Source organism: Rhyacophila brunnea, unplaced genomic scaffold (genome assembly GCF_057557595.1).
Source record: "Rhyacophila brunnea isolate RB1 unplaced genomic scaffold, BYU_Rbru_1.0 scaffold_238, whole genome shotgun sequence".
NCBI classification, from domain to species: domain Eukaryota; kingdom Metazoa; phylum Arthropoda; class Insecta; order Trichoptera; family Rhyacophilidae; genus Rhyacophila; species Rhyacophila brunnea.
Window position 1 is genome coordinate 1 of NW_028232902.1, and position 106,465 is coordinate 106,465.

The 106,465-nt window shown below is 35.8% G+C and overlaps 2 protein-coding genes and 2 long non-coding RNA genes across 4 annotated transcripts; all 4 read left to right on the forward strand.

Moving 5' to 3' along the window:
- Positions 1–2,626: 2,626 nt before the first annotated feature.
- On the forward strand, positions 2,627–77,436 carry LOC147069302 (uncharacterized). Its single transcript, XM_085950902.1, has 6 exons — positions 2,627–2,841; positions 3,235–3,354; positions 69,901–70,035; positions 71,279–71,434; positions 72,757–72,898; positions 76,783–77,436. The coding sequence occupies exons 1-5, from the start codon at positions 2,713–2,715 to the stop codon at positions 72,796–72,798; spliced, it is 582 nt and encodes a 193-aa protein (XP_085807028.1). The 5' UTR covers positions 2,627–2,712; the 3' UTR covers positions 72,799–72,898; positions 76,783–77,436.
- Positions 14,577–20,533, forward strand: LOC147069303 (uncharacterized). The gene is made up of 3 exons (XR_015071216.1): positions 14,577–14,804; positions 16,254–16,400; positions 18,421–20,533. It is a non-coding gene; the product is annotated as an uncharacterized LOC147069303 (long non-coding RNA).
- LOC147069304 (uncharacterized) lies at positions 27,583–33,663 on the forward strand. Its single transcript, XR_015071215.1, has 3 exons — positions 27,583–27,807; positions 31,367–31,513; positions 32,374–33,663. It is a non-coding gene; the product is annotated as an uncharacterized LOC147069304 (long non-coding RNA).
- LOC147069305 (uncharacterized) lies at positions 34,479–38,768 on the forward strand. The gene is made up of 3 exons (XM_085950903.1): positions 34,479–34,701; positions 36,042–36,197; positions 37,564–38,768. The coding sequence occupies exons 1-3, from the start codon at positions 34,567–34,569 to the stop codon at positions 37,729–37,731; spliced, it is 459 nt and encodes a 152-aa protein (XP_085807029.1). The 5' UTR covers positions 34,479–34,566; the 3' UTR covers positions 37,732–38,768.
- Positions 77,437–106,465: the final 29,029 nt, after the last annotated feature.

Sequence of the window (106,465 nt, forward strand, 5' to 3'; positions counted from 1 at the left end):
ATAATTAACTAAGATGTCCGTAGCTTTATTGAAAAAGATACTGGCTTGAATCCAGCAGATACAGATTCAAGTCCCGCGGGTGTCGTATTTTTTTGTTTGATAAATTATGAAATACATATACATAATAATGTACGAGTATGAACTAAATGCACATATTTACATGTATTTGTATTATCAATATGATTTTATAATATTATGTATTTACTGATATACCTAACACAATTATTATACGATAATAAATAATTAATGTGATAGATTAGCTTATTTCAATGAACATAAAAGTTTTACTTTTACCTTGATATTTGAAAGAACTAGTTGTTGGTCAAGCCTAGGGCTTGCAATTAACCGGAGGAAAAATACAACCCGGTTAGCGGTAACTTTGCAAATATATGTGTTAAAAGACAGGCGCGCCACTTTCTCTCTTGTCTTTCCTCTTAGGTCTCGGATGTGTGCTTGAAAAATCTCTTAGCTTTGTTTTATCACCACATTCGAAGAACCAACCTTGTATATCTTTATGTGTTCCAGATGTCTGTGTAGATTTATTTTTGTTGCTGCAGAGCAAAACAACATTTTTGCAATCAGTGTAGGAAATATCATTTATTCAATTCTAGTTAGCTCTGCGGATTCATTTAGTAGGTACCTACCTACCTAATTTGGTTCATGGATAATCTCTTCATCAATATAGTGACGTCTGCAAAACGGTAGGTATCCGTATTAATAGTGGTATCCTGCGCTAGGTTGAATTGAGAAGTCGTTTCAGATATTGCAGTTAGCTCGGCAGGTGAAATTGCTTCAGAAACCATTTTAATTCATCTTCAGTTCGACTGTTCATAATTTATTAATTATTCAACATGAATTGAATCTCGGCATGATCACGAATTTTTCTTTTTTTCCCTATTCACAAAACCAATCTTCCAATTCCTGCTCTTATTTCTTTGTGAGATATAGATTGGGTCCAATAGCTGACTTGCTGTTCGTATTTTTCACCTTATTATGTAAGGAACTTTTTGGAATTCATATTTTTTTGAAGTAGCCCTTAAGCTCAACCCTGCGCTGCTATCCTCGATGGCCTTGTCTAAAAGTTATTTGTTAGGTACCTATATTGAGGTGTTATGGGCATGTTGTGGAATCTGAAATACAATAAATAAAATTGTTTTAGTAATTGGATAGTACATTATTATAGTTATTGGACACCTGGTCGATAACTGAACGCACACCTAGAGCTAATCAGGTGAAAATTTGTAAATAAGCTCTTATACCATTATTTAAGTTAACCAACTTTCAATACTATTTAATAAATTTAAGCAAACACAGTAATTGGACAGGGTGTCCAATTACTAAAAAAACAAAAATCTGTTCTAGTAATTGGACACACTTACCTTTAGGGATAATTTTCGTGCTGATAAGTAAATCTCAATGAATATATTATATATTTTGTAGTCTCTTGCACTTCCCTGAGAAGTTTCTTCCTGAAATACACAAAACTTGCATTAAAAAAATACCACCAAAAGATCACAGTTCCTTAAAGGAAGTGATAATACAAACACGTGTTTTCGCGATTTTGTGGTGACTTCAACTAAGAATGACATTTTGTAAGTTGTCCCAACTAGCGATGGAAAAAATAAAACTGCAGTCATATAAAGAGGAAATGACCGTATCGATCTGTTTGATTTATACTTACAGACATGTTTAGGTAATCTGATTATGGGATTAAAGTTCAGGTGTCCCATAAATAAACCTGCCCCATTACTATAAATAGCAGTCACCCTACGTTGTATGTAAGTAGGTACTATAAAAAATATGAAGACCTGAGAATGCAAACTGAACAAAGACCAAATTAATAGTGAATTTTACAGGAGAGCCTATAAGTTGATTTAAAAAATATGTGTGATCCTATCGTTCAAAAAGTGAATGAAACCTGATAGTTAAAGTGGTTTTGAACATCTTATAATAAAAATAATTAAATATTTGCAGAAAATTTTTTATCAATTAAAAATGGGTTTGGTCTTTATCCTGTTTTCAATATCAATTTTATTTTTACTGGAGAGCCTATAAACTGATTTAAAAAATATTTGTGATCATATCTTTCAAAAAGTTAATGTAACATGAAAGTTAAAATAGTTTTGAATATTATAATAATAAAAATAATTAAAGATTTGCAGATACATATTTTTTATCAATTAAATTGTGTTTGGTCTTTATCCTGCTTAAAATGATCTTGACACGCGTTTAAGTTTATCCTATATTCTTCCACACTCGAGATCGTTTGCTTGTGACTCTACACCCGTTAGATAGGTACCTATTTCACTTCCAATTATTAATTCTGTCTTACATTATATTACTAGGTACATACCTACAATATTTTTGTAATAACTAAATTTCGTAGGTAGGTAGGCACCTTCATTTATTTTTAGGCGTACCTATGGCTTATTTATTTGTTGTGAAACAATTAATTCGTAATTATCAATCTTTGTTCTCGTAAAATAATATGTCTTAATATTTTGAAATGCCAGAATATAGACATTTTTTTTTACGTTGGGAAAAAGTGCCATTTAGCTTGTGCCTACAAACATAACTGCCGTATTTTTGTGAATGCCAGTGGGCAACACTGCCCCTAACCATAGATACTACACGTAAAATATCGACACGCTTTTGTTCTGTTACGATAATATTTCTTAGTATAAGTAATTTTACGCTTTCAATTAGAAAAAAATGGACGTGAAAACCGAACCGGATAAATTCGAATATGATTCAGAAAGGCAGATGCCCGTATACCATCGATATAACCTGAAAAAGTATATAGAGCAAAAGAATTCCGACGGTCCCAGTTGCTCTTTTGAGGTTAGTTTGTTTTTTTAACTAAAGTCTTTTAATTGTTGCTGGCATTTTTTTGCGTATTGTCAAACCAAATTCTTGTAATTTACCTAATGACATGATACATAATAATGCATGCCGGACGAATACACAGATACAAAGTTAGGTGCCTACGGAACTGTTTTTAATCATCTGAGTGCAGTCGAGGCGAACCGATATTTGACAGGTTCCAACCATTTTGTCAGTAATTGCAGCTGGGAAGGAATGCTTTCGCGATGAAAGGTCTACATGTGAGGCAATCAATGGCCCACGCGAAATGACGTTTAACGTCAAAAAAGTTCGACTTTCTTGATGTTATTTATATTTATATATTTATTTTTCTGTTATAAATACGATCTGTCTTATGTTTGTTTTCTTTAGGGTAACGCCGCTAGCACCGTTATGGCTAAATTGAACTTATGTACGTCAGGAGCAGAGGAAATTTACTCCGACATACACTTCGATGAAATTGACATTAAAAAGGAACTCGAAGAACACAACGTAAGGTTTACAAATAAATATTTTTATTGAACAATTTTAGTACTGTAAGTAGGTACTGATATGATAATATGCATCTTCCTATAATCTATAGCAGCGATGGCGAAACTCTTTATGCATACCTACGCTCTAAGATATTTGTAATAATACACTAGTGAAAATCTATTTAAATACGATTGTCATGCATATACAATTAAAGCCTATGACGACCCAAACACATTGACTGGTGACAAACCATTTAAACCAAATGTTTGTTTATATCCTTACAATGACGACCTTCCTGCCGACTCAAGTTTATTATTGCAAGTGTGATGAAGAGTGGGTAGCCAATGTCCTCTTGTAGTAAATAAAAAAATATTTAAAAAAAATGATTTCATCTTAAATTCTTTTGCGTGCCAGATAATTATTACTCCTCACCATCTGTCATTTGACGGATATCGTTTCTTTGAACCAGCTCTTTTGGTAATGGTGGTTTAGATAAGTGTGATGCGGAAGGTAAGATAAAAATTTAAAAAGTTACTCTCATTGAGTTTCAATGTCTCGTTTGAAGTTTGATGGAAAGATTTGTGATATTTTAGGAACGCGCCCTAGAAGAAAACGTACTGCTTACAATTCCGTTGTCTTTTTGAGCTATGTAGGTAAATATATTACTTTACTGATGTACGTATGTGTCGGTTACCTAAGTTATTAGTGTATTTTCACGTGTATATGCATTTATTAAAGTCAAATTTCTGCTTCTTGCTTTATCTACCAACCTACTTCAGTAAAACGGAAAATAATTTTCAACAGTAGGTGCGACGAAATTTCTTACTAGTCGCCAATCGGAAACCGACGGTCGAAGTATCCACACGTCGATTTATTTTGACATGGCGTCGGATGAAAATATTCTTAAATCGTTTAAAGAAGACTAAAAACTTCACGTATGTACTTAAAAAAGTAAACATTTAAATGAATATACTTTTAATGGTAGTAATATAACATTAAACATAACATTAAATGGACGCATGTTGGATTTTTATGACAAATTCTATTTCGTTCGGGACGCGTCATTTGCACAATCCGCGCATCGCCTAGCCACGATTTTTTTAGGCCATGCAACAGCTAAAGTATAGCCTTAAGGGTAAGCTCTACAGAATTGCCCTTGAGAATTGAAAATATGATTTTTTTATATGTGGTCCGGAATTTTTGGTCTACTAGCAATATACAAAGGTAGCCTACAATGCTTGTGTCAAATGTAAACGGTTTCTAAATTAAATTTAAATCATAAACACGGTCGACGTGAAGACAGTATGGGGTGACCAAAAAATAATATCTTCTAATATAGGTAGGTGCGTAAATGTTACTAAATTCAATTTGTTAATCAGCTGTTTGGGAGGAAGTATTGCAACCAATATGATGGTGACATTTTCAATTATGTAGTTGCCACAATATAAACTTAATAACATTATATTAATAACTTTTTAACCTGAAATTGTCCGAGAATTAAACATACGGAGGATATTGAAATACATATCTACCTACATTTTTATTTCATGTGCTATGTGCACCTCGATAAATTTTACGATAATTATCATAATGGCTTAACAAATTTTACTATAAATATCATACTTATCGTAAAATTTAACGAAATTGCCGGCGACATGTTGCCAATGTGGACCCGGCATAATATCCACTGTGGTTCACGTAGTGGAATGGACCTGTTGTTTCTGGGGTCAACTAATTCAAAAAGTAAACACCCATAATAGAATTTTTCCAGTTTTGGTTGCATTATATTCCAACTCATTTCCGATTTTATTAATGGAAATTTCACGGTGTACATAGTAAAAACACCTACGAATAAAAAAGAGGAAGGAACACAGTGATTCATCGCATTAAAAACTGGCAACCAAATTCGCCATTTTGGAAAGCCACGAATTTGCTTAAACAAATATCACGTGGTCTGCACGTGTGCGGTAAACTTCGTATGTGTTTGTAATTTTGTGTATTTTATGTTTGTGTATCATACATTGTCGGCCATATTTGCCGGCCTTTCTGATTGCCGTGATTTGTGCACATGTTTTTTTATTCGTGGAAACAAACGGTATTTTCTATTAGTTATATAAAGTTGATTTTATATAACTAATAGAAAGAGCTTTGAGCCGTGCTCACTCATGAATGTAATTCTTAATTTAGGTAAGTATATATAAATTTTGATGTTGTCTTGCAAAGAAAACAGTTATTTGACCTTTTCACTATATTATATACGTACAAATGTAATGTTTTAAAATAATTGATATGGATTATATAATATATACCATCGTATTATTTTCTCGAAATCATAAAGATACTATAATAGTAGTTGAGTATCAACCTATGTTCAATTTGAATTCGGTTATAATAATAATATAGCCGTAGATATATCAATAGTATGTTTGCTACGATATCCACCCAAGTTATCAGTATGTACTTTTTGCACAGGTTTGATTAAAAACTATGATGAAATTAACATTTTACAAATATTATATTATTTTGACAGCCCTGTTTTCTGTTCAGCGGACACGTGCAGGTGTTTTTCAAATAATAATGTAAGATTGACAACAATAATATTGTAAGATGGTCGACAATAATAATAATAATGTTCTTTTAAATAAAATCTCCGATGATTAGTGATTTTTGCCAAAAGATCGATTTAAATTAACGTACTTACGATGCCGAGGTCCTTTTTATACTAAATTATAATTGAATATGAGCTCTTCAGCCCCCCCTTAAGTCATTTTTCGTTCATCACGTCCATTTTTCAACGCGCGGTACCTAATAAACAAAACAGAAAATAACCGAGAAAAGAACAGTACCAATGTGTCTTATAAATCAATAGTAGAGAAATGCCAGTAGCAAAGGTACCTACTTTCCCGTTGTGCAATCTTCATATACTGTACCAAAATGTAGTACCTACCTACTTTTACTCTAGTTCCTTAGGGGGTGGGACGTTAGTTGAGTTAAAACAATAGTGACTTATTCACGCTAAAGTAAACTACGGCCAACTCAAATCTATAATCTGAAATATATAAAAAATGAATAGGAACAGTTAAGTAGGTAAGTAGGTAGGTACCTAAACTTGTATCTGTGTATTCATCCAACATGCATATTTTAATACCGAGTAATATTAATTATGGTATTACATAATTTATAGTATCTTCATATAATCTATAGCAGCGATGGCAACCCTTTTTATGCTAACGTGCAAATCTGGATTAGAGCGAAAAACTAACAGGATAACGACACGTACGTTCACTATTATGAAAACGACATGTTTCTTAAAACAAAGTTTTTTAAATTACTTTCGCATTGTTTAGCTCAACAAGGAAATCTGCGTAACTTCAGTAGCTGCACACATGTAATTCGAATGCAAGTTTAAGAGATGGTTACGCTGTCTAGATCGTGTGGTGGTAATAATTATATTATAATTTTTTTTAGGATAACGCAGCAAATCTCAAATCGTCGGAAGAAGAGAAAATTGATGACATCATACAAATCGACGAACAAGATGTTAAAAAAGAACTCGAGGAATATAACAAAGGCTTTAAAAAAACACGTGGCACTATTAAACATAGTGTTACTAAATCAATCCCCGAATTAGTGGCTGTTATAGAGTTGGAAAAAAAATATTTTCATGTTAATAATTTTGTGTGCGGTGTATGTGATAATTTTTTTGCATCGTTAGACTTGCTCGAGTCTCACAAAGTAATACATAAAAATATAATCAATAAAATCACTCATATGGATATAAAACAATTTAAACGTAGTAAAAGCAATTTCTCTTATCAAACGCCATTTAAAAGCGATAAATCTAATTATTCTAGTGACACGAAAAAATTTAAACTGACACATACCGGAGAAAAGCTATTTAAATGTTACCAATGTGATTATTCTTGTAAAAGGCCTGGTTTTCTGAAATTACATATAATGACACATACTGGTGAAAAGCCATTTCAATGTGATCAGTGTGATTACTCATGTATAACATCTGGTAACATGAAACGACACAAAATGACACATTCTGGTGAAAAGCCATTTCAATGTGATCAGTGTGATTACTCATGTATAACATCCGGTAACATGAAGTCACACAAGTTGATACATTCCGATGAAAAGCCAATTAAATGTGATCAATGTGATTTCTCTTGTATAACACCTGGTAATATGAAAGCACACAAATTGACTCATTCTCCAGAAAAACCTTTTAAATGTCAGCTTTGTGATTATTCTTGTAAAACATCTAGTCATATAAAATTACATATAATGACACATACTGGTATAAAGCCATTTAAATGTAATCAGTGTGATTACTCTTGTATAACATCTGGAAGCATGAAATCACACAAAATGACACATTCTGGTGAAAAGCCATTTAAATGTGGCCAATGTCAGTATTCTTCTAAAACATCTGGTAACATGAAATTACATATAATGATACATACTGGTATGAAGCCATTTAAATGTCATCAGTGTAATTACTCTTGTATATTATCCCATGATCTGAAAGTACACAAAATGACACATTCTGTTGAAAAGCCATTTAAATGTGGTCAATGTAATTACTCTTGTAGAACATCTGGTAACATGAAAGTACATATAATGACACACACTGGTCTAAAGCCATTCAAATGTGATACATGTGATTATTTGTGTAAAACATCTAGTCATTTAAAATTACATATAATGACACATACTGGTATAAAGCCATTTAAATGTCATCAATGTGGTTACTCGTGTAGAACATCTAGTCGGATGAAGTCACACAAAACGACTCATTCTAGTGAAAAATAGTTACGTGTTATGTTAAATGCAATGATATCCTCTTGTATAACATCCCTTCACTGAAACACCGAAAATGAAACTACAAAATTACTCATCCCGGTGAAAAACTTCTTAAATTTATGAATGTTATTTTTCATTCAATCACACCTACTCCTATGAAATCACACTAAATGATTTATTCTTGTGAACGACCATTTGTTTTCGGTGCATGCCGTTGGGATTATTATTACTGCATTTCTTTGCTTGATAGGTACATATTTTGAAATATCTGACCTACAAAATGAACACAGACATTTATTATTCTAATAAATAAAATCTTTATATACATAGTTTTAAACTAAATACATTAGACTTTGAATGGCTTGGTATTTAATTATTATTATGCATGACTTTAATATATCGTCGCTGTAGGATTGGTTTCCCGAATAGACCAAATGTTCAGGAGACGAAAAACAAACTTCATAATCCTATATTTAAATACATGGAGATATTTAAATTGTTATTTTTACAGCATATGAATGGTGTATTCGGGCATTTTCGCCAAAGTTTGTACATGTTTGAAATTTGGGTAATATTATTTTTTCACTTAAATTAACCATTTTTATATAGCTAGCAGATTTCTTGTTCTATTGCTGAATTGGTGATAGCAATTTTTCAGCAAAATATTGATGAATACAATATTTTTATCTTTTTTATTATGAAATTGGGCATAATAAGTTTCCGTTCCGTGACTACGAAACTAAGCTTATAAAACATGAATGAGACACTTTTTATCACATAAAAGAGCTCTATTAGATTAAAAAAACCATACACTTAAAAATAAAACTACAAATAGTCAAAAAATATTATTGACTTCTAATTCTTGGGCACATTTAGTTACACTCCGTTACCCTAGTATGTCTATAATGGCAGAGCATTTTTCCATTAGTATTTGAAAAAACCAATCAATGTTCGTTCTGCTAATTTTTTAAAGACAGTAATCACTTTTACTAAATTTTATTGGAAAAATACATAAGTTTCGTTGTTTAATACCTAATCAAATGAAAAATAGTTAACGTTCAACTTTTTTAGGGACATTTTCGGAATGGATCGAAATGGTAACGGAGTGTAATTTGTAAAGCTAAAGTTACATGTTACCATAAAAACAAATTTTTGTTTTATGAAATTTATTTGAATTTTTTGATAGTCAGATATATATACAACGCGCGTCACAATAACAAAACAAATCAAACTTAATCACTAAAATAGAGATATTTTATAATAAATTTCCCAATACTAGTAAATTAAGATAGGTAATAATTTTGACACACTATACATTACCATAACTTTTATTTGGCATTTATATTATTTGTAACTCAGATAAAAAATATTTTATAGCAAATTAACAATATTTATGAAAAAAATTAAATCAGCAAGGGATTCGGACGCGAGTTCATAGCGCGGCACGGAGTATATAACTTTTACGAAAATAATTACAGTCGAACTCGGTTATTACGATCTCGGACATAGCGAGATCTCGGATGTAATAAGGAAACATTTGTTGTCATTTGGTTTATGATTTTCGCCATACATTTAATTTATTCACTGTTATTACGAGCAACTTATCGGATGTACCGAGCTAAAATACTGTTAATGTGTCGATCGTTTTAAAACATTTCGACCCTAAGCAATAAAATCCGATTGAACAGGATGCCGCCGGGGTCGGATTACGTTTATGACACTAGTAAAGTGTCTAAGTACCTACCTTATCTGTGTTACGCCGACAATAATAAAAAAAAGTATCCACGCATATGGTTGAAAAATCTAAGGTTTGTGAAGTCCGTAGGTACCTACCAGCGTTCATTACAATAAACAACTTCTTTTGTAGTTTATGGATGCCATGCTCGTTTCGGGGATTTTTACGATAGTTTCCAAATTTTTTATTTTCGACTTTTTGTGTAATGTGACATGCTCGTTTAAAAATACGTATTCTCTGATATAACGAGTAACGCTTATAACAAGCAAATTCAGTCGGTCCCATCTTCCTCGTAATAACCAAGTTCGACTGTATGTTGTCGTGAAATTTACTTGTATTCATCAACATAAAATGTAGCTATACAGGTTGATTGTAATCAGACGTACTTTTCTGACATTTCGCAAATACCTACAGTTTCAGGTATTAAAACTAATAGGGTACACATTTCTGTTAAACGTGACAAAAAAATACTTTTTCATACATTTTTATAAATTTCTATGCCTAAAATCTATGGAGAAGTTTTAAAATTTTGGTGGCGTATAACAGAAAGTGTATGACAGATCCAGAGCCTGTCTCGCAATTATTTTATTCTGGTCTTTTTTCTTTTCTTTCTGTTGTTTTTTTTATCTCTCCATACTTTTATCTTCGCTAGTTTTGCGTATTCAGATATATCACATACTTTTTTAATCTTTTTTAATCTTTATTATATAGTCAGGTTATTTTCTATATTTTTTAATGAAAATATTTTTGTTTTTCATACGAACAGTCAAAATAAAACTTTTTATAATCTATGAAGAACTAAACACACAATGTAAACCCAACTTTATGCATTCCATTTGGTTACTTTTACATTCCACATATACGTTACCACCAATATAGTTTCAGAACGGAAATAACGGATTCTGTTTCAGAAGTGGTTGAAGCCAAAATTTAGCTTAGTTTTATTGTTAAACCTGCAATATGCTTTATTATATCTGTAGTATGAAAGATAAGCTCCATATGTATAGTAGGTGAAATGGGAAATATGTGATTTCTTACCTTACAAATCGTGGTAACAGTTGTGGAACTTCTTAAATGACCAACCCAGAAAGCAACCTGTTCCGATAGCGATACCGACACACACCAACAATTTAAATTGTAAATGGCGATCAGTATTATACAAAAGTGTTGTTACATTAAAAAAATACATATTTATAGTGGAAAATTTTCGCTTTCATGCTAAAATCGTGGTATCGGAATGTGGAATTCCACTTTTTCAAATATCCTGGGACACACTTTAAACGTCATTTTTTTCAATATTGGTCCAAATTTAAAAAAAAAAAAGTATATTTTTCAAAAATATATAATGTAAGCTGTTGAAGACACTTCGAATTTAATTTTACACACTCAAAATTAATGACGAAATCAGACTTTGTTTATTTGAATTTAGGGGTGGGACATGGTAAAAACACACTACCTTTCGATCTAAATAATTAATTAAAAATATATACAGGTCAGACAGTTGTATTTTACTGATCTAATAAAGTAAATTAATAAATTTGCGTGTTAAAAATACATAACTTTCCAATATTATATCATATAATAACTATGAAAAAAACAATCAAAGTCATGGGACAATATGCCAAAAACGCAATGTACAAACTTTGGTGAAAATGCCCATAAGTATTTTGCCGGACATCCAAACTATCTGGCGACGACTCAACATTCATATCCATAGTATAAAGAGTCACTATTCTTTCAGAAGACTCATATAATAATCCCACATCCGAAATGATAATTATTGATTTTATTCAGTTATCCAGTATTAATTCTAAACAACTTGACCGTTTCACTTATAATATTTAAAATACTAATTTAATACCAAGTCAATGTTACATCCATACTACTTGGATGTTTTTTGCAAAATTTAAAAAAAGCTTCTGTAAGGAAGATATTAAACTTGCAAAAAAGATCCAAGCTATTTGGATCTATATACTTAGAAAAATTAATTAAGGCTGAAAAGTCATATACACTAAGATGCGAAAAAGATCCAAGCTATTTGGATCTATATTGCAAAATTAATTAAAGTCATACATACCTATACACTAATACGCGAATAAGATCAAGGTAACTTGGATTCACATTATAATGTAGCGACAAAGATCCAAGAGCTTTGTATCTTCCCTGAGTAATATTAATTTATTTTATGCAAACCAGATTTTATCACGATATCGTTTTACAGAAATGTCGTATACCTACCTTGGATCTTTTTTGCAGAATATGGAGTACAATTATCTCTACGCGTTGGTATATGTAACTCAATTTTGGTCATTCTGTGGGTTGGATCTTGTTTGCAGACATACGTCCAAGTATTAGACAATAGTTACGATGTCAGGATTATCATGCTTTGATTATTTTTGAAGTTATACCTACTTCTTTTGGGGCAGGAATGGAATTGAGAGCTGCTTGCACACATCGTTACGACAGTATGAATATAGCTGCGAGTCAGTTAGCTGTATACAAACGCAAGTTTGATAGTAGAATTGTTCCGTTGCCTAGGCAACGAATTTATTATTGTCGGCCATTTGCAATTCCTGACGTAAACAAACGATTTAACGTCAGATGGAAAGTTATTAATTAAGAGCAAGTCGAAGAATCTAGGTAATCTCCTGTTATCTTTAAAACCGCTATTAATGTCAAAAGTTGTAGGTATTACTTATTTATCACTCCTTTATTCTACGCACCAAATGCCGCCCCTATGCAATTCTTCATCTATCTAGCCCCAAAAGGATGTCACCGGGGACAGTTGCCTGATATTATACAATAATTGTATACACATTCAATTTCTCTGTTGCGTAATGCTTATAATAATATATATCTGTACCTCAGAGGCAGACGGATGCAAGTGCCAAATATCCAATTGTTCAGAAGAGCCAAAAAAACAATTTTTATTTTAAACGAATATTCATAACTTCTAAGAAAATATGCATATAATAATCATTATTTTTTAAATTCTAATTCAATTAAAGTACTTCTGGAATATGTAAGAAAAGAATAAATATAACACAATTTTATATCTAAAAAAAATAAAATAAAAAACGTAGTGTGGATTTGCATCCATCTGCCTCTAAAGATATTTTGTTAAATGTGGATTTGTATCTTATTTACCTAGCCAAAATAAAACAAATTATAAGTTAAAAAAATTTATAGGTATAAATATAACAAAGCAAAACTTTTTTAAATTTTATTATGTATTCATCATCATCACCAGACTGAATCTATTCACTGCTGGATGAAGGCCTCTCTAATCTCCAAGTTGATTCCACTTCTCTCGTCCCTGTGCGTTGCGTTGCCAAGTTTTTCCGCAGAACTTTATCATTACATCGATCCAGCGGCCTCTAGATCTACCTTGCGGATGTTTTGTACCTCTTGGATACCACTGGATGAATAAATTTGTCCAACGATTGTTCTTTCTTTGACCTATGTGTCCAGCCCATTTCCATTTGAGGTTTTTAGCAAACTCTATCACATCATTAATCCTTGTCTGTTCCCTTCTTCTCGTCTCGTTCCCCTCATTCTTCTTTTTGTCCGTTTGCGTTATGCCCAGCATGCACCTTTCCATTACACGGTGTGCTACTCTAAGTTTCTGGATCTCTCTTTTACTTAGTTTCACACGCATTTCCATGTTCCACACGCATGTGATTACGGGAAGTACACACTGGTTGAACACTTTGCACTTTAGGCACAGTGGGAGGTCATTTTTGAAGAAATTATTTAGGCGGCCAAACGCACTCTGCGAACAATTTCATCAAATATACATCCATCTATAGACACTTGTTGTGCCAGATAGGTGTAGTTTTTCACCTGATCGAGCTGAATGCCATTGATGAGGATCTCTTTTTGGCCCGCAAAGCAGTTGAACATGACTTTATTCTTTGACACATTTATTATCAAGCCTACTTTGTTGCTTACTCCAGCGAGTTCCTGCATTCTGCTTTGGAGGTCTTCTGAGTCTTGCAAACTACTATTTATTGTCATCGGGAAAGCACAGATGACTCACGTATCCTCCATTTATGGGGGCCCGCGTCATTCCAGTCAAGTTCTCGAAATAAGTCTTCAAGTGTAGCTGTAAATAGTTTAGGTGAGATTGTATCACCTTGTCGGACACCTTTGCTGATAGGAAATGCGCGATGTTGTTGCGCTACTGTATATACTATTGAAAATATTTATATAGCGCCCGGGGATTCCTTGATTTCTGAGTGCATCGAGTATTGAAAATTTCTTTATGGAATCGAACCCTTTCTCATAGTCTATAAAACCCATGGATAGCTGCAGTTTGTATTCCTGTTACCGTTCTGATTTCTCTGATGACTTGGATATGGTCCATAGTGCTGTATCCTCCTCTAAAGCTCGTTATCCTGGCTGGTTCTCGTCTAGTACATATTGCAGTCGGTTTGAGAGAATTTTATCTTAGTGGATTATTGGATTTGCATCCTTCTACCTCTAAGGTAGGTATGGCACTTGCATCTTTATTCTATAAATATCTTGGACTAGGACATCCATCTCTCTGCCTCTAATAAATAAAGCCTTTAGCATGACGATTCTTAAAAAAAATCATTTTCCCCAAAAATGGAGTTGCATCCGTCTGCCTCTGAGGTAAAGATATTGTGGCAATACTATCATCATATTTTGTCTATGGTAAAGCCCGTGAAGTGCCACATTTTCAGAGCTGTCAGAAGAAAATCATCTGACACCTGCACGTTTTTGATCTGCTACGATAATCCAACGTACCCTTTCCATTCGAAAGATGGACGTGAAACGCGAGCCGGATGAATTCGATCTTGGTGCAGAATGGCAGGTGCCCTTAAACCATCAAATTAACCATGTGACCAATAATTATATAAAGCAAGAGATTGCCGACGGTTCCAGCATTACTTTTGAGGTTAGTTTTATGAAGCTTATGTCCTTTATAGAGCATGTACACGTCCATGTATTTACTTGCAGCAATAGTGGGTATTTTAAGTGTTGACTGTTTGACTCTCCAATTTCATTCTTCAAGAGGAAGCGAGACGCGATGTTGTCATTTTATGGTACTATTTGACTGACAGTCATAAAATTGGTTGTCAATAAAATGAGTCGCTGCGCGGTGTAGTTCATTTTTTTGCCGCCATGTTCGTAACTATCTTTCTACTGCGCAGACGCAGATATCGAACAAATCCAACTGTCGCGTGAAAATTCAGAAGCTTTTGAACTTTTTGATTCATGCACACAAACTTGCAGCTGCAGGATAGTAAATGTTTACACGTACATTTTCTTGTGATGGCCATGATAATACGTACTAACTGTCAGCAGTAAATCCATACACGTGTAAACGGGGTAGGTGGGTATTCAATGGTGTTTGGTTATGTTTTCGGACATTGTCATTAATTTCGTAGACGTATTTATTTCTTTGTAAGCGTTGCAAAATTCGCGTACCTAGGTTAACTATATAAAACGTATCCAAATCCTTAAATAAATCCACTATGTACGTCATGGAATTACTAATAATGTGCTTGTGAATTCTTTTTTTTTCTATACAAGAAGCTCAAATAGTTTAATACTATTTTGACATTTATTAATTGAAATATTTTTTATCATAATATTTCAGTTCTTAATATTGGAATTTTGATAATAGCCGATATAAGTACTGGATTATTTACTGGTTAGGTATATGAAAATGATAATATGTATCTATCGATTGCGCGAAGACAGACATACTGCACTGATCCAATTCATCTGAATGCAGAAACCGATATTATTTGACAGTTTCCAATCATTTGGTCAAGGCGTATCTTGTGGTACAGTGTGTATGGCGCTGGTCTTCTATCCGAGAGCTCTGGGTTCAATACCGGCGAGGACACAATATGTTTGTGTGATTTTCTCAAAGCCTGGATGTTTGTGATTGTTTGAAATTACTAACAACTACCTTGTGCGAAAATGCAGGAACAAAGTTATTAATAATTACAAAAAAAAAAACAATTGGTTAGCATTATTTGGAGTTTTAAGATAACAAGGTCCTAAATAACTTAATTTTGAGATAAACGCAAATAAAGATTTTACTACCATGTAACTAATTAAATAAAGCACATTTTTCTCGATTATTTCTTGTAAACGTATATATGTACAGCATCGAGCTTTATTTATAATTACGGCATTATCGAAACCGGGTCTAAAATATCAAAATATGCATTTTTGTAGTTAGGCGCATGTGATCCTAAGAAACCGTATTGCAGCTGGAAATAATGCTTCCCCCGATGAATTTACTAATTATTATTATAAATCTTATAAGAGTGAGTGATATTCCATAAAGTAAGCGTGATTTAATGAAATAATAATATATTGTTTTTTTCAGAACCTTCAAACAAGAGACATGGTAAATATAAAATCGGAACCCGAATTTCAGCGAGTGGACATCAAGAAAGAGTTTATTGACGAAACAATTAATTATAAAGATCCTCAACCAAGTTGTTCGTATTCGGAATATAGCCCAGGAAAACAGGTAATCCATTTATTTGAACCATGTACGTACTTTACAATGTAGGTAGAAACATGAAGATATTGTGTTTCTTTCTCGTATCTAGTCTATAAAATGAATGATGATAATAAAACAAATAAATAGTGGATGATATTATCTAGTGACATAATGTGACATGATAATATCATGCATGCAGGGGCAGCTCTACCTTAAGGGTTCATAGGGACCATCCCCACATCGTTATCATGTGGAGAATGCGTAAAAAACTTCTGATATGTTTATCATTGTCATAATATACCTATTTGATTAAATGAATTATTTAATTTATTTCATATATCTTAACCCGTCGCAATTTTATAGATATATTTATTATTATTATACTAATAAATAAAGGAATAATTGTTAATTTGGAATAACACAATAATAATTCGGTATTAAAACGCGGTATTAAAATATGCGTGTTAAATGAATACACAGATACAAGTTTAGGTTCCTACCTACTGACCTACTTAACTGTACCTATTCATCGTAGTGCAGTCGAGGTTAACCGATATTATTTGACAGAGTTTCAAACCATTTTGTCAGTATTTGCAGCTGGGAAGGAATGCTTCCGCGGTGAAAAGTATATATGTGTGGCAAGCATAATATGAGGCTTTAAGGGCAAATGGCATTTTATCCTCGCCATCTATAGTATCCGTGTGTATATACCTATTAAAGAAGAGCTTGTAGACTTTCGTCAAGGTTCTGAGGGAAGAAAGAAAGAAAAATAACTGAACAAATGGGGTTATACAGTGATTTCTCCTACGAATTGACGGAATCAGCACCACAAAATATTTTATTTTTATATCTATGCAAACGGAGAGATAACTAAGTGGCCTATCGTTCATCTCTTCCTCAATTTTTTTGTTAGCTCACCGTGTTCCTCTCTCCGATGAGCACATTGTGGTGACTTCAGTCATAGGTATCGGATCCTGAGACCTTCCCAGGCTTAAAAATAAGGCCCCTTGATACGCTCGATTATGACAGTGTGTGGTGCTAGGCGGTTTAGTTTCGAACACAGTGTTTGTGTTGACATAATATTGTATTTTAACATAATATAGTCTATTTTGTACATGTAATGCATTTAAATATCTTTAAAAGTAGTACATATTCAATTTATTATTTTAAGGCTTTTCTATATAATATAAATATCCAATCCATTATACCAGGGCTTATTGATATACAATATATTATGTGGCTTTTCCATTTGCTCCCAAAATATAAAGATTTTTACTACTCCCCACTCTTGATACCGCTGCATACAATTGTCCGTGAGTAAAGCATTCTGATCTAATATGGCAGCACTGCGTTGCCCGCGCCGCGACGGCTCGGTTGGCTCCCTGCCGATTAGTGATTCTAATAACACTGTTCTTTGCATCTAACTTTGCCATTTGACCTTAGATCGAGCTGAAATAAACGCCAGTCTTTTTAAATGTACACATTCTAGCGAAATTTTCAATAAAAAATGGGATGCAGCATTAAATTCCGCGTTTCAAGGCCCTGTACGCGGCGACATTTTCCGCAATAACCTTAAAACTGTCCCCAGGGTGCAATGGAATAAATCTCAAATTCAAAACCCCCACCACGCACTCTGGCTCGTCTGCCTCCGTCTACCCTCCAAAGTTTGTCGAAATCCAACTGCGCGTTTGGATTTGTATAAAGAAAATCCGAGACGACGTTACAAACAAATATATTTTCGAAATTATAGTATATATGCTTCTTCATATAATCCATAGCAGCGATGGCAACCCTTTTTATGCTTACTTGCAAATCTGGATTAGGGCGAAAAGGATAACGACACCCACGTTTTCTATTATGAAACAACATGTATCTTAAAACAAAGTTTTTAAAATTATTTTCGCATCGTTTAGCTCAACTAGGGAATCTGCGTAACTTCAGTAGATAATAAAAGCCATACATGTAATGCGGATGCAAGTTTAAAAGATGGTTACGCTGTCTAGATCCTGTGGTGCTAATAAATATTATATTATAAATGTTTTTTTAGGATAACGCAGCAAATCTCAAATCGTCGGAAGAAGAGAAAATTGATGACATCATACAAATCGATGAACAAGATATTAAAAAAGAAAACGAGGAATACAACAAAGGCTTTAAAAAAACACGTGGCACTATTAAACGAAATGTTTCTAAATCATTCTCCGAATTAGTGGCTGTTATAGAGTTGGAAAAAATATACTTTCATGTTAATAATTTTGTGTGCGGTATATGTGATAAATTTTTTGCATCGTTAGACTTGCTCGAGTTTCACAAATTGTTGCATACAAAAATAATCAATAAAATCACTAACAAGGATGTGAAACAATGTAAATGTAGTAAATGCAATGACTCTTGTCAAACACCATTTAAAAGCGATGAATCTAATTATTCTAGTGACACGAAAAAACTTAAACTGACGCATACCGGAGAAAAGCTATTTAAATGTTACCAATGTGATTATTCATGTAAAAGATCTAGTCTACTGAAATTACATATAATGACTCATTCTGGTATAAAGCCATTTAAATGTGATCAGTGTGATTACTCATGTATAATCTCTGGTAACATTAAACGACACAAAATGACACATACTGGTGAAAAGCCATTTCAATGTGATCAATGTAATTACTCTTGTAAAACACCTAGTAACATGAAATCACACAAAAAGACACATTCTGATGAAAAGCCATTTAAATGTGATCAATGTGATTACTCTTGTACAACATCTGGTAACATGAAACGACACAAAATGACACATACTGGTATGAAGCCATTTAAATGTCAGCAGTGTGGTTACTCTTGTATAACATCTGGAAGCATGAAATCACACAAAATGACACATTCTGGAGAAAAGCCATTTAAATGTGGCCAATGTCAATATTCTTCTAAAACATCTGGTAACATGAAAGTACATATAATGACACATACTGGTTTAAAGCCATTCAAATGTGATAAATGTGAATATTTTTGTAAAACATCTAGTCATTTAAAATTACATATAATGACACATACTGGTGTAAAGCCATTTAAATGTCATCAATGTGGTTACTCGTGTAGAACATCTAGTCGGATGAAGTCACACAAAACTTATCATTCTAGTGAATAATATTTACGTGTTTTGTTAAATGCAATTAAATCCTCTTGTTTAACATCCTTTTACTGAATTTACTGAAAATGAATCGACAAAATAACTCATCCCGGTGAAAAACATCTTAAATTTATGAATGTTATTTTTCATTCAATCACACCTAGTCCCATAAAATCACACTAATTGATTTATTCTTGTGAAAGACCATTTATTTACGGTGCATGCCATTCATTACTCATGTTTAAAATCTAGTTATACAAATTTACATAACATGACATTGTCACCTCCGCAAGGCGAGGGAGAGGGGGCGTAGGAGTGCGCTACACAATAATAATTCAAAATTCTATCAATGAAAAATACATATTCTTATAAATAAAATCCTAATATACTTACATATTTTTAACTAAATACATTAGACATTGAATGGCTTGGAATGAATGATTTTATAGGTATTTAATTATTATTGTGCATGACTTTAATATAAGTAGGTAAGTGCTTTTACGGATGTTCTTTTTTAATAAAGCTAGGTCAATGATTTTTTATGCTAGGGACGAATTTAATGGCAAGGCTTCTGATAAAATTATTAATGCTGAGAAAGTAATTATTCTTAATACCTACGTATTTATGAAATATTACTTATTTAGTTTAGACTGTTTTTGCTAAGTTTCTAAAGGGTGACTATAAAATTTTCTTACATCTAAGCTTACGGGCTAGAAAATTCTGTGTCGTAGTCGATCTGCTCATGTTTGCATGAATCCGCCCAATGATGATTCAGGCCTCATGGCCTTGGATCCTCTGAGGATGCCATTGTTTAGGCGGTATCAACATGCTGGTGAAAACCCATTTAAATCTGACAATTTAATATCTTTAACTATTTTTTTATACTACGAATGGATTTGTGTCCAAAGATTTGAGAATTTAACTTTCTATATATTGAAATAAACATAATTTGAAAATACGAGTACCTCATGCAAATTATTATCAAACGAAAATCCTAGAGCGAGAAAAGTTCCATGTTCCAAATCAACAATCTAACAAAAAAATAAAATACGAAACACCCCCCAACTAAATGTTGGAGAGTGGGAGACGCTTGGCCTATATCGTTACTGCCGCCAGACCCCTTCCTCTTCCTTCCGGTCCGTTCGCTACCAGTTGTACCAACCTTCCGTATATTTGTGCACCGGTAGATGAAATTTAATGTTGCCGCCGTAAGAATTAAACGATAGGAATAATTCTCTTGTTCACGCACATCGTGACAAACTTTTGAAGAAATCATCCATGTAGTTTTCGCTCTCGAAGCTCCTTGCATAAGAAGTACCTAATGTTATTTTATGGAGTCCTCGTCAACAAAATGTATACCTAATAATAATTATTAGTTGTGCTCGGCTTTTAAAATCTGTTGATTTATCGATTTGAAGTGCAATTTTTTCAGCCATTTTCAATTGTGTAATCAATGATCTCAGAATATCACTGGCCATAAATCGTCTATTAGTACGTTCAGCCCCGGCAGGTTTTTATAAAATTACCCCTATTCCCAGACAAATTTGAGTGAAATTGTTTTTTTCTAGTAAATGATATAATCTTAGTTTATTGGGTTATTTGTGGGAATATTTAAATAAAACTTTCAGGAACAATCAAAAACAGTTTAATAATTACGAATTGTGTGATATTTCTGGCAGCAGATGCTTTTGTGAAGAGGAACATCACACTCTTTACACATGTACCGAGTCTCGCCCTTTTTTTTGTTTTTGCACATACCTCTCATAGCCTTGTTGGATATGCCTTTTTCTACGTCGCTAGAATCGCCTGTAAGGTATGTCTGGACATGTCTCCAGATAATCTTACAGGCGAATCCAATGTCACACGACGCCTCAAGAGCCAGAGAAGACGAGTCATCGGTACCAAAGACATTAAAGAAATTGAATACTCTACTAAAAAATCTTTAATTGCTAACGTACGACTAGTGTTACATTTAAAAAAAATCAATGAACAGACTGAACGTCAACATTCACTTTTACACCTCGGTCAGCAGTAAACGGTCCAGGTGCTGGAGTGTAGTCTTCTGTTGACCACAGTACAGTAACGCTGGCACTAAACCTCGCATGTCCTCTGCTGCCTCTGGGACGACTGCCCCTACTTCCTCTTCCACGCTGCCAACCCGCTCGACCTCTCGTTTCTGTCCGAGATGGGCCAGGGAATAGGTCCTCGGGCGTGTCGACTCCTGACACCATACTGGTTTTATCGAGCACCTCTGCAATGCGTTTAATGAAACCGTTGAAGTCGTCCTCAAAGTTGCTCGAGTGGCCGGCGATGAAATCAGTGATGTCTGCGACATCGGTGGTGGCATCCAGTGGGACATCTGAATCAGAGTGTTATAATAACTCGAATGCATAATCCTGCTCTGAGTGGTCTGTTCCAAAAGGCCTCCATTTCAGCGTGAAAATAGGCTGGAATCAAAACAAATTCCACATTAGTAAACAGAATTTAATTCTTGGGAAACATGTGGCTTTATCAAAATGTTCGATTATCTTATATAAATTATATTTTGTGTATAAATTATTACCTTGTTATGTACCTATCTGATCAGTCAATTATTTGGATATCAGAGGCAAATCTGTTGGTTTGGATTAGTTGTAAACAACAAAAAAATCGCCATTAGTAAACTAATTTTGAATGGTGGGAAAACACGTGGAATTAACTAAATACTCGTTCAAACACATATAATTATATAGAATATTTATAATAATTCAATATTCTAAGCTTATAAAGTAATATATCGGCACAATATCAAGTATTTGGCAAATAATGCGAACATTCAAACATTGCATTAGTCTATGAACTGTGCTGCGGTGAAATTATTTACGTACCTACAATTTACATGTAACCTGAAACGAGGACATATTATTACGCATTTTTCGATAAAAAAAAAATTAAACCGGACGCGAACATTGACCCAAAAAAAAGACGTATTGTCCGGGTAAGATAACCCTGAGAATCCTAGTCTGTGGGATCTGATAAACTGCCATTACAATATGTATTACAATGGGAACATTGTGTATTAAAATAGGTACCTACAATAGTTACGATATCAGGATGTTCATGCTTTGATTATTATTTAAAATTAAATGTCAATTCTTGAAGCGACTGCGTCGTCTGTTAACCTGAAAACCGAGAATGCTGCCAAAAGTTGTAATGTTAATTATATTCACTCCTTCATTCTACACACTTTATATTAATATGCCGACCCAATGCAACTCATGGTATACCTAGCCCTACGTGTCGTCGTTGGCACAGTTTCCTGATATAAGCCTCCCCCAAACCAAAGCGAATATTCGCAGCGAATTCGCAACGCCCTCGCTATCGCTGTCGCTACCGCTTGGATTTGATGCGAATTTCGCGTTTGGCCCCACACCAAAGCGTCAGCGACGCAGCCATAGACTAAATAATTTTATTTACGCGCCAGATTTAAAATTGTAAATATTATTAATATTTTACGCCAATTATTCTATAATTTTTATGAATTAAATATAAAAAATACACGTACACTAAAGCGCTTTCAGAATTGCTACAACTTTTACCCACTTTGCGTAAAGTGTATTTTAATTATCTGAAACAAGGTGGCAGCATTGGATGCAGCCATAGACTAAATACATATACGAATGTCAAAGTGACAGTTGTGTGTTGACAAAATGTACACGTCTTCTGAATGCTTATTACACGCTGAAGATATAATGAGATGGCGTGCGACAAATTACATCGATATTTAATATAACCTTACTTTATAACAGGGCAAGATTGCCATGGCTAAGATAGATTTACTCAGTTTCATAACTGCACATATTATAAATAAGCATTTACCATGAAGGGTTAACAGGATTTGAAGGTAATATGCTATTGAAATAACATGTCTCCGTTATTTGAATTGTAGGTTTTGACTATTTTGCGTTTCTACGCAGAGGGAGCGTACCAAAAACGGGTAGGCCAAGTCTTCTGCGCAATGAGCCAGGCATCAGTAAGCAGATGCATAGGAAACGTGTCCGATGCTATAATAGCAGTGCTTAGTAATACTTACATACAGTCGCCATACAGCGCTGACAGTCTTTAGTGTTGTGTTGATACCCTCTGATCAATTTATACAATATTACAATGTACATGTCATGTAACTAGAGTAACTGCGCATAGACACAACAAGTAAATTACCTACTCAATAAGAATTTAACGGGAATATTATTTTGTGTCGGTAAAAATATTTTTTAATTTCAGACTTCAAGAAAGGGCAGGTTTCCCGAAAATCATTGGGTGCATTAACTGCACCCATGTGCGAATATACCCGTCATACTTGGAGACTTTCAAAAATGAGCGCAGAAAATTTTCTGTAAATGTGAAATTCGTAATAAAATCTATGTTGTTTCTGATACATTCATATTCATTACGTATAATATCATAACATGACATTTATTTTTATGCAGGTATCTGACATGTCTGACATGGACATTCTGGCAGTGAGTGCCAGATTTCCTTTGAGTGTTTATGACCAATTCATATTTAGTGGATCGTTGGTAAAAACTGAAATGAAACATCTACAGAACGACAAGATTTGGGAATTTTGTTTTATTAGGGAAGTATGTTAAACTTTACTTTACTATGGCAGTACCAGTAACAAATATTTTTATTTGGTTTATATTCATCCGTATTTTGTATAGGTACTTCAAAGGAATCAAAATTTTGCATAGGTATGAATATGATATTTAATGAAACAGTTTTTTAATTATTTAAATCCTGATTTCTAATATTTTTACAACTTTCAGTCGAAAACATATTCAAATTAACAGACTGTGTATATTGAAATCATTCTAGTGCCACCATAGGCCAGCCAGACTCACTACACGGCTGCCCGCTGTTTGACCAGGGATGTGATTGAGTGTTTTTGGATAATGGACCACACCAGATCGCATAGCTACAGCAACAAGTGCAAGACCAACCGTGGCTATACATACAGTATACATGTATATATTAAATATAATTTATGTATATTTATTTATGGCTTATACACCGAAACAAAATATGTCACTTAACTGTACTTGAATATTTTTGCAGGATCATTCAATAAAAAATACTTGGTTTAGGTTAAGAAAGTTTTAATAATCATTTTTGCACAGAATACAAGAAAAATATTTATATAATTATTAGAATTACAATGAGCTTTAAAAGTAACACGATATTGTAATAAAATGGACAAATATGAAAAAAAATAACAATAAATTGTATATAGATAGGTAGACAGGGTTCAGATGATTCTGGCAGTGCAGGCGACTCATTTAGGTGTCAGTATTGTTACTTTCAAATGACAATAACACCGTTCCAATGTGATTCGGTCGTGCCAGAAGACTCTGTCCTTCCTCTATTTAGTAACCGGGCGTTTTACAACTTTAAATGAAAATTAAGTGGGTATATAGATAGTATATTTTTTCTAGTATAATATTATTTAATTAGGTGACTTTTTATTTCTTTATTACTTGAAATGGTGTTTATATGGTAGATGGATTATAATGGTTTTGAAATATAGTTATTTTTGTTAATTCTACTTTAACTGAGTCATTTACCTTGACAGCTGTTTCGGCACATAAACTCATTTTCGGAACATTCAACAATAATTTGTGATTATAAAAGAGCTACAGGTCACGTAGCAAATTAAATACGCTTAGTTAAATAATAAATACGTACCAAATATTTTACAAAATACACCACATACATCCATCGAATATGGTATATAAAATACAGATTCAAGTATCAAATAATTCTTGGATAAATAGATGTTTATGTAAGTATGTTTTTTTAAATACTTACATGATACTGTGTTGTATAACATTTAAATTTATATTTTTGATTTTGATTTACATACTTAAATGTACCTACATAAATTTTTAATGTACAGTAGGTACTTAATTACATTTTTAACATTAGGAAATTACCATTATTCGATTCTATCCACCCGCCATGTCTATAATCACCCCAACGCTGGATAGAAAGAGACATCACACAAAATTGGCTGTTTGATAATAAATGGTAGTTGAAAAATATTTTAGAGTATGATTATGTCCATAGAAACAGGTTTTAAGTCATTCATATTTGTCCGAATAATGTGTAGCAGAAAAATAGAAATTTTAAAAAGGGTCTATTCAGTATTCACCCCATTCTACGGCAAACATTTTTCTTAATAAAAATAGGTACATCAATAGAGGAATCATAAAATGGACCTTGGCCCTCGCCCACGCCTTATTCATCCTTGTATATTATATTATCACACTTAATGTTTTGGAAAATTCATTAACATTGTGCACAAATGCCACTTTTGTTGATTGACACTTCACTTAGTTGATCTCTTTGTTCACGTGAAGTACAATAAAAGTATGTAGCAGCGAAGAACTAGAGACCGAAAATAGTAGAAGGAGCTAGAAGAGGCTTTCATCTAGCAGTGGAATGACCCCGACTGATGTTTATGATGAAATATTATTTTATTCCTGTTAATGCCGGGGGTTTCATTTTTAATTTCTTCTGGTGCTTTGTACCTACGTTGAAAGGTTGAAGATCTTTGCTAAAATTAAATTCATCACAAAGCATTAGTATATCTCCAACATCATTCAGGTAGGTATCCATGATGATAATATAATATTATGTACTTAGAGGAGGTACCTGACCTTTATATTTACATGCACATAAAATTATTAATCTTATTGCCTAATGCAGACCAAGATATACCTACCTACATAATATTACATGAACAGAAGTTTAAGAACATCTCAATTAAGTTTAAAATGTTTGTAGGTAGGTATACAAATTAATGTGAAACAGAAAACATTGGTTATGTTAGGTAGGTACATGGAACATGTAGATATTATCTTGGTTTGCGGTCGGCACTGGGCAAAACCAGTTTATTAGCTCAATATACCTATACATAATGAAGGAAATATATACCTAGTAGGTATATAGGTACATAATATCGTTTTTGTGATTGAGGTCTCTTGAGATCAAAAAACAAACACAACCTAGGTATGTCCTACTGTAAATAACCCGATAGTAAGTAGTATGTAAGGTTTTTGGTCTAAAACCTTACAAAATACCACAATGACGACATGGAGTACCTACTTATCTACCTATATGTATATTATATCTTTAGCTACAATAGAAATGCTATGCTGCATAATGTTAGATGCAAAAAAATAATCTTAAAGACTACCTATCTAACCTAAAAAAATATTATCAACGAATATAAAATGGGTATTTACGTGACCGATACCGAATATGATTGAAGTAGGTATTGTAAATGATACCTAATTATAACATTATTGATATTATGACTGCTCGAAAGTCGAAACCAAAACGTCAAACGATCGCAATAAGTTAGAACTGTCAGTGCACTAACAATCAAAGTTATAAAGTTTCTGTTATTAAAGGCTGTGCATGACGCAAATTAATAATATGTATTTTTTAAATATCGGGACCTTAGATTAAAGTTATTTATTTATAATAGCGTATTCATCCTGTCAAAAAACTTTACATACTTTGGTTAGACAAAGATAAAATATATTATTATGACGACCTTCATACCATTTTCAACAATTTCCCTGCCAATTTCATCCCATATCTTATCTTTCTTTCTTATGTTTTGTAGTCACTGTCAGAGAAATTATAAAGGATTGGATATTTCCGGACCAACTCGATCAGCTGTTCAATGTCTTCGCCATTTTGATTTTACTAATTCCCTTGGCGAAATTGTCCGCCGCGAATAAATTCGCTGTCGACAGAGTTCCCGAAAATCGCAGCGAATATTCGCTGCAAATTCGCACTCAAGACGCAAGGCGGTCGCGCAAGCGTGCTCTGTCCCGTAAGCCAATACGAGCTTGATTGGCGAATAATTCGCTGCGAATATTCGCCGCGAATATTCGCTTTGGTTTGGGGAGGCTATATTATAATAATAATAATATTTGTATACAAAGTGAATTTCGTTGCTGCGTTAAGATTATAATATATATGGCAATACTATCGGCATGTTTTGTCTATGATAAAGCGCGTCAAAGTGTCACATTGTAAGAACTGTCAAAAGAGTATCATCTGCCACCTGCACGTTTTTGGTCTGCTGCGATAATCCAACGTACGATTTCGATTCCAAAGATGGACGTGAAACGCGAGCCGGATGAATTCGAACTTGATACAGAATGGCAGGTGCCCTTAAACCATCAAATTAACCCTGTGACCAATAATTATATAAAGCAAGAGATTGCCGACGGTGCCAGCATTGCTTTTGAGGTTAGTTTTATAAAGCCTATCGTCTTTTATAGTGACTGTACACGTCCATGGATTAACTTGCAGCAATAGTGGGTATTTTAAGTTTCGACTGTTTGACTCTCCAATCTCATTCTTCAACAGTAATCGAGACGCGATGTTGTCAATTTATGGTATTATTAGTCATAAAAATCGGTTGTCATTAAAATGAGTCGCTGCGTGGTGTACATCGTTTTTTTGCTGGTAAGTTTGCAACTATCGTTCTACTGCGAACAAATCCAACTGTCGCGTGAAAATTCAGAAGCTTCCGAATATTTTTATTTCATGTATGCAATATTGCACCTGAAGGATAGTACAACATGTTTACACGTACATTTTATTGTTATGGCCGTGATAATTCGTACTGTCAGCAGTAAATACATACACGTGTAAACGGGGTAGGTAGGTATGCAATGGTGTTTGGTTATGTTTGCGGACATTGTCATTAATTTCGTACACGTATGTATTTCTTTGTAAGCGTTACAAAATTACGCGTACCTAGGTTAACTATATTAAACGTATCCAAATCCTTAAATAAATCCACTATGAACCTCATGGAATTACAAATAATTGGCTTGTGAATTCTTTTTTTCTGTACAAGAAGCTCAAAAAGTTAATAATAATATTTTGACGTTAATTGAAATATTTTTTATGTTCTTATTAATGGAATTTTGATAAAAGCCGATATATATACTGGATTATTTACTGGTTACTGGTTAGGTACTTATATGTAAATGATAATGTGTATCTATCGATTGCGCGAAGACAGACATACTGCACTGATCCATTTCATCTGAATGCAGTAACCGATTTTATTTGACATATTCCAACCATTAATTTGGTCAAGGCGGCTCTTGTGGTGCAGTGCGTAATGCACTGGTCTTCTATCCGGGAGCTCTGGATTCGATACCTACCCGATGAGGATACAATTTGTGATGTTAATGACCTTGTACGAAAAAGCAAAGGCATGGTTATTATTAATAATTACAGAAACCTATATATATTTGGTTAGCATTATTTGCAGATGTGTCATAGGTATAGCTATAATTTAATCTTATTTATTGTTTTCTATGGATTTTATCCCACAATTTTCGAGATATTTTAGATTTTATTGGCTTTTATTTTATTGGATGTGATAAGGTCAAGAGAAACCAGCGGTTAAAATGGTATTCAGTTTAATATTTAAAATAATGACATATTTTTATTACGAAAAAGTGAAATAACAAAAGCAAAAAGATAAATATATTAATCATGAAACTCCACATAGAAATCCAACACTTCCTTGTATCCATCTACCTACGTCCTCTCGGTCAGTAGTACTGCTTCGTAAACTAGTGTAAAATGATTTTGCATCCGAGAAGGTATGAGATGAAGCAGTGACTTCAAATCTTTGATTTTAGCCGGTGCAATTGGCTTAACCAAGAGCTACAAAAGTACCAACATATCTTTAAAATTAGGTGTTGTTGTTGCCGATCTTCCTCTTGTCCTAGGACGTAAGTCAACTTTCGTGACATCACCATCAAAATCAGTCTTCAAATTAATAAAATACAGTTCATCAACCAAAAGCATTATTTCCTGATATTAAACCTGTTAACCTTTTGTCTGTCAACACTTAGTTTTCTGTTGACTATGTGATTTTCTAATTTAGAAGTACCGAAAAAGAAATCTTTTTTCATTTGTTTTCCCAACAACGGTTTTTTCTTTCTGCAATTTTTTATTTCACAAATATAATCATCGGGTGTGTAAAACCGCTGTTGGTGTTTTAGTGCACTTTCGATATCATTAAAATCTCTATCGTTGGCAAAAAGCTATTCCCGGAATATAGAAATTTCAATGTTACCTAATTTAATGTTGGATACGACTAAATTATTGACTATAATCAAAGAGTTAGTTTGATATTCCTGTTCTGGCCGCCGCAGGAGTCTGAAAGACTAAGTGACAAACATCAGATGATACTTTTTCATTGGAGTGTTTCAACAAACAAGAACCGATCTCTTGAGAACCATTACCAGCTTTCCCCTCAGGCCATACGTAGCAATAACCTTGGTCTTTCTTAGCACTGTGTACTCCAATGCTATACAACCACAATTGCCTTTTATAAAACACAATATTTGTGGGTATTCTTGGTAATGGCAGAGGTTTTTCCATATCAAAAGTGATAAATTTAATTTCTTTATTTTCTTTAGCCAAAATTATATCACGTTTAAGATAACGTTGACCCTTTTCTGCTAATGCAATGCGCGTATCGTGCTTTGCTTTAAGATCTGTCATTTTATCTTGGTCCATTTCATTCACAACTTGTATTTTGAGTGTTTCTCATAGATTACAAATATCTTTTTTTAGCATTTTTGTCCTCAGATTAAACGAAGTGTAAAAAATTCTTTTAAATTAAGCAACACTTACTGCGTTTTCTTTTTCCTCGTCTTTGTATAGTTCAAATAACTTTACCAAAGTAATTTCTGGAGGTAGAAACTTTGCCTCGGAGGTTTCTCTACAGTAATGCGATTGGTAGGTACAGGACATTTTATAACGGACCGCGTTACTGTAAGTGGCAATTTATTAAATCCTCCCTGGTTGATTCCTCGCTGATCTTTGAGCGGACCACGTGAAGAACATTTTAAAAGGCACGTGTGAACTCTGCCAGCAGAAATTTTTAATGTCTGACAAAACATCGGACGACAGACTACAGATGAACCTAGTGTGTATGTTCGTGAAAATATTCTAATAGGTAATGCTAATAGTCAGAACGTACCCACTGGTTTTACTACTGGTGTTACTTTGACTGGTTTCTCACTTACTTTTACAGAAATGTAAGCTGTCTGAGAATCATACGATGCTATTTCCCAATTTTTTTTAAATTCAGACAACCTATCACTTACATTCATATTTTCATTGCACTTTTTTGTGCATTTGCATTTATAATCAATAAACTAAATCTATAATTTTGGCGGGAGCGCAACTGTCAAATTACATAGACAATACGTGTATAATGTGACCAGTGTAGAGAATCACGGTTCTGCAGTATGTGTTTATGCCGCCTAGGCTTCAGCAGATTACGTTTTATGTTGTATTTGAAACTGATTGAAATGCAGTAAGCGATCAACTATCTTTGGTTGTTTTCTGTGTAACATGTGTTTCAATATATTCTATCAACAATAGTAATGCTGAAAATAGACAATAGGCTTGGTCATTTTATGCAGATTTTATAAAATGAATATTTGCTTATACTATTAAATGTAGAATATGATCAACTGACTTTGACTGTTTTATGCAGAATACAAAATCATCCATATTTTATCGTAATAGTAACTAGAGTGGTGTGATTTTTTTCTGCTGATCACCGGCACAGTGTCCGGCTTGTATAATCAGCAGAATATTTCTATAGTATTTTATTTCAAGAATATTTTTTTTGCGTCTTGGCTCATTTCAGCAGAATGTAGAGAAAACCTTCTCGCATCTGATCTATATCATATCTCATTTTTTATTTTTTGTGGACTGGCTACTTTCTGCATAACTATGTCCAATTATATATTGTGTTTTTCAGAACCTTCAAACAAGAGACACGGTAAATATAAAATCGGAACCCGAATTTCAGCGAGTGGACATCAAGAAAGAGTTTATTGAAGATACAATTAATTATAAAGATCCTCAACCAAGTTGTTCGTATTCGGAATATAGCCCACTTAAACATGTAAGTAATCTATTTATTTGAACCATGTACGTACTTTACAATATACGTAGAAACATGAAGATATTGTGTTTCTTTCACGTATCTAGTCTATAAAATGAAAGATGACAATAAAACAAATAAATAGTGGATAATATTATCTAGTGACATGATAATTAATTATGCATGCAGGGGCTAAGGGTTCATAGGGACCATCCCCACACCATTATCATGTGAAGAATGCGTAAAAAAACTTCCGATTATTTTATCATTGTCATAATATACCTACTTAATTAAATAAATTAATGAATTATTTCATTTATTTCATCTACCCGTTGCAATTTTAGAGAGTTATTTATTATTGTTATAGATACTAATAAATAAAGCAATAATTGTAAATTATTATGATTGCGCGGTATTAAAATATGCATACTGTACCAAAATGTGGTACCTTCTTTTACTCTACTCACTCTACCCGGTTGAGTTAATGTAATATTTAATTCCCTAAAGTACACTACGGCCAACTCAAATCGATATTCTGAAGGATGCCAAACACACTTGCAGGGTGAAATAAAAGGCTACTCACTTTGATCATTCAGATCAGAATCTATTTTGTACAATGAAAAGTGAACAATACGTAAATTGTCAGGGCCGATCGATATCAAATTGAAATCTGGATTAGAGCGAACAACTAACAGGACAACGACATGTATCTTAAATCAATGTTTATAAAATTATGTTTGCATCGTTTAGCTCAACTAGGAAATCTGCGTAACTTCAGTGGATAATTAAAGGCATACATTTAATGCGGATGAAAGTTTAAAAAATGGTTACTTTGTCTAGATCGTGTGGTGCTAATAATTATATTTTAAATGTTTTTATAGGATAACGCAGCAAATCTCATATCGTCGGAAGAAGAGAAAATTGATGACATCATACAAATCGACAAACAAGATATTAAAAAAGAACTCGAGGATTTCAACAAGAGTTTTAAAAAAACACGTGGCACTGTTAAACGGAATGTTTCTAAATCATTCCCCGAATTAGTGGCTGTTATAGAGTTGGAAAAAAAATATTTTCATGTTAATAATTTTGTGTGCGGTATATGTGATAATTTTTTTGCATCGTTAGACTTGCTCGAGTTTCACAAAGTGTTGCATAAAAATATAATCAATAAAATCACTAATAAGGATGTAGACCAATGTAAACATAGTAAAAGCATTTTTTTTGTCAAACGCCATTTAAAAGTCATGACTCTAATCATTCTAGTGACAAAAAAATACTTAAATTGACACATACTGCAGAAAAGTTATTTAAATGTGTCAATTGAATTCGCAATCTAACTGCATAATCTGCATCGTTAGACTTGCTCGAGTTTCACAAAGTGTTGCATAAAAATATAATCAATAAAATCACTAATAAGGATGTAGACCAATGTAAACATAGGTAGTAAAAGCAATTTTTTTTGTCAAACGCCATTTAAAAGTCATGACTCTAATCATTCTAGTGACAAAAAATACTTAAATTGACACATACCGCAGAAAAGTTATTTAAATGTGTCATTTGAATTCGCAATCTAACTGCATAATCAGTTCATTTTTGGTCAAAACTAGACAAGATGATTTTTGAAAATGGGCGACTCACTATATACTAATATGTACATAAATTGCATTTTCTTGTTTTATCTGAGTCACAACACTTTCTGACATTCTGCTGGTTCAACTCATTACCATAAACGGATGTGAAATGACGATGGATTTCAACAGGGTGGACTCCCTCCTGGTTGAGAAAGCGAATGATTGAACGCAACTCGCAGGCGGCGGGATTCAACAGATAGTAAAGCGTCCATCTAAAAGAGTACCTTTCAAAACAACAAACATCTACAATTCGATACCTGCACAAGGATAATAACATTTTCAAAATAGATGAATAATGTATTATAGTCTATTCCGCTCTGTCGAATTAAGCTGTGCAACCTTTATCTACAATAATATAATAGACGGAACAGGATATTGGGTCTTTTCAGCATTTTATTTTGGTTAGACAACGTTACGATGGCTCTGCCAACATGTCTGATCATATTATTATAGGTGGGGCTGGTGGGATGTTCTTCTGTTGCGTCATCCATGTCATTGTTTGCAAAACGTATCAAATAAATTGGTTATTTTACTCTTAAAATGCTGTTTTATGTGTGGAACTTGCTTCAATAAATAATATTGCTATAAAATACAATAATTATCAAAAAAAGATTTTGAACCAAAGGTGATGCACTTGCACCACATTGCACCACGCTGCCGATGCCCATGTAGTTGATATAGGTAGGTACTGGATTATTTGTTAGGTCAGGTAAGGTTTTCATTCTTGAATTATTATTAATGAATTTTGCCAAAATCAGCTAGGTACCTATATAAAATGAATTAATGTTCATATTGTACAGTATACGGTCATTTCTAATAGAAAGCTCACAGTGAACTGTACTACGGTGAAATGTTTACGTACAATTTACATGTAACCGGAAACGAGGACATAATATTATTACTCATTTTTCGATTAAAATAAAAAAAAAATACCGGACACGGACATTGACCTCAAAAAAGACGACTTGTCCGGGACCTACGAAACCCTAGTCTGTGGTGATGTGATAAACCGCCATTATAATTTGTATTACAATGGGTATATTGTGTATTACAATACCTACCTACAATAGCGATATGAAGCGACTGCATCGTCTGTTAACCTGAAAACCGCGAATGCTGCCTAAAGTTGTAATATTAATTATATTCACTCCTTCATTCTACACTCTTACATAATATGCCAACCCTATGCAACTCATGGTATACCTAGCCCCACGTGGCGTCACCGGCACAGTTGCCTGATATAATAATAATTATATAATCACAAATTGAATTTCTCTGCTGCGTAATGATTATAATATATGGCAATACTATCAGCATTTTTTATCTATGGATAAAGCCCGTCAAAGTGTGCCATTGTCAGAACTGTCAAAAGAGTATCATCTGCCACCTGCACGTTTTTAGTCTGCTACGATAATCCAACGTACGCTTTCCATTTGAAAGATGGACGTGAAACACGAGCCGGATGAATTCGAACTTGATGCAGATTGGCAGGTGCCTTTAAACCATCGAATTAACCCTGTGACCAATAATTATATAAAGCAAGAGATTGCCGACGGTTCCAGCATTGCTTTTGAGGTTCGTTTTATAAAGCTTATGTCTTTTATAGCGCCTATACACGTCCATGGATTCACTTGCAGCAATAGTGGGTATTTTAAGTACTGACTTAAAGTATCTCCAAAATAATTCTTCAAGAGTAAGCGAGACGCGATGTTGTAATTTTTTGGTACCTCAAACCTCATAAAAATCTGTTGTCATTAAAATGAGTCGATACGTGGTGAATTTAGTTTTTTTGCCGGCAGGTTCGCAACTATCTTTGTACTGCGCTAGAGCAGATATCGAACAAATCCTACTGTCGCGTGAACATTCAGAAGCTTCCGAATATTTATAATTCATGTATGCAATATTGCAACTGCAGGATAGTACAACACGTTTACACGTACATTTTCTTATTATGGCTATGATAATACGTACTGCCAACAGAAAATCCTTACACGTGTAAACAGGGTAGATAGGTGTTTATTGGTTTTTGCTTATGTTTGCGGACATTGTCATTAATTTCGTACACGTATTTATTTATTTGCAAGCGTTGCAAAATTACGCGTACCTAGGTTAACTATATTAAACGTATCCAAATACATAATAAATCCACCATGTACCTCATGGAATTACAAATAATGTGAATTCCTTTTTTTCTATACGAAAAAAGTTAAGTCAAAAAGTTAATAATATTATTTTGACATTAATTGAAATATTTTATATGCTAATATTTCAGTTCTTATTATTGCAATTTTGATGATAGCTGATATATATACTGGATTATTTTTTACTTGTTACTGGTTTACCGATTGCGCGAAACAGTCATATTGCAGATCCAATTCATCTGAATTCAGTAACCGATATCATTTGACAGATTCCAACCATTTGGTCAAGGCGTGGTGCAATGTGTAAGGCACGGGTTTTCTATCCGGGAGCTCTGGGTTCGATACCTACCCGGTGAGGACACCATTTGTGTTGTTTGTGATTACTCAAAATTACTAACAACTACCTTGTACGAAAAAGCAAAAACATACCTACAGTTATTAATAATGATTACAGAAACATAATATATATATTTGGATAGCAATATTTGGGGTTTTAAGATAACAGTGTCCTATCTACAATAACATAGTTTTGAGATAAACGCAAATGAAAATTTTACTACCATGTAATTTACTAAATAGAGAACACTTTTCTCAACTATAACTTGTAAACAGCTGATATATGTACAGCATTGAGCTTAAGAAACCATGTTGCAGCTGGGAAATATTGGTTCTCCGATGAATATACTGATTATTATATATCATATAAAAGTGAATGATATTCCATAAAGTAAGCTAGATTTAATAAAATAATAATAGGAATTTTGTTTTTTTCAGAACCTTCATACAATAGACATGGTAAATATAAAATCGGCACCCGAATTTCAGCGAGTGGACACCAAGAAAGAGTTTATTGAAGATACAATGCCCCCATTTAATTATGAAGATCCTCAACCAAGTTGTTCCTATTCGGAATATAGCCCAGGAAAACAGGTAATACTATTATTTGAACTATATACCTATACATACAAGTTTAGGTACCTACCTACTAAACTGTTCCTATTCATCTTAGTGCAGTCGAGGTTAACCGATATTATTTGACAGTTTAAACCATTTTGTCAGTAACTGCAGCTGGGAAGGAATGCTTCCGCCGTAAAAAGCATGTGTGTTTGGCAAGCAATGGCCCATGCGCCCGTAATAGGAGGCACCAAGAGCAAATATCATTTTATCCTCGCCATCTGTAGTATTCGTGTATATGTACCTATTAAAGAAGAGCCTGCAGACTTTCGCCAAGGTTCTGAGGGAAGAAAGAAAGAAAAATAACTGAAAAGATTGGGGTTTACAGTAATTTCTCCTACGAATTGACGGAATCAGTACCACAAAATATTTTATTTTATATAACTATGCAGACTGAGAGATAACTAAATGGCCTATCTTTCATCTCTTACTCATTTTTTTTATAAGCTCAGCGTGCTCCACTCTCCCATGAGCACATTGTGGTGACCTCAGTCTTAGGTATCGGCTCCTGAGACATTCCCAGGCTAAAAAATACTGATGCTTCACATTCAGACGTAGAGCCCCTTGATACGCTCGATTATGACAGTGTGTGGTGAGGGGCGACTTAGTTTCGAAGTGTCTATGGTTCTGTTGACGCTGAAGACATAATTTGACTTTATTTCGTTTATTTGTCCGCTGTTGGCGTTCCAGTTAGCAATCTGCAGAGTTGTTGGCGGTGTGGTGTTAATAACCACAGTGGGTTGTGAGGTGTAAGGTGAATATTGTTCACTCTAAGTAATTTTGATTTGATTGCTCAAAAATATGCTGTTACGAGGGGAGAATTCAATGTTTTGGGCTGGGGTAGCTCTGTGTTTCTCAATGAGTGATTCACGGGTTTAAAACTTTTGGAGCAATTGGGAGAGGTTGCCGTATTGGTGAAGTGAATTGGCTGATTGGGTAAATATGGCCGCTGTACTAGTGGTCTGCGATTAGTGGTTACCTGCCTATTGCAATACCTACGTTGGCCATGACTCTTTATAAAGGTTTATATCAGGGTAAGGCGTTTTCGGACAACCTTTGTAATTCGCAGGATGTGCACCCTCACAGTTGGTACAACGGTTTATCCCACATCAGGAACTTTTTGCAAACTAAGGTAATTAGGAATATATCTAAGTACGTATAAAAAAACTCGCTCGTCATAAGCATTTTCTAAAAATTACCGTGCGCTTCGGTTCATAGACTTTTCTACACCGACCACTGCCTTCGTGATATTCTCACATGCGTTTTAGCCGGAAACTTATCAAAATGAATCCTCTTATTTTTCTGTTATAAATACGATCTATCTTCTCTTTGTTTTCTTTAGGTTAACACCACTAGCACTGTTATGGCTAAATCGAATTTGTGTACGTCAGAAGCAGATGAAATTTACTCCGACATACACTTCGATGAAATCGACATTAAAAAGGAACTCGAACAATACAACGTAAGGTTTACAAATAAATACTTTTATTGCAAAAATTTAATATTGTAAGTAGGTACTGATATGATAATATGCATCTTCCTATAATCTATAGCAGCGATGGCAACCCTTTTTATGCTTACGTGCAAAGTATTCGTAGTATTATGTGGGGTAAGTATATATTTTTTGTAAATTAATTTAGGTTAACCAGTAAAATCAATCACAGAGAATAAGTAGAATAATATAATTTAGTATAAAATAATATGTGATGGTCTCATTAACAGCGGACACAAATAGCGTAAATAATGAAATTAAATTATATCAAATATTAGCTACAGCTGCGATGAACATAATCGGATAACTTTAAAAAAGATAAAAACATCCGTATGAACATACAATTGGAAAATCGATAATTTAGAAGAGGTTATTATTCAAACTGCTCTACTATACCATAGTTGGTTGAATACATACACATGGGAATGCATATTAAATTCGAATCAAATCATCAACTGTCAAATTTATCTTCCGTTGATTACGTGACATTTTTTGTTCACTGCGTCCATCATTAATCGCGTGATTATACTACTGTACCACAATGAAGTACCCTATTTTACTCTACTCACTTAAGAGATAGGACAATGGTTGATTTAAAACAATAGTTAATTCGCCTAAAGTCTACGGCCTACTCACATCGATATTCTGAAGGATGCCAAACACACTTAGGCTACTTCACTTCAGATCATCCAAATCAGAATCTATTTTGTACAAATGTGAACCATACGTAAATTGTCAGGGCCGATCGAGGTCAAATTGAAACCTGGAGTAGAACGAAAAACAAACAAGATAATTATACTCACTTCTCTGTTATGAAAACGACATGTACCTTAAAACAAAGTTTTTCAAATTATTTTTGCATCGTTCAGCTTAACTAGGAAACCTGCGAAACTTCAGTAGATAATTAACAGCATACATGTAATGCGGATGAAAGTTTAAAAGTTGGTAACGCTGTCTAGATCGTGTGGTGCTAATAATTATATTATAAATGCTCTTTTAGGATAACGCAGCACATCTCAAGTCGTCGGAAGAAGAGAAAATTGATAACATCATACAAATTGACGAACAAGATATAAAAAAAGAACTCGAGGATTACAACAAAAGGTTTAAAAAAACACGTGGCACTATTAAACGAAACGTTTCTAAATCATTGCCCGAATTAGTAGCTGTTATAAAGTTGGAAAAAAAATTATTTCATGTTAATAATTTTGTGTGCGGTATATGTGATAATTTTTTTGAATCGTTAGACTTGCTCGAGTTTCACAAAGTATTGCATAAAAATGTAATCAATAAAATTACTGATATATATGTGAAACGATGTAAACGTAGTAAATGCAACGTCTCTTGTCAAACGCCATTTAAAAGCGATGCATCTAATTATTCTAGTAACACGAAAAAACTTACACATACCGGAGAAAAGCTATTCAAATGTTACCAATGTGATTATTCTTGTAAAAGATCTGGTCTACTGAAATTACATATAATGACACATACTGGTATAAAGCCATGTCAATGTGATCAATGTGATTACTCGTGTATCATACCTGGTAGCATGAAACGACACAAAATGACACATTCTGGTGAAAAGCCATTTCAATGTGATCAGTGTGATTACTCATGTATAACATCTAGTAACATGAAATCACACAAGTTGAGACATTCCGATGAAAAGTCATTAAAATATGATCGTTGTGATTTCTCGTGTACAACACCTGGTAACATGAATGCACACCGAATGACTCATTCTCCAGAAAAACCTTTCAAATGTCATCATTGTGAGTATTCTTGTAAAACATCGAGTCATATGAAATTACATATAATGACGCATACTGGTATAAAGCCATTTAAATGTAATCAGTGTGGTTACTCTTGTTTAACATCCCGTGATCTGAAAGTACACAAAGTGACTCATTCCGGTGAAAAGCCATTTAAATGTGGGCAATGTAATTACTCTTGTAAAAGATCTGGTTACATGAAATTACATATAATGACGCACACTGGTATTAAGCCTTTTAATTGTAATCAGTGTAATTATTCTTGTATAACATCCCATGATCTGAAAGTACACAAAATGACACATTCTGGTGAAAAGCCATTTAAATGTGGGCAATGCAATTATTCTTGTAAAACATCTAGTCATTTAAAAATACATATAATGACACATACTGGTATAAAACCATTTAAATGTCATCAATGTGATTACACGTGTATAACATCTGGTAACATGAAATCACACAAAATGACTCATTCTCGAGAAAAGACTTTTAAATGTGAGCAATGTGATTATTATTGTAAAATATCTGGTCAGATGAAGTTACATATAATGACACATTCTAGTATTAAGCCATTTAAATGTGATCATTGTGATTATTTGTGTATGACACCTGGTAACATGAAAGCACACAAAATGACTCATTCTCCAGAAAAACCTTTTAAATATTGTCATCATTGTAACTATAATTGTAAAACATCTAGTGACATGAAATTACATATAATGACGCATACTGGTATAAAGCCATTTAAATGTGATCAGTGTGATTACTCTTGCATAACATCCCGTGTTCTGAAATTACACAAAGTGATACATTCCGATGAAAAGCCATTTAAATGTGATCAATGTAATTACTCTTGTAAAAGAACTGGTACCCTGAAATTACATATAATGACACACACTGGCATGAAGCCATTTAAATGTGATCTATGTGATTATTCTTGTAAAACATATGGTCATTTAAAATTACATATAATGACACATACTGATATAAAGCCATTTAAATGTCATCAATGTGATTACTCGTGTATAACATCTGGAAACATGAAATCACACAAAATGACTCATTCTAATGAGAAGCCATTTAAATGTGATCAATGTGGTTACTCGTGTATAACATCTAGTCGGATAAAATTACACAAAACGACTCATTGTAGTGAAAAATAATCGCAATCGAGACCCTAATATAATAAGTGCGCAGCCATACCCATAAGTTAAATTAAATCTAAAAATAAATATAAGTTGATTAATTATAAAGTAATATTAAGTGCTAAAATAAGTTTATAAATAAATATTGTTAATTTATTAGTAAATAAAATATAGTGTTAAGATAGGTGACTAATAAATTATAATAAATTTCTTTTATGGAAGAATAATTTAATTATTTTTTAAAATGATAACTATAAAGACTTTTAATTTAAATAGATCCGCGATCTATATTTCGAGTACCGCAATTCGGTACGTAAGACGGGAGATATTGAACTTTGACGTTTCACACAGTGGGTGCGGAACGATATAAATTAAATAAATAAATAATATTCATTAGAATCTGACGTCATCCTATTATCGGGTGGCGTTTTTATTATATTGCAGTATTGCTATAGTGTGTCGTTTAGAACTCTTACTTGACTACTCTCTCCGACCCCGTGCTGATCTAGCCTAAAGCAGGGGCTCTCAACCTGGTCTGGGGACAGGGCCGGTCGAGATTTCAACGCCCTTGCATCTTTACCAAGACTATCGTCACTACCTACAAAGAGTATTTTTGTGATGACCAAATTTCGTAGATACCTAGGTACCTAGATACTTTCATTCATTAATAGTCGCACCTATGGCTTGTTTATTTGTTGTGAAACAATAAATTACGCATTCTATATCAGTCTTTGTTCTCGTAAAAATATTATGACTTTATATTATTTAAACAATGCTAGGTAGATACCTACTTATTTTTTTTTATAGTTATTTTTTTTTAATTTTGGGAAAATCTGCCAATTAACTTGGGCGCCATCTTTAGATTGATTCCAGTATTGCCATCCGTACTATAATTATGGTATATTTATTTGTAAGTACTATAATTTTAGTCCGCGTACTTTGCGTAATTTTGAATATCGAAAAAAATATTTAAAAAGTAGGTTTATATATTTCAGTATTTCCGTTTGACAAATTGGTGCAAAGTACTATAATTTCGCAATATAAGAAGATTTTGGAGAACCTGGAAAAATTGCTCGGAAAACGTTAAAAAATCCCTTGACTGTTGAAAAATAAAATTTCAAGATTTATTCGGTAAGCAGTCGGAAGAGGTACCAACATAAAAAGGGTCCAGGAATTTCTCGAAATATCCAATATTTTTTTATGAGAAACAAAAAACCTATACACTTTCAATAGTGATGACAACGCGTACTATATTTTTCCTAAATACTATATTTTTGGAGGCTCTGTACTATAATTCCACTTTGAAAATATGGCAACACTGATTGAGTCGGCTTTGCAGCTTAAGGCAGCTTCAGTCTATGGCATAGACTATATTACTTTTATAGATCCGCCACTCAGGGATACCAACCGGTTCAAAGTTGTCTCTCTCTAAAGTAATATTCTGTCTCTCTCTAACAACTTGGTGTAGCTGGCGGGCTTTTTTTTAAAATAATCTGTTGCATTGTAATATGGTAATAAAAAGTCAAAAAATTAATAAGTATTATTTTTATTGCAGAAATATAAATGTACAAAAAAAAATAATATTACACAGCATGATAAATTAATAATATTCCAGACATGGTATATAATATCACATATTACATTATCACAAAACCATGAAAAATATAAATTTTATCAAATACAATGAAATTGTGAATAACATTAGGATTTTAAATATTTCAATTAATTCAAAAAACTGATTATTGTTCTCTGATCAACAGCATTTAATGATCATAATTCAATTAGGATTTAGTCGTCAGAATCCCAATTTCAACAGTTGAATAATGATTATACAGACATATAATAATTATACTGCTGGTTGGAAATTATACAATTAATTTGGTATGTACTTAAGTATTATTAATTGCATGTTATCGTCGTGAAAAGATTATATTTTAAATTCTCAGAATTAATGATTTTGTATTAGCAGAGATAAATTCCTATTTTTCATTAGTTTGTTTGATTAAAACCTCAATAACTGAAAAAAACCGATTATTGAAAATGCCATGTTTAATTTATATTGCATTTAAGGGTTTATTGGCTTAAAAAAATAGCTGTATTATTTTAAATAGAAATTATAAATTAAATCATCATTTAATTACAAGATTCGTTTGTCACTCACTACGTAAATTCGATATTTTGACATTAATATGCAATGATTCGAACTGAAAAAGCTGTAATTATTTTAAACAATTTTATTGATTAATTTGTTAATTTAGATATCAGAAAATGATAAATTAATCAATTTTATTAAAAATTTGGATGTATGAAATTCTTAAAAGGAAACGTAAAACTTGTGTTATTCTCACTGCTATATTATTTTATGCAAATCCACATATAAAGAACAGAATTCGTTACGATTATCGATTACGATCGACATTACGATTTGTTTTAACTATCTCAACTGTAAAAGCTCGACCATTTTACTCATCTGTCTGTTAGTCAGTAGCGAAGCATAGACAAATCGGATGATTCATTGTCCTCAGACTTTTCGCTCGCCTGCGCCTGCATTAGCATAAATTAAGAAAAAGACAATTCAAAATAAATTACTGTCAATTGGTTACATATCTTTTTAGATAAAATATATTAGTTCTTTGCTGTACAATGTTTGTAAATAAAATGTTTCCACAAAATGTATATAAACCCAAAAATTTTTAATTATCAACTTATTTTTAAAAGCATCTAGGTACAACTGTATTTAGAGTCGAGTTAAAATTGAGAGCGTACACAAGTTTTGCAGGAGACAAAAACATCATGGTTATTATAGAAATATATACAAACATAAATGGTTATGGAGTTTAATCATCCATGGTTTAACAATGTTAGATTTTTTATAGAATTACATCATTTGCAAGACGGGTAAATATTAACAACGGCCACTAGATGGCATTGAAAGTCAATTTTCGATTAAAATGGAGTCACTTTTTTCTAGTTTCATCGACGAATATATTATACAATGAAATTTGTGAATTACGTTAAGATTTTACATTATTTCAATTACTCCAAAAAACTGATTATTGTTCTCTGATCAATAGCTTTTAAAAATCATAATTCAATTAGGATTTAGTCGTCATAATTCAAATTTCAACAGTTTAACAATGATGATACAGACATATTATAATAATTATACAGCCGGTTGGAAATTATATAATAAATTTGGTATGTACTTAAGGTGACGCATCAGTGAAACGCCAAATAATTTCCAACTGTAGGCGCGACGAAATTTTGGACTCGCTGCCATTCACTGAGAGAATCTCGAGTCAGAAGCACGTCACTTTGCTGCGTGATGGCGACGGGTCAATTAATTCTAAAATCGTGTAAAGATGACTAAAAACGTTACCCATTTACTTTAAAAAGAAAACATGTCAATGAATATATTATTATTGTTACTAATAGAACAATAAACAGAACATAAAATGAACGTATGTTGGATTTATATGACAAATAATATTTCGTTTGACAGGTGTCATTTGCACCCGCGACCCGCAGTCCGCGCATCGCCTAGCGACGATCTTTTTAGACCGTGCCTCAACTAATGCATGGCCTTAAGTATTATTAATTGCATGTTATCGTCACGGGTTTATCGGCATAGAAAAATGGCTATATTGTTCTAAATTAAATTATAAATTAAATTATCATTTAATTACAAGATTAGTCTGTCAATCACTACGTAAACATCTAGAACGGGTTTAGCGATTGATATATTATTATGTATATTTATTTATCCAATCTTCAGAGGTTATTTTATAACCCAACACAAACGTATTTGCTTTAAAATATCAGAGAAAGTATTCTGCCTTGGGGGTGAGTTGATCAACACAAGGGACACCAAGACGCGCTAAGATGCAGCCATATGTTTTATCCGAAACATCATAAAACAATGTATTATTTACTTATAATTATTACAGTATATGTTTTATTTTTCAGTTTTGTATAGTTAGTCATGGTAACGGCCCATTACTTATAATCAGATCAGTATAAAATGGCTGTAAAGCCTGAAGTCACATAAAAATTGTTACCCATTTAATTAATTTAAAACAAGAGCTATGATGTTTTTGAGAACACCAAATGTAATGTGTATACATTATAATTTAATTCTTATTCTTGCAAGTCGGTTCCAGTCAATTTAGCACCTATTATTGATGTAGGTAAGTATTGATATTTTTTAGTTTTGTGGATAGGATCGATTTGTGTCAATCAGCACTAGTAATTATGTACTTCAAGGCAACTAAAAACTTAAAAATTACTCACGCTTCTCTTTCTGAACAGCAGAAGTGCTAGACGTCTCCAACTAAGGCTCTTGCTGCATCGTTAGGGTTCCTGGCGATTCTGCACGTTCAGCTGAAATCGTGCAATATTCACCATCGTTAGTAATCGTTGAAGAACAGTTTACCATACCTAACAAATCGAGGAGAATTGAAATAAAGTTTGTGTCCACAGATTCATTATAACTTGTGTATACAGAATGGATCACACGAGTATATAACATTATAGCTCCATGTGCATGGATTTACCGGCACCAATAGTACATCCACGTTGGCCGCGCGGCTTAAGCGTCAGCCTATAGTGTTGTGGGTCCCAGGTTCGAATCCTGAGTCTGACAAGTACACATATTTTTTTTCAATTTGTGTATGAGTTGGAGTATGGACATAATAGGTTGAGCAAGTGGCTGATATCCATTTCTCGTAAAAACAACTTCTGTTAATACAAACCTCCACCCTGTGGAGGCCCATATGATCCTATTAGGATTGGACATGGTCGAAGATAGTGTGTAAACTAAAATATCCCAATAATAACCGTTTACACATAAAAGTTCTGACTGTCCCGCTAATCTCATTCTTCGAGCGTAAGCGAGACGCGATGTTGTCAATGTATGGTGCCATGTAACAGGTTGTGAAAATGGTAAACGTCAAAAATGCCCTGCGTCACCGTGTAATTAGTATTATTTCAGGCAGATTCGCCACTTTCTTTCAACTGGCTATGCATATCCGCCATGCAAGTCCCAACTACTGCGTTATGTAGGTACATTATTTAAAAATATTACTGACATTTTTTTACGAACAGGACTCAAAATGAAAATCACATATCGGACGATGCATAGGTACATATTATAAAAGTCGCATCTAATTCTTTTTTATGGCCACCGCTGAGTCGTAGGTACCCACTGTAAAAATATTTCTGTATTCTTCTCTGGGTGTGGACGAAGCACTGCTTCAGCTGAAATATAAAATAATACTAAATTACGGTTTTGCTTCTCAAAGAAATGAGACCCCACGCAGCAGGGTTTGACTTTTCTACGATTCATTGATTGACATTCATGTTTGAGAGGAAGCTTGATGTATTATTGTATGTATGTCGAGTGTATTTGTTGTTTGGCTTGTTATATAGTGTATATATTAATTATTATATTAAAATATAGTGCAGATGTATGAATACTTCATTTTAATGCAATATTGTAGCCAACTTACGTTTAAAATCAACACATCCTTCCTTGTTCGATGGCACCCTTTTTGTTAAACATTGTTTAAATAATATTATAATTAATACATAATAATATGTAGGTATGTACTGGACATAAAAGTATATAGTTTGCTTATTTCGCTTTTGATTTTGTTTTAGAACAAACTAGTTTTTTGTATATAAAATTAGCCGTTAATATTTGTGTACGTCAAAGACTTTCGATTTTTTCTGTGGACGCCAGCAGTGCTGCCAGATGAAATAAAAATATGAATTTGCCGAATATTGCCATTAATTTTGCGATTTTTTCCCAAACAAACATTAACTAATTAATACCTCCAAAGTACGATAAAAAATTATAAGTAGGTAGGTTTTTTTATTGTTTAAATATCAAAAATAATTAAATTCTATTACGTAATACCTACCCTTTTAAAAAATAACATATTTTTAAATTTATGTTTTGTATAATATTACCTACACTATTACAGGATATCTTTCTAAAATAAGTAGGTACGCAAATTAACTATCATGATACAACATTTAGAATATGTTTTTTATTGTTTAGACCTCAAATATAATTAAATAATAAATGCAATACTCTTAAAGTGACATTTTTCTAATTCATTTATTTGATATATTCCATGATTTATTCCTAAAATAAGTAGGTAGGTAGGTACGGTAGTACAAATTTAATAAGTGGGTTTTCCTATTGTTTAAATCTCAAAAATAGTTAAATATTATGTAATACCCCAGCAATATTAAGTAAATAAACGAACATTCATTATTATATAAAATATTAACACGAAATTAACCATAATAAATAACATAAATAATTAATTTTGAATATTAATCAATATCCCATAAACCATGTCTCCCAATCCCATATCCCATAACATCATGTTCTTTAAATGCTGTTGATCAGAGAACAATAATCAGTTTTTTTTAAATTAATTGAAATATGTAAAATCCTAATGTAATTCACAATTTCATTGTATTTGATAAATTTATATTTGTCATGTTTTTGTGATAATGATTATGTAATATTATATACCATGTCTGGAATATTATTAATTTATTATGCTATGTAATATTATTCATTTATCATGCTATGTACTATTATTTTTGTTGTACATTTATATTTCTGCAATAAAAATAATACTTATATCAATTTTTTGACTTTTTATTACCATATTACAATGCACCAGATTATTTATGAGCACTTAAAATCACTTCTTTCAAACACGTTTAAAGCGTTATGAAAAACGGCCGTGCATATCATCTGTGCATATATGACGGGTGGTGGTGGACACTTTTACATATCTTCTTCTTCTTCTGTTTGTATGCGTTCCTATACCAATCATCCGATTGCAATAAAACTTTGGTGAGTTGTCGTGCGCACGACCGCGAAGATTTCTGACTTAGAAAATCATCTTCTTCTATTCGTATGCGTTTCTATACCATTCATCCGATTGCGATGGCACTTTTGTTAGTTGTTGTTCGCACACCTGCGAAGGTTAGTATTATATAAAATACAAATTTTGTTGTTTGTTTGTTCCATCCAATTTTGAATTTTTTACTACATATTAATACTATTAATAACGTTTGCATATTTTGGATTCGATTTTAATGTGTTCTTTTGTTTGACCTTTACTTTATATACTCATATTGCCATATTGTATTACACAGATATTTTAATATTAAAAAGATAATTTATTATTATTTTTTAAATATCTAAGATAAATGTATCCAAGAAGCGACCCTGTGCGAAGCCGGGTACTTCAGCTTGTTATATTATAAATGCTTTTTAGGATAACGCAGCAAATCTCAAGTCCTGTTTGGTGTCAGAAGTAGAGAAAATTTACGACATCATTCAAATCGACGAACAAGATATTAAACAAGAACTCGAAGAATACAACAAAGGCTTTAAAAAAATACGTGGCACTATTAAACGCAACGTTACTAAATCAATCCCCGAATTAGTGGCTGTTATAAAGTTGGAAAACAAATATTTTCATGTTAATAATTTTGTGTGCGGTATATGTGATAATTTTTTTGCATCGTTAGACTTGCTCGAGTTACACAAAGTGTTTCATAAAAATATAATCCATAAAATCACTAATAAGGATGTAAAACAATGTAAACGTAGTAAATGTAAAGTCTCTTGTCACACTCCATTTAAAAGTGATGAATCTAATTATTCTAGTGAGACGAAAAAACTTAAATTGCTGCATACCGGAGAAAAGCCATTTCAATGTAATCAATGTGATTATTCTTGTAAAATATCTAGTCATTTGAAATTACACAAGATGACTCATTCTGGTATAAAGCCATTTAAATGTGATCAATGTGATTTCTCATGCAAAAGATCTGGTCACATGAAACGACATAAAATGACACATACTGGTGTAAAGCTATTTAAATGTGATCAATGTGATTACTCATGTTTAGCATCTTATAATCTGAAAGTACACAAAATGACACATTCTGGTGAAAAACCATTTAAATGTGATCTATGTGATTATTCTTGTAGAACATCTAGTCATTTGAAATTGCACATAATGACACACACTGGTATGAAGCCATTTAAATGTCATCAGTGTGATTACTCGTGTACAACATGCAGTGCTCTGAAATTACACAAAATGACACATTCCGGTGAAAAGCCATTTAAATGTGGGCAATGTAATCACTCTTGTAAAACATCTGGTAACATGAAATCACATATAATGACACACACTGGTATGAAGCCATTTAAATGTAATCAGTGTGATTACTCTTTTATAAGATCTCATCATCTGAAAGTACACAAAATGACCCATTCTCCAGATAAGCCGTTTAAATGTGAGCAATGTGGTTATAATTGTAAAACATCCCAAAATCTGAATGTACACAAAATAACACATTCTGGTGAAAAACCATTTAAATGTGGTCAATGTAATTACTCTTGTAAAACATCTGGTATCATGAAAGTACATATAATGACACACACTGGTTTGAAGCCATTTAAATGTCATCATTGTAATTATTTTTGTAAAACATCTAGTAGATTGAAATTACATATAATGACGCATACTGGTATAAAGCCATTTAAATGTGATCAGTGTGACTACTCTTGTATAACATCCCGTTTTCTGAAAAGACACAAAGTGATACATTCCGATGAAAAGCCTTTTAAATGTGATCAATGTAATTACTCTTGTAAAAGATCTGGTTGCATGAAATTACATAAAATGACACACACTGGTATGAAGCTATTTAAATGTGATATATGTGATTATTCTGGTAAAACATCTTATAATTTGAAAATACATATAATGACACATACTGGTATAAAGCCATTTAAATGTCATCAATGTGATTACTCGTGTATAACATCTGGAAACATGAAGTCGCACAAAAGAACTCATTCTAATTAGAAGCTATTTAAATGTGATCAATGTGATTACTCGTGTATTACATCTGGAAACATGAAATCACACAAAATGACTCATTCTAATGAGAAGCCATTTAAATGTGATCAATGTGGTTACTCGTGCATAAAATCTTGTCGGATGAAGTCACACAAAACGACTCATCCTTGCGAAAAATAATTACGTTTTATGTTAAATGCAATAGCATCCTCTTGTATAACATCCCTTCACTGAATTTACCGAAAATGAAGCGACAAAATTACTCATCCCGGTGAAAAACCTCTTAAATTGTCAACGTTATTTTCCATTCAATCACACCTGGTCCCATGAAATCACACTAAATGATTTATCTTTGTAAAAGTCCATTTACTCATGTATACAATCTAGTTATACAAATTAACATAACATGACATGCTGGCGAAGACCCATTTAAACCTGGCAATTTAATATGATCAACTATTTTTTTTATTCTACAATTAGGACACAAGATTTGGAAATGTAACTTTCTTTATATTGAAATAAACATAATTTGAAAATACCCTAAGCACATATTTACTAGAAAAATGATTTTGTAGGTACTAAAACCGATAGCCAACATTATATATAACCTAATTCGATGAGCATTTTATGTAACAACCATTAGTTAAAATTCTCTTAATTAACTAAGATGCCCGTAGATTTATTTGGAAAGCATACTGGCGGGAATCCAGCAGATACAGATTCAAGTCCCGCGGTGTCGTATTTTTTGTTTGATAAATAATGAAATACATAATACACATAACAATATACGAGTAAGAACTAAATGCACATATTTACATGTATTTGTATTATCAATATGACTTTATAATATTATGTATTTACTGATATACCTATACAATATACCTAACATATTTATTATTCGATAAAAACTGATTAATGTGATAGATGAGCTTGTTTCAAAGAACATAAAACTTTTACTTTTAGCTTGATATTTGAAAGAGCAAGTTGTTGGTCAAGACTAGGGCTTCTAGGAATAACTGACGAGGTAACCACTTATAACCGTCGTATTTAAAAAATAAATTTTCAATAATATTGTCGATATTATTTTTTGCACATTTTTTCTCTTTGACTCTACAAGTAGACGTGCATTTTAGCCACCTCTCGATCATTGAGATATTACACAATATGTTATCCCCTTGATGAACCTACGTCCATGTCCATGCTCTGTATCCAAACACATATTGAAAAACGATCATGTGACACGTTACCGCTTACCACTCGCTCATGCGTGATTTTATTAATTGTATTGTTGTAGACCTAAATATAATATTGTTAGACTTAATAAAGCTTTGAATGATTTGAAGTGAGTATTATTTTTGACATTTATTTGATATTGATAGCATTTTTAGTGCCTCAAACTTATAAATGGATGGAACTCTTATAATATTTTTGACAATAGTTTGACAATGATTGCCCAAAAGAAGACCATTTTCATGACAAATGGGAAATTGAGGATTTAGCTTGAATGATGAAATACACGATGCGTTGTTTAATTTGTTTCGAATACATAAGTAAAGTTACAGAATGACAAAGATAGAGTGTGGTAGATCATTGCATTATGATATTAGATAGTGGATAGTTGATCACAGATCAAATTAGACATGCCTGGTCTATGGAAAATAAGTTGTTATATACATTGCCTACTAATTCATCTTTTTAAAAAAAAATGTTTGGCATTTTAATAATCAATAATTCACAGTAAGTCAGCAATTAATACTAGAACAATTAATTATTAACCATCGGCTCTCATGGTGCAGTGTGTAACGCGCTTGCCTTCCACCCGAGAGTTCTGGGTTCGATCCCTGTCAGGAGACAATCTTAAATTGTGTTTTACTCAAAGCCTGGGTGTTTGTGATTGTTTATAATAATATAAATAAAAGTTATGTTATAAATAACATCCATCATAATCAATGAGAAGGATGAAATTGTTTATGTTGAGACAGATCAACATGATTTGGTTCCCTGATTAATTAGTTTAATCTGAGATGCTGTTCCACTTCCAAAAGCCAGTTCCTTTTTTTTTAATTAATGTCTACAAATGCTGAAAGGGCAACTTTACATAGATATGGAGTTTGAAAAGGCAAGATGTATTTCTGGAATTTCTCTGTTAAAACTGGATACACATGGTGCATTTGCAACCAGAATGATATTAAAGTACACTCCTTATATTCATTTTTCAAGAATCCGGCTGAAGCTAATTCCAACAATTGCTCTTCTTCCGCATGCGATAAACCTTCTAGTATGGATGTCGTATTAATGCTTGTTGCAGCAGTCGCAGCCAAAGCCCGGTGCAGCGCGTACCCCCACCAAACTCTTCCCGTAGGTACCCCAGGGGGCACGCGTACCACACTTTGGGAAACACTATTCTACGGTTACTGCGTCGGCTTATAATATTGTGGGGACCGAGCCTGGCAAATTCATATGTTATTGTTTAATGTGTGTTTGACCGGAGTTGGATCTCATAGCTTGAGCATGTGGCTAACATCCATTTCTCGTAAAAAAAAAATCTGTGGATCCCTTTTAGTAAGCAGCACAGTGCCCAGTACGCCTCCATAATATGGAGATAGAAGATAATATTATCTTCCTCTCGATCTGCATGTAGGTACAGCAGGCCTATGTTATAACTGGTGATAAAAAGTCACCCGACGACATGACGTAATTGTGACGTAAGCCAATACACGCTCGAGGCAAGCCGCCCAACACACACTGCTCACCATAGATATTATTATGCTGAAACACCTATTTGTGTATGGAGACAATGAATAACGCCAGTATTTGACTAGCGTTATTTTCTCGAATGCTATTATCACTCCGGTAGTACGTCACAATGATGTCATATGACGTCATGTCGACCGGGCGACTACAACTCGCAAGTTTTGCTACTCAAAGGTAAGCCAACTTGCATCTAACTCCGCCTTGATGATTCAATTCAATTTCAATTCAATTTATTTATTTTACATATTGTGGACATTACAAATTATAAGTTTAAGACGTTCACTACATGACATTTAGAAACAAATTTAAAACAGTTTTATGTACATAACACAATGTGTAAATACAAAAAATATTAAGTATATAGGTACAAGGAAGTACACCGGATGAGTTAAGCAGACCCTATTTTAAGAAATTAAAAAATAACGTCCACCTAAATTCACCCTCACGTAAGTGGAATATATCAATATCCGAAGCGATTTCATTAAACATGGTTATTGCCCTCCCAATTGGCATTACTAATGGCAGGTTAGTTCTGCATCGTGGGAGAACAAACAACGGATGCCCTCGATTCCTAAGGTAATTATCAGAGACACACAAGCCAACACCACCAAGAATGGCAGAGTTCACATTTACGCCGCGTATAAGTCTGAAAAAATATGTAGCTAAATAAAGATCCCTTCTAAATTTTAAGCTACAGTATGTAAGCATCCCTAAGAGAAAATCAGTCGGATAGAGCCACGGATAATATCCATACAGCCGAAAGTAAAGGAGTCTCAAAAATTTCTTTTGGACTCTCTCCACCATAAGGCCGTACTTCAACTGATGCGGAGCCCAAACGACAGACCCACTCTCAAGTCTGCTTCTAACTAAGGAGTTATAGAGAATTTTTAGTACCGTAACATCCGAAAAGACCCGGGAAGTACGCAAGACAAAGCCCAACATCTTTAGCGCCTTCTTACAAATGGTATCTATATGACCACTAAACGTCAGTTTACCGTCAAACGTAATTCCAAGATCTCTTATAGATGATATTCGCGAGAGAACTCTGCCATGCATCGAGTACTGGAAAAACAATACTCGTGAGGCTTTAGTAAACGATAAAACATTGCATTTATCATTATTGAAGTCCAGTTTGTTACGCCTGCCCCAATCTAATATATTATCTATATCAAGTTGGAGTTGACGACAATCGTCCAAGGTGACAACTTCTATGAAGAGTTTCAAGTCTTCAGCAAACAACAAAAACATAGCATTTCTAATTACCAATGCTGTCATTTATGAAAATCGTGAACAGCAATGGCCCTAAGTTTGAGCCCTGGGGGACACCAGAAAATGTGTAAAAGGTCTGTGACTGATAAAGGCCGTACGAAACGTATTGTTGACGGTTCCTAAAGTAACTCCCGAATAGCTTCAAAAATCGATCCGACAATCCAATAAGTTGGAGCTTTTCCATTAGAATATCGTGATCGACTTTGTCAAATGCCTTCGAGAAATCATTGTAAGAACAGTCAACCTGGCTGCCTCTATCTAGTACTGACGACACGTCATAATCAGTAAATACCATCAGGTTGGTTTCCGTTGATCGGCCTCCTCTAAATCCATGCTGTTCATTCATTATAAATGACTCAATTTTATCATCTCCAGAACTTTTGCTGCTGCAGAGAGAACAGCTACCGACCTGTAGTTTTCTTCTGACGACTCTGTACCACTCTTATAAATTGGAGTCACCTTCGACATCTTCCATATTTCTGTAAAGATACCTGTCTCCATTGTAAGATTATATTATTGATAGATTATATAGTGGGCCTTTGACAAAATCAACACACCCCTTTAAAAAAAATGTAGGGACGTTATCCAGTCCCAAAGAGCGCGTATTCTTAAGTTGTTTAATAAATCTATACACGTCACCTTCATCAATTGGGAAGATGTCAACGGATTGGGCACCGCACGATCGTTTTCTTGACGTTGAGGCGACATCCAGATTCGGAGTACTAGGTACTTGCGTAGACGGACCTGAAATGACCAGCAAATGCTTCTGCCATTCTATGTCCAGTCACCTCTTCGCCCTTCCATGTCATCGAATTGGCAAATCCACCATCCTTTCTTAATGATTTTATATAATCCCAAAACGATTTAGGATTTTCGCGAATGCAATCCTTTACCGATTCCATATATGTTCGATAGGCCAGCCGAACAGCTTGCCACACTCTCATACGATAAAGGCCAAACATTTCATAGTCATGCTGACCATGCTTAGCCTTCCAGGCTGTATGATAGTAGTGTTTGACTCTAATGTCTCTAATAATCTCCCGAGAAAACCACTTCGGATATCGTCTTCCACCTCGACATAGTGACTTCCTTGAAAAACATTTATTAAACACATTATATACAACATTATAAAAGTATTGTACCGCCTCATTCACATCAAAAATCTCAAGCAACTCACTCCAATCTACTTCACTCATTAAAGAGTAAAGCAGCTTGAAATTACCACCATCAAACTTCCATCCCCCACACCAATTAGCTTCGTGTGAGGGAATTTCTGTTCACAGCGGGCGAATCGCATGAAATACATGTAAAAAAACCAATGTAGGGTGGTACACATCCTCTCGTATCAAAGGTAATGTACATCGCGAAATTGATAAAATAGCATTACTAAAAATCCTATCCAGAAGTCCACCTTTAGAGTTAAGAATATCATTGTACTGGGAAAATCCAAAAACGGCACACAGAAATTCCAGTTCACTCTTGACCCTTTCACCGCTGCGTGCTGAGTTTAGGTTAAAATCTCCCATCACAATAACCCTCTTATCCCCAAATACGACGATACTAGATAACATTTTTTCAACTTAAAGTTTATACGCCTCCACTTCACTTGCTGGAGGAAAATACACGGCACAAACGTAGACAATTTCTCCGTTACAGGTTAGTTTAACCCAAAGGTCCTCGTTAGAAGTCTCCAAAATACGAAAACGTTCGGCCTGCAACCCTTCCATATTTCTAACTCCCAGGAGGTAGCCTCCTCCCTGCCTGAGGCCTGTTCCGGAGTCTCGATCCCTTTTAAAGACAGCATAATCACCACCAAAATATTCACGACTGAAAACACTGTCATTAAACCACGTTTCAGTTAACGCTATGACGTCATAGTCGTCAGCTAATACGCCGTTCAAAAATTCCACAGATTTTGTCTTCAAGCCGCGAACATTCTGATAGTAAAATAACAGTTTATCTGAACGGTGACTGTTCCGAAGTCAGCTAACCGGCAACCGTGGAGTTTCCACTCTCGACACCCATTCTTTCATGAATGAGTGGCGTGGCCAGTTATCCGCCCTCAAAACAGTGTCCGTGACATCAGAAGGGATACCTACCTTGAAGGATGCGTAGTCCCCCCTTGATTTAATTTTCACGACTGTGAAATCAGCGGTACACAACTTATTTAAATAGGTTAGAACATCAGCCGTTGTAGTATCTCTGTGAAGCGGGCAGATGTGATACTGCTTCACAACAGTTTTCGCTCGTCCAGCGATGTTTCCCCGAACCGCGACACGCCGCTTCCGTGCAACGGTGGCCCATCCATCAACAATCCCAGGCGTAGGTAAACCTTCAGCTGGTGGTTTCGGTTGTGAGGCCTCGGGTGACGATGAGGTCTTATCACACGGTTTTTTTTATTAGAGGTTGTGAAGATGTTTCTACATTATTTGGCACGGTACTGGGCCCTGGTTTAATATATGATCCTTCATATAGTATTTTTGTTTTGATTTTCGATTGCGACCGTGTCGTCCTTGCATAGGTTGGTGGCGGTGTCGTTCTCGGTGCCGGCACAGGAGGCGAGAGCGAGAAGCAAACAGTGTCTTTCGCTATTGCACGCGCTGCCGGTGTAGGCGATGTCGCTGGCAATGGTACGTCTACTACAATTGCACTGGGCTTAATTGCTGTTTTTATTGACACTGATTTTTTATTATAAATTTGGTGATCGGTTAGAATTTTTTCGATTGATTCTACCTTTTTTAGCAAAATGGCAATCATTTCTGACTGCTGTTTTATAATATATAACAAATCCACATTTTCCACGGTATTACTGAAGTTTTTAGACATTGTAATGCAGTTTTATAAGTAAATTATTGAATTTAAACTTAGAGCGCAGACTTAAACGTCTTGTCAGAATAGCGGCGAACTTATTTGAAAATATACTTATATGATGAAATACTATACACGAGGAAGCGTTTATGATGCTGGACATAGCATTGATGTACTGGCTTTTAACACTTCCTGGTATTTCCACAAAAATGGTTTTTAACATTTCCATCCCGGCTGGTTTTTATTAAATTTACCACTATTCCAGGACAAATTTGATTGAAATTGGTTTTTTCTAGTAAATGATATAATCTTGGTTTATTGGCTTATTTATGGGAATATATAAATAAAACTTTCAGGAACAATCAAAAACAGTTTAATAATTACGAATAGTGTGATATTTCTGCCAGCAGATGCTTTTGTGAAGAGGAACATCACACTTTTTACACATGTACCGAGTCTCGCCCTTTTTTTATTTTTGGCACATACCTTGCATAGCCTTTTTCTGCGTCGCTAGCATCGCCTATAAGGTACGTTTCAACATTCATTCCGTTTACGCTGCTATTAATTTTGATAGCCAAAGCGTACGCGTAAGTATTTATTTTACCTTAATAGCTAACAAACAGCTGTGTCTATCAGCATTGAATATTACATACCTTCCTACTGAGAAGAGGGCGGTTGAAATGAAACGCTGGGTCTATTCAACAGGAACACGTTTATTACAACAGACGACAGAAATATAGGTTAGGTTATTTTTTATTGACAAAGACAGGTTTAATCCTGGGGTACACACAAATAGAACAAACAAAAATTAGGTCAGGCGTTACATACGTGCAATTGAAAAAGACACAGCTAATTAAGACATAGACGTATGAGCTATACATCACGTGTGACATGAATCATAACACGGTAGCGACACATCAAATAACAAATGAAAATCTTATTACCATAAAGAAAAATTACATACTAATTTAATCCTATATAATGTGAACAGTATAGGGCTTTGTTTGAGAGTACTGGGCCAAAGGCGTCCAGTGTGACAACCACTGGTTGAAGCTTTGTAGATTTGGCTACCCAAAGCCACTCCACAATCCTCGAATTAGGCCCTTTACAGGGAGGGGTACGTCTGCGGGTTTTCTAGCTCAATTATTTTATTTAATTAAATACATTTTTCCCCATGTTCTTTGGACCGAACACAGATGGCAATAGCATAAGAAAAATATAATTGTTTAATTTATATTCGAAGATTGTGGGTCGTCAAAAGCTGGCTACCCAGACAGGTGAAGTTGTGTTGATGATTAGACCAACCGAAGACAAAGAAAGCCCTATATATACGTATATTTGGTGAGATGTGGCACCACAAAGCTCGCCGATCATATAACAATCACGTCCGGTGAAATGCTCTTTCTGCGAGCGGGAAGAACAGTTTTGTTCCGCGGAAATTAACCCGACATAATTAATTTATACATTAGGATTAATTTGTCCGTATGCAATAACGGAATGCGGAAAAAAAAACAAGAGTTTAGTTAAGTTTAAAAGAACGTAAGAAGGCCAAGCACGGAAATCGATATATCGACACGAAAGGTTCGCGCTTTAGGTAATACGGTAATACAATCTGATTTTTATAGATGGCAGTGCAGGTTCAGGAAATCGATAAACGCCGTTATTTTTAAACCAAGAAAAAGAACAACATAGGAGAATTTAACGCGACAATTAGTTACTTTACACCTCGTTTAACATTATATTGTGGTACCACATAACATACTACAAACATCACAGGTCAATTAGACTTAATTCCTAAACACGTAAATGGCAATATTGGAATTAATAGATTGGGAATTAAATTCAAATATAACCACGGAATAATCTAACACACACGTAAATCGGCAATATAAAAATCCTTAAACATTAATGGGATTCTATACGCTATGAAACAATTACACAATAACAATTAAAAATAATACCAATAACAACTGGAATTAAGTTTTCACGAAGAGGGCATGGCTTTAATATTATGTAAACCCAAAGAGAGACAAGTTTGAAATAAATTTGCGTAATTGAGGCACGAAATAAAAAGGGGAAGACAAAAGTTATTAATATACAAGGTTATACACTAAGAAGAAATTAACAGAAAATAATGATACGGGGTACTCAGGGTTTGGCGGCGTGCTGGTAGGTGGTGCCTTCGGATGAAGGTGCGTGGAGACCCAGGTGGGGTCTTCAAGGCGTCGGGGAAGAAAATAGAGCTTTGTTCTGTTTGTGGTATCTTTGGCGTATAGGGCACCGGGGCTCAGCCCCATATCTCTTTCGTCTGTATTGTGGCGTGTGATGGAAGTCTGCTCCATTGCGGGATTTCTGTATTTCTACATAATGGCTTATTGGTTAAAGTAGTTTGTGTTTCTTTTTCTTCATTCTTCTTTCTTCTCTCTTGTCGGCGCTCGTTCGTTTCAGTCTAGTCTTCAGTGTGGATCTAGGTCCTTTTGTTGGTCAGTCTTGTAATGAGTTTATTAGCGGTTTCGATGGTGTTCTTGAGCGCCATCAGTGCTTCATTAATTTGGTCGGGTTCTGTGGTTCTAGTGGTGGTATTCATCCATGCTGGTCTAAATGTGTGTTGCGGTACCTCCCGTTGTCTGGGCTGTTGTTGTTGTTGTTTGTCGGCGTCCGTGTATGCGTATCTGGCGTGTTTGGGGTGCCTTGGGCAGCCTCTGTAGTTGGCCGGGTGTGGGCCACCACAGTTGGCGCATTTGGCGGGATCGGTCGTGTTGGGCTTTTTGCAGTCCGTAGTGAGGTGTTTACCAGCACATCGGACGCACATCGGTGTTGCGTGGCAGCAGGAGGCGGAGTGGCCAAAGCCTTGACAGCGATGACATTGTCCGTCCGCCGTTCTTCTGCGCAGCGGCTCCACTTGGATGGACAATCCAAAGATGGAGGTGAGCTTGAAAATGTTCTTGGTCTCGCTGTTCTTTTCGACGTCGAGGAGGATCAGCGGGATCTGTTTCTTCTGGCTCCCTTGGGTCATTCTAAAGGCGTTCTTGATCGGGTATCCCAGTGCAATGAGTTCACTGTATATTTTTCGCATCAGTGATAGTGACTCCAGCGTCTTTCAACTTGGCCATAGAACTCCTGAATACGTTTTTATCATGCAGAACGATCGGTGGGATTTTGGGCGGTCTGTCTACTTTTGTGGTTTTCGATGGAACTGTCGTTTTGAGGGTTGGCATGTCTGGCCTTTTCTGTGTCTGTGTAGCTGGTTTTTTGGCAATTTTGGGATCGGGGCTTCCTGTAGCTGGGCGTTTGCTTGCTCTCTTGATCTTTTTTCGTTCTACTTCTTCATCTTCATCTTCATCTTCTTCGCGGTCGAGGTGATCATTAACGGCTCTTATTTTTTTGAGGAATTCTTCATCACTCATATTGGTCTTGGCTGCGGCTGCATATGTTTTTGGTTTGTCTGATTTTACGCTGGGAGATGATGGCACCGCTGGAGTGGAGTCCATCATTTCGGAGCTGGTCTTGGTTTGGGCGGTGGATGTTGAGGGGCCGCCCGGGGCCTGGGCTTTGGCGGTAGCCTCAGCGGGGGCCTGAGCGGATTTTTCAGCTTCCATGGTTTGTGAATCGTCGTCAAAGTAGTCGGAGTCATCGATGTCCAGGTCCTCATAGTCAGCGTCGTCCTCCTCCGTATCGGCTTGACCCGAGGCCACCAGCTTGATGGCATCGATTTCTTCCAGGACTCTCTGCATGTTGGATTTTGTTTTCTTTTTTCTCTGAGGCTTGTCTCCCTGCTTTTGGAGATCTGGCAGTGTCTCGTGTGGCGAAATCCCATAAGCGATGCAGAGAAAGCCGTAGATGTAGGCAAAATCTGCCGCTCTCAGCTTCCTCTTCGGCTTATGGATCTGCGTCAGGTCGGTTTGGATGTTGTCATCGATCTGCGCATGTGAGTCCGGATTCAGCAAAACCGGTAAGCGAGGGAATCTTGCTCATCTTGGCGCGCTTGGTCGAACTGTAGCGCAAGTATCGGTAGGTAACAATATCTGAATGTGTCTGCTCTGTTCGCCGCTATGAAGGTTTCGGAGAAGTTCTAAATCACTCAGTCGTCGATAATTATCTCAAAAAAGACCATCAGTGGCGGCAGAAATTCATTAGGAGTCCTCCAGATGGGCGATGATAACGGTGATGCAGAATCCGTAAGTGGTGGGCAGGATCGGCGAAGGTGGCGGAATTATTTCAGCGAAGGTGGCAGCTTCGTAATGCAATTAAATCGGCGAGGGTGGCGGAGCAAGATGGCGGAGTTATAGCGTTCGAGAAAAGTGGCGGAATTCGTATCGAATTTATTTGTATCGAAATTATTTGTATCGAATTGAAACTTACTGTCGGATTATTAAATCTTAGTAGTAACTCTCGTATCGGAGCTTGAAGCGACTGTCGCGGCGAGTGCCAGTCGTGGAAATGAAAAAATGAGAGCTTCCTGAGCTTCGCTTCATCACGTTGCGCCGGCTCATTTAAAAGCATCCTTGCGCCGCCCGCGTGGAGGGGGCGTTTCGGCGGCAGTTGTTAGTTCCGCTATCCGCCGCTGAGGTAGATTCCGGCCTTTTTTATTACGTCACGGTATGTCGGCGGGATTTTTAAACTGGCTGAAGGTCTTCTGGGATGTCGTCCACCTCGCCCTCCTGGTGCTGGGGTTTTTAGCGACCGCCTCCCTTCGCATAGGTGCAGGACGTCTTATCTGTTCGGCGGTGCCTCGCGCAGGTGATCGAGTTAGCCGCTACTCGCGGCGAGATGCCGCTAGGATGTCCGTTTTTGAGATCCGATCGTTGCGGCGGGAAAAGTTCGATATTTCGAAGATAATCACTGTTGCCAGCTTATTTGAACGTTTATTATTTACAATTTTAAGTCGAATGGAGTGGATATTCGAGCTGTCATGGATGGTACTTGATATCTGGGAACGTCGTGTTTCTCGCGGGAACGTGTCGATGACTCAGTTCCATAGTGGGACAACTAGAAATTAGTAGTTTTGAGTAATGGCCGATCAAAGTTTTGACTCACCTAAACTGACTTGTAAAAAAGTGACAGTTTATTATTTGTATTATATTTTTAGTGAAATATGTGATGAATAGTATTTAGTTTTAGGGTTCAAGTTGTTTATCCAAATTATCATAATGATTTTAATAGTTTTGAGCAATAATCCGACATAACCCTCTATGGAGCTGGCAACTCTGTATGAATACTGAAAATAATTAGACATATCACTCTATGGAACTGACAACTTTACAATATTGAGTTAACATAATGTTCTTTATAGGCGTCATCTCAAAACGTCAGTCACTGATAACAGTATATTCACATATTGGGTAACCACCAATGGTGAAGGGTGGAGGTAGGCTGTTAAAATCGGAAATAAATAGTTCCGCTTAACTCCGCTAGTCATAGGTATTTGTTTTCATTGAACATCTACAATTTACAGATGGTGTTGGTAAGTTTTTAAAAATCAATTAAAGCTTGTAGTCAATGAAATCCATCCATTCCAGTCCTGTGTCCATTCTTTCTTCTTCTTCTTCCACGACGCTACATCCCGGGGTGGGATTTGGCCTCCTCCACAGCTGCTCTCCACTCACTCTGGTCTCTCGCCACACTTCACCAGTTACCGGGTTTTCCTATATGAAACCAGTCCACTTCTACGGCGTCAGCCTATCTCCTTCTTGGACTTCTACTCTGGGTCTCTTCCGTTGGGGATTCGATTCACTTCGTCATGATCGTTGGCGCTATAACTTCAGGCATTCTCTCCACATGTCCCGCCCATCGTAGTCTTAGTAGTCCATTTCTTTACATATTGTATATAGTTTACCAGTATTCTTGGTAAATCGTATTATTGGGACTAATTGCACAGCTATGTATATGGGTCCGCCTCGTAGATATCTCTTTTTCTCTCGCTCTATTAACGCATGCATGACATCACCTTGATTTTGGGTATGATCCACAACCAAAAATTTGTGGCAGATTTCTTCAATGCCATCTATTGAATTGACTGCGTATATTAATAGGGAAGCAACAAATTATTTTTTTTGTTGACCTGCACAAATATCCGAATATAATACAATATTTTTAAGGGCTATGTACTTGTAAAAAAGCTAACAAGCAGCTACTTATTTTGTTTGAACCCCTTTGTCCTAAGCCCTCATGCCACTTCGTAACAGTGGCATTGCTTCTTTGTTATGTCGTATATACGAGTAGTAAAATTATACGTATTCAATCGGTGTTTATAAAAGAAGCTATGTACTAATGTTTCCGGAAGGCACCGCGAGAACAGCTTGCAGATCGAAGCAAGCAACTTTGACCAAACTCGAAGCAACGTCATTTTATTTTATATACTTGTGTACCTAATTGCTCCTCTTTTCTAATTTTTTTAGTGTGTAGTAGTGATTTGTCTTTTTTCGGGACTAACAATCCAATGTTAAAAGCGGTGTTTAAAATTGTGTCATACCTACAAATGTTTTTTTTGCAATCGGCATATTCTTGGTATAGCCTGTGCATTGTACCAATGTTCAGGCTTCCATCGAGATACATTTTTTCACTATGAGCTCTACAATAAGGGAAGGCATTACTGCAAATGATTTGATGTGATTACGGATTTTTTCCTTTATTTTATCATCAATTCTCACTCCACCTTTTCCACTCCAACACTCCCATGTTTTTTTTTAAGTGCAGTTTCAGTCACTGTCTTGCATATGCTCAAAGTATTCAAATAAAAAAAATTGCAGACTCTTATTTGGACCCCATTTATATCAAACAGTACGCCTTGTTAACTGTACGTGTACTACCAGGAGTTTGCGTTCTGTACTGTGGAATAACTGGCGTGATGCACCTTAATAAATAAACTCACGTCGTCGATCAACGTCTCCGATAAACCAAAAACTTTGGTGGATTTGTTCCCATTCAATTTTATCATAACATTGTAATCTGCACTTCTTAGCATACGGTGATCCTACTTTCATAATGATAGAACGCCATTTTGAGTTGTCCCTCTATGAAACGCAATAAGTCACAAAACAATATTTTCACAAAACGATATCTCGACTTGTCCTTTTATGGAACTGAGAGAGTGTTTAAGTTTATTTATTTCCATATGCAGACATCTGTCCAATGAGAGAAAACCAGTACTTTTTACGAGTTATCCTTTTGTGGAACTGAAAAGGAGCAATATTCGAATATAATGGGTAATATAACTCAAAACATCAAATTTCGGACTTGTCCTTCTATGGAACTGAGCCATCGGTGTGTCATTAATTTATCGGATGCTTTATTTTCTCTTGCTTTGCGTAAGACAGCAGGTAGTATGGTCAGGGTCGCATTGCTGACCTTGGAATGTTCGCGATCCGCCGCTTTCTTAAAATAACCGTTATCCCTCTGCCCTGTCCCGCGCAGGGGTAGACAACCTTAGCGCGACGGGAGTCGCACGTATTGATTTGGTGACACTACCTACCTACATATCAGTTCAAACATGAATTTCTTCACAGATGATTTTGATAAAAAGGTGCGTCAAGTGCGACTGCGTGAAATATAGCATTTTTTGATATTGAAAAGATCATACAACTTCTCATAAAAAAGCCGGAATATTAAATTAGATTTGCTTGAAAATCAACATGCCAGCCACAGAATCAATCAATTAATTGAATTCAGATAGGCTATACCCAATACACAACATTTTGAAGCAGGGTTTTGAATGTCTAAGTATCCTACGATAATGAAACCCACATAGACGTGCAATAGCGTGTGTTGCAACCTTCAAACAAACCAATATTGACTGAGCGTCAGTGCATAAACCGAGAGTAGTTGTTAGACAAAACGAAAAGCTTTGAATGATGTATTCTTGACACGTGTTTCAATTTATCCCTTATTCTTCCACATTAGAGATCGGTTGCCTGTTACTCCACACCCGTTAGGTATTTCAGTTCCCATTAATTCTGTCGTCCTTGATGCCAGTCCTTTGTACCTAAAAGTATCTATACTACCTTTCAAATAAATATTACTTCCCTGCAATATTTTTGTGATAACTAAATTTCGTAGGTAGGTAGGTACCTACCTTCATTTATTTTTAGGCATACCTATGGCTTATTTATTTGTTGTGAAACGAAAATTCTTTTTTCTCGTAAAAATAATATGCTTTATTATTTTGAAATGCCAGTTTATAGATATTTTGTTTTAATTTTGGGAAAATCTGCCATTTAGTTTGTGCCTACAATCATAATATGTCGTATTTTTATGAATGCCAGTTGGCAACACTGACCATAGAACAAGTTAAAATATCGACACGCTTTTGTTCTAATACGACGATAACTTTCTCAATATATAATTTACGCTTTCAATTAGAAAAAAATGGACGTGAAACGCGAACCCGATGAATCCGAATCTGATTCAGAAAGGCAGATGCCAGTCTACCATCAAAATAACATGAAAATAAATACGTATATAGAGCCAGAGAATTCCGATGGTCCCAGTTGCTCTTTTGAGGTTAGTTTTTTTCTAAACTAAAGTCTTTTAATTGTTGCTGGCGTTTTTTTGCGTATTGCCTTTAAACTGACCACATCCTTTTTATGCGTGTGTTATGTTTATCTGTTGTGTTCCCATATCAAACTTATTTAAACCATTTTTTTTTAAATAATTTACCTAGTGACATACCTACCTAATAATATGCATGTTGGAAGAATACACAAATACGAGTTTAGGTACTTGCGTACGTAACTGTTCCTATTCATCTTAGTGCAGTCGAGGTTAACCGATATTATTTGACAGTTTCAATCCATTTTGTCAGTTTCGCGATGAAAAGTATACGTGTGTGGCAATCGATGTCCATGCGAAATGACGTTTAACGTCAAAAATGTTCGACTTTCTATTTTATTACCTATACATAAGTATAATATGAGGCACTAAAGCCAAACGGCATTTTATCCTCGTCTTCTGTAGTATAAGCATGTGTATACATACTTATTGAGGAAGAGGTCACGGACCTTCGCCATGGTTCTGAGGGAAGAAAGAAAACTATATCTGGGAAAATAGGAGTTATACAATGGTTTTTCCTATGAAATGACGGAGTCGGTACCGCAAAATACTTATTTTATACTTATATCTATGTAGACAGAGAGATATTTAAATGGCACCTCTTTGATCGCAATGTTGTTAGCTTTTTATTACAAAGTCTCTGTAAACTCAGTCAAAGCACAATCGGATATAGTTATGCAGAAAGTAGCCAGTCCACAAAAAATAAAAAATGCGATATGATATAGATCAGATGCGAGAAGGTTTTCTCTACGTTCTGTGGAAAATAGCCAAGCCGAAAAAAATATTCTTGAAATAAAATACTATTAACAATTTTACATACGTTTTTAATATCATGTTGTTGCTAAAGTGCCATTATCTCAGCTCGACATTATTGTGGACTGGCTACATTATGCATAACTACGTTCAATTAAGTGTGTGGTGACCTCATCTGCTCCTGAAAAGTTCCCAGGCGTAAAAAATGCTGATGCTTCACAACTACACGTAGAGCCTCTTGATACGCTTGATTATGACAGTGTGTTCCGTTATGACAGTGTGTGCGTCCATTGTTGTTTTACTATTATTATCCGTTTCTATAATATTATACGCTGTACTATTAATTGTCCCATCTGGCCTAATCACACATTTTTGTGAACGCATAGATTTTCTACCAATTTTTGTATTCTTGACACTAAGTGCTGTAGAGGCGGGCATATTGCGCAATTTTCATTGGCATTGTCTAGATCTCTTCATTATGGTATTTAATATTTACCAAATCATACAAAAAATACAATATAACCAAAAGTTCACACTGGTAGCGGTGTGTCACCTCCCGTCCGAAGTGAAGTATCGTAATTAGCAGTAACAATACACCCGCGCGGCAAGATCTCCGTGTGTTTCCCGCGTATAGTATTGCTAAATACTTTACCATACTTCACGTCGGAAAAAATTCAAGATATTTGAGATACAATAATGTGCAATGCTTGAAAATCGCACTTATAATACAAATTTTGAAATTCTGTAAATGGCATCATATGTAATACATACTATGGATACGAAAAATGAAAAAAAGTGAAAAACGTCATTTTGTTAGTTACAATAGTATACGTAGGAGGTGTCGATATATTTAATACACACTAGAAATAATCATTTTGTACTGAAACCGATAGCCAACATAACGCAATTGGATAATCATTTGATATCACAACTACTTGTTAAAATCAGCGTAATTAACTAAGATGCCCGTCGCTGAATTGGAATAGCATACTGTCGGAATACTGAAATCCAGCAGGTAGAGGATCAAGTCCTGTCGGATATCGTATTTTTTTCACTAAATGATTTTTCATGCGATCTTTTCAAAATATGTCTTTAATTTAATTTATCTTCTTTAACATTTTCTGACTTTAAAATACACAAAATGACTCATTCTGGTCAGTCTTGCATTCTTGTTTTTAGATAAGTTCTGTGTTTTGATATTTTTGTTATGTACTTATTTTGAATGTATGCTTTTTAAAATCACTCATCTGTTCACTGAACTATTACTTGATCTTTGATTTAATAAATGTAATCTACATCTTCAAACCCATTGTGTTATTAGTTTTCTGTTACACATTATTCTCTACTGTTTTTTATTAGTAACACAGTAAAATTAGGGGTGCAGTTGTAAATGGCGAATAAATAAATGTTATTTAAACATTTTGGTAAATGATTGCTAAGGCTACACATTGTCTAGGAAGAGACGGTTTAGTAATCTTACTTGCCAGCGCCTCCTGATCATTACACCCGTCAATTCTTGACTGGACATGGCGGCTTCGCTGGCAGGCTCTATGAGCTTGGTCCTGTTACCCGTTCAACTTGCCCTGTGGCGGAAAAAATATAGGATGCAAACCGCTTGCTCTGGGAATGTTGGAAAGAGTTGCTCAAGTCGGTTCAACCAGCTGTGGACCCATCGGACCACCCGATCTGGTTGACACAAATATGAATTTTATTTAATTTAGAAAATTTGTGGCGTTATACTGCCAACGTGAAGAGAACTTCACTTATAATGTTTGGAAGTTCTCTCGTCATCTCTCGGGTATTATGCCCAAGCACATTGACTACAATGCTAAAGGAGTCATATCTAATTACGACAAAATTTAACTAGGTAATGGCTTTTATTACTCACTGAAGTACTTTCTAAATAATTGAGCTATGTACCTACTCACAGTTTTTCTCATAAGTTTTCAATATTATGTATGTTCAATAATTATTAGAATGCTAGGTACATTCCTAAATCTTGTGAATTAATCGTCCAATAAAAATATGGTTAATTATTATTAATTCATTATTAATAATAAACAAAACGTACCTAAGTAGTTTGACACAAGAAGGTTTTACGTACGTGGCAGGGTTACCTACTGTATTTTGAAGATGATAAAAAGAGGACATATTTATTTCAAAATTAGCAGTCGCCCCATGGTCCAGTGCCTTACGGGGTCTCTAGGTTTGAACTCGGTGATCCATATAGTAGAGTCGCCCATTTCTAAAGGCCACCTTGTCCATTTTGTTAGGTTTAGACATATTCACGAAAAAACGGGTATGGAACCTTTACATGAAAAAAAAATATTTCTCTTTTTTTATCAAATTGAAATAAATATAATATTATGTTTGTGAAATAAAAACGCATATCAATATCATCCATCAAATTGGATGCTGTTTTTCAACCGTTATACGGGCTGCAAAAGACTACTATACGAGAGAATAACCTTTATAGAATATGTATGTGCCCATTTGAATTAGCAATATAACTGCATATTCAGTTCATTTTTGGTCAAAACTGGACAAGATGAATTGAAGCGCCTAGTTTCAAAAGCCCCTAAAACAGTTTAGTTAGCTAAAATTTTGAGTTAGATATGTAGTTAGATGGATATTTTTTGACCTATATGATGGCCAAAGATTCATCTTTCAAAACCCACTAAAATGGTTGGGTGTGCTCTTCAAATACCGCTAAAATGGAAAGCCAAAATACTCTTTAGAATGTAACGAATTACAAAATAAATACATAATGTTCACAGATTTAATAGATTTGATTTTTTCTCATTTTTCTCAAAACTACCTAAACTCGTTTTTCTCATTTTTCTCAGTACTACCTAAAATCGTTTTAGGGGCATTTGAAACTAGGCGCTTCAATTTTGGAAATGGGCGACTCACTATATACTCATCTTGATTATTCTGAGTCACATTATTTTCTGACATTCTGCTGGTTCATCACATTACCATAAACGGATGTGAGATGACGATAGATTTAAACAGGGTGGACTCCATCCTGGTTGCGAAAGCGAATGATTGAACGCATCTTGCAGGCGACGGGATTCAATAGTAAAGCGTTCATCTTAAAGAGTACCTTTCAAAACTACAAACAGTTTCAATTCTTACGTGCATAAAGAGAATAATAACATTTTCAAAATACATGAAGAATGTATAGTCTATTCTGCTCTGTCGGATTCAGCTGTGCAACCTTTATCCACGATAATATTATAGACGGAACAGGATATTGGATTGGTCCTGCATGTTATTTTGGTTGTTTTTACTCTTAAAATGATGTTTTATGTGTAGAACTTGCTTCAATAAATAATATACAATAATTATCAAAAAAATGATTTTGTGCCCAAGGTGGTGCACTTGCACCACGCTGCCGGTGCCTATATAGCTGATACAGGTAAGTACTGGATTATTTGTTAGGTCAGGTTAGGTTTTCATTCTTGAATTATTATTCATGAATTTTGCTAAAATCAGCTATATAAAATTAATTGATGTTCATATTGTACAGTATACGGTCATTTCCGATAGAAAGCTCACGGCAAACTGTACTACGGTGTAATGTTTTATGTACAATTTACATGTAACCGGAAACGAGGACATAATATTGTTAAGCATTTTTCGATAAAAATAAAAAAAGATTTCGGACACGGACATTGACATAAAAATGACGACTTGTCCGGATAAGAGGACCCTGGGAATCCTAGTCTGAGGTGATGTGATAAACCGCCATTATAATAATATGGATTACAATGGGAATATTGTGTACTACAATACCTACCTACAATTACGATGCTAGGATGTTCATGCTTTGATTATTTTTAAAACTAAAATGTCAATTCTTTCTAATGAAGCGACTCTGTTAACCTAAAAACCGCGAATGCTGCCAAAAGTTGTAATATTAATTATATTCACTACTTCATTCTACACAGTATATAATAATATGCCAACCCTATGCAACTCATGGTATACCTAGCCCCACGTGGCGTAACCGGCACAGTTGCCCGATATAATAATAATTTTATACCCACAATTTGAATTTCACTTCTGCGAAATGATTATAAAATATGGCAATACTATCAGCATTTTTTATCTACGGATAAAGCCCGTCAAAGTGTGCCATTGTCAGAACTGTCAAAAGAGTATCATCTGCCACGTGCACGTTTTTAGTCTGCTACGATAATCCAACGCACGCTTTCCATTCGAAAGATGGAAGTGAAACGCGAACCGGATGAATTCGAACTTGATGTAGAATGGCAGGTGCCCTTAAACCATCAAATTAACCCTGTGACCAATAATTATATAAAGCAAGAGATTGCCGACGGTTCCAGCATTGCTTTTGAGGTTAGTTTTATGAAGCTTATGTCTTTTATAGCGCCTGAACACGTCCATGGATTTACTTGCAGCAATAGTGGGTATTTTAAGTGCTGACTGTCTTTCCAATCTCATTCTTAAAGAATAAGCGAGACGCGATGTTGACATTTTTGCCGGCTGGTTCGCTACTATCGTTCTACTGCGCAGACGCAGATATCGAACAAATCCAACTGTCGCGTGAACATTCAGAAGCTTCCGAACTTTTTGATTCATGCATGCAATCTGCAGGATAGTAAAACATGTTTACACGTACATTTTCTTGTTATGGCCGTGATAATACGTATTGTCAGCAGTAAATCCATACACGTGTAAACGGGGTAGGTAGGTATTCATTGGTTTTTGATTATGTTTCGTTGCAAAATTACTCGTACCTAGGTTAACTACATTAAACGTATCCAAATACATAATAAATCCACCATGTACCTCATGGAATTACAAATAATTGGCTTGTGAATTCTTTTTTTTCTATACGATAAGCTCAAAAAGTTAATAATATTATTTTGACATTAATTGAAATATTTTATATGCTTATATTTCAGTTCCTATTATTGAAATTTTGATAATAGCCGATATAGGTACTGCATTATTTACTGATTACTGGTTAGGTATATGTAAATGATAATGTGTATCTATCGATTGCGCGAAGACAAACATACTTCACTGATCCAATTCATCTGACTGCAGTAACCGATATTATTTGACAGATTCCAACCATTTGGTCAAGGCTGCTCTCGTGGTGCAATGTGTAAGGCACTGGTTTTCTATCCGGGATTTCTGGGTTCGATACCCACCCGGTTAGGACACCATTTCTGTTTGTGATTACTCAAAATTACTAACAACTACCTTGTACGAAAAAGCAAAGACATACCTACAGTTATTAATAATGATTACAGAAACATAATATATATATTTGGATAGCATTGTTTGGGGTTTTAAGATAACAGTGTCCTATCTACAATAACATAGTTAGGAGATAAACGCAAATAAAGATTTTATTACCATGTAATTCATTAAATAAAGAACACTTTTCTCAACTATAACTTGTAAACGGATAAATGTACAGCATCGAGCTTACGATACCTACCGTGATTCAGCTGGGAAATATTGGTTCTCCGATGAATATACTGATTATTATAAATTATATAAAAGTGAGTGATATTCCATAAAGTAAGCTAGATTTAATGAAATAATAATAAGTATTTTGTTTTTTCAGAACCTTCAAACAAGAGACATGGTAAATATAAAATCGGAACCCGAATTTCAGCGAGTGGACATCAAGAAAGAGTTTATTGAAGATACAATGCCCCCATTTAATTATGAAGATCCTCAACCAAGTTGTTCCTATTCGGAATATAGCCCAGGAAAACAGGTAATACTTTTATTTGAACTATATACCTATACATACAAGTTTACCTACCTACCTACTAGGTACCTACCTACTTAACTGTTCCTATTCATCTTAGTGCAGTCGAGGTGAACCGATATTATTTGACAGTTTAAACCATTTTGTCAGTAACTGCAGCTGGGAAGGAATGCTTCCGCGGGCAAATGGCATTTTATCCTCGCCATCTGTAGTATTCGTGTATATATACATATTAAAGAAGAGCCTGCAGACTTTCGTCAAGGTTCTAAGAGAAGAAAGAAAGAAAAATAACTGAAAAGATTGGGATTTACAGTAATTTCTCCTACGAATTGGACGGAATCGGTACCACAAAATATTTAATTTTATATAACTATGCAGACTGAGAGATAACTAAATGACCTATCTTTCATCTTTTACTCATTATTTTTGTTAGCTCACCGTTCCTTTTTCTCCCATGAGCACATTGTGGTGACCTCAGTCTTAGGTATCGGCTCCTGAGACATTCCCAGGCTTAAAAAATACTGATGCTTCACATTCAGACGTAGAGCTCCTTGATAGGCTCGATTATGACAGTGTGTGCTGCGCGGCGACTTAGTTTCGAAGTGTCTATGTTTGTGTTGACGCTAAAGACATAATTTGACTTTACTTGTCCGCTGTTGGCGTTCCGATTAGCAATCTGCAGAGTTGTTGGCGGTGTGGTGTAATAACCACAGTGGGTTGTGAGGGGAAAAGCGAATATTGCTCACTGTAAGTCATTTTGATTTGATCGCTCAAAAGTATGCTGTCACTATAGGAGAATTCAATGCTTTGGGCAGGGGTAGCTCTGTGTTTCTCAATGAGTGATTCACGGTGTTAAAACTTTTGAAGCAATTGGGAGTGGTTGCCTTATTGTTAAAGTGAATTGGCGGATTGGGTAAATATGGACTGGGAACGAGCCGCTGCATTAGTGGTCTGCGATAAGTGGTTACCTGCCTATTGCAACACGTTGGCCATGACTCTTTGTAAAGGTTTATAGCAGGGTGAGGCGTTTTCGGACAACCTTTGTAATTCGCGGGATGAAGACCCTCATAGTTGGTACAACGGATGATCCCATATATGGGGACTTTTTTCAAACAAAGATAATTAGGTATGTATCTAACTACAACTAAAAAAACTCGCTCATCATAAGCATTTTCTAAAAGTTATCGAGCGCTTCGGTTCATTGACCTTTCTATACCGACCACTGCCTCCATGACATTCTCACAAGCGTTTTAGCCGGAAACTCGTCAAAATGAATACTTTTATTTTTCTGTTATAAATACGATCTATCTTCTCTTTGTTTTCTTTAGGTTGACACCACTAGCACTGTCAGTGGCGCACCCAGGATTTAATATTGGGGGGTGGGGCCCAAAGAGGAGAATGTAAATTAGTCCCATAGTCTCTTTTTCTTCTTCACAACCAAATTTCTCGTTTATCGGTCTTTTGTCTACTGCACTCAAATCAAATCAAATCAAATCAAATCAAATTTATTTATTTTACATATAATGAACATAACAAATTATAAATTCAAAGCGTTCACGACATGACATAAAATAAGTGTTAATAATTAAAAAAAAATAAAAATACAGAGAAAAAGTAATAAAATAAGAAAATAAATTAAATAAGTAACAAAATAAAAGTAGATGGAAGCACACAGAGTGAACTTTGATAAACCCTATCTTAAAAACTTATAAAACAACGTCCACCTAAATTCACCCTCACGTAAGTGGAATATATCAATACCCTAAGCGATTTCATTAAGCATGGTTACTGCCCTCCCAATTGGCATTACTAATGGCAGGTTAGTTCTGCACCGTGGGAGAACAAACAACGCATGCCCTCGATTCCTAAGGTAATTATCAGAGACACACAAGCCAATACCACCAAGAATGGCAGAGTTCACATTTACGCCGCGTATAAGTCTGAAAAAATATGTAGCTAAATAAAGATCCCTTCTAAATTTTAAGCTACAGTATGTAAGCATCCCTAAGAGAAAATCAGTCGGATAGAGCCACGGATAATATCCATACAACCGAAAGTAAAGGAGTCGTAAAAATTTCTTTTGGACTCTCTCCACCATAAGGCCGTACTTGTACTTGCCGTAACTGATGCGGGGCCCAAACGATAGACCCACTCTCAAGTCTGCTTCTAACTAAGGAGTTATAGAGAATTTTTAATACCGTAACATCCGAAAAGACCCGGGAAGTACGCAAGACAAAGCCCAACATCTTTAGCGCCTTTTTACAAATGGTATCTATATGACCACTAAACGTCAGTTTACCGTCAAATGTAATTCCAAGATCTCTTACAGATGCTATTCGCGAGAGAACTCTGCCATGCATCGAGTACTGGAAAAACAATACTCGTGAGGCTTTAGTAAACGATAAAACATTGCATTTATCAATATTGAAGTCCAGTTTGTTACGCCTGCCCCAATCTAATATATTATCTATATCAAGTTGAAGTTGACGACAATCGTCCAAGGTGACAACTTCCATGAAGAGTTTCAAGTCGTCAGCAAACAACAAAAACATAGCACTTTTAATTACCAATGCTATGTCATTCATAAAAATCGTGAACAGCAATGGCCCTAAGTTTGAGCCCTGGGGGACACCAGAAAATGTGTAAAAGGTCTGTGACTGATAAAGGCCGTACGAAACGTATTGTTGACGGTTCCTAAAATAACTCCCGAATAGCTTTAAAAATCGATCCGACAATCCAATAAGTTGGAGTTTTTCCATTAGAATATCGTGATCGACTCTGTCAAATGCCTTCGAGAAATCATTGTAAGAACAGTCAACCTGGCTGCCTCTATCTAGTACTGACGACACATAATCAGTGAATACCATCAGGTTGGTTTCCGTTGATCGGCCTGCTCTAAATCCATGCTGTTCATTCATTATAAATGACTCAATTTTTGGAGAAATCATGCTGTGCATGATCATCTCCAGAACTTTTGCTGGTGCAGAGAGAACAGCTACCGGCCTGTAGTTTTCTACTGACGACTCTGTACCACTCTTATGAATTGGAGTCACCTTCGACATCTTCCATAATTCCGGAAAGATACCTGTCTCCATTGTAAGATTATATATATATGCAAGTGGGCCTTTGACAAAATCAACACACCCTTTTAAAAAAAATGTAGGGACGTTAGCCGGTCCCAAAGAGCGCGTATTCTTAAGTTTTTTAATAAATCGAAACACGTCACCTTCATCAATTGGGAAGATGTCAACGGATTGGGCACCGCACGATCGTTTTCTTGACGTTGAGGCGACATCCAGATTCGGAATACTACTTGCGTAGACGGACCTGAAATGACCAGCAAATGCTTCTGCCATTCCATGTCCAGTCACCTCTTCGCCCTTCCAAGTCATCGAATTGGCAAATCCACCATCCTTTCTTAATGATTTTATATAATCCCAAAACGATTTAGGATTTTCGCGAATGCAATCCCTTACCGATTCCATATATGTTCGATAGGCCAGCCGAACAGCTTGTCTCACTCTCATACGATAAAGGCCAAACATTTCATAGTCATGCTGACCATGCTTAGCCTTCCAAGCTGTATGATAGTAGTGTTTGACTCTAATGTCTTTAATAATTTCCCGTGAAAACCACTTCGGATATCGTCTTCCACCTCGACATAGTGACTTCCTTGAAAAACATTTATTAAACACATTATATACAACATTATAAAAGTATTGTACCGCCTCATTCACATCAAAAATCTCACGCAACTCACTCCAATCTACTTCACTCATTAAAGAGTAAAGCAGCTTGAAATTTCCACCATCAAACTTCCATCCCCCACACCAGTTAGCTCCGTGTGAGGGAATTTCCGTTCGCAGCGGGCGAATCGCATGAAATACGTGTAAAAAAACCAATGTAGGGTGGTACACATCCTCTCGTATCAAAGGTAATGTACATCTCGAAATTGATAAAATAGCGTTACTGAAAATCCTATCCAGAAGTCCACCTTTAGAGTTAAGAATATCATTGTACTGGGAAAATCCAAAAACAGCACACAGAAATTCCAGTTCACTCTTGACCCTTTCACCGCTGCGCGCTGAGTTTAGGTTAAAATCTCCCATCACAATAACCCTCTTATCCCCAAATACGACGTTACTAGATAACATTTTTTCAACAAAAAGTTTATACGCCTCCACTTCATTTGCTGGAGGAAAATACACGGCACAAACGTAGACAGTTTCTCCGTTACAGGTTAGTTTAACCCAAAGGTCCTCGTTAGAAGTCTCCAAAATACGAAAACGTTCGGCCTGCAACCCTTCCATATTTCTAACTCCCAGGAGGCAGCCTCCTCCCTGCCTGAGGCCTGTTCCGGAGTCTCGATCCCTTCTAAAGACAGCATAATCACTACCAAAATATTCACGACTGAAAACACTGCCATTAAACCACGTTTCAGTTAACGCTATGACGTCATAGTCGTCAGCTAATACGCCGTTCAAAAAATCCACAGATTTTGTCTTCAAGCCGCGAACATTCTGATAGTAAAAAAACAGTTTATCTGAACGGTGACTGTTCCGAAGTCAGCTAACCGGCAACCGTGGTGTTTCCACTCTCGACACCCATTCTTTTATGAATGAATGACGTGGCCAGTTATCCGCCTTCAAAACAGTGTCCGTGACATCAGAAGGGATACCTACCTTGAAGGATGCATAGTCCCCCCTTGATTTGATTTTCACGACTGTGAAATCAGCGGTACATAACTTATTTAAATAGGTTAAAACATCAGCCGTTGTTGTATCTCTGTGAAGCGGGCAGATGTGATACTGCTTCACAACAGTTTTTGTTCGTCCAGCGAGGTTTCCCCGAACCGCAACACGCCGCTTCCGTGCGACGGTGGCCCATCCATCAACAATCCTAGGCGTAGGTAAATCTTCAGCTGGTTTCGGTTGTGAGGCCTCAGGTGACGATGAGGAGTCCTCTTCTGGGGCGACTGCTGGGATAACCCCGAGTGCAGGATAATTTTCTTTTCCAGGACGCAATTGTTCTAACGCGGCATTTTTTGAATTTGCATCGATTTGTTGTTTCGTCGATGCTCGGCGCTTACTTTGCGCTCGCGTTTCAACAGTCGTTTTCGAACTTGCTGTACTAATTGGTTTCACCGTATTATCACTAATTACGGCGGACGTAATTGCTGGCGAAGTACACACTGTATTTACTCTATTTGAGTCACTGGGAGTTGATTTATTTAATTTAAATGAATTTATTTTGAGGAATTCCTCAATTCCCTCCACTTTATTCATAAGTTTTTCTATGAGGGCACTTTGTTTGATTATAATATTCGTTAATTCAGTAATTCGTTAATTCGTTAGTCACTCGGTGTACCTACACCGTGGTCCTCACATCTTGAATCGGGCCCTCAGGATAGGATATTTGGCGGGCCCCTACCTACCGCTAAGATTAAAGGCAGTGTGAAACACTACATTAACGTTTTTCAAATTGTGTTTTAGTTCAAATTAAGGGTACTTATACAGTGAATTATTGGCGATTTTTAATACATCTACTTTAATAATGGGGCTGTCGAGTATCGACACATAATAATCAAAAAATATATTGCACAATTATATAAGTAATTGAAAATGTCCATGGCCATGAAGCATAATAGCGCCGCAGGCGATTTTTTTTACTATTAAAGGTAATTTATGATGTGTGTTTATCTAACTTATCTGGTCAACCCGACACGCCGGGCCCCCCACAGCCCAAGTCCTCGGGCTAGAGCCCTGTCAGCTCTCCCCAGCCATGACCTACACCACTCCGGAATTCGGATGGATACCGAGATTTTTTTGACAGTTCCATTAGGGATTGGGTTTCTAAAAAAACCTGCCATTAGTGTTTCGAAATTTTTGTGTTAGAAATTAAAATCTAAGAAATATTTCTACAAAGGGTGCTGGAGAATTACAAATCATTTTTTTGCCGTGTTTTTATTTGTCTAAGCCCAAAGGTACAGTATATTGGCTTTAAATTTCAATGTTTAAAATCTTTCTGATAATTTTCATGTTTAGGGGGTGCCAGGGCCCCCTGGCCCCCCCCTGGGTGCGCCACTGAGCACTGTTATGGCTAAATCGAACTTGTGTATGTCAGAAGCAGATGAAATTTACTCCGACATACACTTCGATGAAATTGACATTAAAAAGGAACTCGAACGATACAACGTAAGGTTTACAAATAAATATTTTTATTGCAACATTTTACTATTGTAAGTACAGATGTGATAATATGCATCTTCCTATAATCTATAGCAGCGATGGCAACCCTTTTTATTCTTTCGTGCAAAGTATTCGTAATAATGAGTGGCGTAGGTAAGTATATATATATATTTTAAATTAATGTATGTTAACCAGTAAAATCAATCACAGATAACAAGTAGAATAATTATAATTTAGTATAAAATAATATGTGATGGTCCAATAACAGCGGACACAAATAGCGTAACTAATGAATCAATTTAGATCAAATATTAGGTACAGCTGCGATGAACATAATTGGATATCGTTAGAAAAGAAAAATACATTGTTAGTATTCGTAAAAACATAAAGTTGGTAAATCGATAATTTAGCAAAGGTTATTATTGAAACTACTCTTCTATACCAGAGTAGGTTGAATACATACACATGCATATTAAATTTGAGTCTAATTATGAACTGTCAAATTTCTCTTCGGTTGATTAAGTAACATCGTTTCGTTCACCGCGTGTCCATCTTTAAACGCGCGATTATAAATAAAACAGAAAATAGCCGTACACATGGCGTAATCATAAACAGTACCAATGGGTCATATAATTCAATAGAAGGAGAATGCCGCAAGCAAATGTACCTACTATCCCATTCTGCAATCTTCACCTACTGTACCAAAGTGTCTTTAACTCTTCTCACTTAAGAGAGTTGAGTTAAAACAATAGTTTATTTACCTAAAGTACATTACAGCCAACTTAAATCGATATTGTGAAGGATGCCAAACACACTTAGGTACATGCAGGGTGAAACAAAAGGCTACTTCAATTTGATCATCCAGGTCAAAATCTATTTTGTTCAATGAAAAGTGAACCCTACGTAAATTGTCAGTGCCGATCGAGATCAAATTGAAATCTGGATTAGAGCGAAAAACTAACAGGATAACGATACCCACTTCTCTGTTATGAAAACGGCATGTATCTTAAAACAAAGTTTTTCAAATTATTTTCGCATCGTTTAGCTCAACTAGGAATCTGCGTAACTTCAGTAGATAATGCACATGCTGATGAACGTTTAAAAGATGGTTACGCTGTCTAGATCGTGTGGTGCTAATAATTTTATTATAAATGTTTTTTAGGATAACGCAGTAAATCTCAAATCGTCGGAAGAAGAGAAAATTGATGACATCATACAAATAGACGAACAAGACGTTAAAAAAGAAGTCGAGGATTACAACAAAGGGCTTAAAAAAACACGTGACACTATTAAACGAAATGTTTCTAAATCATTCCCCGAATTAGTGGCTGTTATAGAGTTGGAAAAAAAATATTTTCATGTTAATAATTTTGTGTGCGGTATATGTGATAATTTTTTTGCATCGTTAGACTTGCTCGAGTTTCACAAAGTGTTGCATAAAAATATAAACCATAAAATCACTAATAAGGATGTAAAACAGCGTACACATAGTAAATGTAAAATAACTTGTCACACTACATTTAAACGCGATGAATCTAATTATTCTTGTGACACAAAAAAACTTAAACCGCTGCATACCGGAGAAAAGCCATTTCAATGTAATCAATGTGATTATACTTGTAAAACATCTTTCCTTATGAAATCACACAAAATGACACATTCTGGTATAAAACTATTTAAATGTGATCAATGTGATTACTCATGTATAACATCTGGTAACATGAAACGACACAAAATGACACATACTGGTATAAAGCTATTTAAATGTGATCAATGTGATTACTCATGTGTAACATCTAGTCAAATGAAATTACATTTAATGTCACATACTGGTATGCCATTTAAATGTGACAAATGTAATTATTCTTGTAAAACATCTTACCATATGAAATCACACAAGATGATTCATTCTTGTATAAAACCATTTAAATGTGATCAGTGTAATTACTCTTGTAAAATATCCGGTAACATGAAAGAACACAAAATGACACATTCTGGTATAAAGCCATTTAAATGTGATCATTGTGATTACTCGTGTATAACATCTGGTAACATGAAAGCTCACAAAATGACTCATTCCTCGAAAAAACCATTTAAATGTCATCATTGTAATTATTCTTGTAAAACATCTAGTCATATGAAATTACATATCAAGACGCATACTGGTATAAAGTCATTTCAATGTCATCAGTGTGATTACTCTTGTATGACATCCCGTGTTCTGAAAGTACACAAAGTGATACATTCTGATGAAAAGCCATTTAAATGTGATCAATGTAATTACTCTTGTAAAAGATCTGGTGACCTGAAATCACACAAAATGACACACACTGGTATGAAGCCATTTAAATGCAATCTATGTGATTATTCCTGTAAAACATCTAGTCATTTGAAGATTCATATAATGACACATACTGGTATAAAGCCATTTAAATGTCATCAATGTGATTACTCGTGTATACAATCTGGAAGCATGAAATCACACAAAATGTCTCATTCTAATGAGAAGCCATTTAAATGTGATCAATGTGATTACTCGTGTATAACATCTGGAAGCATGAAATCACACAAATTGACACATTCTGGTGAAAAGATATATCATTGTGATCAGTGTGATTACTCATGTATAACATCTGGTAACATGAAAGCTCACAAAATGACTCATTCCTCGAAAAAACCATTTAAATGTCATCATTGTAATTATTCTTGTAAAACATCTAGTCATATGAAATTACATATCAAGACGCATACTCGTATAAAGCCATTTCAATGTCATCAGTGTGATTACTCTTGTATGACATCCCGTGTTCTGAAAGTACACAAAGTGATACATTCTGATGAAAAGCCATTTAAATGTGATCAATGTAATTACTCTTGTAAAAGATCTGGTGACCTGAAATCACACAAAATGACACACACTGGTATGAAGCCATTTAAATGCAATCTATGTGATTATTCCTGTAAAATATCTAGTCATTTGAAGATTCATATAATGACACATACTGGTATAAAGCCATTTAAATGTCATCAATGTGATTACTCGTGTATACAATCTGGAAGCATGAAATCACACAAAATGTCTCATTCTAATGAGAAGCCATTTAAATGTGATCAATGTGATTACTCGTGTATAACATCTGGAAGCATGAAATCACACAAATTGACACATTCTGGTGAAAAGATATATCATTGTGATCAAATCAAATCAAATCAATCAAATATAACGTATAACATCTGGTAACATGAAACGACACAAAATGACATACTGGTGTAAAGCTATTTAAATGTGATCAATGTGGTTACTCGTGCATAAAATCTTGACGGATGAAATCACACAAAACGACTCATTCTTGTGAGAAGTAATTACGTGCTATGTTAAATGTAATTACATCCTCTTGTATATCATTCTTTCACCGAATTTACTGAAAATGAAACGCATTCCGGTGAAAAACCTCCTAATTTTGTCAATGCTATTTTTCATACAATCAATATATATATTAATTTTATTGTTGTAGACCTAAATATAATATTGTTAAGACATAATAAAGTTTTGAATGATTTGAAGTGAGTATTATTTTTGACATTTGATATTGATAGCATTTTTGGTGGCTAAAACTTCTAAATGGGTGGAACTCTAATAATAATGTTGACAATAGTTTGACAATGATTGCCCAAAATAAGACCAAGCTCACCATTTTCATGAATAATGGGGAATTGAGGATTTAGCTAAGATGATAAAATAGGTACACGATGTGTTGTTTAATTTGTAACAAATACCTTACATAAAGTTACAGAATGAAAATGGTAGAGTAAGGTAGATCACTGCATTCTGATAATAGATAGTGGATAGTTGATCACAGCCTTATTCGAATTAGACAACTGGTCTATGGAAAATAAATTGTTATAAATATTGCCCGCTAATTGTTCATCTTTTTAAATTGTTTGGCATTTTAATAATCAATAATTCACAGCAAGTCAGCAATTAATACTAGAAACAATTATTTAATAACAATCGGCTCTGGCGCTCCATCCGTGAGTTCTGCGTTCGATTCCCAGTCAGGTCATAATATATTTTATATTGTGTTTTTCTCAAATCCTAGGTGTTTGTGATTTTTTAAAGTTACTAACAACCGACTTGTACGAAAAAGCAAGGACATGGTTATTAATAATTAAAAAAGGGTAAGTAGGTACTAAGACTTTAGTCATTATTGTCAAGCATGTACCTATAATTTTTAATAGGTACCTATGATTATAATATTTCGTACCTACATGATGGATACAAAACATAAAAATTATTATTTTTTATAATACTTGTAGGTAGACTAGGTAATAATTTATTTAAAAACATATCACTTAAATAAAAAAAATGGTTAATGGTTAAAATGGTTAACCGCGGGCAATTACCCGTTTAACGGCCAGGTTAAGAAATCCGCGGTTACCCGGTTTCGGTTAAAACCGGTTTGGAAGCTCTAGTCAAAACCCTTTAAGCACGGTCGCTTAACATTTTAATAAGAACTAGGACTGGAAAGCTTTACGAAGATATTCTTTATTAAGCAAAATCCAGAAAATATCTAATGGAAGATCGGCGAAGTTTAGTGTTAGCGTCCTGTCGTTCCTCGATCCAACAAATTCCTCACGAGTTTGCAGGGAAAGTGCTTTAAAGAATTTTCGGCATTGGTTGCAAAAGGATTTCGAATCCAAACCTTCGAATTGATTGTCTGGAAGTAATGATGAAATTTCTTTTGCACTAAATTTATATTATGTTTTTGTGCCAGATCCAAATTAATTGCCTGTTTTCAATCGTGATCCGGTAGATCGTTTGGTACATTTGTTGAGATCATTGTCTTAAGTCCGCTGCCAAAGTTCGAGTTAATTTTTGAATCCTCAGGTATAGGTATTTTATCGGAGCATGTCAATATTTTCATTTCTCCCGTGCATTTTTTTTATTAAGTTCATTCATGTGCTCAAACATATCAGTCTTATACACAACTTTGGCCACCTCGGTGGCGAAGCAATCTAGCCAAAACTTTGCCACAGGATTGCCAACGTACCTACTAGCGTAGAACAATAAGGATTCATTTTCCGATCCCATTTCTGCTCAGACAAATTTAGATGTCTTGGTTGATTATAATTATTTTTAGGTAGGTACCTGTAATGTTTGTGATGATGATGCATTCGCTCATCGTTTGCAATAGTTCCTTTTGCAAGTTTTTGACCGTCAATGCTTCGCGATGTAGTGAGTAATTTGTATTGTCGGATTTTGTTATTTAAATAAGAGACAAACCCTTTTTTATTGCCCATCATTGCTGCAGCGCCATCCGTGCAAACACTTACTAGTGCAATTACTCCATTGAATATCATAACTATTGAAGAAATCATCCATGTAGTTCGCTCTGAAAGCTCCTTGCAGAAGAAATACATACCTAATGTTCTTCTATGGAGTCTTCGTCAACAAAACGTATAGGTAGGTAGGTAATAATTATTATTCGCTATTGACTCTGAAGTCCCTTGAGATGTTGATCGTATTTTTGCCTTGTGTTCTTCTGCGCTGGCCCCTTTTTACCCCCTTTTCATCTCGATTATTTACCTCTCTGGTTGTTCATCTTGTTTTTTACCGGCTGGCAGGACTGACGCTTGTATCGCGGCGTGCTTTGTCTTTGGTATTCAATTGTTTGATTGTAGTGCTTTGTTCGAAGCGAAAAATTTTTGTCAGTGCAGTTAAATTGTGAAAATTGTGCAATAATGGAGCGTAATGAAGCCAGTAACGTCGCGGAGGGACTAGCGATGGAGACCGACTCGAATGAATCGGAATTGCTGTTGGAAGATCCAGTGGGTGAGCTAAGGGAAACAGTTAGATTCCTGGACAACAAGGTATCACAAATTTTTTCAATCTTGACCCAACAGGGTCTGCCTGCAGTGGTGCCTACTCCGCAGAATCCGATGGTAAACATCGACTCTCCGGTAAGTTTTTTACGGCCGCCCGCAAGGCCTGAGACAGCGGAAAAACCCAACAGGATTCCGTTGCCTGTATTTAGCGTCATAGTTCAGGAGCCTGCTTTTCCGACGCCAGACAAAGCTCGGGTAGCGGAACTTACCAGGCTCCAACTGTTCGACACAGATAATTGGGCGGGGGTTCGCTACGCTGAAACCCAAAAACAATATTTGGCGGCCCCGTCTTTCGTTGAGTTGGGACTCAACGATGAGTTACGCCCGTACGACCATTCATCGCAAACAATACATTTAATGGAGCGTACGATTGCCGGCCTCCAAAATGCAATGCTTGCTCAAAAAGAGTGTATTCGGGACGCGTTGCAGCGAGTGGTCGACTCTGTCAGCGACCACACCATCGGTACGGCTCTTTTTGAAACGGTCGTAAAGGAGTTCGGGCCCTCTTCAGCACTCAACAAAGTGTCTGAGGACGTCACCCGAATCCTTTGTGGAAAGCGGGCAGAGTTAGTTCAGACGAGGCGGAAGAAAATCCTTTCCGGTATAAGAGACACCTTCACCCGAAAGGCTCTTAACAAGATCCCACCTAGCGCCGAACACATCTTCAATAAAGATAAACTGGCGGTATTCCTAGAGAGAGGTGGGGGTCGGGAGAAGGTCTTCGATCAGACCACCAAAGTGGTTGACCAGGTCAGGGAGAGTCAACCTAGCACTTCGTCAGGTGGACGCAAGGACACCTTTCGGAGGCAGGGATATACGAGGAGGATACCAGACCAGGTTAGGGGTGGCCTGCCGAAAGTCCCACGCCCATCCAACCGAGGTTTTCCCAGAGATAACCGAGGTGGTGCAAGGGGCACTTACCCAAGACGCAGGTGACCGGGTCTCCCTCACCACGTTCAAAGGGGGACGCCTCCAGCATTACCAGGAAATCTGGCAGGCCAAGGGTGCACCACCACCATTATTAAAAATAATAACGGGAACCCGTATTCCGTTTATAAAGAAACCCCCTCTAATAATGCCTTCCGTGCAATTCCAGAAGGATTTCCAAACGCGACAATCGCCGGAGATCACTTCACAAATCGCGGAACTGAAGGAATCGGGAGTATTGGAATTGGCAGAACCATCTCCAAGCTTCCTCTCAACCCTGTTCCTAGTAAGGAAGCAAGACGGCAGTCAACGACCCGTCTTCAACCTAAAACGCCTAAACGGTTTCCTACAACCAAGGCCGTTCAAACTGTTCCACCACTTCAAGGTCCCAACATTCCTGCAAAGGGAAGACTGGTTAGTAAAAATAGACCTAAGCCAAGCGTACCTACATGTACCTATAGCTATACAACATCGCCGATTTCTTCGGCTAGTTTACCAAGGAGAACTCCTTCAATTCACGTGCCTTCCATTCGGACTGTCGGCAGCACCAAGACTGTTTGCCTCGTTAACAAACTGGGTGGCCGAACACCTCCGGGGAAAGGGTATGAGAATCGTCACTTACTTAGACGACTTTCTCATGGCAAATCAGTCCAGAGAGATTCTCCTGTCGCAACTGACTTATATGATAGATTTCATGCAAGCTCTAGGCTGGATAATCAACAAGAAAAAATCTTGTCTGATTCCAAGCCAACAGCGGGAGTTCTTGGGTATCACGTGGGATACTCACAACAATCGGAAATATCTATCAACAGAGAAGTGCACATCACTTCGTCACCACCTGCAATTGCAGATCCAAAAAGGCAGTTGGTCGCTCAGGCAGGCCCAACGCCTCCTCTGGCGAATCAACTTTGCAACCTTCGTCACTCCACAGGGGAGGTTGCATTGCCGACGTCTACAACGTACGAGCGCTCAATTATCGAGAAGCCACCCTCACAAATCAGCATCGATTCCTCCACAAGCTCGAGAGGACATCATGTGGTGGATTCGAGCGGTGGGCTCCTCAGGAAAGATTCACAGGGCAACCTACAATCACTTCCTCACCACAGACGCAGCCGATTCAGGCTGGGGAGCGCAGTTAGACGAGTACCACCTATCAGGTACATGGACAAAACGCCAATCCACGTGGCACTCCAACCGAAAAGAGCTGTTTGCGGTACTTTCAGCCATACAACTCCGGGAACAAACGCTCAGGGGATCAGAATTACTCCTACAAACCGACAACAAAACAGTGGTGGCCTACATCAACAATGAAGGGGGCACAAAGTCCGCAAGCCTACTAAGTCTTTGCCGACAGATCCTGGAAATCGCCAACCAGGCCAGTATATCATTGACTGCACAATACCTTCCAGGAAAATACAACTGCGTGGCAGACCATCTCTCACGCAGCAAAATTATCCCAGAATGGCACCTAGTTATGGCGGCTACAGCTCCCCTATTTCAAAGATGGGGACTCCCAGACGTAGACCTGTTCGCGTCCAACACAGCCCATGTTGTCGCAACCTATGTCTCACGAAATCCGAACGATGCTCTTGCACTGTTCCACGATGCCTTCAGTCGACAGTGGGACTTCAAACTAGCCTGGATATTCCCGCCACCGAATCTAATTCCACAAGTATTGGCACACCTGAACATGGCAAGGGGAAAATATTTACTAGTGGCCCCATGGTGGAAGAAGTGTTTTTGGAGCGCAGACCTACAGCAGAGATCACTGGAACCCCCCTACCCGATCCCGCACTTGGAGTCATTTCTAGTGGATACAGTGACAAACCATCCACCTCCACAAGTCCGGGACCTATCACTCCAGTTATGGATAATTTTGGGTGGGCAGAGTTAATTTCTAGCTGGTCGGTAGAGGACAGATCACTTCTCACTTCTGGCTGGCGACCATCCACTTTGAAGACTTATAGACCGGCATGGGACAAATGGAAGACTTGGTGCATGACCAACAAGATAAGCTATAATACCCCCGAGCCGATTGAAGTGGCTAGATACCTGGGTCACTTATACAATAAGGAAGGTCTTTCATATAACACTATTCTTGTACATAAGTCAGCCATAGCTACCTTTTGCAAACCTATGATCAGTAAAGACATCAGCAGTAACATAGTAGTGCGTCATATGTTAAAAGCCATATCCACCCGCAAGACTAGACCTACAAAACCACCGATTTGGGATCCTAGAATAATCGTGGACTACCTCAAGAAAACAACACCACTAGTATACAACCTATATGAGGTTTCACGCAGAACAGCTATACTATTATTACTCGCATCGGGACGACGGGTTCATGACCTTACCCTACTCAGTATAGCGGATAATGGCCTAGTCGATAATGGCGACCATATAATTCTATGGCCAGTGTTTGGTTCCAAGACGGACACATCAAGGCACCGCCAATCTGGATGGAAATTAAGCGCTTCCAGTTGCCAAAACATCGATCCAGTTTTTTGGCTACGAAAACTTATCTGCGTTTCCAATGAGAGAAGAGAAGAGAGTGGTAATATTCCGGCATTATTTATCTCGTCAAGAGGCCCCCCAAAACCTGCGACTCGAGCAGTCATTGGAAATTGGGTGAAGTCAGTACTCGCTGATGCAGGGGTACAGGAATCACCAGGCAGTACTCGATCAGCAGTCGCCTCTCTAAATTGGTTAGAGAACTACCCCATAGATGACATCCTGCAGAGAGGTAATTGGCGCCAAGAAGCTACTTTTAAGACATTTTACCAGAGACCGATAGACACACAGACTTCTACAGCGGGAGAACAAAATATGTTGACCTCTCTATTCAGCCCGGTACACTGAGCCTAAAAGCAAGGAGATGTTATACCTAATTCTCATGTTAGGTTCATCCACCTTATCTTGCAGGATCTATCTTGCTTTACCAGGTGATAACAAACAGATATCTCAAGGGACTTCAGAGTCAATAGCGAATAATGAAAGGAGTTTTACCTACCATTAAAACTCTTATTATTCTTGTTGACTCTGATGTCCAGAGAACACCTACCTGGTTTCCTTGAGACATATCAAATTGAATACCAAAGACAAAGCACGCCGCGATACAAGCGTCAGTCCTGCCAGCCGGTAAAAAACAAGATGAACAACCAGAGAGGTAAATAATCGAGAAGAAAAGGGGGTAAAAAGGGGCCAGCGCAGAAGAACACAAGGCAAAAATACGATCAACATCTCAAGGGACTTCAGAGTCAACAAGAATAATAAGAGTTTTAATGGTAGGTAAAACTCCTTTCATTAATTGTGCTCAGCGTTTAGAATCTGTTGATTTATCGATTCGAAATGCAAATTTTTCAGCCATTTTCAATTTTGTAATTAATGTTCTCTGGCCATAAATCGTCTATAAGTAGGTACGTCTTTTAATAGTACCTATGTATCAGATGACTTCCTTGTCTTCATTAGGCCCAAGACATCGAATAATTTTCATACATGCCGGCTTAATAAGTGTTTCACCATTGGTATATTGTGATTTTTTCTATGTATTCGTCTATATATATATAGTGTCACCAGATGGGAAAAAACCCCTGGTCCTCAGTTTCAAATCACATATCCACAACCTAATCATACGCCCTTGTGTTAGGATTTGCCTTCCCTGATTTACGAAATAACATCATCGCAACGCACTTCGACAGGCGAAAGCGGGGCCGACTACCTGATCATTTTTCTAAGAAATTTCAGGCGACCTTGAATACCGACTGCCGCCCCGGCAGAGCTAGAAATTTCTCGAATAACCCGCGCCCCTCTGCCCTTCCCTTCCATAGATAGACCCGCCAAACTTAAAAGATACTTTTAAAAAATAAAATCAGTTCGAAGCTACCCACGATCGTGGTGACAGACAAGTTTTTCTTACCGGCGTGAGGCCGCGTGCCCCCAGGCGGTGTTCCTTGACGCAAAAATACCGCGCTTTTCTCGATGTTGCGAATCAGTGAATCTCTTCTCCCATCATTGTGTTAATAATAATCCATGTAACCACCCTTAAACGAACCCCGTGCCCGATAATGTGTTTCGGTGTTGATCACGGCAAAAATGCCTAAATATACTAACCCACCTCAGTGTTTGCTTCGAATAAATTGAAAGTGTTGCGGCAATGGCCAGTAATAATAACGTGTCTTCTCTGTTGTAGTCTACAATGTAATTTATATTGTAAAATCATCGATGTCTGAATAATTTTGTGAAATTAAACGTCCCTGCGCAGGGAAATTGTCAAATCAAAGACGTGTTTTATCTTGAATTATATGTCCTGATGTCCACACAACCCTCAATCAAGGTGATACTCGTGAAGAACGCCGCCAGCATACATGTGAGTTCTCCAACCTTTTCTTCTCCGTATCATTCGGTATAGGTATTCGATAAGGTACGTCCTGCAATATTATTGTGATAACTAAATTACGTAGGTAGGTAGGTATCTTTAGTATTTTTGTGAATGCCAGTTGGCAATACTGCCTCTAACCATAGATACCTACTATACGTTAAATATCGACACGCTCTTGTTCTGTTACGATAATAATTATTCTTAGTCGGTATATGTAATTTTACGCTTTCAATTAGAAAAAAATGGACGTGAAACGCGAACCGGATGAATTCGAATCTGATTCAGAAAGGCAGATGCCCGTTTACCATCGAAATAACCTGAAAACAAATACGTATATAGAGCAAGAGAACTCCGACGGTCCCAGTTGTTCTTTTGAGGTTAGTTTTTTTTAAACTAAAGTCTCTTAATTGTTGCTGCCGTTTTTTTGCGGATTGTCATTAAACTGACCACATCCTACTTTTTGATATGTTCATCTGTTGCGTTCCTATGTTACACGTATTCAAACCAAATTCTTGTAATTCACCTAGTGACACATGCCTAATAATATGCATGATATACGAATACAAAGATGCAAGTTTAAGATATATGACAGGTTCCAACCATTTTGTCAGTAATTGCAGCTGGGAAGGAATGCTTCCGCGATGAAACGTCTACATGTGTGGCAATCAATGGCCCACGCGAAACGACGTTTAACGTCATAAAGTTCGACTTTCTCTTTTTTATTTTTCTGTTAAAAATACGATCTGTCTTATGTTTGATTTCATTAGGTTAACGCCGCTAGCACCGTTATGGCTACATTGAACTTATGTACGTCAGGAGCAGAGGAAATTTACTCCGACATACACATCGATGAACTTGACATTAAAAAGGAACTCGAAGAATACAACGTAAGGTTTACAAATAAATATTTTTATTGAAAATTTTAGTATTGTACGTAGGTACTGATATGATAATATGCATCTTCCTATATTCTATGGCAGCAAAGGCGAACCTTTTTATGCTTACGCGCTAAGATATTTGCGCAAGTGTGATGAAGAGTAGGTAATGAAAAATTATTTTATAAAATTGATTTCATCTTAAATTCTTTTGCGTGCCAGATAATTATTGGGTACTCCTCACCATCTGCCTTTTGACGGATATCGTTTCTTTGAACCAGCTCTAAGTCTGATGCGGAAGGTAAGACACAATTTTTGAAAGATACCTCATTGAGTAACAATGTCTCGTTAGAAATTTGAATGAAAGATTTGTGATATTTTTAGGTAGGTAGATAAATATATTACTTTACTGATGTACTCACGTGTGTCACAACCCCCGTTTATTCCTGAAGTATATATGTAGTATAACAGAGTCCACTAGTATAACTGCTCTACTATACCTGAGTTAGTGGTGTATTTTCACGTTTATATTCATTTATTAATGTCAAATTTCTGCTTCTTGCTTTATTAAGTGACATTGTTTTGTTCAACACGTCCATTTTTCAACGTGCGTTAATACAGAAAATAGCCGTACACGGGGAGTTATGATAAACAGTACGGATGTGTACCTATTAGAAATCAATAGAAGGGGAATGCCAGTAACAAAGGTACCTACTTTCCCGTTGTGCAATCTTCATCTACTGTACTAAAATGTAGTACCTTCCTACTTATACTCTAGTTCCTTAGGGGTGGGACGTTAGTTCAGTTAAAACAATAATTAATTATTCACGCTAAAGTAAACTACGGCCAACTCAAATTGATATTCTGAAGGATGCCAAACACACGTAGGTACATACAGAGAGAAATAAAAGGGCTACTCTCCAGTGTCCTTAAATTTCACTTCGAACATCCATCAGAATCTCTTTTGTACTCGTAGTGAACCGTACGTAAATTGTCAGGGCCAATCGAGATCAAACTAATGTCTGGATTAGAGCGAGAAACTAACAGAGTAGCGACACTCACGTTCTCTATTATGAAATGTATCTTGAAATAAAGATTTAAAATTATTTTTGCATCGATTAGATCAACTAGGAAACCTGTGTGACTTCAGTAGATAATTAACTTCAGACATGTAATGCGGATACAAGTTTAAAAGAAGGTTACGCTGTCGTGTGTCTAGATGGTGTGGTGCTAATAATTATATTATAAATGTTTTTTAGGATAACGCAGAAAATCTCAAATCGTCGGAAGAAGAGAAAATTGATGACATCATACAAATCGACGAACAAGATATTAAAAAAGAACTCGAGGATTACAACAATAGGTTTAAAAAAACACGTGGCACTATTAAACGAAATGTTTCTAAATCATTCCCCGAATTAGTGGCTGTTATAGAGTTGGAAAAAAAATATTTTCATATTAATAATTTTGTGTGCGGTATATGTGATAAATTTTTTGCATCGTTAGACTTGCTCGAGTTTCACAAAGTGTTGCATAAAAATATATTCCACGAAATCACTAATAAGGATGTAAAACAGCGTAAACATAGTAAATGTAAATTAACTTGTCACACTCCATTTGAAAGCGATGAATCTAATTATTCTAGTGACACGACAAAATTAAAATCGCTGCATACCGGAGAAAAGCCATTTCAATGTAATCAATGTGATTATTCTTGTAAAATATCTTTCCTTATGAAATCACATAAGATGACTCATTCTGGTATAAAGCCATTTAAATGTGATCAATGTGAATACTCATGTATAACATCTGGTAACATGAAACGACACAAAATGACACATACTGCCATAAAGCTATTTAAATGTGATCAATGTGATTACTCATGTGTAACATCTAGTCAAATGAAATTACATTTAATGTCACATACTGGTATGCCATTTAAATGTGACAAATGTGATTATTCTTGTAAAACATCTTTCCAAATGAAATCACACAAGATGACTCATTCTTGTATAAAACCATTTAATTGTGATCAGTGTAATTACTCTTGTAAAATATCTGGTAACATGAAACAACACAAAATGACACATTACAATAAAAGGTTCAAAAAAACACGTGGCACTATTAAACGAAATGTTTCTAAATCATTCCCCGAATTAGTGGCTGTTATAGAGTTGGAAAAAAAATATTTTCATAATAATAATTTTGTGTGCGGTATATGTGATAAATTTTTTGCATCGTTAGACTTGCTCGAGTTTCACAAAGTGTTGCATAAAAATATAATCCACGAAATCACTAATAAGGATGTAAACCAATGTAAACGTAGTAAAAGCAAAGTCTCTTGCCGAACGCAATTTAAAAGCGATGAATCTAATTATTCTAGTGATACGAAAAAACTTAAACTGACACATACCGGAGAAAAGCTGTTTAAATGTTTGCAATGTGATTATTCTTGTAAAAGATCTGGTCTACTGAAATTACATATAATGACACATACTGGTATAAAGCCATGTCAATGTGATCAATGTGATTACTCGTGTATCATACCTGGTAGCATGAAACGACACAAAATGACACATTCTGGTGAAAAGCCATTTCAATGTGATCAATGCGATTATTCTTGTAAAATGAAATGTCAGATAAAATTACATATAAAAATGCATTCTGGTATAAAGCCATTTAAATGTGATCATTGTGATTACTCGTGCATGACACTAAGTAAAATGAAAGCACACAAAATGACTCATTCTTCAGAAAAACCTTTTAAATGTCATCATTGTGAATATTCTTGTAAAATATTAAATCATATGAAATTCCATATGATGGCACATACTGGTATAAAGCCATTGAAATGTCATCAGCGTGGTTACTCAATGACACATTCTGGTGAAAAGCCATTTAAATGTTGTCAATGTAATTTCTCTTGTAAAACATCTGGGAACATGAAAAAACATATAATGATACACACTGGTATAAAGCCATTTAAATGTCAGCAGTGTGATTATTCTTGTAAAACTTCTAATAATTTGAAATTACACAAAATGACACATTCTGGTGAAAAGCCATTTAAATGTGATCAATGTGATTTCTCATGTATAACATCTGGTAACATGAAACGACACAAAATGAAACATTCTGGTATAAAGCCATTTAAATGTGATCAATGTGATTTCTCATGTATAACATCTGGTCACATGAAATTACACAAAATGACACATTCTGGTGGAAAGCCATTTAAATGTGAACAATGTGATTACTCAAGTGTAACAACTCGTCAGTTGAAATTACATTTAATGACACATACTGGTATAAAGCCATTTAAATGTGATCAATGTGAATACTCATGTACAACATTCCGTTATCTGAATGTTCATAAAATGACACATTCTGGTTAAAAGCCATTCAAAGTAAAAACTCATGTATAACATCTTGTAACATGAAATTACTTAAACTGACACATTCTGGTGAAAAGTTATTTATATGTGATAAGTCATGTATAACATGTCGTTAGATGAAATTACATTTGATGACACATACTGGTATAAAGCCTTTTAAATATTATCAATGTGATTACTTATGTCCAACATCTGGTGACATAAAAACGACAAAAAATGACACAATCTGGTATAAAGCCAATAAATGTGATCAGTGCGACTACTCATATATGTAATACAGCGGGTAACATGAAATCCTACAAAATGACACATCCTGATGAAAAGCCATTGAAATGTGATCTGTGATACTACTCGTGTAGAACATCTAGTCAGATGAAATTACATAATATGACGCATACTGGTATCAAGCTATTCAAATGTCATCAGTGTCATTACTCTTGTAGAACATCCCGTGATCTGAAAGTACACAAAATGACACATTCTGGTGAAAAATAATTAAAATATGAATACTCATGTATAACATCTCTTCGGATAAAATTACAATAAATGATACATACCGGTATAAAACCATTTGAATATCAATGTGATGACTCGTGTATAATATCCGGTAACTTGAAATTACACAAATTGACACATTCTGCTAAAAATGGGATATTTGCGTTAAAACCGATAGCCAACGCTATAAAGAAATTCGATAATAATTTGATGTCACAACTACTAGTTAAAACCACCGTAATTAACTACGATTCTCGTAGCCAAATTGGAAAAGCATACTGGCCGGAATGCAGCAGGTAGAGGATCAAGTCCCGTCGGGTATCGTATTTTTTCCACTAAATGATTTTTACTAGTGTGTATATGTATGTGATCTAAAATATGTATATTCAATTTAATTTATCTTGTTTAACATCTTTTGACTTTAACATACACAAAATGACTCATTCTGGTCAGAAACCATTAAAATGAATGCAATGTCTTTCATTTTTATTTTAAATTAGTACTGTGTTTTGATATTTTTTTATGTATTTGTAATGTATGCTTTTAAAAATCACTCATCTGTTTACTGAACTATGACTTGATCTTTGTTGTAATAAATAAAAGCTATTTCTTCAAACACATTGCGTTATTGTTTTTCTGTTACACATTCTCTACTGTTTTTTATTAGTAACGCAGTAAAATTAGAAGTGCAGTTGTAAAGGGCGAATAAATAGGTGTTATTTAAACATTTTGATAAATGATTACTATGGCTACACATTGTCTAGGAAGAGACGGTTTCGTAATCTTACTGGCCAGCGCCTCCTGATCATTATACCCGTCAATTCTTGACTGGACAGGGCGGTTTCGCTGGCAGCCTCTATGAGCTTGGTATTGTTACCCGTTCAACATGTCCTGTGGCGGAAAAAAATATAGGATGCAAACCGCTTCTTCTTGGAGTGTTCTTAAATGTATACGGAAAGAGAAGAGTTGCTCAAGTCGGTTCAACCAGCAGTGGACCCATCAGACCGTCTGATCTGGTTGCCACAAAGAGGAATTTTATTTCTTTTAGAAAATTTGTGGCGTCATACTGCCAACGTGAAGAGATCTTCACTTAGATTATTCGGCAAGTTTTTTTATTAGCTTCTGTTACTACAATTTTTAATATTGCCTCAACGTACCTACTCATCTCTCCCATGGAAATAATTTTGAAAATACTTCTAAGTAAATATAGTCACCGGCTGGTTGGCCCCAAGTGGACACATTGACGTCAGTATATGTGTTGATAGCAAAAGTTGGGAAATGCCAAACTGCCAGCAAGTCCCATCTGCTGGCCTCCCCGCGGCGACCTCCGGGCAATGCAGCAGGGGGCGAAGGGCGAGTGACCGGCGCCATAAAACTGGCCTTCTGGCTAAGGGAAGGAAAACCTGGTCGAGCCGACCCTCAGGCTCCTCGTGGCTCAGGCCTCGGGGGCGCTAGGCTAATCACCTTGCCTCCTTAAACGACACAGATTAACACAACACCTTCACAGCAGCCTCGGACGACAACCGGCTCTGTAAAACGACGACCTTGCATTGATATGGACAATGAAACAGGTAGAGTAAACCTCTCCAACAACTCGAGTATGCGCATTGGGACATGTAATGTTCGCACCCTGCGTACCCCCGTAAAGGACCTGCACGCCACACGCATCATGCATACCTACGGTGTGGACATCCTAGGGCTGAGCGAAGTGCGCTGGAAAGGAGCCGGGAGAAAGTTGATTGAGGGTTACTCTATTGTCTACTCAGGTCAGGAGCAATATCATCGCCAGGGAGTGGCAGTATTGATGTCAAAGAGAGCGGCCCGTTGCTTCGTGAAATGGGACCAATCTCGAAGAGACTGATACGTGCCTCCTTCAAGACGCTTGGTAGCTCCTTGACCGTCTTTCAGTGCTACGCCCTCACGGAGGATGCCGACGCGCAGATAAAGGATGCCTTCTACGATTCTCTCCACGCGGCAGTCTCCGCCATCCCCTTAAGAGACCGCGTGATTGTAATGGAGGATTATAATGCGAGAGTAGGAGTAGACCCGGTGCTTGGCCCCACGGTGATGGGACGACACGGCCTCGGTGACCCCAACGATAATGGTGAGCGGCTTTTAGAATTCGCCACTCTGAACCAGCTCGCCATCGGAGGCGCCTTTTTTCCCCCACAAAGACATTCACAAATATACGTTGGCGTCTCCTGATGGACGCACTAGGACGCAGATTGACCACTTCTTGTACAGCTTGAAGCACCGAAAGGAACTTCTCGACGTGCGTACTTACAGAGGCGCCGATATCCATAGCGATCGTGAGTTACTTATTGGAAACATCCGAGTAAAACTCAGTCGCCAGGCGAGGCCTCCAAAGCGCGAACGAATTGACGTTGAGAAGCTCCGACGCCGAAGGATTCGCATTGACTTCGGAACTGCTGTACGAAATAGTGTAGATGGTATTTACGAGCGGCACAAATCTGAATTTGACTCATTGAGGCAGACTAGAGCCACATAAAGAGTGCATTTGTGTCGTCGGCCCGTACCGTCCTTGGAACCAGATGGAGTGAGCAGCCAAAGTGGATGTCTGACGAAACGTGGGTTGAAATTGGAAAACGAGCCAGGCTGAAAGCCCTGAGAGACGAGGAGACAGACCCCGACCGACCAAACCGAGGACCACCGGACTGACTACCAGACCCAAGACAGGGTAATCAAACGATCCGTGCGGTTGGACAAGCGCAATTTTATAAAACCGGCTAATTGAAGCAGCTGAGGAGGCAGCAAGCAGAAATGACAACAGGAAACTCTTCCGAAACACCCGTGAAGTCTGCGGCAGGCGACCACCGACTCCCGGAGCCTTTCGTGGTCCCAATGGAGCAATAGAGTCTGACGCAGAATGCGTCAAGAAGATTTGGAAGAATCATTTCTGCGGAGTGCTGAACCGCCCACCTCCTTTGGATCCCTTTGACATATCTGCGGAAGTTTTACTTTTGGACATTCTCCAAACGTCCGACGTTTCCGATTGCCCGCCCACGTCCACCGAGTTAAATCGGCTGTGAAAAGGCTCAAGACTGGAAAGGCATCCGGGGGAGACGGGATTCATCCTGAATTCCTCAAGTACAGCCTGAGCGCAATCCTGCACCATATGTTTCATCTGATGACAAAGGTGTGGGAAGAAGAGCGCTGCCCAAGGGACTGGGTGAACGGTGAAATCATCACACTTATAAAAAAGGTGACCCTCTAAGCTGCGACAATTACCGAGGCATTAAGCTACTCAGGATTCCGGGAAAGATTTTAGCAAACATCATCTTGATGAGAATAAGGGACCCAATAATGCACGTCCTCAGGAAAAACCAAGTCAGGGTGGGGTTCTGCCTGGTCGACCGTGTGCAGACAAAATCCACAACCTTCGATGTCTTCTCCAGCAGAGTCATGAGCTGAACAGCCCGATGGCTTGCTGCTTTGTGGATTATGAGAAGGCTTTCGACAGTACGCACCGCCCCTCCCTCTGGATAATACTGGGAACATACGGGATCCATCCCAAGATCATTGCCATATTCAAAAGCCTGCACGAGAATAGCGAATGCTGTGTCAGAATTGGAGACACTGTCGCGGAATGGTTCGGGGTCATGACCGTAGTCAGACAGGATTGTGTCCTTACACCATTTCTCTTCATCATTCTCTTTGACTTCATACTGCGGAAGTCAATACCACCCGACCGAGGCATACCTGTTACCCCCACGGTGAAGCTATGCGACCTGGAATACGCCGATGACGCTGTCCTATTCGACAACTCAATCGAGGGCATTCAACAGACAATCGATAGGTTGCATAATAACTCCTCTCGCGTTAGTTTGAAAATCAACGCGAAGAAAACAACCTTCTTGTGTAATAGCACCTGTCCTGATTTCCCTCTAATTAGTGACGAACAAAGCATCGAAAGCGTCAACAGCTTCAAGTACCTGGGGGTACACATCACGGGAGATGGCATTTTGCAGAAAGAGCTCGCTATCCGAATGGGAATGGCTGGAGCAACATTCAACTAGATGCGGAATATCTGGGACTCACGATTCTATCCGGTCAAAACCAAATGCATCCTATTCGACGCTTGCATTCTGACGGTGCTGCTCTACGGTAGCGAATCATGGCACCTTACAAAGGCTCAGAGCAACCGTGTACCTACTGAGCTTCGAAAACAGATGTTTGCGACGAATACTGAATGTGCGGTGGTATGACTTTAGGAGAAACGAGGAGATAAGAGAACGCACCAAGCAGCCTCTCGTCAAGCTGAAAGTGAAGAGGCGACTCGGCCATGTGCTGCGGATGCCAGAAGAGAACTCTGCAACCTGGCTTGCCTGTTCTTCAAGCCGACCGGATTCCGGCGTCCTGGAAGGCCGCTAAATACAATCAACAGAGTGTATATGGCGGAGCTACGGGGTGCTGGTTTGACCTGGAACGAAGCAAGAAGACTAGCGAGCGACAGGGATTTTTGAAGGCGTCGCGTGGTGTCCAGTTAAGGGGCGGGTATGGCCAAAGAAGTTAAAAAAGATAGAAAAAATCTTTTTAAAAAAAGTGAGACACCTCGCCGGAATCGAACCTGCATCTCCCTGGTAAGGGGCCCATGCACATTGACTACAATGCTAAAGGAGTCATACTTTTTTTAAGGATTCGCGATTATTGAGCATTGTTTAAATCGTATTTTTTAAATAAAATATAATCATAAATTAGGAAATTATTAACTAACGGGTTCAAATTAACCACAAAAACAAAAAAGTTTATTTACCCAGTTTCACTTGTGATGGAGATGACCACGTTTGTTTTTTAGCGTCACATATTTTCTCAGAAGTGTTTTTAATGTTATGTATGTTCAATAATTATATTTCTAAGTACATTCTTAATTCTTGTGAATAATTCGTTAAAAAAAAAAATATTAAAATAATATTATTATTTATCTATATGTATATATAAAAATTAATGTTTGTTTGTCAGTTCCGTATGCGTTCCTATACCAATCATCCGATTGCGATGAAACTTTGGTAAGTTATTGTGTGCACAACCGTGAAAGTTTCTGAATTAGTACAACCATCTTCTTCTTCATTATATCTTATTTTATTTGTATGAGTTCCTATAACATTCATCCTATTGCGATGAAACTTTCGTCAATTGTTGTGTGCAGACCGCGAAGGTTTTTGAATTATTAGTACAGCCATCTTCTTCAATTTGTATGCGTTTCTATACTATTCATCCGATTGCAATGAAACTTTAGTGTGTTGTAGTGCGCACGCCCGCAAAGGTTTCTGAATGGGTACTACCATCTTCATCTTCTATTCGTATGCGTACCTATACCAAATTTGGAAAATCCATGCTTCTCACATGGGCAGCTGTATGTGACCTACTCACGCGTTATCTTATGATTTATTCGTGTACGCACCAGACGGTAAAACAAAAAATATTGTGTACCTATCCACAAGCACTTCAACAAACAGAATTAAAACACAAACACTTTCCTTCTTTGGGTGGAATCGCAACGCATGCAGGGTGCTCGCTAGTTATTAATAATTAACAAAACGTAGGTAGTTTCAAACAACGGTGAAGGTTTTACGCACGTGGTAGGTTTCCAACATTTTGACGATGATAAAAAGAGGACATTATTTCAAAATAAGAGTCGCCCCATAGTCCAGTGCCTTACAGGGTCTCTAGGTTTGAACTCGGTGATCCATAAAGTAGCGTCGCCCATCTCCAAAGTTAACCTTGTCCATTTTGTTTGGTTTAGAGATATTTACGAAAAACAAAGAGATTTGACTCCTCCCAGTCTTCTCTTTGACGAAAAACGTCTCTGAAACCTCTACAAGAAATGATGCATTTTGAAGATGTTTTTATGGACAAGGTGAGTTATGCTAAAGCGTGTATGGAACAATCTACATGAAAATAAACATTTCTCTTTCGATAATAAATTAAAATTTAATACCTATATGCTTGCGAAAAACACATCGTTTACCTACTAAAATATCATACACAGTTTTTGAAATATTAAAAGATTAGTCATGGACAAGATGACTTTTGACACAGTTTTAAGGACAATACGCATTTTGAAATTGGACGCTGTTTTTCAACCGTTATACGGCTGCAAAAGACTACTAAAGGAATATATTTTTTTTGAATATGTATGTGCCCTTTTGAATAAGCAATATAACTGCAAATTCAGTTCATTTTTAGTAAAAACTGGACATGATGAATTATTTTGGAAATGAGCGACTCACTATGTATTATAATTATATAGGTAAGTACATAAATGGGATTTTTCTGACATTCATTTGGTTCATCACATTACCATAAACGGACGTGAGACGACGATGGATTTCAAAAGGGTGTACATCCTCCTGGTTGAGAAAGCGAATGATTGAACATACCTCGCAGGCGGCGGGATTCAATAGTAAAGCATCCATCTCAAAGAATGCCTTTCAAAACTACAAACAGGTTCAATTCGATACCTGCACAAAGATAATAATAACATTTTCAAAATACATGAAGAATTTATAGTCTATTCTGCTCTGTCGGATTCAGCTGTGCAACCTTTATCCACGATAATATTATAGACGGAACAGGATATTGGATTGGTTCTGCATGTAATTTTGGGTAGACAAGAATACGATGACTGTGCCAACATGTCTGATCATATTATTATTATAGGTGGGGCTCAAAAAATAATATGGGATTTATACCCAAATGCCCAAAAGCTATGTTCTTCCATTGCGTCATCCATGTCATCGTTTGCTAAATGTTTTAAATAAAAAAAATATTAAATTAAAATGATGTATGTGTAGAATTTGCTTCAATAAATAATATTGCTACCTATATTACATTATCAACAAAAGATTTTGAGAAAAAGGTAGTGCACTTGCACCACCTTGCACCACGCTGCTGGTACCCATGTAACTGATATAGGTAGGTACTGGATTATTTGTTAGGTCAGGTTAGGTTTTCATCCTTGAATTATTATACATGAATTTTGCCAAAATCGGCTAGTTACATAAAATGAATTATTGTTCATATTGTATAGTATACGGTCATTTACGACAGAAAGCTCACGGCGAACGTACTACGGTGAAATGTTTTACGTACAATTTACATGTAAAGCGAAACGAGGACATAATATTATTACGTATTTTTCGATAAAAATAAAAAAAGATACCGGACACGGACATTGACCACAAAAAAGACGTCCGGGACCTACAAAACCCTAGTCTGTGGTGATGTGATACCACCATTATAATATGTATTACAATGGGAATATTGTGTATTACAATACCTACCTACAATAGTTACAATGTCAGGATGTTCATGCTGATTATTTTTTTTAACTAAAATGTCAATTCTTTCTAATAAAGCGACTGCATTGTATGTTAACCTGAAAACCCGAATGCTGCCAAAAGTTGTAATGTTAATTATTTTCACTCCTTCATTCTACACAGTATAGAATAATATGCCGACCCTATGCAACTCATGGTATACCTAGCCCCACGTGGCGTCACTGGCACAGTTGCCTAATATAATAATAATGTTATAAATTTCTCTGTTGCGTAATGATTATAATATTATATATGGCAATACTATCAGCACTTTTTATCGTAACTGTGTGCCATTGTCAGAACTGTCAGTCTGTCAATATCATCTGCCGCCTGCACGTTTTTAGTCTGCTAAGATAATCCAACGTACGCTTTCCATTCGAAAGATGGACGTGAAACGCGAGCCGGATGAATTCGAACTTGATGCAGAATGGCAGGTGCCCTTAAACCATCAAATTAACCCTGTGACCAATAATTATATAAAGCAAGAGATTGCCGACGGTTCCAGCATTGCTTTTGAGGTTAGTTTTCTAAAGCTTATGTCTTTTATAGCGCCTGTACACGTCGATGGATTTACTTGCAGCAATAGTGGGTATTTTAAGTGCTGACTGTCTCTCCAATCTCATTCTTCAAGAATAAGCGAGACGCGATGTTGTCATTTTATGGTACTATTTGACAGTCATGAAAATCGATTGTACTTAAAATGAGTCGCCGTTCGCTACTATCGTTCTACTGAACAGACGAAGATATCGAACAAATCCAACTGTCGCGTGAAAATTCAGATGCTTCCGAATATTTTTAATTCATGTATGCAATCTTGCAACAGCAGGATAGTACATCGTGTTTACACGTACATTTTCTTGTTATGGCCGTGATAATACGTACTGCCAACAGTAAATTATTACACGTGTAAACAGGGTAGATAGGTTAATTGGTTTTTGCTTATGTTTGCCGACATTGTCATTAATTTCGTAGACGTATTTACTTCTTTGTAAGCGTTACAAAATTACGCGTACTTAGGTTAACTAGATTAAACGTATCCAAATCCTTAAATAAATCCACTATGTACCTCATGGAATTACAAATAATTGGCCTGTGAATTCTTTTTTTTTATACAAGAAGCTCAAATAGTTAATAATATTATATTGACATTAATTGAAATATTTTTTATGCTAATATTTCAATTCTTATTATTGGAATTTTGATAATAGCCGATATAGGTACTGGATTATTTACTGATTACTGGTTAGGTATAAGTAAATGATAATATGAATCTATCGATTGCGCGAAAACAGACATACTGCACTGATCCAATTCATCTGAATGCAGAAACCGTTATTTTTTGAGAGTTTCCTCGTCATTTGGTCAAGGCGTCTCTTGTGGTGCAGTGCGTATGGCGCTGGTCTTCCACCCGAGTGCTCTGGGCTCGACACCTACCCTTTATTTGTGTTCAACAATTAAAACGCAAATAAAGATTTTACTACCATGTAATTCATTAAATAAAGCATACTTTTCTCAACTATATCTTGTAAACGGATATATGTAGGTACAGCATCAAGTTTTATTTATAATTACGGAGTATCGAAACCGGGCCTAAATCAAAACATGAATTTTTGTAGTTAGGCGCCTGTGATCCTAAGAAACCGTATTGCAGCTGGGAAATAATGCTTTCCCGATGAATATACAATTTATTATTATAAATCATATAAAACTGAGTGATATTCCATAAAGTAAGCTTGATTTAATGAAATAATAATACATTGTTTTTTCAGAACCTTCAAACAAGAGACATGGTAAATATAAAATCGGAACCCGAATTTCAGCGAGTGGACATCAAGAAAGAGTTTATTGAAGATACAATTAATTATAAAGATCATCAACCAAGTTGTTCGTATTCCGAATATAGCCCACTAAAACAGGTAATCCATCTATGTACGTACTTTACAATGTAGGTAGAAACATGAAGATATTGTGTTTCTTTCTCGTATCTAGTCTACAAGTACCAGTAAAATACTAGTAAAACTAGCCAGTAAAATCAATCACAGAGAATAAGTATAGTTTAGTATAAAATAATATGTGATGGTCCCAATAACAGCGGACACAAATAGCGTATCTAATCAATCAAATTAGATCAAATATTAGGTACAGTTGCAATGAATATAACGTCTATTCAAATCTAAACCAGCCTAAACGCCAAATCATAAAATGTGCAGGAAAGCTAAATTTAGAAATTATGAACCTATACTTAATTCGATTTAGTTCTGTAATATCTAAATATTAAAAAATCATTTTTTGTGTTTCAAATTACAATAAAATTTGTGGAATTTTTCCCAATTTCAAATTTATGAAAAAGTCAAAACATTGGAAAATAATGTCACTTAGGATACTTAAGAAGTGGCATAAAAATAATTGTTCCTTAAATTCAATATAACCATATGCATTTAGGTTTATACAGAAATGTTGGAAATTTCATAGAGAATCGATGGATGTAAAAAAACGTATTTCGAAAAATTGTCGTTTAGGATAGTTTTGAATTGAATAGACGATAATTGGATATCGTTAAAAAAAATACATTGTTAGTATTCGTAAAAACATAAAGTTGGTAAATCGATAATTTCGAAAAGGTTACTACTATACCAGAGTTGGTTGAATACATACACGTACGGATGCATAATATTAAATTCGAATCAAGTTATCAACTGTCAATTTGTCTTTCGGTCAATTAAGTGAAATTGTTTCGTTCACCACGTCCATCTTTAAACGCGCGATTAAAATTAAAACAGAAAATAGCCGTACACATGGCGTAATCATAAACAGTAACAATGGGTCATATAATTCAATAGAAGGAGAATGCCGCAAGCAAATGTACCTACTATCCCATTGTGCAATCTTCATCTACTGTACCAAAATGTAGTACCTTCTTTTAAACTATTCACTTACGAGATAGGACATTGGTTGATTTAAAACAATGGTTAATACACCTAAAGTACACTACGGACAACTCAAATCAATATTCTGAAGGATGCCAAACACACTTAGGTTTTATGATACATTTTTTTTATGATAAGTGAACCATAGATACAGCGCCAATCGAGATCTAATTATTGAAATTTGGATAAGAGCGAACAACTAACAGGATAACAACACCCACGTTCTCTATTATGAAAACGACATGTATCTTAAAACAGTTTTTAAAATTATTTTCGCATCGTTTAGCTCAACTAGGAATCTGCGTAACTTCAGTAGATAATTATTAACATGCTGATGAAAGTTTAAACGATGGTTACGTTGTGTAGATCGTGTGGTGATAAAAATTATATTATAAATGTTTTTTAGGATAACGCAGCAAATCTCAAATCGTCGGAAGAAGAGAAAATTGATGAAATCATACAAATCGACGAACGAGATGTTAAAAAAGAACTCAAGGAATACAAGAAAAGTTTAAAAAAAACACGTGGCGCAATTAAACGTAAGGTTACTAAATCGATACCCGAAAAAAATGTATTCCACGAAATCACTAGTATGGATGTAAAACAATGTAAACGTAGTAAAAGCATTTTCTCTTGTCAAACGCCATTTAAAAGCGTTGAATCTAATTATTCCAGTGACACGAAAAAAATTAAATTTCTGCATACCGGAGAAAAGCCATTTAAATGTGATCAATGTGATTACTCGTGTATAAAATCTGGTGACATGAAACGACATAGAATGACACATACTGGTATAAAGCTATTTAAATGTGATCAATGTGATTACTCATGTGTAACATCTAGTCTTTTGAAATTACATTTAATGACACATACTGGTATAAAGCCATTTAAATGTCAGCAATGTGATTACTCGTGTATATTATCTGGAAACATGAAATCACACAAGATGACTCATTCCAGTATAAAACCGTTTAAATGTGATCAATGTGATTACTTATGTATAAAATCTGGTAACATGAGACGACATAAAATGACACATACTGGTATAAAGCTATTTAAATGTGATCAATGTGATTACTCATGTGGAACATCTAGTCATTTGAAATTACATTTTATGACACATACTGGTATAAAGCCATTTAAATGTCAGCAATGTAATTACTCGTGTATAAGTTCTGGAAACATGAAATCACACAAAATGACTCATTCTAGTATAAAACCATTTAAATGTGATCATTGTAATTATTCTTGTAAAACATCTAGTCGTATGAAATTACATATAAAGACGCATACTGGTATAAAGCCATTTAAATGTCAGCAGTGTGATTACTCTTGTATTACATCTGGAAACATGACATCACACAAAATGACTCATTCAAATGTGAAGCCATTTAAATGTGATCAATGTGATTTCTCGTGTATAACATCTGGAAACATGAAATCACACAAAATGACCCATTCAAATGAGAAGCCATTTAAATGTGATCGATGTGATTACTCTTGTATAACATCTGGAAACATGAAATCACACAAAATGACTCACTCAAATGAGAAGCCATTTATATGTGATCAATGTGATTACTCTTGTATAACATCTGGAAACATGAAATCACACAAAATGACTCATTCAAATGAGAAGCCATTTATATGTGATCAATGTGATTTCTCCTGTATAACATCTGGAAACATGAAATACCACAAAATGACTCATTCTGATGAGAAGCCATTTAAATGTGATCAATGTGGTTACTCGTGTATAAAATCTAGTCGGATGAAGTCACACAAAATGACCCATTCAAATGAGAAGCCATTTAAATGTGATCAATGTGATTACTCGTGTATAGCATCTGGAAACATGAAATCACACAAAATGACTCATTCTAATGAAAAGCCATTTAAATGTGATCGATGTGATTACTCTTGTATAACATCTGGAAACATAAAATCACACAAAATGACTCATTCGAATGAGAAACCATTTATATGTGATCAATGTGATTTCTCGTGTATAACATCTGGAAACATGAAATACCACAAAATGACTCATTCTGATGAGAAGCCATTTAAATGTGATTAATAAGGTTACTCGTGTATAAAATCTAGTCGGATGAAATCACACAAAACGACTCATTCTAGTTTAAAAATAATTACGTTTTATGTTAAATGCAATTAAATCCTCTTGTTTAACATCCCTTCACTGAATTTACTGAAAATGAAACGCATCCCGGTGAAAAACCTCCTAAATTTCTCAATGTAATTTTTCATTCATTTACCCCGGGTCCCATGTAATCACACTAATTGATTTATTCTTGTGAAAGACAATTTATTTGCGGTGCATGCCATTACTCATGTATAAAATCTAGTTATACAAATTTACATAACATGACATGCTGGCGAAGACCCATTTAAATCTGGCAATTTAATATGTTCAACTATTTTTTTTCTACATATGGGATACAAGATTAGGGAATGTAACTTTCTATATATTGAAATAAACATAATTTGAAAATACCTCATGCATATATACACAAGAAAAATCATTTTGTAATAAAACCGATAGTCAACATTATATATAATGCAATTCGATAAGCCTTTTATGTAACAACCACTAGATAAAATCATC

Excerpts from the sequence above, each read along its gene's own strand:
- LOC147069305 (XM_085950903.1), top strand. The coding sequence starts at position 34,567 with ATGGACGTGAAACACGAGCCGGATGAATTCGAACTTGATGCAGATTGG. Across the intron at positions 34,702-36,041 it reads GTTCCAGCATTGCTTTTGAG|AACCTTCATACAATAGACAT; the intron begins GTTCGTTTTATA and ends TGTTTTTTTCAG. Across the intron at positions 36,198-37,563 it reads AATATAGCCCAGGAAAACAG|GTTAACACCACTAGCACTGT; the intron begins GTAATACTATTA and ends TGTTTTCTTTAG.
- LOC147069302 (XM_085950902.1), top strand. The coding sequence starts at position 2,713 with ATGGACGTGAAAACCGAACCGGATAAATTCGAATATGATTCAGAAAGG. Across the intron at positions 70,036-71,278 it reads GTTCCAGCATTGCTTTTGAG|AACCTTCAAACAAGAGACAT; the intron begins GTTAGTTTTATG and ends TTGTTTTTTCAG. Across the intron at positions 71,435-72,756 it reads AATATAGCCCAGGAAAACAG|GTTGACACCACTAGCACTGT; the intron begins GTAATACTTTTA and ends TGTTTTCTTTAG.